This window comes from Oryza glaberrima, chromosome 7, assembly GCF_000147395.1.
Source record: "Oryza glaberrima chromosome 7, OglaRS2, whole genome shotgun sequence".
Classification (NCBI taxonomy): Eukaryota; Viridiplantae; Streptophyta; class Magnoliopsida; order Poales; family Poaceae; genus Oryza; species Oryza glaberrima.
In genome coordinates, this window is record NC_068332.1 from 9,460,368 (window position 1) to 9,603,230 (window position 142,863).

Consider the following 142,863-nt stretch of genomic DNA (forward strand, 5'->3'; position numbering starts at 1 on the left):
ACCAAAATCCCCTTTGGCATAAATCCACTGCCAGAATTCTTCAAACTTTTGTTCTTATTTTAATGATATATGGACAGAAAAGGATATAGGTGATGAACTAATCTTCAGCACTACTTTGTCTTTTTGCTTCCAATGTTTGTTTTGCATTTCTTCTCGTAGTTGAAAGACTCCATGAATGAAAATAATTTAAATTTGAGTTTTAAAATTTATAAACTGACTATATGTGGGGAAATTTGTTTTGGGTAGGATTGGAGGGAATGGATTCATATATTTTTGTTACAAACAATTGGTCAACTATATAAATCAAAATGTTTGAAACATGACAACCCCGTAAGGTATAAAACAAAATAAACTGCGGCAAATATTATCTTGTGACTTGGAGGAATTAAACAATAAATTTACTGTGATATTTCTGACTTGTTTTGTTTGGATACAACGCCCTGCAAGATTGTATGCCTCTTTATCAAATTCCTTCTCCTGACATGACTAATTTTCTATTTTTTCAAACCTTTAGATAAATCATATAATTAAGGGTTATAAGTAATTATACAGAGTGATGATAGATAAACTTCATTGCCTACTTCTTTCTTCAGATATGATTTAGTTAGGAAGTAACGAGGCAAGCTATTCATAGCAATCTGAGTATTTAAGCAGTACATTAGTTGTACATTTGTCTTTAGCTGGCATGTTATTAATTCATTTGTATCAAATATTTTCATAGAAATCTGGGTAATTAAGCAGTACATTTCTTATAGATTTATTTCCTCCTGTTTTGGCTGGATATAGCCTCACGATAAGTACTTCCTTCTTGAGATATGAATCAGATGGGCATTGGCTGGCAAGCTATTAATTATTTATATCAAATCTTTTTAGATAACTATGACCAATTAAGAAGTACATTAGTTCTAGATTTTCACTGCTATGTTTGCATGCTACACGGTAAATGGTATCCTTTTCCCCAATATGAACATATATATTCAACAACTTCTCTTATTAAGGACTCATTTTTACTGACCGCGCATATTTTCCAGCAAAGCTCAACCTTCAAGCCTAATAGAAGCTCTTCTGCTGCTCTGATTGAAAATAGCAAAAGGTTGCTCCAGATTAACCACATAAGGTACTACCAAAATCCCCTCTGGCATGAATCCACTGCCAGAATTCATCAAACTTTTGTTCTTATTTTTATGATATATGGACAAAAATGGATATAGGTGATGAACTAATCTTCACCACTACTTTTTCTTTTTGCTTCCAATGTTTGTTTTGCATTTCTTCTTGTAGTTGAAAGACTCCATGAGTGAAAAGAATTTAAATTTGTTTTAAAATTTTGAAGTTGACTATATGTGGGGAAATTTGTTTTGGGTAGGATTAGAGGGAATGTATTCATATATTTTTGTTACGAACAATTGGTCAACTATATAAATCAAATGAGTAAAGTGTACGGGCGGCCCTTAAACTTGTAGGGGTATGTTATATAGGTCGTTAAACTCTCAAAATGCATATCCAAGTGCCAGAACTTGTAATAGTGTGTCATATAGGTCCCAAATCGCTACAACCCCTTCAGGATCCTACGCGGCGTTGATGTGGCATGCCACATGTACATGACATGACATTATTTTGACTGACAAATGGGACCCATTTAAATTTTTCCCTTTTTCTTTTTTTCTTCTCTTTTCCCCTTTCTTCTCCTTCATCTATCATCCGTGCAGAAAAAAGGAAAAAACAGAAGAATGAGAAGAAAACAAAAAAGAAAAAGAAAAGAAAAAAAAAGAAAAGGATACGCCACGTCCATGTGGCATTGCCACATCAGCATCACGTAGGATCCTAGAGGGGATGTGTCAATTTGGGACCTAGATAATACACTTTGACAAGTTCTGGGACCTGGATATGCATTTCGAGAGTTTAGGGACCTATATGATATAAACCTACAAGTTTAAGGACCGCCAATGCATTTTATTCTAAATCAAAATGTTTGAAACTTAACAACCCCGTAAGGTATAAAACAAAATATACTGAGGCAAATATTATCTTGTGACTTGGAGGAATTAAACAATAAATTTACTGTGATATTTCCCACTTGTTTTGTTTGGATACAACGTCATGAAAGATTGTACGTCTCTTTATCAAATTCCTTCTCCTGACATGACTAATTTATTATTTTTTCAAACCTTTAGATAAATCGTATTATTAAGGATTATAAGTAATTATACAGAGTCATGATAGATAAACTTCTTTGACTACTTCCTTCTTCAGATATGATTTAGTTAGGTAGTAATGAGGCAAGCTATTAAGTATTTTAAGTATCAAATCTTTCATAGCAATCTGAGTATTTAAGCAGTACATTAGTTGTACATTTGTCTTTAGCTGGCATGTTATTAATTCATTTGTATCAAATATTTTCATAGAAATCTGGGTAATTAAGCAGTACATTTATTATTTATTTATTTCCTCCTGTTTTGGCTGGATATAGCCTCACGATAAGTACTTCCTTCTTGAGATATGAATCACATGAGCATTAGCTGGCAAGCTATTAATTCATTTATATCAAATCTTTTTAGATAACTATGACCAATTAAGAAGTACATTAGTTCTTGATTTTCACTGCTATGTTTGCATGCTACACGGTAAATGATATCCTTTTCCCCAATATGAACATATATATTCAACAACTTCTCTTATTAAGGACTCATTTTTACTGACCGCACATATTTTCTAGCAAAGCTCAACCTTCAAGCCTGATAGAAGCTCTTCTGCTGCTCTGATTGAAAATCGCAAAAGGTTGCTCCAAATTAACCACAGAAGGTACTACAAAAATCCCCTCTAGCATGAATCCACTGCCAGAATTCATCAAACTTTTTTTCTTATTTTTATGATATATGGACAAAAATGGATATAAGTGATGAACTAATCTTCACCACTACTTTTTCTTTTTGCTTCCAATGTTTGTTTTGCATCTCTTCTCATAGTTGAAAGACTCCATGAGTGAAAAGAATTTAAATTTGAGTTTTAAAATTTGTAAGTTGACTAAATGTGGGGAAATTTGTTTTGGGTAGGATTAGAGGGAATGGATTCATATATTTTTGTTACAAACAATTGGTCAACTATATAAATCAAAATGTTTGAAACTTTACAACCCTGTAAGGTATAAAGCAAAATATACCGAGGCAAATATTATCTTGTGACTTGGAGGAATTAAACTATAAATTTAATGTGATATTTCCACTTGTTTTGTTTGGATACAATGTCATGAAAGATTGTACGCCTCTTTATCAAATTCCTTCTCATGACATGACTAATTTATTATTTTTTCAAACCTTTAGATAAATCATATATAATTAAGGGTTATAAGTAATTATACAGAGTCATGATAGATAAACTTCTTTGACTACTTCTTTCTTCAAATATGATTTAGTTAGGAAGTAACGAGGCAAGCTATTAAGTATTTTATGTATCAAATCTTTTCATTGCAATCTAAGTATTTAAGCAGTACATTAGTTGTACATTTGTCTTTAGCTGGCATGTTATTAATTTATTTGTATCAAATATTTTCATAGAAATCTGGTTAATTAAGCAGTACATTTCTTATAGATTTATTTCCTCCTGTTTTGGCTGGATATAGCCTCACGATAAGTACTTCCTTCTTGAGATATGAATCACATGGGCATTAGCTGGAAAGCTATTAATTATTTATCTCAAATCTTTTTAGATAACTATGACCAATTATGAAGTACATTAATTCTAGATTTTCACTGCTATGTTTGCATGCTACACAGTAAATGGTATCCTTTCCCCCAATATGAACATATATATTCAACAACTTCTCTTATTAAGGACTCATTTTTACTGGCCGTGCATATTTTCCACTAAAGCTCAACCTGCAAGCCTGATAGAAGCTCTCCTGCTGCTCTGATTGAAAATCGCAAAAGGTTGCTTCAGACTAACCACAGAAGGTACTACCAAATTCCCTCTCGCATATCCATTGCCAGAATTCATCAAACTTTTTCTCTAATATAGCTTTTGTTCTTCGTTACTTTTTTTTTTGAAAGTTTATTTTGCTTTTCTTACTGGTGGTAACCGGAAGCCACGGAGCGAGAGGAATTTAAATTCGAATTTTAAACTTTGTAATTTGTGTATATGTGGAGTAACTAGTTTAGTTTTGGGTACGATCAGTTGGAATGAATTGGTATATTCTTGTCACAAAAAAGGTCAACTCTATAAAATCAAAGTTTTTGAAACTAGACAACCCGTTAAAATAGAATCAAATCTTTTCATAGGACTTCAAGAAATTAAGAAATAAATTAATTGTGGTATTTGCTTCATGTTTTGTTTGGATACATCATAAAAAAATATTTCTCTTTATCAAATTTCTTCTCCTGATATGAATATTTTATTATTTTTTCAAATCCTTTGTTAGAAATCTTAGTAATTAAGGATCACATTAATTATAAGTAATTACATAGCCTCGTGATAGTATTGATAGCTAAATGTCTTTAGCTAGTTCCTTCTTGATATATGAATACACTAGCAATTAGCACGAATTCTGTTAAGTCTTCTAATATCAAATCTTTTCATAAAAGGCTGAGTAATTGGGATATAATATTATTAATTCGTTTATATCAAATCTTTTCATAGAAACCTGGGCAATTAAGCAGTACATTTATTACAGATTTGTTTCATTCTGTTTTGGTTGGATACAACCTCATAATAAATAAACCGCTTTAAGTACTTCCTTCTTGAGATATGTATGAATCACTTAGCAGCTATCAATTCATTTATATCAAATATTTTTACTCAAATCTGACCAATTAAGAAGTACATTAATTCTAGATTTTTGCACTATTTTTTGGATGCTAGTACATAATTAATGGTATCCTCCCCCCATAAGAATATATATTTTCAACTTCTCTTAATGATGACTTTTGTTTTACTGACCACAAATTTTCTTCCAAAGCTCAGAACCATCAAGCCTGATGCAAGCTCTCGTGTTGCTCTGATCGAAAAACTGCAAAGATCGCTCGAGATTAACCACAAAAGGTACAACCAAATCCCCTCTGACATGAATCCCAGCGAAAATTCATCAAACTTTTGCAATCCTTTTTATGATATGTGGGCAAAAGGAGCATGTAAGTGATGAACTAACCTTCATTACTTAATTTTTTCCTTCAAAAGTTTGTTTTGCTTTTATTACTAGTAGTAGCCCAGAAGTCAGGGAGTGAAAGTGATTTAAATTTGAGTTTTTCAACCTTTTAATTGGCTATACGTGAGGAAATTTGTTTTGGGTAAGATGAGGTGGAATAAATTGATATATTTTTGTTTGAGACAAATGGTCAACTCTATATAATCAACATTTTCGAAACTAGACAACCCCACCGGGTAAAATGAAATTCACTCTGGCAAATCTTTTCATAGGACTTGGAGAAGTTAAACAATTAATTAGTTAATTGTGGTATTTGCCGCCAGTTTTCATTTGATACAACATCATGAAAAATTATACCTCTTTATCATATTCCTTCTCCTTGTATGATTAATTTTTTATTTTTCAAATCTTTTGATAGAAATCTAAGTAATTAAGGATTACATTAATTATAAGTACCAATAAAGCCTCATGATAGATAAACATTTTTTAACTAATTCCTTCTTCATATATGAATTAATTGGCAAGTACCATGCATGCTATTAAGTCTTTTAATATCAAATCTTTCGTAGAAATCTGGGTAATGAAGCAGTACATTTATTATAGATTTGTTTTCTCCTGTTTTGGCTAGATGCAACATCATGATAAATAAATAAATTTAATAAGTGCTTCCTTCTTGAGATGTGAAGCAGTTGGCCATTAGCATGCATACTATTAATTCATTTATACCAAATCTTTTTACCTAAATCTGACCATTTAATAAGTACATTAATTCTAGATTTTCACTGCTATGTTTGGATGCTTACATAACTAATGGTATCATTTTCCCCTATATTACTGATCACACATGTTTTCCTCCAAAGCTTAGAACCTTCAAGCCTGACAGAAACTCTGATCGGAAAACCGCAAAGTCGCACCGGATTAACCACAGAGGGTACAACCAAACCCTCTCTGCCATGAATCCATAGGCCACAGCCAGAATTCATCAAACTTTCGCTCGCATTTTTATGATATATGGACAATAGAAAACGCATGTAAATGATGATCACTAATCTTCGTTACTTTCTTTTTTGTTGCTTCCAAAGTTTGTTTCGCTTTTTGTTACTGGCAGCAGTCAGAAGCCATGGACGCGTCCAAGAAATCCGTCATGACGAAGGAGGAGCAACAACTGTCGCCAGCAGCAAGCCCAGCGGCAGCAGTCATGACAGCCGAGGCTGATGCCATCAACGAGGAACAAGACAAGGCTGCTGCTGCTACAACCGCAGATCACACTGCTCCTCCTCCTCCTCCTCCTCCTCCTGCTGCTGCTGTTGCAGATCACGCTGGGGAGATGGACATGGCTAGTGGCAGCGGCGTTGCTCACCTGGCACCACCGGCGGTGGCGCCCGCGCCGCGGTCTTCTCTCGCTATGGCGGTCTCGGGGCTGGCGGACCATGTCCTGGAGCGCATGGTGAAGGTGCTGATGAGGAAGTGCCACCCGCCGCAGGCGTTGTACCCGCTGATTGGCAAGTCGCCGCTGCGGCCGCCATGGTGGCCGACGGGGCGCGAGCAGTGGTGGCCGGAGCTCGGCGCCGGCGCCGTCGTCCCGCCGTACAGGCCTGCGCCGCTCCTGTCCAAGGCGGAGAAGGAGGTGGTCGTGGTCGCCATGGTGAAGAACCTCGTGCCGGACTTCGAGCGCCTCTTCATGGCCGTGCGAATGGCGCCCAGCGTCACCAGCAGGATCACCGACGCCGAGGCGAGGGCGTGGGACGACGGCGTCGCCGGGGAGCGCGAGACGTACATGGCGCGGCACCCGCACCGTACGACGCCGACCAGGGCGTGGAAGCTCATGGATTCCCTCAAGCCGGAGGCGGTGAGGATGAAGCTCAAGGCGCCCAAGCCGAAGCCGCAGGTCACCATCAAAGTCGAGGACGCCGCGCCTTTCCTCACTGTGTCCGCTGCCGCTGACCCCGCCGCCGTCGAGGCCGCCATGGGGGCCATCGAAGCCATGAGAAACAGCAGCAAGGATCCAGATGCTCCGTACTATCCCATGCCATCTCCACTTCATGGGCATAATGAAGTTGGTCCAAATGATTACCCAGGTATGAATATGATACGAAATTATTTGATATTTCACCAATATGTTTTGTTCCATATATGTGCTGCTGAATTCTGAATCACTTTTGATAGTTCTAATAATCCTCTTTTGCACCAGAAAACCCAGCAATCTGGAAGGAGTTCAACAGGAAAGAAGGTATGTGTAATTATAAAAGAAAATAAAGACAAAATTCATGGAAATTCGGTTTAAAAAATTCTTTACTTTCAATTTTAAGTTACACATTAGTCATCACGGATTCTGCACCTAGTTATTAACATCCATGCATGGTGGTACATGTATGATGCGATATATTGTAGGTCAGCTTAACTTGTTGCGAGTTGGCAAAAAGAATGACCGGATGGCGATATCCGATAGGGTGGATGGAGGAGCCAGTGGTAGCGGCCCCAGGAAGGGCTATCTTGTGATGAAAACGTACAAAAAGGCTCAAGAATATTATCGCGAACTACGGAACAAAGGCGCCATGGCTAGTGGTGCAGGTAGTATGATGAGTTTTCGATAATTTTTTCTCTTGTCTAAAATACAATAGAACATATAGAAAATAGTATGGTTGGCTACCGAGAGGAGTGAACCGCCTAGGCAGATAAGGGTCAGGGTTGTTAGCTGGCTTAACCAGCTGAGTGCACATAGGCCAATGATTGATCACCCTCAATTATTTCAAACAAAAACCACACGTTGAAAGAGTTTTTTATTGATTGATGATCGTAGATCTTTGCGTATGTCAACACCACTTCCTACGCCTTGCTAGATATATAGTACCATATTGTTGGCTTTTAGCTGTATTATTTTTTTGTCGGTCACTCCTTGCATGTCGTGTGCATTCTTAGATGACGTTAGCTGGTAGGTTGGAAATAACATTTTGTAATGCTCACATAATTTTGTTTAATTTGTCAAATAATGCAACTGTATCTATTTTTTCATTCAAAACTACAACTAACTAACATTTTATAAGGCTCACAATTAAACTTTTGTTTATTTTTTGAAGTAATGCAAATGATTTGATTTTTTTTATCCAAAACTATAACTAACTAACTAACAGTTTATAGTGCTCACACTATTCAATGTTTAGGTGTTAAAATTGAAGATGACAGTGAAACCGAGAGTGACAATGAAGATGAGAAGGCTTATGAGAAGGCTAAGGCTAAGGCCAAGGCTAGAGCTGTGTATCAACAAAATAAAGGTATCCAAGAAAATTATTGGTGATGCTAGCTGGCAAATGTCATGGTACCTTTTTATTTTTATTTTAAACATGTTTCTTGTGATTGCATTCCTATGGTCAATAATTGTGGCGGATGATCAATATCGGAACCATTTGAACCGTGATGGTTCCAATCTAATTCAGGTTCATTTTCTTTAATAAATGATTTAATAGTGCTTATATATTTTTGTTGTTATCCTTTAAACTTTGTGAACAGTCCTTAGATGTTTTGTCCATCCTTAGACATTAGCTAGTAGGTAGGAAGTAACATTTTGGAATGCTCACAATTTTTCAAATTTGAGAAATAATGCAACTGTATTTGATTTTTTTTTTACCCAAAACTACATCTAACTAACATTTTGTACTGCTCGCAGTTAAAGTTTTGTTTAATTTTTGAAATATTGCAATTGTATTTGATTTTTTCATCCAAAACTACAGCTAACTAACATTGTTTAATGCTCACATTATTCAATGTTTAGGTGTTAAAACTGAAGATCAGAGTGAAACAGAAAGTGATAATGAAGATGAACAGGCAAAGGTTATGGCAAAAGCTAAGGCTAGAGTTATACCTGGACCAAACAAAGGTATCCAAGAAAATTATTGGTGATGCTAGCCGGCAAATGTTATGATACTCATTTTTTTATATTAAACATGTTTCTTAGTTGCGACTGCAAATCTTTAGTACTTCAGTATTTTCATATGGTCAATAATTGTGGCCAATGATTGAAATCGGAACCATTTGAAATTGATGATGCCATGCTAATTCAGGTTCAAAACTTTTTTGACGAAATGATTTAGTCATGCTTAAATATTTTTGTTGTTATCCTTTTTAAACTTTGTGCACACTTCAAAACTCCATTAGTAGGTTATTTTGCCATGCATACATGGAAATGGTACTGAGTTGATCCGTTGTATTGCACACGGGAATTTATCCCATTTCTAGCATGAATGGAATTATTTGTTGTTAAACTACTGCATTCAGTTTAGGGCATTTTTAGTGTATGCACATTAATGATAAACTAAATGAAATTGCGGATCCTTGAACTCCAAGGGAGTTATCTAGGTTTGGAGACTCAATAATTTTGGGTTGTACCCACGAAGTTCTCTTGTGCGCTTGTTGTAGATTCAAACTAGGGATGGTTATATATTTGATGGAGGTGGTATCTACACCATTCTTTCCAGCCAACTCATGACCATAATTTGTTTTCCATTAACCCAGTTTGTCCCCGCACCTCACATACCCTCCCCCCCCCCCCCCAATAGGTGTTCTTAGGACAATTATAATTTACTAAGTTGAATAAGGCTTCCATGTTCTAAAAATATATATCAGCCCCCTTGCAACCCCTGGCCTATCCAGCAGTATGGTTTGCAAGATCACGTTGGTGACAACACATGGTCGGGCACAACTTTCAGAAAACATGACTATAGTTAAAAATATAGTGTTCACTTATAAGTGTCATTTTAGCATGGTGTTTTGTTATCCCCTCATATCTGGGCACGGATGAGGGAAGAAAATGCATTTCTAACTGTCAAGTACGTTGACTAGGCGCTTCGTCCACTATAGGGATGGCAAGGGCTAGGTCAAGCTTAGGCAGAGCAAGAGCACAGGTCCGACCCTAGACCTGGCCCGATACCGTCTTGCCTGAGCTATGCTTGATAGCCACAGTGGGCATGAAAGACACGCCAATGCTGAGTGGGCACCTGAAACTCAATGAGTGACAATCGGGCATCTGCTCCTTCACTACCACTAGGGTGGGGCTAGCATCCCCCATGGAGTAAGGAAACACAACACCACAACCAACGGTAAACAAGGACTGGAAATTTTCCCTCAATTAAACTATTCATTGTCACCCACGTGACCGGGCCAAGATGCCAAGTAGAAAATAGAGGTGTATTGCGATATGTGGGTTCTCATCTTTTGTCCATGCATCTAATTGCAACGGCACGATGCTGACCCGCGCCTACGTTGCCGTCTGCTGAGCCACCAGTGAGTTCTCACTAGGACATTGTCCTCCTAAGCCATGCCTCCACACCACACCTCCCCCCTTCTCCCGGCGTGCAGAGTTATTAAGTACGACACTTTTTTGGTATGTTCATTGCACATTACCGTATTCGATCCAATGTTGCATCCAGCAAACACACATGTACAACATTACACAGTTTCCATGGTAAATCGTATTTGCACGTAAAGAACCAGCAGTGAAGCTAGCTCCTGGGCTGGTCGGGCGACCACCGGCTCCATCGCCGACTTTTGCACTATTTTTCCATTAGAAACACATGTAAATATTTATCGATCAATAGGAAACACTCTTCATCACCTGAGCTTGATGACGTCATTGGCTCCTCCACTGCAAAGAACATACTTGGCTAGATGAAGATATAAGCAAATAGCTGCACTCCAGAAAAACATATTTGATCCTTTCCTTTTGTACAAACAGAGGACTCAGGAACATATGGCAACTTGGTATATATAGGGGGTATGGTCGATGATGGAATCATCCTTTTTTTTTTAAGTCAAAGAAAGACTTTCCATTGTCAAATTGGAGACATCTAGCAATTCTACACTCCAAAAAGTCCAGAGGTTTCCCAAAGGACGGTAAGATGGGCCCTTCCTTCCCCGAGTGAACAACTCAAACTTCCCTCTCCCCTAAGTGATAGCAGTGCTAGTCTGATAACAGATCTTGTTCTATTAGCCTGAGGAGGGAGTCTTATGAGTGAAGCATGAAACAATATGGTAAGGTTGAGTTGACCGACCGAGATCTAAAATACTATGGTTAGGAACAACTTGGCTTATCTCAACAAGTGGTTTAATTAGCTCTTCTTTCACAAAACACAAATCCTTTTGGTATGAGGCTCTATGAGCTTATCATTTGTACTCTTATCCATCCATTTTAACTCCTTTTATCGACTGGAGAAGCATAGCTTCCTTACACGCGCATGGCATAGGATACATGAAAACAGATATTTGTACTAGAGATCAGCCGATCATCAGGAGAGGAACCTCTACATCCCACATTTCTTCAAATGCATTCTACAGTATATTTAGGGAAACTATTCTTCATTGAGAGAGACCACATTTGTACCAATCAAATGCACTTGTGGTGCACTAACATTCCGTTTTGGTCTCGTACACTCCTTATGTTAAAATGTCACCTAGACCTCCTTTGGCCGCATCATTCCTCTCAACCAAAATTGTAAATCAAGCCCACTAACCCTAGTACCATATAAAAGCTATGATTTTAACCATGAAAAATTGATAGATCCAATAGCGTTGGTGGTAGTTTGATTTGATGGAGTGATGACTTATGCAGCAAGCATTGTCGACTAGGCGAATTATGGACGCACCTACAGAGTAGGTGGCTGGGCGCTGACAGAGCAGATGCCCTATTGGCACTCATTGAGTTTCAGGTGCCCACTAAGCATGGGTGTGTGCACTGATTCATGCTCGCTGAGGCTATTAGGCATAGCTCGAGCAAGAAAGTATCAGGTTGTGTCTAGGGTCAGACTTGTGCTTTTGCACTGCTTAAGCTTGACACGGGCTTTGCCATCCCTATAGTGGACGAAGCACCTAGTCATGAATCAAAAATGTAAACCAAAACTGTAAATCAAGCCCACTGACCCCCGAACCATATAAAAGCTATGATTTTAACCAGGAAAAATTGATAGATCCAATAGCATTGGTGGTAGCTTGATTTGATGGAGTGCTGACTTATGCAACAAGCATTGTCGACTAGGCGAATTGTGGACGCACCTACGGAGTAAGTGGGTGGGTGCTGACGTAGCAGATGCCCGATTGGTACTCATTGAGTTTCAGGTGCCCACTAAGCATGGGTGTGTGCACTGATTCATGCCCGCTTAGGCTATCAGGCATAGCTCGGGCAAGACAGTATCGGGTCGTGTCTAGGGTCCGACTTGTGCTCTTGCTCTGCTTAAGTTTGATGCGGCCTTTGCCATCCCTATAGTGGACGAAGCACCTAGTCAGCATACTTCTTGATATTAAGAAATGCATTTTATTCCCTCATCCGAGCCTAGATATGAGGGGATAATAAACCACCATCCTAAAATGACACTTAATTATAAGTGAACCCTATATTTTAAACTATATGGCATATTTTTTGAAAGCTAGGCCCGACCGTGTGTTGTCACCAATGTGACCATGCAAACCACAGTGCTGGATAGGCCAAGGGCTGCAAGGGAGCTGATATATATTTTTAGAACATGAAAGCTTTATTGAACTCTGTAAATTACATCAAGGTGGTGCAATTGTCCTAAGAACACCTGTTGGGGGGGGGGGGGCGTATGTGTGGTGACGTGGACAAACTAGGTCAACGATAAGCAAATATTGGTAATGAGTTGGCTAGAAAGAATTGCGTAGATACCACCTCCATCAAAGATATAACCATGCCTAGTTTGAACCTACAATAAGCACACATGGCAACTTCGTGGGTACAACCCGAAATTATCGAGTCTCCAAACCTAGATAACTCCCTTGGAGTTCAACGATCCGCAATTTCATTATGTCTATCATTAATATGCATACACTAAAAATGCCCTAAACTAAAAGCAGCAGTTTAACAACAAATAATTCCATTCCTACTGGAAATGGGATAAATTCCCGTGTGCAACACCACGGATCAACTTAGTACCATTTCCATGTATGCATGGCAAAATAACCTACTAATGGAGTTTTGAAGTGTGCTCAACGTTTTAAAAAGATAACGACAAAAATAATTAATCATGACTAAATCATTTCTTCAAAAAAATTTGAACCTGAATTAGCATGGCATCATCACTATTCAAATGGTTTCAATATTGATCATTGGCCACAATTATTGACCATAGGAAAATACTGAAGAACTATAGATTTGCAGTCGCAACTAAGAAACATGTTTAATATAAATAAATAAATAAAGAGTATCAAAACATTTGCCAGCTAGCATCACCAATAAGTTGCTTAGATACCTCTGTTTGGTCGAAGTATAACTATAGCCTTAGCCATAGCCATAGCCTTAGCCTTTTCATTATCATTGTCACTTTCAGTTTCACTTTCATCTTCAGTTTTGACACCTAAACATTGAATAGAATAGTGTGAGCATTATAAAATGTTAGTTAGCTGTAGTTTTGGAAGAAAAAAATCAAATACATTTGCAATATTTCAAAACTGAAACAGAACTTTAATTGTGAGTGTTACAAAATGTTAGTTCAATGTAGTTTTGGATGAAAAGAATCAAATACAGTTGCATTATTTCAGAAATTAAACAAAACTTTGTGAGCATTACAAAATGTTACTTACAATCTACTAGCTAAAGTCTAAGGATGCACACAGCATGAAAGGAGTGCGCAGAAAGTTTAAAAAGGATAACAACAACAATATTTAAGCTCGACTAAATCATTTCTTCAAAAAATTCTGAACTTGCATTAGCATGGCATCATCACTGTTCAAATGGTTCCGATATTGATAGTCGGCCACAATTATTGACCATAGGAAAATACTGAAGTGCTGAAGATTTGCAGTCACAACAAAAAACATGATTAAGATAAAAAATAAAGGTTACCATAAAATTTTCTGGCTAGCATCACCAACAATTTTCATAGATACCTTTGTTTGTTCGAAGCATAGCTCTAACCATAGCCTTAGCCTTTTCATCTTCATTATCACTTTCAGCTTCACTCTCACATTCAGTTTTAACACCTAAACATTGAATAGTGTGAGCATTTATTGGAAAATACGAGAAAAAAATTATCGGAAACTCATCATATTACCTGCACCACTAGCCATGGCGCCTTTGTTCCATAGTTCGCGATAATATTCTTAAGCCTTGTCGTACGTTTTCATCACAAGATGGCCCTGCCTGGGGCTGCTACCACTGGCTCCTCCATCCACCCTATCGGATATCACCATCCCACCATTCTTTATGCCAACTCGCAGCAACTCAAGCTGACCTGCAATATATCGCATCATATATATTCCATCATGCATGTATGTTAATAACTAGGTGAAGAATCCATGATGAACAATATTGCATCACTTCCTCATAGGCTACATGAATTTGATATTCACTTCCTATATATAACCTAAAATTCAAAGAAAAGATTTTCTAAAACCGAATTTCCATAAATTTTATCTGTATTTTCTTTTATAATTACGTGTACTTTCTTTCCTGTTGAACTCCTTCCAGATTGTTGGGTTTTCTGGTGCAAAGAGGATTATTAGAACGATCAAAAGTGATACAGAATTAGGAGCTTCGACTTGTTACATTACATGATATTTTAGCACATACAAGAATATTGAACTAGCAAAATATCTCGTTGTTTCTTTTTTTTTCATGGTAACAATTTGATTAGAGTTTGTTCTCATCAACACATTGTGGTTTAGTCTAAAAGGAAAGGAATTGCTTGCAATTATTTGTTTGTGTTTACTGATATGTGTGTTGGAACATAAAGTGAATTAACCATCTTTCCCCCATCAGCTTTTAAGCTTTTGGATTGAACTGATTGGTGCATCAATGCTAGATACTTAAGGGGCCTCGCGTGAGGAAGAGTGTTGGAATATAAAGTGAATTGCCTATCTTTCCTCATCAGCTTAAGTTTTTGGGGTTGAACTGGTCGATGCATATAACTCAAAGTGTGCATACGCATACATGCATAAATCCACTTCTATGATTCTATATTTGTAAAACAAAATAAAGTAAAAAATTCTGCGTAACAGCCTCTCCTGGGCACTTCTGAAGAGCAACTTGAAGCTTTAAGCTTCATTTCTCATGAAAGGTCAGCCTTTGAAAATTTTAATTCAATTATTGAAAGGCTGCTGAGCTGACATGGTTTTACTGATGGACACCATGCACGAGAGAGAGATGGGAGGCCGGAGGTGAGTTGGCAGCGGCTGCTTACGCTGTAGAAAATGGTAGAGCAGAGCAGCGGCACAATTAAAAAGCAACCAATGATATACGGAGCTTGGGAAAACCTAAGCTGAAGCCTAGAGGCGGCTGAGCAAGTGATCGGTGAGAACCTGTGTAGTAGTACTTAAAGACTCCCGTATGTACTTCAGCAGACCAGCATGGAAGCTTGACAAATACCGCCTGTTTCATATTTCTTGACCTTTTTTATAACTAACATAGTCTCTAAAAATATATCTTTTATTTTAACACATAAAAGACAAGTAAATATTTAATTTTATTGAGACAGTGTTTTCAAACTAGAGTCATTGATAGTCAAAGTTTAATTGTTTGATCTCAACCTTATTTCAAAGGTTAAGAATTATGAAATCGAAGGAAATACTTTGATCCCAATCCATCCCATGATATAAGGTGTTTGAAGTTCCACGATATAAGGCATATCAAACTTGGCATATTCTACAAAACTAATCTTTGACTTTTAGATTCTGATTATACTATAATGTTTTAGCAACTAAGTTCACATGAAAGTAAATTCAAATGCTAATTTAATTATATGAGTAAAGTGCATATAGGGAGTAGATAATTTGGCTATTTCTAGCTAACTTTGAAATAAAAATGTTTGTACCAACAATAGCATATGGTTCCTATATATGACTACCTCTACACACATGGCATGCAAGATCTGTAAGGTCAAAATGATATGGAAAAATTTGCGAAAGGGGACATCCTGGTTTGACAGTTTTAGCTGCGTCGTAGAAGCAAAACTTTGGGAAAACATATTCTCAAAGTATGGCTCTTCACTGATGGACACTGTGCCTATTTTTTATTATATTTCTTTTATTGAGAAGAGAAAGGAGGCCAGAAAGGAGTAGCTAAAACATGCATGGAAACTCAGGAGTTCTCCTGCGATCAGAATTGCTTCACCGAGGCACATGATACATGTGACCTGTGACCATCATACTATTAGAGGTCATATGCTTTTGATTTTATATTGAATTACAAAATTACCATAACTATCTCCTCAAAATTACATAGATTTAATGGGATTTAAGCTATGTGAACAGAAATATCACTTGCGCAAAACATGTGGCTAAGCTGGTATAAACATCAACAATTGATTGGAGTTAATTAATCTCGTTTATTTTGCATTTTAGATCTTTTTGTTTGAAACAAATTCAACTTAAAATAAGACTGAACGCAACTATATAAATATTAATATGTTATACTAAATATATTTTCAGGGTATATGTAACATGGACACGTGGTCTCTATGTGTTCAAACATGTGCTAACTGCTAATCACTTTTTCAGTGGCGCACATTCAGCTAAGTGTTAACTCATTTTGAGTGAAAAATAATCACAAATATCTGAAATTTCGATAGACACTAGTTAAGCATAACAGAAACTATTATCGGTACTGAAATTTTGTATGTTTTTTTTCGTTTCTATTTGATTGTCTTCTGAAGTAAAGAACCAACCAATTCAGTGTCCTGGTAGCACAATATCAAGAATCAACTCATGCTTAATCACCAGCGTTTATATAGACCAGATCTCCTGTTTTCATGCGTGAAACTTCACTGTATAATGTGATAACACTACTACAGAACCCCTTATTGGTACCGGTTGGGAATTGGCCATAGGTGCTGGTTTCCCAGTCGGTACCAATTTGGCGGCACCAATGCCGAACCGCATAGGATACTCCCATCGTCCAACAAGATTATTTAGATTTCCACTATTATTTTACTATAAAATTAATTAATAATGCACTTGCAAGAATCTCTACCAAAGTGCTAAAATCTACATCCAAAATGCTAAAATCTAGCAACTAGTGAAAACACATGCATCAATAAAAGAAACGGAGATAGAATATAGAGAAATTAACCTCAAATAAAAAATTTAAGGCAAAACCTCCCCTCCTCTAGCTGGACGAGTAGAATAGAGGCGCCACTAGCTCTGTCTACTCCTGGCCAGCTTGAGGTAGGCAGGGGGTATTTATACTGCACACACTAGGTGCTGGTTCTTAGGACAAAACCGGTACCTATTTCCTATTATAGGTACTGGTTCTATGTTAAAAACCGACCCAATACCCCCAAGCAAAAACCAGCACCTATAAGTGGGCCCACCTTCCGAAAGTATTGGTGGACCGTTAGTGGGGCCTACTTATAAATGATGGTTCTGTCATAAGAACCGGTGCCTACACCTCCCTGCATATAGGTGCTGATTTTTCTAAATGAACCGTTACCTATAGGTGGGCCCACAAGTGCCAATGTGCCGGCCGGACCAACTATAGGTGTCGGTTTTTGGTTAATAATCGACACATATGCTTGTTGGCGAAAAATCCGTGCTCGGCCGATGGTGCCAGAACTGTGTTAACACGGACTAAGTCGACGAACACAATGGCCTGGGAGATCTGTTTAGCTCCAGTACAAGTCCAAAATATTGATGAGATGCGGGCGTGCCAGTCAGTTTGATCCTGCAGCTGACAAGATATGCAAACAACAGATCAAATAGCCGATCGGCTGACAAGCCGATGGAGTAATTCCAGCCGATGCCGATACTAGCCGATGCCGATACCAGCCGATGTCGATAGGGTTTTGAACAGTCGGCTATATATCCAATGTATATTCTGATACTTGAGTAAAAAATGATATAATTAAAGACAATCGGCTGGTGATAATCAATATAATTCGACAATATAATCTAGTAGAAACTAATCGGCTAATAATGATATGATAGAACAAGTGTCGATCCAAAGGTTAAAGCATACATTGGCTGGAAATCCGATGTTATAAAATCCAAGAGATTAATTAGATAAACAGTGAAATCTTTGTTTCGATCGGCTAAAACTAACTTGTATACAATCCTTGTAAGCCGATTGTTGGTATTTCTTAACGATATTACTAGAAATATAATTCCCAGCAATGGCGTAGAAATAATTCCTGGTATATTATGGTTAAGTTTATCCACAAGCGCACGGATATACCATTGTCAAGGGTATCGTATTTGTTTAATCCTGTGGGAAGATTATAGTAGAGAGAACCGTACTAATAATTTATATGTTACTTGTAATAATCATAGTCTAAGCAGGGGTTAATATAATCCATAGGGTAGGATGACATACAAGCATTGAACTACTCATTCTCATACTAAATTATCTAAGCTAAGTGGAAAGAAAGTAGAAAAGAATCTATTCCTATACTTCTAGTATACATATTATACATACATTCTAGTTATATGATTAACTAGCTAATGCCCTCTTTCCGATGCCCTCCTAGTACTTCGAGAAGGCACCCCTAACTGTTGAGTTCCTTACGACAGCCCGTCATGACCATACAACCGGAGCTAAATACGTTCACCAGGAAATTAACTTAGGACTATATACACGCGTGGAGGAATTCCCGTACTGAGCTGTCACCATCAGCGGCTGTCGGTGATATGGGCCTGGGGGTATCACGTTTAGAGGGAGGAGGCCTTCCCCAAGCCCGTGTGGCTTCCCCTAAGGGGGGTCGAGCCCGGGGTGGAGCGGCGGCTGCCCCTTCCCAGCTTGGGGTCGGGGCCGCCCCCAAGCCCACGTGGCTCCCCTGAGGAGGGTCAAGCCCGGGGTGGAGCGGTGGCTACCCCTCCCAACTTGGGGTCGAGCCCGGGGTGGAGAGGCGGCTTCCCCTTCCCAGCTTGGGGTCAGGGTCGCCCCCAAGCCCACATGGCTCCCCCCGAGGGGGATCGAGCCCTGGGTGGAGCGGCGGCTACCCCCTCCCAACTTGGGGTTGGGCTGCCCCGACCCGCTCCACGTATCAGCCCACATGTACAGGGTTAGGTGGGCACACCTGACGACCACCTAACCGCATTTAAAGTGGTCCTTGCAGCCATGCTATGGCACGCCGCATTTAATGCGGCATGTTGCACATCTGACAGGTCTGTGACCGATCTGTGGCTGGTCTGTGACCGGTCGAATGACCGATGGGACGGCGGCTGTGTACCCCCACCCTGTCAGTGTGCCGGGCGGCATGCGGCGTGCTCTGTCCCGTCACATCATAATGAGAGGCTTTTTAGTCTCCCATCATAGCCGGAGTCGGTTTATCCGCTCTGGTCAAACAGGAGCCCAGAAGTCTTCATCTCTTAAATGGCAACTGACTGGGGCACCCCCTATGTCAGGCGGCAAGATTTGACGGGCTCCATCATCAAGACGACGTGCGCTTGGCTTCCCAAATCAAGAGACAAGACATGGATTTAATGCAAAGATTGTAATACTTCTTCACTAAGTTAGGTTGTTGGGCCCATGTGGTAACCCCTTAAGGTATAAAAGGAGGTCCAGGCCTACTTAGGGAGGGGGATGGACGGATTGAGGGGAGGATGAGCCATTTTAGACTCTAGAGCAGCTTCTGCCCCTCATGATCAACACCTTCTACTCCAACAAGGAGCTTCTCAACGGCCGGAACCTGTATAAACCCCTTTTGTCTCATCGTCTTGGAGGGGCCTAACCCCCTCAAGATCACACAGTTTCGCTCTCCAAGCCCTCGAATCTCATCCGCTGCCCCCGGCCGAACCAAAAAAGGAGGGCCTCACGGTTCCCTGGTGGAGGAGTTCACCCTCCGACAACGGCCAACCTCTCATCCGCAGCATATAACCCCAAATAATGATTCCCGATAATTTAGACACCACGCCTAAACTACCAGATACTACTCTAATATCATCGTCATGACATAGAGTAATTACAATAGCAAACATTATACCTGTACCTATGCATCTCCCAAATAAGCTAGCAGTATAATCAGTATAACATGAACATAAAGTAAAGTTGGCATTCATATACTCGGAAAGTATTTTAATACCAAAATTGTATAAGGAAGAATATTCTAAATAAAGTACAAATCTTACAAAAGAGAAAAGGAGAGCTACTAGAGCCATACCTGAACTCTTCCGAAAACTTCCAGACTCCGATTTCTATTCTATTCCTACTCACTAGCTTGAGAATACTAAACTAAACTTGAGAGAAATGAGAAAGCTCTTGCTTGAAGTGTGTGTTGAAATGGAGGGAGTGAGAGCCTTTTATAGCTTGAGTATGACAGTTATGATGGTTGGAAAAGGTCGGTAATACCCTCCAACCGTCACTGGGGATCAATCCCAGCTGTCCATCAAAACCCTGCATCGAACGAAGCCGCGGTGGGTTCGGCCAAACCATGGGCTGGGCTGGCTTGGCCCAATTTTGGTAGGTGGCCTCCTCTTTTGCTCCCATACGCAGACTTGTGAATTTTGGCCCAATTAGTCATGTCATTTCTGCATTGTTGGCCCATTCATTGATAAGTCTGATTCTCGACATCGTTCGATTGATTGATCGTCTGATTTGATGTCGATTCTCCTCCACTTTATGGTTATTCTCTGCAAATGGTTAGTAATCCTAATATTAGTGGAATATTATTATTCTAACATAAATATGCATTGCAAGCATAACTAGTTCTCCTCTATTTTGGTAGTATTGACGGTCGAAATTGATCGCTAACGACCGTCAACACCAATGCAACATCCATATAACTCATCGGCTAAAACTCCGATGAAACTCTTATTATAATCAAAGACATGTTATCTTTTATGATTCTAAACATGACTAGAGATGATGCATCGCAAAGTATGCAAAGAAGCATAAAGTCTAAACAATCAAACCTTTGAGTAATTTTCAGGGTGGTGGATACATTAGCTAATCTAATCTAGCAAGATAATTTAGCCGATACTAGCATAAACCCTATAACAAATCTCAGCCGATACAAGTAAATTACAATGCTAAACTAGATTGACTAAGATATATGATAAATAGGTTGGCAAATATGTCAACCGAATCAGAGCAATCCAAGAGGTTGAAGCGATGCAGCCTTGAACGATGCCAATGTAGCCAATACAATTGCCATGGCTGGTGGAACGTAAGACTTACCCTTTCCCCGGAGATCGAAAGCCAATGCAACCCCGCGTCAGGTGCCAAGTTCCGCTGTGATAAGTAAAAACCTCGGAAAAGAAAGTGGCGATGCGCCGAGAGTAGTTGTATTAATCTGTGGAGATAGTTTACAATGACCCCGGGTGTACATATTTATAGCCATGGGTAGATACTAGTTCTTGTTGGACAAGAAAGGAACTTTCATAAAAATAAAAGGAAAACATAAAGTCCTTATCGGACAGTAAACACACTATCCTAAAGATAAAACGAAACTAATAGACTATTCCTAATTAATAGATAAACTGTCATGCCGCATCCTCCTTGAACTCAGTCACTTCTGGATAAACTTCCTTTAGCAGATTAATTTCCTTAACCGAATCTACTAAGAATCCAACTATTGGCAACTTGATAATTCCCATCAGCCGATTTCAAGACTCTGAAGCCGATACTAACTCTAGGCCGATGATGACTTCGGGGCTTACCAAATTTCACTGTTAACAATACTGTAAGTGCCGGTTGTATCTTATAACCGGTACCTATAAACTAGAATTGATGTTGGTTTTAGTTTAACCGGCACCTATGAACCGATATCTATGAGAGATTCTGTAGTAGTGTAAAAAGTGTTGGTTGATTTTTCAGATGAGCCCACAATCCGAACTAATTTGAGATAAGAGATAAGGTTGTTTTGTAATCGGTTAAAACAACTTTTAACACCTAATTCGAGATAAGCTCCCGGGCCCCACCAGTGCTATATAAGAGAAGTAATCGCAGGAGGAAAGGATGCTCAATTCTTGCTATCTAATCTAAAACCCTAATTCGCCACCGATCGGCTTAAGCGCTGGAAGGGGTTCGTTCGGCTGTCTCAGGGCAGTGCCGGTGGAGACCCGAAGGCCGGCGTGATCTAGCGAGAAGAAAAGAGAAAGAGAAAGAAGAAGAAAAGCAAGAGGAACCAATGGCTTCAAATGCGACAGGTCAGAGAAGTTAATTTTGTAATTAAGAGTGATTGCTTTATAGGCTAAAGTTAAGATCTTGTAATTTAGAACTCCAACAAAAAGAAACTATGCATGTGTAGTAAGTATATTCGGACCATTTTCCCAATGTCACCGAACAGAAATGCCATCACTACTGTACCAGTGGTGATAGCTATTCAAGATTCAGTATCCAGTTATTTGCATCGACCGTCTTGACGGTACCTGGAAACACGACCATTTAGAGTTCAGAGTGCACTTAGGTTTGTGGAATTTCTGAGAAATGATAGATGGCTGAAGTCATCATGGGTTCATGTAAGCTCTGCTGCAAAATGAACCTCACATCCCAATTTCAGACTTGTTCCTGCATGATTCGAGTGTACAATTAACCATCAATTTATTAGAGTGTTAGCTTGTTGGAGTGCTCCATCAACCGATTTCATATGAGAAAATTCATACAGATACTTACACAGTTTGTCGAGATACTTAGTGAGGGAGGATGCACGTTCTGAACCCAACATCACTTAATGCAGAATGCGCATCTCTTCCATCAGGAGTTGTTACATCCACAGCCTTGCAGTGAAGAGAGTGGTACAAACAAGCTTTAGAAAAGGGAAATTCTTTCGGTCAGATTGCGTGAGCTTCTGTTCACAAAATAAATTCAGAACAGAGACTATAATTTCATAGTAAAATCATTCTGTTAAAATAAAGGGACTTCTCTACCCTGTCCCAGTCTTTTTTTTGCGAAAGAAAGGTGCAAGAGATCTTCTACTTCGATAAATAAAATACACAAGAGCAGGCTATACAATGGATTCCCTAACAAAATTTCTTATTGAGTACTAACTCTATCTATTCGAAAATCCTATTTTATCACAACCTAGTTCATTAGCCTCTAGTTAAAAACGACAGAATACAGTTGTTGATAGTGTAAATATGTTTCTTTTTTTTTTTACCTTCTGTTTGGTTGTCATCGCTGGTGTCCTTTTCTTTACAATAGACCGTGTTGTTGATTGCGGTCGGAATGGCTGCTGTTATTTGGGCCATTTAGAAAACTCGAAATAAAGCATGCTTTGAGAAAAGGTATCCACAAGATCCCACTGATTTGGTCAAAGAAATCTGGAGCAAGTCAAAGAAGACTGCAATTGGGGGCTAGGCTCATAAGGCAGGTAGCAAATGAAATCTACAGCTCAAGACATGGATGGAGGGCTTGTGCCAGAAGAATTGAGGGATGATCTGCTGAATCTTTCTCAGTTTATGTTGTTTGCTCTTCAGTCCAGCGATGTATGTTAACCTGCAGCGCTTTTGTAATAGGCATAGTTCCTGTTATCTCAGTTCAGTCCTAGACCTGATGGACTGCCTTCTCTTTTATTTCCAGACTCTGTATGTGTGATCATTTCTAAAAAAAGAAATGGGGGTATTCTTGCCCTTGGTAAAAAAGAAAAAGTTCTTGCTAACAGAGCTTGGGGTTTTTCAGTCAAGACCATTGTCACTGTAGTGGGTTTGTATGGAAGATGCAGGATGTTTGATTCATTTCCACTCAGGATCCATTTTTTTCAGATATGTTGACAAAGACCCTTTCAATCAGAAGCTTTGCTTTCATTTGCTTAATGAAATCCCCATCATCCAAAAATTTAGAGGCTTTGAAGGCAACTTCAATATGCTCCCCACATCTGAGATTGAAGGAGGGTGCAAAACAAATTGAATCTTATCTCGTATATAGTTTATAATATTGTATCAGTTGTAACAAACAGATAAAATGGCTATCCTGTGATCAATTTGACCAATACTACTATTCATGCCCGGCAATATAAATAGCCATGCACTATTCATGTCCTGCTTCAAAAACTTCTCTCCAAAATTGATTATTGTCTCTCTCTTTTTTTTTTTGACAGAGTACATGTCACATGAACTGTACAGGTTAAAGTATGTGGCTTTGTGCTACACTGCTACTAACTGCCAGTCCTTTTCTGCGTGGAATATCACAATTCTCACCAAACTGATTCTTAGCCTGCACTAAAGCACAACAGAGTGCAGTTAGCAAAATGAATAAAAGAGTTGCATTTAATCTTCAGACTTTCAGGGTGCATGTGACGTGGAGTATTGGACAGTATATGTGCAATAACCACAAATTTCCTAAAACTATTTTTTTTGCCATCAATTAACCACGACACAGTACTTTTGTTGATAATGAAACTCTGTCCTCTTTTTTTCCTTTTTTAATTTGATTATCTTGTGAAGTTTGTGCAACTGCGGATCAGGGAACACCATTAGTAGCAGATATTGCAGGTTCTCATAATTTTCAGCGCAATTATGTTCATAACCTGATCATCAGAATAAGAAAGGATTCAGAGATCAGAGAAGGGTAGAACAGCAGAAGACTTCCCCCTTCTGGATGAACACACACTAAACATCAGGAATTCAGACCCATTACTCAAGAGATAGATTGATGTGAATCTGATAAATTACCACACAACTCTGCCCCCCCCCCCCCACCCCCTCTCACTTCAGAAGTACCCATGTTTGAATTGGATGTAAGTACCTCGCTAGTAAAATCCTTCAGATGTTCAGAATCTGTAAACTACGTTTTCTTTGTCACAATGAGATATATAACCTGAGGACCTGAGCAATTGTTCAAATTTCTATTCAAAATAGGTTCCAAATAAATTGCTAGGATTTGGTTTATCAAACCTTCCCCCCCCCCCCCCCCCCCAAAAAAAAAAAAAAAGCGAAAAATATCCACACAAAAAAAAACACACCCACCAGCGATCTGAGCCGATCGCGCGCGGTAGCCGTATCGCACCGACATTGGGCTCCCCCACTGGATAAATTCAAATCAAGAAACGGCTTTCTCATCCCCCCACGCTTCAATTCTCACCCTCTCCCGCCTCCTCTTCCCCAAAACCCTAGAAACCCTAGAAATCAAGATCGCGATGGCGGCGGGTGGTGGTGGCGCTGATGGGCTCCCTCCGGGCCTCAGGTTCGATCCGACCGACGGCGAGCTCGTCTCCCGATTCCTGCTCCGGCGCCTCCAGGGTAAGCCCCTCCCGCTCAATGGCGTCATCCTCGAGGCCGACCCCCTCAGCGTGCCGCCATGGAAGCTGCTGGCGGAGCACGGCCGGGGCGACGAGGGCTTCTTCTTCGCCGAGGCTCGGGCCAAGAACGGCAAGGGGAGCCGCCAGAAGCGCACCGTCGAGGGTGGTGGGCTCTGGCAGGGGCAAAGGGTCTGCGCCGACGGCGAGAAGCTGCTCGTCCCCGATGGCGGCGGCGGCGGCGTGGAGGTGGAGATCGTGTGGCGCAAGTACTTGCTGAGCTTCTTCGCCGAGGGCGAGAGGGGGAGCTCCGGCTGGGTGATGCATGAGTACGCCGTCACGTCCCCCGCCGAGCTCGCCGCGTCGCCGATCCGGCTCTACCGCGTCCGGTTCAGCGGCCACGGCAAGAAGCGCAAGAGAGAGCCACAATCCGGCGAGGACGGTGTCGGTCGAGCACGCGCGGCGCCACAGAGCGCTGGAACAGAGACTGCTCTGCTCGAGGAGCGCGTCATGCCGCCACAGCCGGCGCCCCAGAGCGTCGGAACAGAGGATGCCCTGGTCGAGGAGCGCATCCCGCCGCCACAGCCCGTTCCCATCCCTCCTATCGCCGGAACAGAGGATGCCCTGGACGTCGGCACTGAGGACGTTCGAGGACGAGCCGCGCCACAGAGCGCTGGAACAGAGTCTGCTCTACTCGAGGAGTGCGTCCTGCCGCCACAGACCGCGCCCCAGATCACCGGAACAGGGGTTGCTCTGCTCGACGAGGTCGTTCCACCGCCACAGACCGTGTCGATTTCCCCTCCCGCAGCGCTGGTGGACGCTGTTGATGATGCTGACTGTGCCAATCAGGGATGCTCCGGCGTGATGGACGATTCCACAATGGTGTTCAGTCATCTTCCGGACATGATCACCCTGCCCGCAGAAGAAGGTGATGCCGCCGGTGGTGCAGCGCTGGCGTCGATGGACTACTCCTGGGCTGATTTTGAGTTCCCAGAGATCAACATGGATGAGTTGCCTAGCTGCATCGACTTCACCACAACTGACCCCAGCTGCTTGGACATTGAGCTCTCCATGGGCGACCTCCATGAGCCCCAGAGCACTGGAATAGAGTCTGATCTGCTCGAGGAGTTCGTTCCGCAGCCACAGCCAGTGCTTGTTCCTCCTCTGGCCGCTCTGGTTGAAGTTGCCGATAGCTCTGAAGGCCCTGATCAGGGATGCTCCGTTGTGATGCATGATTCTTCTGCGGTGTTTACTCCTCTGTCAGACCCGATCGTCCTGCCAGAAGAAGAAGAAGCTGATCGTCCTGATGCGCCGGCTGGGACTATGTCACTAGACTATCAGAACTACTCCTTGTCTGATTTCGAGTTCCCAGAGTACCCTCTGCTCGATGTTGCCGGTGATGCTGACGGCGCAGATCAGTGCTCTTCCAACGTGATGGATGATTCTTCCATGGTGTTTAGTCACCTTGAAGACCTGATTACCCTGCCAGCAGAGGAAGCAGAAGCCGATGCTTGTAGTGCAGCGCCTGCGCCGTCGCTGGACAACCAAAAATACTCCTCACAGGGCATCATCGACAGTGAGGCGCCGGCATTGTCTGATTTCGAGTTCCCAGAGACCATTGATGAGGTTCTAAACAGCATCAACTTCACAATGGCCGACCCGAGCTGCTTGGATATGGAGTTCTCCATGGACGACCTCTTAGACTTTGATCTGCCGGCTGATTAGCCTCCTGAAGCAAGAGAGAGATTTACTGATGTTATTATGTAGAGAATTCAGTTTGATCTGTAGGCTGATTAGCTTAGTCCTTTGTAGGAAGAGATTTAGTTGATGATAATATCTGTAGATCAGAAGCGAGATGTGCTCTGATGCTTGTATTTATGGACAAACTGTATTATGAAAAGCTTTGTCCGCCTTGGTAGAAATAGATTTAATGATACTCTGTAGCTCAGAATTGAGGTGTTTATGAGTTCTGTGCTCTGATGGGTTGTAATTATTGACAAAGTGTACTTATCTTATTATGCAAATCTGAGATTATTCTTGATTGGTTCAATTGAATGTAATTAAATGTATGCAAAACATGTGGTTCAGTTGACATTACTGCTGATTTGTTGAATTCAATGCAAGTAACATTACTCTGGGCTTGCTCATTGAATTCAATGTAACATTATTCTGATACTGTAACTCTTTTTCCCCTTTTTCTGTTGATTATCTTCTGAAGTAAAACAATCAGATTATCAAATCAGTGTCCTGGTAGCACAACAGGTTGCTGTTTGACTTGAATATAAGTAACTCTCCATGTTTGGATCCTTCAGGTTTATTCAGCATTCATTTTCAAGAATTGACGGCGGGCTGAGCAATGCATATAGGCATGCAGCCTTGTTACAGAGCTGTTGACTGAGACTGACATACAAATACAACAAAAGGCTCCTCATCATTCATCACAATACACAAGAGTATTTCAACCCTCATTGAATAATATATGAGCTCAAAGAGCTTGTGCATTATATCTAGATAACAGTAACAGAGATTATATGATAAGCATTCAAACCGCATCCTTTTACATGCACAGCGAATTTCACCTACAACACAAGTGGCACTGGCAATCTGTCACCTTTTTACTGCAAAACAAAGTTGCAGCAGCCCTAAATTATGTCAGATACTATGATATATGCTGACAAGTACACCTTATATTACAATCTCAGAAGATAGTACAAAATGAAAGAGAAAAAAAACTATCTTCAAGAATCGAAGACATCTTTGCAGGCTTCAATTCAACAGTAGAAAAGAATCACAGCCAAAATTTATGATTCTGCCCAACGATCAATTCCAAAAGCAATGGATGGTTCTTGCAAATTTCATCAACTGCAAACTGAAGGTAGTAGCAATACATTACAATACTGCACTACATCACCATTTTGTAAAGTCATTTGGTTTGCTGTGTGCTATTTCCAGCAAGATGTCTCATCTCCACTTCTGCAAAGTGCTGGTTCTTGGAAAAGTGCAAAATGTCTCATCAGGTATGCTTAGCAATCCAGTCCATCCTAGACAGAAGAATATCCTCCCATCATCTAACGCCAACAATGGCTTATTGGCTTTATATCCTACTCAATAACAGGGATGAATGATCCAGACTGAATGTATACTCTTTAATCCATGGTTCAACAGTAATGCTGGTGGTATACTAAAACTAAATAGCCTTTCAGTTCAGTGAAACTGTTGATGCCAATTGACATATACTCCTCAGGAAAATCGCTTTCTCAAAAAGATAAAATAAAATAAAATGCTGCTAATTGGTCCCTGGATATCCCGTTTCTTGCTCCATCCCAAGATTGAAACAACAGATGAAATACTGATGGATGAAGGTACCTACACCACATATTATCATAGCTCATATACACAATCCAATATCCATCAAGTACACCACCCAATAAGAGATAACATTGATGTTTGCCTGTGTTTTAACATAGGTCTGCATGGTGAGTGCCACACTTGACAGTAATGAACTCACAGAGCTGATGTAGCTCTAGGCCTGTAAATATGGATCACCTTGTACTCTCCCATGGAAGCAACATGCCCAAATGCAAATGAGGGTAAGGTCTGTGCAGGTGATCAACTGGACATGGTACACATGCTCCTCTGCTGGATTCACAGGCAAGTTGTATACAGCTCCAGTGGCTGGAGTAAGCACATAGTAGCTGCTCCTTTCTGTGGCTACGCAAGAACCATATCGAGGCGTGAGCATAACACCTTGTGACCAACCAGGATGCATATCTACTTAATCACATTGCCTGACAAATTTGCGTCTCGCCGTCATCTCTGAATCCTACAAGAAATCGACATTTAGTGTCAGGAGCAGAGAGTATGTGCATAGAACCAGCCCAACGTGAACAGCAATTTAGTCAAGTAAAATCGAACTACTTTTTTTTTTCAGTTCGAGACCATGGAATAATAAAAAATCGGATCATTTGCTACACATTGATCGTTTGCCATCAACAAGAAACTATTTGCCTCGAAGGTTATGACGAAGTTGGTGTTTGGAATCACCTCAACTGTGTGGCCAGTTATCAGTTTTCCAACTTATACTCTAATACAAAAGGGCAAAGGTATGCAGACCGTAGAATCTGAAGCCCGACACGGCAAAGGATCACAGATTCACCAGATCGATCATCGATGGCCCAATAGAAACTGACGAAAAGAAACTTCATGTGACGGGTTCCAGAGAGCTCACCGGTCACCAGGCCGAGCCGGCTGGGAGGGATGGACGGCGCCCACCGTTGCGCCGCCGCCGACGCCGCCACACCCCTGAGAATCGAGGATGCCCACGCCGTCGCCTGGTGAGGTGGGGCCCTAACGTCGAGCGGCTCCGCCGGCTCAGGGCGGGTCGCCGATCGGAGATGGAGTACGGAGCATGGCGGAGGACGGCTCGGCAAGAGGGCAACGAGGACTGGGGAGTGATGTGGTATTTTGGTGTGGAATAAGTCCATCTAAGTATTTTCCTTCCTCAACCAACCAGAAAACCAGGTACAACGGATCCCTCAACTATCAAAACCGGTGCATATGAGGTCCCTCGGAGGTTTCGAGGGTGGTTTTGACTGACGTTGTGCCTACGTGGCTAATTTGACTCTGTCTTCATCTGACGTGGCACTGACGTGGCGCTTACGTGGCAATTCAATCCGGAATTGGTATGTTTGCATGGGCTTCAGGGGCTTGGCCCAAACACGAGCCTTGTGTAATACGCGTAAATTTTGAGCCCGAATAAGTTTATTTTGCTTTCTTAAACTATTGCCTTTGGTTAAATCACATCTACTACTTAAAAAACCCTCATAGGGACCGGCCTTATATAAGTTCATTTAAAACCGACCCCTATGGACATTTTCCCACCTCCGCACGATGAAAAAAATAGAACCCACACCTTTAAATACTATAGGTGTCGGTTCTATTAAAAAACCGGCACCTATACGATAGGTGTCGGTTTTTATTTAGAACATGTTTACACCCAAATTTAGCACCTATAGATGAAATAGGGGAAAATTGTCAAAGTTTGGAAAGTGTCGGGTTTCCTTTACGGGGCCGGTTAGACCGCAGGTATGTGGGCGGTCTGACCGGCTAGTAGGGCCAGTCTGACTGCAAGTATGTGGGTGGTCAGACCATCAGGGTCTGAATCCGGGTCTGTTTTCGTCAGGTCTCGGGTTTCCTTGCTTGGGAAGACTATGTTTCGTGTTTCCTTTCATTTCTATCCCGAGTTGAACGTGGAGAAGGGCTTGTAGAGGGCAAGACCAACCCCTATTTAAGGGACAAGGCCGGTTCATTGTAATCCCCCTAATACAATCTACTTGAATCGTTTTTTCTTTACTTTTCAGTTATGTTTTCTATTTTACCCTAGTTTAGTCCATCTTTGTTGATTTGCGCCGTAAATCGTCCGCCGCCGCTGCGAGAGTGCGACACCTCTTTGTAGGTTAGTCATGAAACCTTCCGTTTTGCCCACGAGACAGGTAGTTATCTAGAATCGGCTCCGCTAGCCGGTATATTTATCAAAACCCATCTTGGTTTGGCCTTTTGGCTAGATTGAGGTGGTTGGCGACTGTAGGATCACCGCAAAGCTTTAGGTGCTGCGATCGTGCTTGTCAATTTGTCACAAAAAGTTGCCAACACGATTTTTGGCGACTCCGCTGGGGAACGATCTAATCAGCCATATCACGGCCGAATTTCGTTTAATCTCACTACTACAATACCCATTATTCCGGGCGGTTGGATAGATTATCTCGTGCGGTCGCTCGGCCCGCCTGCAGCTCCTCGTATGGGAAAATCTTTATTTCGCATGCGGTTGGGTTATACGGACCGCACAGGATAATAGGTTACCCCCCACGGCTAGCACGTGCTAGGGCGACCGCACGGCCGTGTGGTCGCCCTAGCACATGCTAGCCGTCTGGGATAACCTATTATCCCGTGCGGTCGGTATAATTTGACCTCACGGGACAATAGATGGAAAATTAGCCGAAAATTGAGCCGAAAATTAGCCGAAACATCAAATTAAATAAGTATAGTGGTATCCCCGATGTTGTGCCCTTGCCATGAGGTCACAAGGCTAGTTGGGCCATTTGCTAGCCTGCGCAATGTTTTTTCCTCCAGCGAATCACCCAACGGCAAATCTTTCTCCTTCAACCGTTTAGGAAATTTCCGTTTCTGTTCTTTACAAATCCAAATGGCCGTTCTTCTAGGGTTGCAGGCTCTTATCTCGTTCATGTGTTCCTGAATGTACGGCTCGACGATGGCGAGCTGTTGCAAAACACTGGCTGGTACCACATCGCCATCCTTGGAATCTTTTTGTTCTCATCCACTGGTGCATCATCTTTGTCGACCACCTCTCCATCGGAGGCTCCGTTGCCCGTCTTGTACCGACTCGTCCCACATGTTGGGCAAGAATATAAATCTGCGAATTCCTTGCGGTACAGTATGCAATGATTTTCACATGCATGGATCTTCTGAACACCTAGAGACAATGGACATATCAATTTCTTCGCTTGATATGTGTTCGTTGGTAGCAGGCTCGGCTTAGGAAGCATAACTCTCAAAAGATCCATCAAATCATTGAAGCTCGTGTACGACCATCCATGTCTGGCCTTTAATCTGAGAAGTTCGAGCACCGAGCGCAGGACCGAATAGTCCTTGTCGCATCCTTTGGCTTCGTCCTACAGAAGCTCCTTCGCTGCTTTTTCCAATGCTTTCCGATTGTCCAACCCTCGTCTTGTACCAGTTAGGACCTTTGGTTCAACATGCCGCAACATATCTTCCAGATCAAAATCAATACCTTCATTCTCTATACATGAGCCACCGTATTCCGGGATGTTTCCCTGTGACATTGCTTCGATTATAAAATTTTGTGCATCATCAAAACAGAAATCATCTAACTCTTCGTTACGACCACCGACTTCCCCATGAAAAGTCCATATCTCGTAGCCCTTCTTAAATCCTCGTTCTACAATGTGCGACAATACTTCATTCGGATCTTGTAGCAAGATTTCGTTCTTACAAACTTTGCATGGGCGAAAAATGCTCCTCAAATTCTCCCTCATAGCATGTGACTTTGCGAGCTCATCAAATTTGGCTGCTTCCTTTAAGAACGTTGGATGAGCTCTTTTCGTGTTGTACATCCATGTCCGATCCATGACCTACAATAAAGCTTGTCATTAATACATCCATGCCCGATTCAAACACGAATGTATTTAAATTGGAGAGAACTAATCACCTAGTAATTTAAAGTTTTACGGACTATTTAAATAGCCGCAAAGCAATTTTAAGCATTAATAGAATACTGTCGATCCATTTCTTAAAAAAAGAAAATAATCGTCCTTTCATCCAAATGAAAATAAATTTAATAGAGGCAAACCCAACTTTTCAATGTAGGTACTAATTACTTTTATAAACATGTAAAAGATTGCATTATGTATTTGCTAAAAAAATAAAAAAAACAAAAAGGTGCCTACACTATTCCATTTATAAAACTGCAAGTTTCTTCGTATTCCACCGATGAAAACTGACAAAAATGGAAGCAAATGAAGGAGGAGAACGAGCTCTACACCTTTTATATGGAACCCAATCAAAGATTTAAGGTCGAAAACCTTCCCCCTAATTCGTGGATATTTAGGAGAGAGAAAACACCGGGCATGCATGGCAACAGTCGGGCTAAGGGCTTATATGCCCCCCGACCATCGCAAGCGGTCACCTACTGTGGGCCGCACGGGATAATCGATTATCCCGTGCGGTCCGTTTAGGACAACCGCACGTGATAATAGGATTATCCCGTGCGGCCCACTGCCCGACCCCGGCATTCGCCTGGTTCTAGGCGGAGCCACTTATGGCCCGCCTGGAACCAAAATGAGCCGTCGTCCAGAATAATCACATATGTACTAGTGTCTAGTCACCTTTTCGTTTCGACGAGTCAAGAATTTCGGCCAAACGGCCGGAATCAATCTACACAAAATTCGTCAATGCTGCCGCGTACTTTTGATCGGGTCAATCTATTTGGCGGCGACACTGTTCGGTCATGCATCAAGCTAACTGCTGCCATCGATTCATCGATTTCCCATCTAATCAAGTGTTTCGGCCATACAGCCGAAACCGATCTACACTCGCGTGCGTCAAGGCAACAGTAGCAGGTCCGGCAGCACCTTCCTGCACACGGTCTGAAAATCAGAAATCCAATCCTATTCAGTTTGCTGTCTATACGTGTTCTAAAATAAAAAACAAAATCAGGCTATTAGAGCCGATTTACCTAGAATAGACAAAACCAAATCGATTTCTTTTGTTGTGCCTTAGGCAACTGTTACCAAGAAAAAAAGATCAAAGCCATTGCAGTGCATCGGCTGTTATTGTGGAACATCAATTTACAAATTTTTGCTAGAGCCACACAAAATTTCTTCTATTGTTGTACATGGGAGATCGATCGGCCGACCAAGGCTACTGATCTCTTGGTTTTCGGAATTTGGTAAGTACACACATCAAGTATACCAAGGAGAAATTATAAGACCGTATATTAATTTATTCGGTCAAAAATTTCGGCTATGAGCTATATGGTGAAATTAATAAAGAAATTTCTTCATCAACTATGACGTGCAGAAACGGGTTCAAAAAAATTACTACGCTATATATTAGGACCGATCAAGGCGGCGTTAAAGGAAACGTCCTGCTACCTCATGTTGTATTTCCACCAAAGGTAACCTCCGATTCGCTCAACCCATCCTTTGCAATTCAAAAGGTTAATGATCGTTGTGTAGGTGCATATGCAACTTCTAGTTTTGCTCCTATACAATATGCTTATAATGCTATGGAGGGATCAATGGGTGTTTATACGGCCGATTACACAAGAATCGGCTATTTGCAAAACCTAGCTAACGGTATGAGTGGTCATGACACCGGTCTAACCGCACCCTATGCTGATCAGATCGTGCCTACCATAGCCGGTCAGGCCGTGCCCTATTTTGGCCAGATTGAGCCTCCTGTGGCCGGTCTGACTGCACCACTGACCACCGGTCAGACTGGGCTATCTATAGCCGGTCAGACCGGTTCCCTAGGAATTTCTCCAGGTTTTCATACCACGACTAGCAGTACTGATTTTAATTATTATTATTCATCACTCGTTAATATTGTTAGTCATGCTACTCCACATATCCCTAAAGCTTACAATGATCCTAATAGAGGATATCTTCATGACACTGGATAAGGCCAGTATAATAATATTGCGCCGCAAGAACCACCTCTTAGGCCACCAAACCCACCACCAAATCCACATAGGCATGAAAATATGGAGGAGTTAACTAGTATATATCTTTATTAGGGATAAATTTGGGATTGAAGTGATGGATCGTGCTAGGGAGTACCAAAAACCGTATCCTGATAATTATGACAATATCCCATATCCTCGTGGTTATAGAGTTCCTGAATTTACCAAGTTTAGTGGTGAGGATAGTAGGACCACCTGGGAGCATGTAGGTCAGTTTTTAGCGCAATATGGTGAGGCTAGTAGTTCTGATATTTGTAATTGCGTTTGTTTTCTTTATTTTTGTCTGGTACTGCTTTTACATGGTTTACTTTTTTACCGGCAAATTCTATTCATACTTGGGCTCAATTAGAGCAGAGATTTCATGATTATTTCTATACTGGTGAAACTGAACTTAGGCTAAGTGATTTGACATCGGTTAGGCAAAAATACAATGGATCTGTCATTGATTATATTAAGAGATTTTGGGAAGTTAGAAACTGATGTTATAGCTTGAATATAACTGATAGAGATTTGGCTGATCTTGCTTTTAATGGTTTAATTGCTCCTATTAAAGAAAGATTAGAAGGCCAACAATTTCTTGTTGTTAGTCAACTCATTCATGAAGCTCTGGCTTAGGATTGTGATAATGCAAAAACCAATATAGCCAAACTAAGTGTTGGTTCGAATTGTGTTACTAGTTTAGACAACGATGGAATAGCCGAATCAAGTGATGGTTCAGAATCTATTGCTAGTTTAGACAGTAGCAACATTGAAAATATAGCAAAATTAAATGACGGTTCGGATTGTGTCACAAGCGAAAGTAAAATAGCATTGTCACCTAAGACCGAATTACAAATCGGCCATGTGGATGTTGGAAAAGATGATGACAATGTCTTGCGGGATAGTAGTGAACTAGAATCCAAAGTAGTTATGCATACATATCAAAGGCCGTATCTTGAACACGTAGATTCGGTCCCATAACCGCAAGGATTTGAGGTGCCCAACTTCACAAAATTCACAGGTGAGGATGCTAGAACAACAAAGGAGCATATCGGCCAATTTATTAAACAATGTGGTAAGGCCGGTAATGATGATTTGCTTATGTTAAAGTTGTTTCCTCTCTCTTTGTCAAACTTTGCATCTACATGGTATAGTTTACTTGCTCCTAATTCTATTTCTATATGGTCTCAAATGGAGCATGAGTTTCATGATTATTTCAAAGATGCAAGCTTGATGGAGCAAAGACCGATTGATGATTCATCGGTCACTTGTGAAACTATTTCGGTTACACCTATGCCTAAGACCGAAATTGTCAGTAATCCTCTCCCTATTAATCTTATTGATGTTGACAAAAAGAAAGGGAAACGTGTTATTATTGGGGATCCTCAGCCCAAGACTAGGATCAATAATGCGAAGGCCAAAGATCATAAAGTTGCAAAGGATGAGTCATCTAGTTTCCAAAGGACCAAAAAGTCGAAGCTCACTTTTGAGATGCTTATGGCTAAGTACAAGAAAGGATTAGCCGGTCAACGATTTGACAATCAAACTAGTGATTCGAAAAGACCAAGATCATCTCATAGGAAGAGATTTAGTCAAACACCAAAGCAATCGGAGCTAGCAACAATACCAACTCCATACAAACCTCCGGTTGTGATGCCATGGTATTCATATCCAATGTCACTATACGGTTATCCTTTTATGTATTACATGCCGCAGATGCCTCAACCACCTATGTCGTGTCATTAAGAATGGAAGCAATCACCTAGGATAGTACCAAGTCATTCTACCTCAAGACAAGACCGTTTCCCACAAAAGAATCGGTTCGGTGGATCAAAGATGAAAAAGGTGAAGGAGTGGGTGAGGAAAGAAGCCAAAGCTCTGGAGGTCATTGGTATCAAGGAGGAGTCTCAAGATGTTTTAGTATTTACTGGAGATGCGGTGGAAACCATACAAGCGGAGAAGACCGAAGGCGACATCGTGACTGTCAACAATGGCGGTCTGACCGAGATAGTTGGCCGGTCTAACCGCCAGACTACAGCCGGTCTGACCGACCCTATTAGCTGGTCTGACCGATGGCTTGCCGCCGGTCTGACCGGACCTAGAGGCCGATCTGACCGGGGGCATTGGAAAAGAGTAGGAAGATTGAGGGCGATATAGGAGCTTCTACTTCGACTAAATATATCAAGAATCATTGTTTGGCTCCTGAAAAACAACCACAGCCGAAGTGGATACCTTCTGGCTTATCTTGCTCTCAGAAGAGGAGGCTACAACGTCTTCGAGTCATAGGTCAAAAAGAAAAGGAGGCCGAAGATGTAGAGAACAAAACATATAATAATTTAGAGCCTCGAACGACACCTAAGCGAGTGTGGAGACCTAAAGAAGTAAAAGTTAAAAGATCGGTGATTTCACGGAGTAGTGATGGATTCAATTTGATGAGAGAAGAATCATCGGTCATTAGAGATAAGTCTATTGCATATGATGCTATGGTTATTAGTGTGGTATTCATCTTGCCTTCGAAATCGCGCAACCAAGAATGCCGATTTTTCTTGGGGGGCAAGACATCAATATGCTTATGAAGAAATCAAGAGAGATGAACGACGATGGATACGACATCACATCTTTGAGCCGCCATTTATTGGATGCTAAGGCAATGTATGAGTTTACTGTGTTTACCGTTATATGCCTATGCCATGTTAGAACATTGCTTGTTACCTAGCACATGTGTGTTTTTGCTTATCAAATTGATATTATACATACAAGTTGCAAATGCCAGTTCTAAGTAGTGGAATTGGTAAATTGGCATATAATTTTTTTAAAGTATGATTTGGCTCATGAGTCTTTGATATTTATTTAAAGTCAAATCATATGTGTTTTTATGGATTACCATATATATATATTTCATATGAAAGTTTTGCTTATTAGTAATTCAGCTAATGTCAATGGTCAATGTGATGATTTGTTCTAGAGTTGTTTTCTTTAGGAACATTGGCATTGTTAATATTTTGCATATATGCTCAAGCCGATTACTTACATTTGTAGTTCATTGGAATATATACATGTGACACATATAACTTTGGTGATTCATTATTGATCATACTTCAAGTGGCTAAGTGTTTTTGATGCCTTGATGATTATTGTTTCAAAAGCCACATGAATTAGTATTTATCTAGACATATTAGTTGGATGTTATAATTTTTCATATGTCTAGAAAGAAGAGATTTTGGTCCAATAATTTGATACACCAAGCATCTGGCTATAATATGAAGAAAGGAGTATTTTTTATGCTACAAAAGCCGGTGCTTGATTTTTAATCTTTGGGTGAAATTGGTGGAATCACAGACCCAGGGGCGGTCTGACCGGCATTGCACGGCCGGTCTGACCGGTGGTGGACCTGCGGTCTGACCGGCTCTGCAGACCGACCGGGTAGACAAGGCGGTTTGACCGGTATTGTGTGGTCGGTCTGACCGGGTAGACAAGGCGGTTTGACCGGTATTGTGTGGTCGGTCTGACCGGTCCTAGACAGGAAGCTGGGTGCATATTACAATTGATTAAAAGGCCGAATTAATTGTGAATTCGGATATTCGTGCCCATGAGTCAGAAGTAGATGGGTGTAGCTATATTTATGGCGCCATATTTTTCACCCAAAAATAATCGGCGTGTATTTACATTGTAAGTCTCTAAATTACATATGTAAATTTAGTGTATTTATAATGTAAGTTTTAAAATTACATATGTAATTACATGTGTAAGTGGGATGTAAGCGGGGTGTAAATTTGTGTTAAAGAAAAGGATGCATACATATAGCACGAAATTAGGTGACGTTTCACTTGGATTTGCATGACTTTAGAGATTAGCTAGCAATAGCATATGCTTTCAGGTCTCTTCGCGAGGAAAAAGTCAGTATGGAAGCACGGATCTTAAACACAGATCCAACAGCCAGAGAACCGATTGTAATCAACGAAAAAATATGTCGACACAATTATAGCAAATCCGGAAGTAGATTGCAGAATCCCTTTGAATAGAATATTTGAAAGATCTAGTCTTAGGGTTGATCGGAAAATTCGGCGCCAAGCGTTCAAATACAATTTGCTTGATAGAGAGTTATATCGCCAAAAAATAGATGGAGTGCTTTTGAAGTGCTTAGATAAAGTTCAATCTAAAATTGCTAGGGAAGAAGTCATCAATCGGCCCGTAAGATGGATTGGTTGCTTAGGAGAGTGGGATTCTATTGGCCGAAAGTGATTGATGATTGTTTCAAGTACTATAGAGGATATGAAGTTTGACAACGGATCGGCAATGTTCAATTAGCACCTACCGCTGTATTGAATCCTATCATCAAACCATATCCGTTCCGAGGTTGGGCTTTGGATTTCATTGGTCAAATTTATCCTTCGTCATCAAAAGGGGCATCGGTTCGTGCTAATTGCGACGAATTACTTCACCAAGTGGGCCGAAGCCATGCTGTTCATGAATATTACTTACACGGAGGTAATTGACTTTGTTTTTGAAGCATATTGTTCATAGATTCGGTATTCCTTAAACTTTGACTAAGGAGCTTCTTTTGTGTCCAAAGAGGTGAGAAGTTTTGCCAAATCATATGATATTAAGTTGTTGAGTTCTTCTCCTTACTACGCTCAGGCTAATAGATAAGCCGAGTCGAGTAATAAAACATTATTAAAATTAGTCAAAGAGAAGATTGAAGAACGTCAAAAGAAGTGGCATAAAGTGCTTTCGAAAGCATTATGGGCTCATAGGATATCTAAGCATGGTGCTACCAAAGTCACTCCTTTTGAATTGGTTTGTGGACAAAAGCCGTTTTGCCAATTAAGGTAAATCTTGGCTCTCTTCGGTATTGCAAGCAAGACGACTTATCGGTTGAAGATTACAAGACCTTGATGGGAGGTAATTTTGAAGACGTCATCGATAAGCGTTTGAAGACTTTGGTAGAGATGGAGGCACTTCAAGACAGTGTTTTCAACAAGCAATCAACGGGAAATACTTGAAGAAATACTTCCCTAGCGTTTGGCAAGATGCTTAGGAGGTCCTGTGGCCGATAATTGGATTATCGCCCTAAGACAACATGTTCTATGCTTTTAGATTCATGATGTTTAACAAAAAGGCAGGGGGAGCATATGTTTACACCCAAATTTGGCACCTATGGATGAAATAGGGGAAAATTGCCAAAGTTTGGAAAGTGCCAAGTTTCCTTCACAGGGCCGGTCAGACCGCAGGTATGTGGGCGGTCTGACCGGCTAGTAGGGCCATTCTGACCGCAGGTATGTGGGCGGTCAGACCATCAGGGTCCGAGTCCGAGTTTGTTTTCGTCGGGTCTCGGGTTTCCTTGCTCGGGAAGGCTATGTTTCGTGTTTCCTTTGGTTTCTATCCCTAGTTGGATGTGGAGAAGGCCCTGTAGAGGGCAAGACCAACCTCTATTTAAGGGACAAGGCCGGTTCATTGTAATCCCCCGAATACAATCTACTTGAATCGCTTTTTCTTTACTTTTCAGTTATGTTTTATATTTTACCCTAGTTTAGTCCATCTTTGTCAATTTGCGCCGTCACTGCAAGAGTGCAACACCTTTTTGTAGGTTTGTCCTAAAAACCTTCCGTTTTGCCCACGAGACGGGTAGTTATCTCGAATCGGCTCCGCTAGCTGGTTTAGTTATCAAAACCCATCTTGGTTTTGGCCGTTTGGCTAGATTGAGGTCGTTGGCGACTCTAGGATCACCGCAAAGCTTAAGGTGCTGCGATCGTGCTTGTCAACTTGTTACAAAAAGTTGCCAACAGAACTGACACCTATAATACAAGTATAGGTGTCGGTTCTATTAAAAAAATTGACACCTATAGTATAGGTGTCGGTTTTTCAACAGAACTGACACCTTTGAAAAAAACCAAGCCGGCTTTTTTGACCACCCACAGCGCCATCGACACGACATCCTTTATCTTATCCATCCATCCCACACTGCCACACAACACCATCTCTCTCTCTCCCCTCCTCTCCTCCAGGGAGGCTCTACGGTGCGGCGGTGGAGCCTCGCTAGTCGCCCCTCTCGCCTTCCTCTCCTCGCGGCGGCGCAGGTGAGGTGGAGTCCGGCGCCGAGGCTGGTGCGGCAAGGTGGCGGCGACAGCGGCGGTGGTGGAGTAGGCTGGCCAGCGCGGCGGCTGACGACTGGAGGAGCCTCGCCCCTCTCGCCTTCCTCTCCTCGTGGCGGCGCGGGTGAGGTGGAGGCCGGCGCCGAGGATGGCGCGGCGAGGTAGCGGCGACAACGGTGGTGGCGAAGGCTGGCCGGCACGGCGGCTGATGGTTAGAGGAGCCTCGCCCCTCTCGCCTTCCTCTCCTCGCGGCAGCGCGGGTGAGGTGGAGGCCGGCGCAGAGGCAGGCGCGGCGAGGTGGCAGTGACAGCGGCCACCTCTCTCCCGAGGGACCTCGCCCCCCTTCCCTTCTCCTCCTCTAACACGACGTGGTGTGGCGACCGACACGGCGAGGTTGCGACGCGGTTGCTGGATCTCACCGACACCCTCTCTCCCCGGGCCCCCCCTCCTCCAGCGCGGTGTTGGGTGGCGGCCGCTGGCATGGAGCCAGGCATGGCTAGGTGGTGGCGTGGAGGCCGGCCAGGCGAGGTGGTGGTGGCGGCGGTGGAGAAGGCCGGTGGCACTGTAGGCGCCATCATTTTTTTATTTTTTTTAATAGTATAGGTACCGGTTTTAGAACCGGCAGCAATAAAAATGAGGCAAAGGTGCCGACCAATAGGTGTCGGCTAGGAAACCGGCACCTATAGCCAGTTCCTAACCGGCACCTATAGGGTTTTCTGTACTAGTGATCCCTCAACTATAAATACCGGATCAATTTACCTCCTCGAACGGTTTAAATGGCGATTTTCGTCCTACGTGGCATGTTGATCGGGTCATTATCTGATGTGGCAACAGCGTGGCGTCGGAAATAGGGTGGGACCCACCAGCAAGTCTCCATCTTCTCTCTATCTCTCCCATTTTACTCCTTCCCTTTCTCTAAGCCCGCACGTCGTTTCCGTTCTAGAGGAGCGCAGACATTCATCCCTCGCACGCCTGCTATGACGGACGAGTGTGGACGTGGTGTAGGCTGTTATGACTTGTTAGTCACGGCGAGCGTGCGAGGAACAAGCGGTGTCGCTCCTCCGAGCGGAAGTGGCGTGCATGCATCCTGCACCTCCCAACCTCCCCGACACCACCTCCACATTTGTCGGTCACGATGGGCGAGCAAGGGACGAGCCGTGGTGCTCCTCCAAGTGGAACGGCACGCATGCGGATGAAGATAAAGTCATTGGTGTTATAGATAGCCAAAAGGCCCGAGGCCCGACGGCCCGGCCCACGGCACGGCATTTTGGCGGCCCAAGCACGGCACGGCCCATCAAGGGTCGGGCCCGTGCCGGCCCGGCCCGACCACCGGGCCGTGCCTAGGCCTCTCCACCGGCACGTTGGGCCGGCACGGCACGATGGGCCGCATGCCAGGCCCGACACATAAACAATAGGGAGTAAAAATAGACATTATATGCCACGGTCGAAAGAATAGGGATGTAAAATAGACTTATTTACCTATATATATGTCAGCCCAAAGAGGAGGGACGAAAATAGACTTATTTTCACTATATATATGTCACAGCCCAAAGTGGAGGGACGGAAAATAGACTTATTTTCGCTATATTATGTCATAGCTCAAAGAGGAGGGATGAAAAATAGACTTATTTAAAAAAGGCACGATGGGCCACAACGCCTTCGGACCGACCCGGCACGGCCCGACAGCTGATGGGCCGTGCCTGGGCGGGAGGCGCAGCCCATGGGCCGGCACGGCCCGGCACGAAGTGTCGATCGGGCCGTGCCGGCCCAATGGCTGGTGGGCTGTGCCTGGGCCGGGCCGTGCCGGGCAGGCCTTTTGGCCATCTATAATTGGTGTAGGGGCAGGGGCAGGAGATGTTAAGTTCGAGGGGGCACCGGGAGAGGTGTCACGCCCGAAAATTCACTAGTAATTTCCGAACTAATTTGTGCATAAAATCCTCGTCCAGGAATTAGCCGAGGTACACAAATTGACAGTTTAATATACAAATCCATCATAATAATAACGTTACATACTTACAAAAGAAAAGAAAACAGCAGCGGAATTAACGGTCTAGCGAAGCTCCGGCTCCACTCCCACAGGCAGCTCAACTGGGTTATAAGCCAAACGTCTTCTCCTTCTGGATCCTTTTTCTTCAACTGAGGTTGATTGATTATTGCAAGGTGAGCATATGATATACTCCGCAAGCCACACAGCAAATATGCAAGTGCACATGGATACCAAAGGATGGCATAATATAGGCTCATTTGCAAAAGCAGCATTTAGCAAACATTTAGAAGTAAAACAGTAGAGTAATTATTCATCAATTTTAATCAACACTGAACAGCACACCCATGCTGCTCAGGCCCAACCATCCTGAATAACCATACCCGGCTGTACAGATCTAACTCCAAACCAGGAGCTAAGCAAATTATTACCAGTTATAGCATCAATAGTTATTGTGAGAGATGTGAGACTAATCACGAAAAACATTGTTCAACCCGCCCATTACCGCGGGCACGGCTATTCGAATAGTTTTACTCTAGCCAGAGGTGTACAAATTTACCCACAAGACACAACTCCACAATATGTCACCATATCACCATGTGCCCATGCTGAACATGTCACCATTTGTGTAGTTGTGACAAGACCCCTCATATAGCTCAACTCAAAGCAGCGCACCTTTCCTAGATCATAATCACCCCCTCAGAAACCAGAGGCATGGACTCCCCAGCGACCCCCACGGACTTCTCGCCGCTCCTCAGTCTGGCTCACCACAATGAGCCTTGCTATACAAAGTGTCTAGCCGTTGCCCATTCTGGCTTGTGGTTAGTACGGTTAATGTCTCACACCAGTAGCTCGCGAACCGGTCCTTAATTGTCATGAGCATGACCTTCAAAACCATGCGCTCACAACCCACCATTGTCAAATTTCAATTATCAATTAATTATCATAACACGATTAACCATCGTGAGCTACCATTAAATATAACCATAAGTAATAATGTAATATGATTTATCCCCTTAATGAGCTAATGTTTCTAAGCATGGCTAAGCAATTTTATATATATATATATATATATATATATATATATATATATATATATATATATATATATATATATATAGCATTTAGCTGAACCAAACCAATATATAAGGTTCAAGCTAATCAATTTATTACCCAAGGTATCAAGGAATAGGGTATTCAATTCAAATTGGCCATAACAAGGGAATATGTTCACTCCACCCGGTGATATTCGAAAATAAATGCACAGTTGAAATAAATAGAGAATTTAAATATAGGATTAACATGCTCAAAGGATTGTGTTTAGGATCTGTGTGACTTGCCTTGCAATAATCGGTCTTCAATTAGTCTTCTGAACCACTTCCGACGCACTCACGAACCTTCGCGATAACGAAAACGATAAGCTAACACGCAAAACAGAGAAAAAGACTAACAAAAACCAAATAAAAAGTACATATAAAGTAAACAAACATGTAGATTATGATTTTAAATAAATTTAGGGACTTGAACGGCCTCATTCTGACTTCATATGAATTAGTTATGAATTTTACAAGATTAATTCCAATTAAAGCCTATTAAAGAAAAAAAACTATTCCAAATTAATTCAACAATTTACAATAATTTATAACTGACATATAATAAGATATAAGACTAAAAACATCCTCCGGAAATTATTGGAATGAATTTAGTAGACGACATACAGTAAAAAAAACTAATATGCCATTGAAAAGAGATAGGTGACTAACTGGACATATGACAAGGCAAGCACACGCACTGCCATGCGAGCATGAGGGCCGGCGACCCTAGGCTGCGGCGGCGATGGCGAACGGCTGCACGACGGCGGAAACCGAGAGCACAAGGAGGAATAGGAGGACGCGACGATTCTTACCAACACTTACGTGACGATGAATCAGCGAAGGAGATGGCCGGCGACGAGCTCTGAAGGGCGGCGAGGTACTGGTCGACGATGACAGTGGTGTTCCGGCGATCTTTGGCAGAGGAAAACCAGCGGACGGGCTTCACCTTGGCGCTGCGTTGCCGAAGAAAAGGACGACGATGTCCAGCAACCACGAAGTCGACGGCAAGGCTCGGCCGGAGGTGGAGTAGATCGGCTTCACGTCGACGAGGGGCTTCCAGCGGGTTACAACGAAAAGGAACAGGTGGCCGGGCTTCTTCTACTTCTTGCGAATCCAACGACAGCGACGACGACCGAAGGCGACGATGGACGACAACGAGCGGCGCGGCTGGAGACCAAAACCCAGTGGCAACCCACTGGTTCACGGCGGCGGGCAACCTCCGGTGGAACTCGGCACAAAAGAACCGTCGGCCGGGGTGGAGCTTGACCTTGCGGAGCCGAGAGAGTGGCGGCGCAGGAGGGCGACGGTCGAGGCGACGACAAACGGCGGCTGGAGCGGTTGCCGGCGGCGGACAGAGAAGACGAGCGCGGCGAGGTGGCTAGGGTTAGGAAAAACTTGGGGAAAAAGGAGGAAACGAAAGAGGAGGCCGAGGGTCTGCTATTTATAGAGAGGAATTCGTTTTTGCAACCAATTTTGGAAGGGAAGCAACGGATGCACCGGATTTGATGGAGGAGGAGGCGGCTGCACAGGTTAGCTCGGCTCTGTCTGGAGCTGGAAGACGACACTGTAGCGGCAGGGAGGGAAACTAGACGTTTTGGGCTGGGCCGGAAGGGAGCATTAAAGGACTTCCAATTTAATAAATTAATCAATGAGATGATCTTTGAATTGTTAAAAATACTTCCAATGCTAAAATAATTTCAAGAATAATCCTGAAAATACTTGAACACTTAAAGTACTTAACAAGATTAAAACCAGATTATTTAATGATTAATGTATTATTTAAATAATTACTGAAATGTTCTTTGTATTATTAAAATTAGGAATTGAGCTCCGAAAAATCCGAGAAAATTCCAAAGAGTATAATTATTCATGGAGAATTTAATAAAAATTAAATCCAACCATGCTTTATATTTAGGAAATTTTATTTCCCACATTTAACTTCACTTGTAAATTAATGAACATTTAATATAAGTTCTAAAAATAATTTATTAAATAATTTATAAATCCTAAGACGAAAATCAGGATGTGACAAGAGAGCTCCACGGTGAGAGGTGGGAGATGGCAAGCGGTGAGAGGAGCAGGAGAACAACAAATAAACTGAAACGACATGTGGGCGCAAAGAAAGAGAATGAATAAAGAGGGGAGAGAGGAGCAAGCTCTATACCCAGTTTCATGGTTGAGAGACGTGATTCGACCAAGGGCAGTACTTGAGAGAGGTAAAATAGACGTAATATCTTACATAAAATTTTATATTTTCTTTTACAAAGTATAAATTTAGGGGTATTTACATTCCGTAGTTGCATAGTCAAAATTTTCTAATGAAAAAACTTTTTGTAAAAAGAAATTCTAGTGGAAGTTTCTATCCGTATTCAAAAGTTTCTCGTACAAAATTAATTTTGTCATCAAATTAAATTTATCTCATAAAAAACTATAGTAAGCGACTTTTAAATTTAAAACTTGGTATGTTTGTAATAAAATAACACAATTTGCTCTAACCATTTCCACACGAGGTACACAGATTATGTGTAAAGCAAAATAGGTACACGTCGAATAGTCGCCAAAAAGGCTAACGTGCGCCTACGCACTAGAAATAGAGCTCGCTCATCACGTATCACATGTGCATGTGTCAACGAATGCATCCACATGAGCGGAATCACTAGCGGCCATGAAAATCGGAATTTGTAACAAATTTGATTAGCGATGTCATTAACGATTTTATGCATGACTAGCCGGACGGTTTCTGCTTTCTAACATTTAGAACTTACAATTTAACTCAAATTTTAAAAACTTTCAACTCCAAATTGAATTACATCTAAAATTCAAAACTTTAAACTCAAGATTCAAAAATTTCAACTCTTTGAAAAATTTTTAGTCAAGATTTGAAAACTTCTAACTCAAACTCAAGATTTGAAACTTTGAACTCAGATTTAAAAACTTTTAAGTTAAAATCTAAAAAACTTTCAACTCAAATTGAAAACTTTCAAGTCAAGATATATCCAGGTTTGAATTTTTTAGTTGAATGCTTTAAAATTTGAGTTGAGAGTTTTGAATTTTGAGATGAATGTTTTGAAATTTGAGTTCAAAATTTTCAATATAATGTTTTGAATTTTGAGGTGAAAGACTCAAATTCTAAAATACATTTAAAAAATTCACCAAACAAACGTAAAAAGAACACGGGGAAAAGCTCACGTGACAATAAGTTGCGAAAAAATTGAAAAAAACAATTGTGGAAAAAAAAAAAGTGCGTGGCAGATGTACGTCTGCACCAAATAGAAAACCCCACTTGTCACCCGCAAACTTCATGCATTAACATCAAAACCCGCAAATGTAGATTTTAGTTTAATTTGTTGGGCCATCCACATGAAGAGATAAGATTTTATACATTCCACATGAATCAATAATAAAGTGTCAATTCAAACTAGTAAATTTTAAACTGGTAAATTATACCCCTAGAATAAAGAAGATAAATTATACCCCTATAAAATAAAGAAGAGTGGGCTAAGGGAATTTGCGAGAAAAATACCAGCCGGTCATCTACTAGTTCAAACGGGTTTTCAAAGCACAAAAACACATCCATGTCCGTTTTCAAAGTACAAAGAGTTCTTCATGAGATGCGTTACTACGAAGAAACCATTATGATGCTGAACCTCATGCCAAATCTTGTCCCAAAGTTGGTTTATTCGGCAACAGCAAATACTACTCATTATAGGGATTTCGACAAAGCAAATTTATTCATCAAGCCGAAGTGATACCAAAACAGCCCCGATAGCCAAACCAGTTTACCCAGTATTCCAGTGCCATAGCATTTTTGGTTCCACGACTCTTTTTGTTTCTCTCCTACCAAACACTATCCATGTTTAAGATTACAATTCAATCCAATCATTCCTTCAGTTTTCTAGATTCTTGTCATCAGATCTGATCCAGACCATATACCACCTAACGCATTAAACAAGCACATGGTGCACCATAGTTTGTTTCGAAGATGACACGAGGTGTAAAAAGCCTATTTCTGCCTCAAGACAGTTTACATGACCACGGCAACAGATCCTCTACAGTACTGCCATCTGACTTCGAGGGACTGATAATCTGATATATGAGCCCCACATCCAGCAGGCCCACATGCTAGTAACCCAGTCAGAGGGCAGTACTGCGTAGGAGACTCATCCCATGACCACCATTTCTACAAGGGACTTGCTGCATTACACTATACAACTGAAGCCCAATACTTGTAGTCTCTGAACGACTGAATCTTAAAACTCTCTCTATTCTGTACAACCTAATAAGCTAAGTATATACACTGGTGTATAGTCTATGGTGTTGTTTTAAGCAGTGTGTCTCGATTCTCAAGGGCCAGAAGGGAGATGTGCTGCAACCTGATCCTTAGGCATCAATTTGGTGTTTGTGTATTTCCAATTTAGCGCCAGGCTGAGGAGAGGGTTGAACTGAATCTCCCGATTCATCAGGCTGCATCTGTTGGATACCTCTATCTGTACCAGGAAAGCAGTGTATTACTGTATACCTTTATCTATAGAAGAAAGCAAACCAGAATTGCAGATAACACAGAATCTAAGAAATACACGGCATAATCAATTAGACAGTTAGATGCACTTTTTTAATCAATCCACATTCATCAATTCAGCATCCGCAACACATACTTGATTAAAAGCATGCAATATCGATTCTATTTAAAGTAAAGAAAAAAAAAACTCCATTAGTAGCTTCTGAGATGTTCTTTTAGCAACATCACATCACTGTTCTCAGTTACAAGTAACACTTCATGTTCAAATGCAGCAAAGGCACTATCAGATGGCTTAGTACCTGGTGGAAGAGATAGACCACACCAGTCCAAGATATCTTTCTTAACCTGCTCGAAAATACCATTATTATGTAATATAGGCATAACTACACATCAATTAAAATAATGAGCGGAATGTTAAAGACCTGCCAACGGTTATTGGTAAAGTCAGCTATCTCCCGAATTTTGTTCTTCAGTTGCAACTTAGGGACACAAGGAAATTGCACACGCAATGACTCCACCAATTTGCCTATCCCATAAGGGCATGATGAAATAATTTTTACCTGCATAACAGCATGATTTAGTAGGAACTCTTGAAATAAGAGTTTATAAGAAAATTGTCATTTCATTGTGTACCATCAACTTACAAATTCTGGCAAGTCAGAGCCTGAAATTGATTTGGAGGCCACAGGTGTGCTAGGTCCCTTTTTGTTCAGTCGACCAATTTCCAGATCTTTAATGGGAAAATTAATGTCGACAGGAACATCAATGATGGGTGCCCCCAGGTATTCCTTCATACAGAGAGCTTGCAAACAGAGTTGCTCCACCTTAAGTATTCCAGTGATAGCTTCAGCATCCAATAGGTAAGCTTTCCCATGATCTAGGTTGTATATGACTAAAGGCCTGTCCTTCTTAAGAGCATGTTCAGTGAAGCTACGAAGAGCCTTCTGCTGTTGCAGAACAACATCAAGTTCCTCAATTGCAACCCTGGGAATGCTCAGTAACCTGCAGGTGTCATCTAATTTACCAGACAGAGGTTCAAATTGCACACCCTGCAGGAAATAAATAAGTCTATGAAGAGTGGTGTATAAGGTCAACTTTGTATGAAATAGAAAATTCATATAATAATGAGAATAAAATCTCTTCTGTATAAAAATTATTAACAAAGTATTAAAACAATTAGCAATAATAATAGAGATCTGGAAAACATCCTATGGGACTCCAAAATAGCATCAGCTAGAAATAGCACTTCTTTTTTTCTTGAAAACGCGAGAGAATTGCGTTTCATTTCATTAAGGGGAAGAAAATAAAGGAAATATACAAAGTAGGAGAAACCAAAGCTCTCATAACTGATAAATTTCGATTGTGATATTGTAAAGAGCATTTTCGTATGGTGCCATAAAAAACATCAGAAAATTTAAGCATACCGTCACGAATGATGAAAGCCACGAAATGTCAGTGTAAATGTGAAAAATGCCACTGAGAAAGCTTTACCATCCTAAGGCACCGTTAGCATCCCATTAGCAGAGAAAAATATGAAAAAAACAAAAACATACTTTTGTTCACTTCCTACTCTTCCCACAGTGTTTCAAAATTTAAGGAAATTTAATTTGAAAATTGTGAATTTTAACAATTAAAATGTCGTAATTTAAAATTCCTATTGATTAACATTCTATATTCAGAAGTATATACTGAGAACTTACAAACATAAAACATGAATCATTTTTATTAGCATTTTCAATTTGAATGTCAAGTCCCAGATTATTATAGTTTGAATATAAAGAAAACATGAGTTTACAAAATTTCAATGAGTATAACTTAGAATTAATCTATTCTTAATTAATATTTCATGTTTCAGTATTTTAATTTCATAAACCCTGTATTTTGAAATTGAATGAGGACAATGTCATATGGGGCCACTATAATAAAAATGGAACAAGAACAGAAGAATGGGGGATAAAACTGATCACCTAACTTCTTTGGTATGCACATGTGACAGCATTGTTATTTTTCATATTTTGTGACATTTTGTGATGGTGTTTAGCACTGTGAGGCATTCAGCTATACACAATGGTATTTTGCAAAATCTTGAGCAATTGTGATGCAACCAGAATTTTTTTTCTCATCAACTAACAACTTTAAATTGCCAATTCACAATCCAGTGAAAATTGATGCATCTGATCACTACAAGCAACATGACAATCAAGAAAACAATTATTTCAATTTTCAAGTTGCCTCTTCAGGACACCAATGAGAAAAACAGTACCCATAAAGAAGTCTTGTAGTGATGCATCTGATCACTACAAGCAACATGACAATCAAGAAAACAATTATTTCAATTTTCAAGTCTTCAGGACACCAATGAGAAAAACAGTACCCATAAAAAGTCTCCAAGCTAACAAAATAAGCAACTCAGGTGAAGTTACGAGAAAACAAAGTATTCAAAAAGAAGAAAAAACCACATGAGAAACACCGGCAAGGATTTGAATGGTTTAGGCGCCAGAAGAGGTGCATGTAGCAACAATGCAAAACAAAATATTTTAAAGAAAAGGAGATTAGTTATACCTCATCCTCTGATAGATAATCATTAGGCACTACAAAACTGTTATCAGTTTCCTCTTCAGCATCATGTTTGGAATCCTTTTCACCCATAGCCTCTTCATCATCGTTATCAAAATCGGAGAGGTTTTCACCAGGCTCCTCCTGTATCAAGGCCATCATTAAGACTTCCGTCTATAGCAGAATTTTTTTTTTTAAAAAAGGAAATGATTACCTCTTCCCATTCTTCGTCACTATCAACATCATAGTCCAAAAGGGGATCCACCTTAAAGGGGTGTCTTGCACTAACTGTAGAGCTGTAAAATACATCTTATATGAGAGTGGTATTAGCCATGCATAAAAACGAACTGTTCAAATAATTTGTTTCACCTCTAAAATAAAATTATCAATTTCAAGATATCGACCATACCTCTTCTTTGTCCAGGTACCATAGTATGCTGGTCTATGACTTTTGTCAAACTGTAAAAGCTTCTTTACAAGCCAAACTGAAGAGGATGTGTTAGCATTAGTAGTTTTAGAGGTGTCAGCATTCTCATCATATGATTGGTCAAGTAATTTTGAGAAATTAAGGCTTCCTTGGTGTTCCATTTGAGATGACTGCTCTTTACTTGGAGTTGACACATATTCAGAAGGTGCAGTTGCAGGGCACTTTTGTAGCTTAAGCTCTTTAAATAACTCAATCTTAGGATTTTTCCTATCACCCCATCGGCATAATTCTTTCTGATGATAGAGTTTTCTCCATCTAGCAATCTGCAACCTGCATTGCATAATCACATCATTTTTTTTTATGTGCATGCCATTTACCTATTCACTGTATGATTGACCAAAGCTGAGCACAATAGTTTTGAACTACAACGCAAGTATGCAACAGATATATGACGCAAACTACTTTGTAAACGTTTTGCAAGAAGCCTATGGCCTGATACTGTGGTTTACCCCCAATGATTAACACAATGTTAAGTTTTGAAGGATTAATTACTGAAATCAGTTTTTGTACATGTTAACTGACAGCTGACAAACAGTAGAAAGCATGCATCATCAAGATTTTATTATTAGTAGGAATAAAAGCTAATATGAATATAAAGATAAGTAAACTATATCTTACTTCCAGATTTCATCTGATCTCAACTGATTTTCTTCAGACAATGTACAATCCATTGCTGATGTAGCTGAAGAATCCTCAATCTTGCTGAATACATTAGGATGTGGACTTCTCATTGAATGGTGATTGCCAAGGCTTTCCATGTTGCCACCCTTTTTACCTCTAAGAAAATGCTGCATGAAGTTTGCTTGTTTTTGAATGGAAGCTTGTCTTTTCAGTTCTGCTTGTTGCCTCTCTCTCCTTTTCTGTTCTCTTTCTACTTCTTCCTGATGCTTCTTTGATCGCTTCTTTTGTTCAGCCTTTTCTCTCTCAGCACGTTTTGCTTCTTTCTCAGCTTTTTCTTTGATATGCTTAAGTTCCTTTTCCTGCAATATCATAGACAATATTTAGATGATATGGTAGAACACAATACTGATAAATTAATGCTACCTTCCTAACCTTGAGGCTAGCATCTACTGTCACATACTGCATAAGGATTGTAACACTTTTCCTACTATACAATGATTGGAATCAGAATGCTATCCTGATTATTAGTTTTTCAGTATTATATGCCAATGCAAAAACAATGCCAATTCAATAATAGTTTATGTTGAAACAAACTTCATCTTGCAGAGGAGAAATACAATTATAGAATTTGAATAACTCAATTGTTGTGACTGGATAGTACTAGCTATGATTGTACAGTTTAATCTCAGTGCAAAGAATAAGTCCAGCTAAGGGATAAAAATCTATCCAGTCTGTATTTTACAACTCGATCATGTAATGAAGCAAATCTATTGAAGAACCAGAGTACATAATTTGACTAACTCTAAATTAATTTACTTGTAAATAATATGCTGGTTATTTCTCCAACCTACTCTTACTACGCTAAACCAGTTTGTTGTAACTCCCAGCAGTCCAACAAGCCAAAAACCTGTTTCTATAAACAATTAACACATACTTGCAGAAAACAGAATGCAGTTTATACTGACTGACATCACACTGTATAAATATAATAATTTGACACCACTCTAACAAATTTTAGAGCTCTGTACCTAGAAAAATAATATCATCATGTGATAAATTAATCTACAAGGATTAAAACTTAAAAGTTTCAAATGAACCAGCCAGTTTCCAGTGGACTTTAAATTAACCTCCATCAAATTAAATAGTTGAATCATTTAGTTCTGCTTTTTGACTGATTTTGCCCAGGAATCATCTCAAAAAAATCAGTTAGTATGAATATCCAGAATCCATTTTTGGATACACATATGGAAATATAAAATGTCCTTTCCTAAACTAGTAACACTATGAAAAAAAAAGAAATTCAAAAGGAAGACCTTGCAACAGAGTTCCATGATACACATGAATAAATTTGCTTTTGTTTCAATTTTGTGACAATCCTGCCCTAAATTATGATGTGGAGCCATCTGGACCTTTGATGTTTGCTACATTTGATTTGAGGGAGTCGATGCCACATGGACCTTCTGAGCTCATTGCATGCAGATTCTGGATCCATATAGCGATGAAAAGAGCAACCATTTAAGAATTGATTATTGATAGGAATAAATTCATTTAATGTGGAGAATACCCAAAAGAATACTACAATAGATACACAAGGGAATAAATTAGTCTTCTGAACATTCCTATTTGTTAGTTCACTGGTGATAGTACTATATTACAAAAGAACAATATTAAATATAAGATATCAAGAGGAAAACAACATTATTTTTCTCAAACAAAAGAAGCAACATTGAACCAAATAAATTCAAACAGGAAGCAAGATAGATTTACACTTTAGTAATTCCCAAATGTTCATAACGGGTTACATTACTCACTTTAATATAGCAGTAAAAGAAATATAGGAAACAAAAGGTAAAAACTTTCTGCATGTGTGAAATGAGGACTTGCTTTCAGTTTTTGCTCCTTTTGAACTTGGTGATCTATCCTTTTCTGTTCCTTTGAAGCTTTCAAACTGCTTCTCTCCTTTGTTTTGGTATCCTTTTGAGCCCTTTTGGACAAAACACAAGGTCCGAAGTAAGTAATGTTAAAACTTTTAAGAAACGTATAGATGAAGTAAGAAATATATATGTCAGGAAGTAGATGAAGCAAGAATAATACATGTCGGATTTTAACTTCTCCACCAAAGAGCGAATACCATCAAGATTTAGTATATCCTGACTAGCATTTACAGATCCAGTGTTCTTCTGGTTGACATGTACTTTAGGAGTTCCTGTGGCCAACAAATCTCCAGCAGAGTAAAACATGGGGTACACATATCCATAATCCCTTACAGGTTAAGCAACATACAATCAACATTGAGTCCAATTACAATGCAATAGAGATAACTGTAATATACCTTAAATAATTTTAAAAAAATCAACAATCCAATCAAGATATAATAGCAAACTTAGGAACGTCCAGAAGGCATTCATTCATAAAACTAAACAAAAGTATACAGCTGGCAAATAAGGTAGACCAACTATGCAGAGTGTAAGATAGAATTGGGGCACACATAGTTAGAATCAGAATGATATTTTTTTGACGGAAAATCAGAATGACAATTGGATCTGCTAAGCTATTTGTCACTAGTTGAGATCGGTGAAAATCCGGTCAGAGAGCAGATTAATTTTTTAGTGGTGCTGCACCAATTATTCCTATTCACATGTGTCAACATTGCAGTAGTAAATAAAGTTGGTCGGCAGAGACAGTAGCATTTGCTGAACGACATCATTTAATTGTTGCTAGAGTTTTGTTTCAGTACTCCACCTTAATTTTTTTCATAACAGAAGATTGTAAAAAACTCCCAGCACCTCCACCTAATGAAGCACACAGCCTAACTCCACCATAATAAAGCTTGCTAACCTTACTGCAAAAAACAGTTACGTGCTTGCCCTAGTAATTTTTTTAAAAGATGAAATCTATAGCTAGGCAGTCTATAATGTAAACATTCTGTTTTCATAGGATAATCAAATATTCCGTACATGTCTACCATGCATGGGATAATACTATATCCATATGTTATTGTCTGGATCTACATACCATGAATTATCTGTTTGTTGGTTTTCTTTTTGCCGTATTGTGATTAACTAATTGGCAGAGGGGTAATGACTAATGAACATTTGGTCCCTCAGATTTTTCATGGGATTTAGAATGATGCATTGGCCCGTATCCTTCACAATCATTAAAACTAAACTTGTGAAGTTGATTTTTTAAAAAAAAACAATTGCCCTACTTCTGACTAGAATTCAAAGCTGATTTTGAGTTTTTTTTAGTCTTAATTTTATGCTTCATAACTTTTGTTGCACTGCTCTCCTTTCATGACTGCCAAGAAGATGAGTAAAAAAAAATCTACCTAAAATTATTCTTAAATATCAAGCTAAAAAATCGAAGATTGCTTTGGATTATATCCAGAGTCAGGCCATGTTCGGTTGATGATGTTGAAATATTTCACACATATGTGGTCGGGATTGAAGAAAAGTGCATCCATGCATTGAAAAGAGTTACCGCACAAAATATCATATATTTTGAATTGGAAATTATTAAGCTAATTATTAGGATGATATCATTTTCAGGGTCATGTACGATGAGAGATATTGTTCTGAGGGTGCACAGGAGGTCCAGACTCCAGAGCCCAGCAGGCAGGAGTATCATAGCACCAGCAGCTAAGATGGAAGGAAGCAGCCAAGGATAGGCTGAGATGGACACAGGAGGAACAGAATGTTCTCAGGTGTGTTCTGTTTTATTCTTTGGATAAAGGATTTAATGTGTTAATTTTAATTACATTGTTTTCACTAAATATACTTTAATGCAATATTGTAATGATTCAAGTGAAACATAATAATATACCAAGTGTATGTTTTAGTTTAGATTAAAATTTCATCATTAAGTCTATAACGAAATATATTTGTGCATTATGTTAGAATTTCAATGGTTGCTATCATTGAGAAGAGGATGGCACTCGAGATGGGGCAATTTTCTGGTTTTCTTCATTCACAAAACACAAAAGCCATACCTTCCCGAGGGAGGTTGGATACATATATATATATAGCCATAGCTGGCTGGATGGCTGCTAGCTAATTGCTGCCCACACTAGTCTACAATTTGAACGCGATGCTGTCCTAGAGAGCATCCAAACTGAATAAAGCATAAAGGAGATGCTAGATGCTGTCCTAGGGATGCTAAAAGCAAAACCGAAAGATGCTAAAAGCAAAACTGAAAGGATGTTGTCCTAAAAGGGGAAAAACAACCTAAAAGCAAGAGAAGGACCACAAGGACCAAAGACCACAAGGCTTATTCCATCATTCTCCCCCTAAGTCTTGTGCGTCGTCTTGTGGGAAAGTTGGGCCATCCCGATCCTGGAGCAGAGCTCGAGGAACTTGATCCTCCCAAGAGGCTTGGTAAGCAAGTGCGCAAGCTGGTCCTTGGTGTTGATGTAGCTCGCCTTGATGCTCCCTTCCTCCAAGTAGCTTCGGATGAAGTGGTACCTCACCCGGATGTGCTTGCTCCGTTCGTGGAAAACGGGGTTCTTTGCCAGGGCCAGAGCGGACTTGCTGTCCACCCTGAGCTCTACCGCTCCAGTGTCTCTGCCGAGGAGATCACCAAGCAGTCGAGCAAGCCAGAACGCCTGGGTCGAAGCAGCGGATGCCGCCATGTACTCGGCCTCGCAGCTGGACAGGGCCACCACCTGCTGCTTAACCGACTGCCAGCTAACGAGGCACTCGCCGAGGAAGAAGAGAATCCCGCTCGTGCTCTTGCTGGTGTCAATGTCGCCGGCGTGGTCGCTGTCGCTGTACCCGACGAAGTGTGCCTTGCCAGGACACCTCGGGTAGTAGAGACCGTGGTCGAGAGTCCCCGCAACGTAGCGGATGATCCTCTTCACAGCCTGCTGGTGCTCCGTCGTCGGTCGCTGCATGAACCGACTGACGTAGCCGACGGAGAAGGCCAAGTCCGGCCGTGTGTGGGTGAGGTAGCGAAGGCTCCCCACAAGGCGCCGGTACTGTGTAGCATCCACCTCCTCCGCCGTGCTGTCGCGGCTCAGCTTCAGTCTCTCCTCCATCGGAGTGAGAGCTGGGTTGCAATCGGTGAGCCCAGCCAGCTCAACGACGCGCTTGGCGTAGGCGGTCTGTCGAAGCGTGATCCCGGAGTCGTCCTGGTGCACTTCGATCTCCAGGTAGAAGGAGAGAGGCCCCAGATCACTCATCTGGAAGGTGGCCTTCATCTCCTCCTTGAACGCCGCCTCCTCCGCATCCTTGGTGCCAGTGATCACCAAGTCGTCGACGTAGACACCCACCAGCAAGGCATTTCCTCTATTGCCCCGCCAGTAGATGGCCGCCTCGTGCGGGCTTTGCTCGAAGCCCATCCCCTTGAGCATAGAATCCAACTTGGCATTCCACGCCCTCGGTGCCTGCCGCAAGCCGTAGAGGGCCTTGTGCAGGCGTAGCACCTTGCCCTCCTTGCCGGGGAGCACGAATCCCGGCGGCTGGTGCACGTAGACCTCCTCCTTCAAGTCGCCGTTCAGAAATGCCGACTTGACGTCCATGTGATGGACACCCCAGCCTTCCTGAGCAGCCAGCGCAAGGAGTCGCACGGACTCCATCCGTGCCACGGGAGCGAAGGCATCGTCGTAGTCGATCCCCTCCTGCTGCACGAAGCCGCGTGCCACCAAGCGAGCCTTGTGCTTGACGATGGCTCCGGCTTCATCCCTCTTCAGCTTGAACACCCACTTAAGGGTGATCGCGCGGTGACCACGAGGGAGGTCAGCAAGCTCCCAGGTGCGATTCTCCTGAACCGCGTCCATCTCCGACTGCATCGCGGCACGCCATGCCGCATGTTTCTCGGCCTCTGCAAAAGACCGAGGCTCACCGTCGTCGCACGCAAGGTGCAACTGCGCCTCCAGGTCGCGAGGCACCAGTCCCGGCACTGGCTGGTCGCCGAGAAGATCCTGCATCGTACGGTACCGTAGCTGCTCGCCGTCGTGGTACGCGTCGATGCGCTCCCCGTCGTGGGAGAGCGGAGTAGCGAACTCCACCGGGCTGCGCTCAACACGAGCTGGCGTCGGAGTAGACGTGCCCGGAGGAGTGGCTATTGGTGCTGGAGCGCGTGGGGACAACGGCTGGGGTGGTGTCGACGAAGAGCTCGTCGTAGTCGAAGTCGTGGCCCGAGGGTGTGTTGGTGTTGGAGTCGGTGGAGGCTCGGGGACTGGGGTAGACACGCTCGGTGAAGAAGAGTTGCCTACTCCCCCAGCTCCCTCGAAGTGGACGTACTCGATGGTGAAGTCGTCGTACGTCGGAGTCGAACCATCATCCACCGCCTTGTCCCATACCCACCCTCGCCCTTCGTCGAACACTACGTCGCGCGCTGTGCACACACGCTGTGTCTCCGGGTCGAGGATGCGGTAGGCCTTCGAGCCCTCCGCGTAGCCGATGAACACCCCTGGGGTGCTCCTGTTGTCAAGCTTGCCGATGTGGCCAAGCTCCTTGGCAAACGCGAGGCAGCCGAAGACCCGTAGGTGGGAGACCGCCGGCTTGCGCCCATGCCAAGCCTCGTACGGTGTCCTGCCATCGAGGGCCTTGGTAGGCGAGCGGTTGAGGATGTAGACGGCTGTCACCACCGCCTCCCCCCAGAAGATGGCCGGCATCCCCCTCTGCTTGAGGAGAGCCCGAGCCATCCCCACAACCGTCTGGTTGCGCCGCTCGACGACGCCGTTCTGCTGCGGGCTGTACGGCGCGGTGTAGTGGCGCTGAATGCCCTCATCAGTGCAGTACGACGCGAATTCAGCCGCCGTGAATTCCCCGCCGTTGTCGGTGCACAGCACGCCCAGCTTGCGGCCGCACTCCGCCTCTGCAGCGGCCTGCGCACGCCTGATGGCATCCGCAGCCTCTTCCTTGCTGCCGAGTACCATCACCCACATGTAGCGGGAGAGGTCGTCGACGAGCAGCAGGAAGTAACGTCGTCCTCCTGGTGTGGCCGGTGTCACTGGGCCACACAAGTCCCCGTGCACGAGCTCGAGCCGCTCCTTGGCTCGGAAGCTCGTCTGCTGGGGAAAGGGGAGCCGCCGCTGCTTCGTTACCACGCAGACGTCGCAGAGCTGCTCCACGTGGTCAAGGCACGGCATGCCTCGCACCATCTCCTTGGCACTGAGCTGCTTCAGGGCCTCGAAGTGGAGGTGCCCGAAGCGCTCGTGCCACTGCCACGCCTCGTCGTCCCGACGAGCAGCGAGGCAAACTGGTTGTGCGACCTGCGTGCTGAGGATGTAGAGTCGATTAGTGCCTCTGGTTACCTTGGCAAGAAGGCGACGACGGCGATCCCAAATCCTCATGAGTCCGTCCTCGACCAATACACGTGAGCCGTTCTCATCCAGCTGTCCCACGATGATGATAGAATTCCTCAATGCAGGGATGTAGTAGACTCCGGTGAGCAGCCTGTGCTCACCGGACTTGGCGATGAAGGTGACGGAGCCAACGCCCTTGATCTCCACGCCGGAGGCGTCCCCAAACTTGACGGAGCCTCGGACGCTGGAGTCGAACTCGGTGAAGAACTCCCGTCGGCCGGTCATGTGATGGGTGGCGCCGGTGTCGAGGTACCAACCATCAGCCTTGTCGTTGCTGGAGCCGTTGCAGAGGGAGACGAGTACCTTCGGCTCATCAAGGTGGACAAAGGCCATTTCGGCCGGTGCCGCTGGAGGTAGCTCGATGCTTGCGTGAGCCAGGAGCAGAGCAGGCTCTTCCTCCTCCACCCGTGCAACGTGGGCCTGGCCGCGTCGTGGCTGGCGACAGTCTTTGGCCCAATGGCCAAGCTTGCCACAGTTGCAGCAGGCGTCATCTCATGCCGGCTTGTGGTTGCCGGCGGCGCCACCTTGGGTGCCTCTGCGAGCACCACCCTCGGCGCGTCTTCGCGCCCACCGCAACTGGACACCTCCGCGCCCCTTGCGCAGCTTGCGGACGCCTGTCGAGGGAGAAGACTCCCCCTTCCTCCCGTCGCTCTGAGAGGCCTCCCACTGCTCTCGAGTGAGATGGAGCTTCCCGCCGATGGTGATAGGCCCCGAGAGAGGCTGTGGCTCATCACCATCGACGACCTTGAGGCGACCTAACGCCTCCTCGATCGACATCGTGGAGAGGTCCAGCAGAGACTCGATCGAGCGAGCGATCTACCTGTACTTCTCTGGGACGCAGCAAAAGAGCTTCTCGACAGCTCTCTCCTCGTCGTAGGTGTTGTCGCCGTACTGCACCATTTTCTGCAAGAGAGTGTTGAGACGGAGAGCAGAGTCATCAACATCCTCACCTGGCTTGAAGGCCAGGTTCTCCCACTCCTTGCAAAGTGCCTGCAGTGTGGACTTGCGGGCGTGGTCGCTGCCGATGCGTGCCGCAGCGATGGCGTCCCAGGCCTCCTTGGCAGTCCGCTTCTGGGAAAGAGAGAACTGCATCTCGGGCGGGACTGCAGCGATGAGGGCATCCAGTGCCCGCCGATCCTCGTCGTAGTCGACGTCGCCGTACCGGACTGCCCCCCACATGTGCCGCACCTGGAGCCTCACCCTCATCACCGCGGCCCACTCGATGTAGTTGGTTTTGGTGAGGGTAGGCCACCCACCGCAGGGACCAAAGTCCCTGACCACCGTCTGGACGCCGTGGTGACCATGGCGCCGGTCAGGGGAGAGAGAGCCGCGCTGCCTGCGAAGGCCGCGTGCGAGCTCCGGGCTGCCGCCGGCACGTCCGCGCCCGTCTAGGTTCCCGTCGGCGGGCGCGTGGTCCCTTGGGCCGCCGCCACCGCCGCCGTGGAGGTGGGCTGCTGCCCACAGCTCTGCCCGCTCCCGTGCCCTTCCTCTTGCCAGCTCCTCAAGCTCCCTGTCGGCGGTGATGTCGCCGGCGATGGAGCCGTTGATGCTGCTGCGCAAGGTCTCAACCTCTACCTTCGCCGCACATGCCGCATCTTCCGCCGCCTCCGCCTCCGCCTCCGCCCTGGCTGCTGCCAACTCTGCTGCCGCCAGTCTGGCCGCCCTCGCTGCTGCTGCAGCGGTCTGAGCCGTTGCTCGCCTGCGCTCTTCGACTGCGGCGAGCTCGGCGTCCTGCTGACGCTGAGTGCTCGAGGCGACCGAACGCCGAGACCGAGCTTCGGACATGGCGCACCTCCTGGGGGCTGCTGCGTGGAGAGGGGGAAGGGAAAGGGGAAGGAGGAGCAACCGGTGCTGCTGCTGCTGCTGCTGCTGGCTGAGAGCTCAACCGAGCTTGGGAAGGGGTGGAACAAGAGATGTTTAGCCTACAGGAAAGTGTTGCTCTGATATCAGATGTTAGAATTTCAATGGTTACTCTCATTGCGAAGAGGATGGCACTCGAGATGGGGCAATTTTCTGGTTTTCTTCATTCACTAAACACAAAAGCCATACCTTCCCGAGGGAGGTTGGATACATATATATAGCCATAGCTGGCTGCTAGCCTATTGCTGCACCCTCCTAGTCAAAAATTCGAAATTTGAATGGGATGCTGTCCTAGAGGGCATCCAAACTAAATAAAGCATAAAGGAGGCATAAAGGAGATGCTAACTGCTGCTGTCCTACTAACCGCAGCTGTCCTAGCAACTGAAAAATATGCTAAAGGGGTAGATGCTGTCCCGAAAAGGTGAAACTACCCAAAAGCAAAAAGAAGAATCACGACCGAGGACCACAAAGACTTATCCAACAGCCTACTCTCCCAGCTCCCTCGAAGTGGACGTACTCGATGGTGAAGTCGTCGTATGTCGGAGTCGAACCATCATCCACCGCCTTGTCCCATACCCACCCTCGCCCTTCGTCGAACACTACGTCGCGCGCTGTGCGCACACGCTGTCTCCGGGTCGAGGATGCGGTAGGCCTTCGAGCCCTCCGCGTAGCCGATGAACACCCCTGGGGTGCTCCTGTCGTCGGGCTTGCCGATGTGGCCAAGCTCCTTGGCGAACGCGAGGCAGCCGAAGACCCATAGGTGGGAGACCGCCGGCTTGCGCCCATGCCAAGCCTCGTACGGTGTCCTGCCATCGAGGGCCTTGGTAGGCGAGCGGTTGAGGATGTAGACGGCTGTCACCACCGCCTCCCCCCAGAAGATGGCCGGCATCCCCCTCTGCTTGCGGAGAGCCCGAGCCATCCCCACAACCGTCTGGTTGCGCCGCTCGACGACGCCGTTCTGCTGCGGGCTGTACGGCGCGGTGTAGTGGCGCCGAATGCCCTCATCAGCGCAGTACGACGCGAATTCAGCCGCCGTGAATTCGCCGCCGTTGTCGGTGCGCAGCACGCGCAGCTTGCGGCCGCACTCCGCCTTTGCAGCGGCCTGCGCGCGCCTGATGGCATCCACATCCTCTCCCTTGCTGCCGAGGACCATCACCCACATGTAGCGGGAGAGGTCATCGACGAGCAGCAGGAAGTAACGTCGTCCTCCTGGTGTGGCCGGTGTCACTGGGCCACACAAGTCCCCGTGCACGAGCTCGAGCCGCTCCTTGGCTCGGAAGCTCGTCTGCTGGGGAAAGGGGAGCCGCTGCTGCTTCGTTACCACGCAGACGTCGCAGAGCTGCTCCACGTGGTCAAGACACGGCATGCCTCGCACCATCTCCTTGGCACTGAGCCGCTTCAGGGCCTCGAAGTGGAGGTGCCCGAAGCGCTCGTGCCACTGCCACGCCTCGTCGTCCCGACGAGCGGCGAGGCAAACTGGTTGTGCGACCTGCGCGCTGAGAATGTAGAGTCGATTAGTGCCTCTAGTTATCTTGGCAAGAAGGCAACGACGGCGATCCCAAATCCTCATGAGTCCGTCCTCGACCAACACGCGTGAGCCGTTCTCATCCAGCTGTCCCACGCTGATGATAGAATTCCTCAGCGCGGGGATGTAGTAGACTCCGGTGAGCAGCCTGTGCTCACCGGACTTGGTGGTGAAGGTGACGGAGCCAACACCCTTGATCTCCACGCCGGAGGCGTCCCCGAACTTGACGGAGCCTCGGACGCTGGAGTCGAACTCGGTGAAGAATTCCCGTCGGCCGGTCATGTGATGGGTGGCGCCGGTGTCGAGGTACCACCCATCAGCCTTATCGTTGCTGGAGCCGTTGCAGAGGGAGACGAGTACCTTCGGCTCATCAAGGTGGAGGAAAGCCGCTGCGGCCGGTGCCGCTGGAGGTAGCTCGATGCTTGCGTGAGCCAGGAGCAGAGCCGGCTCTTCCTCCTCCACCCGTGCGATGTGGGCCTGGCCGCATCGTGGCTGTCGACAGTCTTTGGCCCAATGGCCAAGCTTGCCACAGTTGCAGCAGGCGTCGTCTCGTGCCGGCTTGTGGTTGCCGGTGGCAACGCCCTGGGCGCCTTTGCGGGCGCCACCCTCGGCACGTCTTCGCGCCCACCGTAGTTGGACACCTCCCCGCGCCTTGCGCGGCTTACGGCCACCTGTCAGGGAAGATGACTCCCCCTTCCTCCCGTCACCCTGAGAGGCCTCCCACTGCTCCCGAGTGAGATGGAGCTTCCCGCCAATGGTGATGGGCCCCGAGAGAGGCTGTGGCTCATCACCATCGACGACCTTGAGGCGACCTAACGCCTCCTCGATCGACATCGTGGAGAGGTCCAGCAGAGATTCGATCGAGCGAGCGATCTGCCTGTACTTCTCTAGGACGCAGCGGAAGAGCTTCTCGACAGCTCTCTCCTCGTCGTAGGTGTCGTCGCCGTACTGCACCATTTTCTGCAAGAGAGTGTTGAGACGGAGAGCAGAGTCATCAACATCCTCACCTGGCTTGAAGGCCAGGTTCTCCCACTCCTTGCGGAGTGCCTGCAGTGTGGACTTGCGGGCGCAGTCGCTGCCGATGCGTGCCGCAGCGATGGCGTCCCAGGCCTCCTTGGCAGTCCGCTTCTGGGAAAGCGAGAACTGCATCTCGGGCGGGACTGCAGCGATGAGGGCATCCAGTGCCCGCCGATCCTCGTCGTAGTCGACGTCGCCGTACCGGACTGCCTCCCACATGTGCCGCACCTGGAGCCTCACCCTCATCACCGCGGCCCACTCGATGTAGTTGGTTTTGGTGAGGGTAGGCCACCCACCGCAGGGACCAAAGTCCCTGACCACCGTCTGGACGCCGTGGTGACCATGGCGCCGGTCAGGGGAGAGAGAGCCGCACTGCCTGCGAGGGCCGCGTGCGGGCTCCGGGCTGCCGCCGGCACGCCCGCGCCCATCTGGGTTCCCGTCGGCGGGCGCGCGGTCCCTTGGGCCGCCGCCGCCGCCGCCGTGGAGGTGGGCTGCTGCCCACCGCTCTGCCCGCTCCCGTGCCCTTCTTCTTGCCAGCTCCTCAAGCTCCCTGTCGGCGGTGATGTCGCCGGCGATGGAGCCGTTGATGCTGCTGCGCAAGGTCTCAACCTCTACCTCCGCCGCACGTGCCGCATCTTCCGCCGCCTCCGCCTCCGCCTCAACCATGGCTGCTGCCAACTCCGCTGCCGCCAGTCTGGCCGCCCTCGCTGCTGCTGCAGCGGTCTGAGCCGTTGCTCGCCTGCGCTCTTCTGCTGCGGCGAGCTCGGCGTCCTACTGACGCCGAGTGCTCGAGGCGACCGAACGCCGAGACCGAGCGTCGGACATGGCGCACCTCCGGGGGGCTGCTGCGTGGAGAGGGGGAAGGGAAAGGGGAAGGAGGAGCAACCGGTGCTGCTGCTGCTGCTGGCTGAGAGCTCAACCGAGCTTGGGAAGGGGTGGAACAAGAGATGTTTAGCCTAAAGGAAAGTGTGGCTCTGATACCAGATATTAGAATTTCAATGGTTACTCTCATTGAAAAGAGGATGGCACTCGAGATGGGGCAATTTTCTGGTTTTCTTCATTCACAAAACACAAAAGCCATACCTTCCCGAGGGAGGTTGGATACATATATATATAGCCATAGCTGGCTGGATGGCTGCTAGCTAATTGCTGCCCACACTAGTCTAAAATTTGAACGCGATACTGTCCTAGAGAGCATCCAAACTGAATAAAGCATAAAGGAGATGCTAGATGCTGTCCTAGGGATGCTAAAAGCAAAACCGAAAGATGCTAAAAGCAAAACTGAAAGGATGCTATCCTAAAAGGGGAAAAACAACCTAAAAGCAAGAGAAGGACCACAAGGACCAAAGACCACAAGGCTTATTCCATCACATTAATGCAGAATCTATCTGCATATCGAAATATTACTCATTTCCAAACTAGGTTATATTTCCTAAGGATTACAGTTGATGAACTATGAGCCATTGTCAGCTTGAATGCTTCATATGCTTTAAAAGAAATGGCCATTAACTTCATCTGTGAGAACCCTGAACTTCCAAGCTAGCATGCACTTAATTAAACCCTAAATAGCCTGTTTATTAACAAAATCATCAAGACCAAGGGAAATAAGAGAGAATCTTTGTACATTAGTTTACAGACTTTGAATTCATTGCATGCTGCTGGTCATACAACAGCAATGTGATGGTATACATGGCAACCCGCCTAATTCTTATTAAAAGCATAAGTACGTTTTTTCGCTGAATATAGGATAAATAAAGCAAGTTAGCTGACTTTTCTTGTAAACATTAGCAACATAGCAAGTGAGCAAAAATATCCAATGGTTTCAACATGAAACACAAATAATAGACACATAAACAATCAAAGAGAAGATTAAGGGTTCAAACAGCACAGGCACTAATCATGATACACATGTTATTGCCATATTATAAAAATCATGCGCATCCGCGTTAATTGCACAAACTTCATTAATTATACATTAACAGGTTCAACATCAGATATCAGCCTCTTCCTTTGTGAGAAACAATCAAATGATAGGATAGTTAAGCAACAAACAAAATAAAATATGATTTTTTGGTTCATACTTCAGGTTGCACATTGTCAATTGAGCAATACTTTGATCCGGTTAGGATTATGAAATGATCATACCTGAAATAGCCAGAATCCTTTCATGGATTAGCTTCCGAGCCGTACGTCTGATCTGCAAACTCCCACGAAGTTGTGAAGGCAGTAGCTTCAAATCTCGCGTCTTATCCCACAGGGTCATATTACAGATCAGAAAAGATTGAGAGTTAGAACATGATCATGTGATGAAAAGAAACATATGGATCGTCATTCTTTTTCTTTCTTTTTTTTTGTGAGGATATGAATCTTCATTCATTACCTCCCAACACCAAAGCTTTGATTTAGACTCATCCACCAACACCTGATCATGTATATCAGAAATCCCATATGACATTCTCTGACCAATGTTATTCACAGCGCTGCTAATGAAAGACTTTGTGACGCCATCTCGCAGCTCCATCCTCCTGTAGATTTCATCCACCAACTTATCATAGGGAAGACTGCTTTCCTCCAGCAAGCAAGCTACAATCGAGTCATTAGTAGAGCAGCCAATCTCCTCTGGCTTCAACTGATAACCAGAGACCTCCTTGTAATAATCAAACAATGCGTCAATCTCTCCCTGCAATCCAGCAGATGCAACTTCTTCATCCACCAGGGTCCTCTTCCTCTTTGGCTGCTTCTTGGAGACATCAGGAATCCGAGAAGCAGTTTCGCTGGCTAGACCATCCATAGCTGATTCTTTTGCTTCATCACCATCCATCTGAAAACCTTGGATTAAATGCCATTCCGATTAGATAGAAATGGAATAAATGCTGGCATTATCCAGAAATATTTTTGTAGGAACAAAATAAGAAGTCTTTTTAGATTTTGCCAAAACAAGAAACAATAGATTACAAATCCCTCTGATTCACACTAATATTCTGAACAATACACGTAAATCAATCAAATAATTGTGCTTTTGTAGTAATCTGGATAATGCTCAAAACACCAGCAATCCAAGAAACCCATTCACCACCCATGAACAGAATATCCAAGAAACAGATTCCTTATCGGAAAAAAAAACAGAAATCTATCACCGCGCAAAAAAATGTAACAACCTTCAAAGCGATGATCTCGGCAAATCGGCCTGTAGTGAAGAAAAATCCTTAACAAAAACAACTTGAGACAAACAAATAAGCAAAGGCAAAAGGAGAAAAAAAAACAAACAAATTATCCAGGACAAGAACAGCAAGAACCTCCATTTCGCTCATCCACGCCATCCAAGCACCGAGAAACCTCCATCAGAACGAAAACCTCACCAAGATTGAACCAAATCGCTGCATCGCAAAGAAGGAATAAAAGAACCCCAAATCTTTCACCAAGAACTCGAGAGAAGCGACCCGCACTACCTCCCAGCGCGTCCGGCGAACCAATCGCCCGGGCGGATCCTCCTAGATTGATCCCGATTTGCGCCCCCGCCGCCCCCCAACGCGCTCACGTTGCTCTACCTCGCCTCTGTTGTTGGCAAGAACTGGGATACGAAGCGGCTGGAGCGAGGAGGAGGACGAAGAAACCCACGGCAGCAAACGTTTTTTCCTGCGAGTGCGTCGAGATTCGTGCGCGCCGCGGGACAGTTGGACGGCGGCGATGTTGTTCGGGGGGCGGAGGAGGGGGACGGGGAGCGTGACGGGAGGCGCGTGGCGGGCTCGTGTTCCCGCCAGCAGTTTCCATTGCATGGATGGAATTGCTATGCGTACCCGGCACTCTCCCAGGCTCAATTCAACATCTGAATTCCTTTCTACTAGCGCTATTTTTTTCCCACCAAAACTAAGGTAGATTACCTTAAACTGACCAAGGATGTGTTTGGAACTGTTGGTTCTCATCCCCTCCGCCTCATTTTCCACGCAAACGCTTTTCATACGGTTAAACAGTGTATTTTTTACAAAAAGTTTCTATGCAAAAGATGCTTAAAAAATCATATTGATTCATTTTTTTTAAAAAAAGCTAATACTTAATTAATTACACGCTAATGGACTGCTCTGTTTTCCGCGCGCATGCGTGCTGGGAACAGATTGTTGCGAATACAGCCCAAGGTTGTGCTCTCACCCTAGGTTTCTTAACTCATCTCTCTCGTTTTCCGTGCGCACGTTTTTCAAACTACTAAACGGTGAGTTTTTTGCAAAAAGTTTCTATACGAAAGTTGCTTAAAAAAATCATACTGATCCATTTTTGAAAAAAAATAGCTAATACTTAATTAATCACATGCTAATGGACCGTTCTGTTTTCCATGAACCTCCAGCGAACACAGCCTAAGTCATCATGGGAATGTCACTATCGATGGGCAGATGATCTGCCACTAAAGCATTATCGGTCACTAATGATAGTCGTAAATCCATGTCAAATGTACAACTTAAATCAAGTGGGTTGGTTTCAACAAAAAAGAAAAAACCTAACTAGGCTACGTATCGCTTGAGATCATAAATGCAAATGGGGGCGTGAAAATTTTACATTTTGGTTGCCCAAGATGGCTCCTACCACTCTAAAACTATGCATTTTTCATCGTCCAGTAAACTTACAAAAGGAGTAGATGCCATGAAATGTGAGTAAGTTGTAAATTAATGTGGTTGTTATTCCCGCATGGGAGTGTATGCATGATCTTTATCTGTTGTTTCTAGCCAAGGTTGGTATTTTGCCGATGTGTCCATAAGTTGCTGGAGTTTGAGATGTGCTTGATTGGACAGTATTGGATGGAGGTTCGATGGCCCAAGTGCTGTGTATGAATTGTGAAGGTACTCTGCAGTTGATGTTGGTTGCGAAGGAGGCCGGTGTTGGGTATGCAATGAAGAAACGACCCACATTTGTCTAGTGGTCTCTCTAGGGTTGCGTTGATTGACCGTTTCATGCTAAAACTTTGGTTGATATGATCATTGGCTCTAAGGCACCATATATTTTTTTTCCAAATTGGTGTGTCATTGGGTTTTGCTTTGAAAGGTATTTGGTATTGTAGGTGATGGGATCTAAGCCCGTGGAAACATGGTTTAGGGGATTACTAGCTAGCTTCATCGATAACGCCGAGTTATGTTCTTTGAGGTTTCGTATACCTACTCCGCCTTATTCCCTTGGCGAGGTCACAGTCGTCCATGCTAATAGGCATTGGCCTCCTTTTGCTTCATTGTTTTCTTTCTAACGGAATGCTCTTCTATACTTTTGTCCGGCCATTTAGTACATGCCATGATGTAATTTGAGATCGCGGACATCACTGAATTGATCATTATTAATCATTCTCCCTATGATAAGAGTCCCGGGATCCATACTGCTAGTCTTCTATTAATTCTCTCAATAATCGGGGACAACACTTTACGGGTTACTTTTGCTGCGGACGGAGGTAGGCCTCAAGTATTTGCATGGTAATGGACTCACCGGGCAGTCGAGGAGGTTTGCGACTGCATTTGCTTCAGAAACGTCCATGTGGATAGGCACGAAGGTGCTCTTATGATAGTTCTTTTTCAAACCCGAGAAGTCAACAAAGGAATCTCGGATGTCTTTTAGAGTTTAGCCTGTTGAACATATCCCTGAATTAAGATCAAACTTTCATCTGCATACTGCAAGGAAAGGCAGCGCGGTTTGTATTTGGAGAGGGTGCCGCAGGTGGCCATTCTGGAGTTGCATTAGTTTCTATAGAACATCTGCCACCAGGATGAAGAGATATGGGGATAGTGGGTCACCTTGATGGACACCTCTCTTGTAGCTGATCGATTCCCCTATTGATCCATTGATCATAATACGTGCTTTTCTGGTTTCTAATAATTGTTGGATCCACTTTATCCAGTTTGGTTCAAACCCTATGTGTGAGAGCACTTTGTAGAGACAATTCCAATTTATCGTGTTGAAGGCTTTGTGGAAGTCTAGCTTGAGTGCTATCACGTGTTGAAGGCTTTTTTTAGATAATAGTTTTTTTTATTAATCCGGCCTCTATATCCACCAAGGATATACACAGCCAAACCAAGTCTGAGGCTAGCAATAGATTTTCTGAGATGAAAGCAGAGAATGCCAGCTACTCTGTTGATGTCAAGATAGCTAGGATGAATGCAGAATGCACAGAGAATGCCAGCATGTGTCTGATCCCATTTACCTGTTGCCCAAAGCTATCAAAAGTCTGTTGTATTTGGACCTCTCAGGTTGCAGTAACCTTGCACAACTGCGTGTTTCCCTTGGCGCCCTTAATGATCTCTCTGCTCTGAACCTCCCATATTGTTAAGCCTGGAAAGCTTGCTAATTCTAGTTCTATGCTCCTGCAAAAAGTTACAGAGCCTTCCAGTTTCAATTGGCAGCTTATCCAACACACCCCTTGTCACCGCAGTATCAAGTGCATCTCTGGGCAAAACTAAGCTTGTCATTCGAATTTACAATTATCAAACAATTGTTGATGCCTTTAGTTTCAGAATATGGATTTGTATGCGCGACAAAAGAAGATTATTAGAGAAGATTTTAGAGTTCACGACCGGTACCTCTTGTGCTGAGGCCTCACGGAGCATTCTTGAAGAGACTGTAAGAGACTAGCAAGAAATTCTTGCTTGTATTGGATGATGCAGATATTGAGGATGAATGCTTTTGGAGTGAGGTGTACAAAATACTAAATGTCGGCGCACTTATGGTAACAACCAAGAGCGGGAATGTGGATTGGTCATTGGCTTTTAGGAGCAACGCAAACTTTTTTTTCTTTTTTTTGAGAATTACACAGTACAACGCAACTTTTTTTTTTAAGAATTATACAGTACAACGCAGTCAGTGGCGGATCCACTGTTGGGACTGGTTGGTGCGCCAACCCTAGCTCTAATCCCTACCCCTAATTAATCATTAACAAGTCTAGTTAGTCATTAGTGAAGAAAATTCCCAGACGGCAAAGATGCAGGCTTCCTCACTGCTTCTACTGTCCAAACTGGTAAAATAGAATGGGTTTGTTGGAACCATGCCACCCTAATTTTGCAAAATTTGAGATATGCCACCCGTATCTCAATGACATGTAGGACCCACATGAGTCAATGACATGTGGGTCAGGGTGGAAATTTGTGTGGCATGGTTCAAATTTTCCCAAATAGAATCTACTCTGAGTATACAAAACAATATATTCACAGATTTTTATGAATATTTTAAGATAGACACAAATCAAAATAGAGAAAATTGTTTTGATCATATGCGCTTTTGGTATTCATTGGAAAATACTTTAGTTGATATATCTTTATTTGTTTTAATCACATTATATTTTTACACTAGCACCCCCTCAATTTACATCCTGGATTCGCCACTGAACACAACACAGACACTCACAAACACACATACCACTGAAAACACAAAGCCGTTAAATCCTAAAAAAATCGCTCTCATGACTCACAAACACTTCTACCCCTAAAAACACAAAGCCGTTAAATCCTAAAAAAATCGCTCTCATGAGGAGTCAAACCCAGGATCTAAGGTGCTACTGAGGCTCTTGTAACCACTAGATTACAGGCCCTTTCGCTAATGCAAACTTTTTACTTGCATCTTCTGTCAGAGGAGGAATGCTTTGCAGTTTTCCAGGAACATGCATTCAGTAGTTTTGGTGTGAATGAATATTCTTGATCGAGTACATTTGGAACAAAACAATTTCATACGATGTGTACTTACTGAAAAATTCATGTCAATCCTGGAAATAAGATTTTCTGACAAAATAGCACCAATCCATGAGCATTTACAATAATGGGTGCCCCTCCCTCCATTTCCAATGTTCTATGTACTGTATGAACAGGAAGCTTCTAGGATTGAAATATCACCTTCTGCCATGCATGTGTACGACAGTTCACTTGAAGGTGGTATGTATTCCATCAAATTCCAGTGTATATTCTGATCAGGGAAGAATGAACAAATTATTTTTAGTTTAATTATTCCATGATAAAAAAATTGCAGTATGGGCTAAAATAGTTTTTATATTGTAAACCAGAAGTCCCTGTTAACTGAAATAGTCTGCCTCATTCACCCTGTTTGTGAGTGCAAAAAGTCTAATGCTCATTTCATATGATTTAATGATTCTTGGTCGTAACTGATGAGCAATTATGAGCATATTTGTGCAATCCATAAGAAAAAAGAGAGAAATGATATTTGCAGCTGTCAGCTGTGACTATAGTAAAAATGATCCGAGAGCAGATGAACAACGAAATTTGCATATAAAAAAATCTCTTATATAAAAATCGATGCAAGAAAAATTGATGGTATTCATCTGACTTGAACTTGAAGAACATACCTGGCATAGAGGCTGGAGTAGTTTCTCACAATTCCTGATTCTCTGCTTTGGTCCTGAAGTGAAGTTGGGCAATACCTTCAGCTTTCCACAACTAACAATGCTGAGATACTTAAGTTCTGGGAAGTGTTCATCCTTGACACCTGACCATTCCTCCCAGGCTCCCATATCCCTGAACTTCAGAGACTCCAATGCAGGAAAAGCAAAATAGGCTTTCTTCCTGTTGTTGTAAGGGATATCTCCAACATCGCCAAGAAATTCAGGTCCAACTAGCTGGACACTTGGCAGTGACTGTATCACAACATGTTTCAGGGATGGCAAGCACCCAAGTGGCGGCAGTTCTTCGCAATTTTGGCAATCTTTTAGTTCTATAGAAGCTAACCTGTCCAAAGGCAGAGACCCTACCCATGATGGGAATGATGATCCATTATAACCTTTGATGATGAGCTCCTCCAGATTTGAATTTGGTCTGAGACACTGTAACACCTGAGCTGCTCTGTCATTCTGTTGTGGCACGCAACGACAATCTGGTACTCTGTTTGCTTCATTTGGTTGCAAATCACGCAATGTCACGTCTGAATTCTGAAGTATGTCACACCATTCGAGTGTTAGCTTCTGAAGTCCCTCCTTTTTCCATAGATTGACATTGGCAGCTTGTGCAGCATCAAGATTGCTTAAACCTATAATGTGCAGGTCTCCTCTGATGTTTATCAGCTCATCCAGCTCCGATTCTGCATCCAGCAGATCCATCTCCGACGACAAAAACAGGTAGCTTCTGTAGGCTAGTCAATGCTCTGATCCCAGATGGCATCTGTACATTGGAATGTGCTATCTCAAAGCATCTTAAGTTCTGCAGGAGCTTAATGCCGTGGGGCAACTGAGTAAGGGAGGAACAATGGTTAAGCTTGATTGTCTGTAAGTGGAAGAGAGCACCTACTGACTCCGGCAGCATCTGAATTCTAGTGTTATCCAGACCAAGGTACCTCAGATGTATCAGGCTTCCAATAGACTTTGGTACCTCCACAATGTCAGTGTTGCTTAAATCTAGAACCCTTAGACATTCAAAATCTGTCATCAGTCCATATGGAGCAATCTTTCTTCTGAGTGGCATTTCTCCATGGATGATCTGTTCCAATCTTGAAAGAAACAGGAATGTTCTCAGATCTTGGCCACAAAATGAGTCCAATGATAGTTCTTGCTCAGGATGGGACTCATTGTTGACAATGGACAAATGGCGAGCCGATGTCTTGTCGGCTCGGTTCAGGTTACTCTGCTGTATCGTCCGGCATTCATTGCCTGAAACAATATGTTGTATCATTCTGCATTCATTGCCTGAAACAAACTGTGCAAGCTCCTGATATAGATCATGCATGACAAACTTCTCTTGATCGATTCCATGAGATGGGGATGGCTGGAAGAAGCATCTTGCTACCAAATCATAGAAGTAGCCGGTGCCTACATCTTCAGGCCTCTGTTCTCCTCCGGCATCAATGAAGCCCTGCGCTGTCCAGAGCTGAACCAGCGCATCCTTGTCGAAGACGAAGCTCTTGGGGAATTTTCAATGAGCAGAAGGCGAAGCATCGTTTCAATGGCGCAAATGGTCATAGCTCACCTTGAGTGCTGGCAGCACATGGTTCTTGGCCTCATCATTGTCAGCCCACAGGTTGCTATTCAGTACATGTGTCCAGTGCTTCCTGGTGATTGAGGTGCTCATGGCTGTGCCTGCTGCCTCTGCTGCCAATGGTACGCCTCTGCATTTCTTTGCAATCTGCTGGCCGATGTTGGTAAGCTCATCATCAATGGTGGCGGTGGTGCACCCGTGCGATGCACGTCGCTGGCACACGAGCCAGCAGTGTTCGTCGGATAAGCAGCCAAGATGGTACACATTGGGGGTAACCATCTTGGCGACCATCCTGCTCCTGGTCGTGACGACGACTGTGCTCCCCGGCGCGCAGAAGCTCAGCGGCGCGGTGATGGTGTCCCAATGGTTGGGGTTGTCGTCCCAGACGTCATCGAGGACGAGCAGGCACCTCTTGCCCGTAAGGTGTTCGACCATGGTTCCGTGGAGCGCGCTCAGCTCGGAGCAGTCGGGGCGTGACCTGGTGATGGCCTCAACGATCTTTGCCGTCACGCCGACGACATCGAACTCTTGGGACACCCAGACCCAGAGCGCGAGGTCGAAACGCGACGCGACGGCCTCCTCGCCGCAGACGTGCTGCATAAGCGACGTCTTCCCAACGCCGGCCATACCAACGATTGCCACGACGGCGTAGTTTCTCCTGCCGTCGGGCTGGCCTTTGGCAGACCATCTCGACGACCCTCTGGAGGTCGCGCTCCCGGCCGTGGATCTGGCAACGGGGGAGCGAGCTACTCGGCACGAGGGCACCGACCGCCGGCCGTGCCGCGCCGTCGCCGGGCCTTAGCCGGAGCTTCTTCCGATCTGACGCGATCTCCTCGTACCTCGCCCAAATGTCGTCGATCTTGCGGCGGAGGCGCGCGGCCGGCGCGGCGGCGAACAGCTGCGCGACCTCCCTCTTCCGCTTCCCCGTCGCCGGCGCCGCGGCGCGCAGGAGGTCGATCTTGAGGTCCTCCAGCTGCGCGGCGCGGTGGCACTCGTACTCGAGCTCCTCGAACACGTCCTCGGCGCGGTACTCGAGGTCGCCGAGCTCGGCTAGCCAGAGGCGGACGGAGTGGTCGGTGACGGACAGGCTCTCGGCGTCGCGGAGCGCGGCGTGGACCCTGCGGAGCATGGACCTGAGCGCCGCCAGCTCGTCGTCGCCGACGGTGACCGGCCCCGTCGACGCGCGCCCCAACGCCCGCAACATCGGAGACGCCAGCTTCCTGGACTTGACCGCGAACTGAAACAGTGCGTCTCGCAGCGCGTGGGTGATGAGTTTCTCAGCCATTGCTGGACCTCGAGGGATCAGGGATTAGCGAGGGAGAAGCAGACAATTTGTTGAGCCGAACGAGGATGTCGTCACAGCTCTTTGGGCGGCGTTGACGAAGACTTTTGGCTTGTGCAGAAATTTCGACGTTTGGTCCTTTTAAAAAACTTATTTTATAAATTAATTTAAAATATATATATCTAGATCCAGCCACAATGCTAAGACCCTGGGTGCTGAGATCAACTGTTGTGAAACAAATTTAGAAGAGATAAATTTCCGTGGGTCAATCCGAACCGGAGTAGACATGAGGCTTATTTCATCCTAAGACCTCTATATATAAAGGGTCAAGGGTGAGACATGTAAAATTAGTTTGTACTCGAGATTTACAACTGTATTCATAGGCTAATTCTGCAATGTTTTTTAGGCCAAAGAAGGGCGCAGATATTCTATACATCATCTCATGTCTGTATTGTTGTGGGAGGAACAGGGAACGGATCTAATGATCCGCTAATAGACACGTTGGTTTGCAACACGTATCAGCAGCTCTGTCATCACCAGTTTGTCGTTCCAATTTGTTGTTTTTGTTAGATTAATTTCTAAATACAGACTGATCTGCTATTGTATTGCTTTTGTTTGCAATACCGTTTATGTTACCGATCCGATCGGTAGCCACGTGCGACCTTATGCTCGAGCGGCACCTGCGCGGCCTATGCCACCAGCCGATTACGATAGGATTTTGAGCAATCAACTATAAGTCTGATTGTCGGAGATATGGACCCGGAGGTATGTGAAGTAGAGGGGAATTACTTTCCCTCCGGCCACGTGACTCTGCAAGTTGGCCCCACTCACGCGTCACGCGAGTCGTGGAAGCGCCGGGGGGGGGGGAGGTGGGGGGGCCTCGGGGCATGCCGTCACCCCCTCGGGCTATCCCGCGGCTTCGCCCCGAGGCCCTCACCCGGCTGCCACGCAGGCTGAACAGCCATAAATGTGCGACGCCCCAACTGTCCCTCACCGCATTTAATGCGGTAAGGGCAGACGTGCGGCGCGCCTAGCTAACCCCTGTCCAACGGATGTGACCGGTCTGTGACCGGCCTGTCACCGTCACATCCGATGGATAGGGCAATCATGTCCTCACGTCGCCCTTGTACCCGGCGGAGTGGGGGTGGGTATGACCCGTCACATCCGAGCGTCACTCGAGGAAGGGCTGTCGCAAGTCATCGTTCATTTATGAGGGAATGACAGGGCTGTCCCCTGTGTGAGGCGGGGGGCGGCGCCGGGTTCCACTCGAGAACCGGTTGTTGCTTAGCTTCTAGGAGAAGGCACGGTTTAAAGCCCAGGAAAAGTGGAATGGGATCCCCCTCCGATGGAGGGTAGGTAGAGGCGGTGCATGTGGTATCCCCTTGAGCTATAAAAAGAGGACCCTGCCCACTGAGATGGGGGGACGATTCGAAGAAAACCAAAACTCCAGAAGAAAAAAAGCGAGTGCGCTCTCTGGAATGAAGAAACCTCTGTAAAACTCGTCCATAATCCCAAACACAGGAGTAGGGTGTTACGCTCCACAGCGGCCCGAACCTGTACAATCCGACTGTGTGCAAGCTTGTTGTTAGTCTTAGGGACGAGCGAGTGATTTCCATGAAACGAGCTTCTGCCCCCGGCCGAACTCACGAGAAGGGGGGTTTCATGACCCCCCACTATTGAGGATCTTCCTTCGACAGCTGGCGCGCCAGGTAGGGGGCGGTTGCGCGTTCTGAGAGGAAGTCGCTTTCTTCCGTCCCAATTTTCTCCAGGCCTTAGCCGACCATGGTCGAGGTCCTGGAAGTAGAGGAGGAGGCGGTGGCGTTTACCCCCACCCCGTCCGGGAGTGAGGATTCTGGCGAGAGCCGAGGTCCTCATCACCGTCGCCATGGTTCTCCGACTGCTCCCCGCCGCGAACCTTCGCGGAGGGAGGATCCCACTCGTTCGGGTGGTTCGGCTCTCGCTCTGCCCCCTGGCGGAGGGAGGCCGCGACGCGTCGGGGCACGCCGCCGTCTCGACTATGGAGACGGCGGTTCGCCCCAAGGCGCGCTTCAGGCAGCAGGCGCCCTTCTGCGGCATCCCCCGGTAAACCCGGAGCCGGAGACTCCTGTTTAGCGCTGGTTGGACGACGTGGCCAACTTGGTCACTATCGCTCAGCGACAGTTGGCCATGGGTGGCCGATCCACTGCCGCTGGTACATCGCGTACCTCAGTCACCCTCTCCTCGTCGGCGAGGAGAAGGGCTCGTCGATCGGCCACGACCTCGAGGCGGTCCACGGTTCCAACATCGTCGGGGGCCCCGGGAAGCCGGAGGCGTCATGACGGCCTCTACAGGACGCAGGACGCTCAAATCAACATTGAGCGACGTTGAGACGAGCGCCGAGCTGCCCGTATGGGGGAAGGCGCCTCCTCATCTGGAGCGCCACGCTCCTCTTCACGAGGCGGCCCTCACCCCACACTCACTCCTGGGGGGACAGGTTGTAGGGCCTTTGTGGCGAGTCTCCGGACAGGTTGTAGGGCCTTTGTGGCGAGTCTCCGGAATGTCCGATGGCCCACGAAATTTCACCCCAACCTTACGGAGAAGTATGATGGTAGCATCAATCCCTCCGAGTTCCTCTAGAACTACACCACGGTTATCGTGGCGGCAGGGGGTGACGACCGGGTCATGGCGAATTACTTTCCCATGGCCCTCAAGGGTCAGGCGCGTGGCTGGTTGATGACCCAGCCCCCCGACTCCATTCACTCCTGGGAGGATCTGTGCCAGCAGTTCATTACGAACTTCCAGGGCACATATCCCCGCCCGGGGGAAGAGGCGGACCTACACGCTGTACGGCGGAAGGATGATGAGTCCCTCCGTTCGTACATACAGCGCTTCTGTCAGGTCCGCAACACCATTCCGTGCATTCCAGCCCACGCGGTTGTATATGCATTCCGGAACGGCGTGCGGCATAATGGCATGTTGGAGAAGATCGCCTCCAAGGAGCCCAAGACCACTGCCAAGCTCTTCGAGCTGGCGGACAAGGTGGCCCGGAAGGAGGAGGCGTGGGCCTGGAACTCTCCCGGCACCGGTGCGGCGTCTGCGGCTACCCCCGAGTTTGCCCCCCGCTCTAAGCGGCGAGATAGGAGAGGCAAAAGAAAACCAGCCCGCTTCGATGACGAGGGCCATGTCCTTGCAGCAGACGGGCCCACACGGGCCCCACACAAAGGAAAGGCCACCGGCGATAAGCCGAGCCCCACCGTTCCCTCCGGCGAGGGCCGGTCGGCGGACAAGTGGTGCTCGGTACACAACACTTACCGCCACAGTCTCGCCGACTGCCGCTCGGTCAAGAATTTGGCCGAGCGGTTCCGAAAGGCTGATGAGGAGAAGCGGCAGGGTCGATGGGAGGGCAAAGCCCCCGCGACCTCAACCGGTGACCGGCGAGAGGAGGCCAAGAACAAGGCCCCCACCGATGATGGCGGAGATAGTGAGAATCTGGATTTCCAGATACCTCAGGGGACCGTCACCACGCTCGACGGGGGGGGGCTTGCGCTCACACTTCTCGCCGAAGCTTCAAGGCCATGAGGCGAGAGCTTCTGGCCGTTGTTCCCACGCATGAGGCGGTCCGGAAGGCGCGCTGGTCGGAGGTGAAGCTCACGTTCGACTAGAGCGACCATCCGACGGTGCTCGCTCGGGGGGGGGGGGAGGGGAAAGTTGGCCCTGGTGGTCTCCCCGACCATCCACAACGTCAAGATGAAGCGTGTGCTGGTGGATGGGGGGGCCAGTCTGAGCATCATCTCCCCGGCTGCCTTTGACGCGCTCAAGGGCCCGGGGATGAAGCTCCAGCCGTTGCTCCCAATCATTGGCGTTACTCCAGGGCACACGTGGCCGCTTGGCCACGTAGAGCTTCCGGTGACCTTCGGTGACTCCACCAACTTCCGCACCGAGCGGATCGACTTCGATGTGGCGGACCTCAATCTGCCCTACAACGCGGTTCTGGGCAGACCCGCGTTGATGAAGTTCATGGTCGTCACCCACTACACCTATCTCCAGATGAAGATGCTGGGTCCTGCTGGTCCCATCACCATCTTTGGTGATGTCAAGGTCGCCCTCGCCTGCGCGGAGCAGCGCCCAGACAACCTGGCAGTGGTCACGGAGCCGCAAGCCCCAGAAGCCTCTGCGTCCCGCGCTTCCAAGAAGCGCCTCACCTCGGCTGACGAGGTGCCCGTCAAGGAAATCCCCCTTGGCGACGATCCGTTCAAGACCGCCAAGATTGGCGGAACCTTGGACGCCAAATAGGAAGGCGCGCTCGTCTCCTTCCTGCGGGCGAATTCTGACGTTTTCGCATGGAAGCCGTCAGATATGCCCGGGGTCCCCAGGGAGGTGATCGAGCACCGCCTTGCCGTGCGGCCGGATGCGCGACCTGTTCGGCAGAAAGTGCGGCGTCAAGCCCCGGAGCGGCAGGCCTTCATCAGGGAGGAAGTGGCGCGGCTCCTGGAGGCTAGTTTCATTCACGAGGTGATTCATCCAGAGTGGCTAGCAAACCCGATGGTCGTCCCGAAGGCCAATGGCAAGCTACGGATGTGCATCGACTACACCGACCTCAACAAGGCATGCCCCAAAGATCCCTTCCCTCTGCCACGCATAGATCAAATAGTCGACTCCACTGCGGGGTGCGACCTTTTGTGTTTTCTAGATGCATACTCTGGGTACCATTAGATTCGTATGGCTAGGGAAGATGAGGAAAAAACCGTCTTTATTACTCCTGTGGGCACCTTTTGTTATACAACTATGCCTTTTGGATTGAAGAATGCAGGCCCTACTTTTCAGCGCATGACTCGTATTACTTTAAGTAATCAGATAGGGCGCAGTGTAGAGGCGTATGTCGATGATCTGGTGGTAAAGACGCACCACCAGGACACATTGCTACAGGACCTGGCTGAAACTTTCGATAGTCTTAGGTCCACGCGCATAAAGCTGAACCCCGATAAGTGTGTGTTCGGCGTGCCGGCGGGCAAACTTCTCGGTTTTCTAGTCTCTTCCCGAGGCATAGAAGCAAATCCTAAGAAAATACGCGCGATAGAGAGGATGCGCCCCCCCAGCAAGCTTAGGGATGTGCAGTGCGTCACTGGATGCATGGCCGCCCTGAGTCGATTTATATCGAGGCTGGATGAGAGGGCGCTGCCCCTATTCAAACTCCTCAAGCGCTCCGAGCCGTTTGTATGGACGGAGGAAGCTGAGCAAGCTCTCAATCAGCTGAAAGCTTACCTCACCTCCCCCCCCCCATCTTGGTGGCCCCGGGACCGGAGGAACCATTGCTACTCTACTTGGCCGCGACCCCCCATGTGGTGAGCGCCGCCCTAGTAGTTGAGCGTGAGGAAGGCGAACGGGAGGCCCCTCCGGCTTGCGATGGCCCCTCATCCCCCGAAGGCCTAGCGCCCAAAGCTTCCAACCCCCGGGAGAACCCCGAGGCCCCCAAGGGAGGAGCGGAGGCTTTGGCAGGTGGCCCCGAGCCTTATGATCCCGAGGCAGTCCGGGATCCCCCCGGGACCTCCGAACAGGCGCGCCCCGAGTCATCAGCCCCTGACAACACGAACCGGCCCCGCCGAAAGGTGCAGCGGCCCGTCTACTTTGTTAGCGAGGCACTTTGAGATGCGAAAACCCGGTATCCGCAGGCCCAGAAAATGCTTTATGCCGTCTTGATGGCCTCAAGGAAGTTGCGTCATTACTTCCAAGCGCATCAGGTTTCCGTAGTGACGTCATACCCTCTTGGCCAAATTTTGCACAACCGAGAGGGTATTGGACGGGTGGTAAAATGGGCCATCGAGCTGGCTGAGTTCGATCTGCACTTCGAACCGCGGCATGCGATCAAAAGTCAAATCCTGGCTGACTTCATCGCGGAATGGACCCCGATGGACGAACCTGTTCCGTCTAATGTCCCCTTCCCCCCCGGAGAAGAAGAGGATCCAAACGCCGACATTCACGGCGGGCACTGGGTTATGCATTTCGACGGCTCCCTCAACCTTCAAGGTGCAGGTGCCGGAGTCATGCTGACCTCGCCAAACGGGGATGTCCTCAAATACGTGGCATTTCGTCTCGACTTCCGAGCCACGAACAACATGGCAGAATATGAAGGGCTCCTCGCGGGATTGAGGGCGGCAGCCGGAATGGGAATCCGCCGTCTCCTGGTCTTGGGTGACTCCCAGCTGATCGTAAATCAAGTATCCAAAGAGTATCAGTGCACCCACCCACAAATGGAAGCATATGTCCGCGAGGTACGGCGTATGGAACGCCACTTCGACGGACTTGAGCTCCGGCACGTGCCCTGACGCGACAACATAGTTGCTGACGAGTTGTCGCGTGTTGCATCGGCACGAGCCCTACTCCCCCGGGGACCTTCGAGGAAAGGCTCACGCAACCATTGGCGCGACCGAGCCCTTTGAGGGACCCCAATGACACGCTCTCCAACCCGACTCCGGGCGACCCACGCCCCTCGGGGCCCGAGGGGGTCAATCCTGACCCCCCTCGTCAGGTCGTGTGGATGACCGACATCCGGGCGTATCTCGACGGCAATACTCTTCCCGAGGATCGCGCAGAAGCTGAAAAGCTCGCGCGCATCTCCAAGCGGTACGTCCTCGTAGAAGGGACCCTCTCCCGGCGTGCCGCCAACGGGGTACTCTTGAAGTGTATTTCTCGAGAGCAGGGCATCGAGCTCATAGCCGACGCCCATCAGGGTGAGTGTGGAGCCCATTCGGCCTCACGAACTTTGGTCGGAAAAGCCTTCCGGCAAGGTTTTTATTGGCCGGGGGCTACCACTATGTATCATTTTTTCCTTTTACAAGTAATGAATTTTTCTACTTTTTCGCAAAGGCCATTTTTCTCCCCTTCCTCTGGCTTGTCCCGATTCAAGGAATAATCCGCGTTTATTCTAAACCCTAAGTGCTGTAAGGCGGCCTGAAAACCGCCGAAAGGGAACACGAACGCGGGCCGCGCCCCGGGTTGTGCCGAACCCCGGGGGATCGGAAGGGCCTACACACGGTCGTCCCGACCCCCGGTCTGGCCAGTCCCGCTGGGTGGCTCCCTCGGGGCGATGGTCTTGCCTATCACCACTTAGATTCCATGGACCGAACGTGGATTTACCTTCTCGCTAGAACAAGCCCGAGGGGGGGGGATGGGGTCAAAACGACATATCAATCGCAGGCAATCTAATTATCCCCTTTTGCCCTGGTTTTTTCTTCTCTCTATGTCACAGGCATCCAATAGAAAAAGCAAAAGAGTAAAAGGGGTTAAAGAGTTTCCAGTTGCAGAACAAGACAGGATGGCACGATGGCCTAAATACAAAAAGTGCCTGCTACGGGCACACAGCAAAAGGGAATTAAAGGCGCGAGTGGTCACAGAGTGCCCGGCCCCCCGAGACTAGCGCCACTGACGATGTCGTCCCAGTCGTCGTCGCCGTCGTCACCTCCGCTTCCGCTTTCCTCGTCCGAGGTAAGCCCGGAGGTGAACCGGGGGGCCGACCCCTCGAAGCTCGAGACAATCGCGTCGGCCGCCTCCCGGACTTGCTCCCGGGCCCTTGCCTCGGTCCCCGGGGGAAAATCTTCGAGCGCACGCCATGGCATGAAATCGGGGTCGCGCGCTTGGTGGCTCGCGAGGACCAGCTCCACCGCGGCCCGCGCCAAAGAAGCTGACGAAGACTTTATGGTTTCGCCGACCTCCTCCTCTAGCCTCTCCAGGTCCGCCGCCAGCTCGTCCAGCCGAAGCGCGAGTGCTGGCTGTGTGGGCGGAAGTTTACTGTCCCGGTGCACGGAGATGCCGACTCGACGCCCCGCGCGCTCCAGCCGATTGACGACGTCGGAGAGCTGCCCGGGTCCGAGCTCGTTGGTGAGGCGGAGGGCCGCAATCTCCCCAGCCTGATCCTGCACCAGGCGCTCCAGGTTAGCGAGGGTACTCCGAGCCATGGCAAGCTGGCTCGCCAACTCCACGCCGCCGGGCGGCCCGCTCGCTGCCAAGTCCTCCCGGGCCTCCAGCTCAGAGGCCTTCGCCGCTATCGCCGCACTCTCAGCGCGGGCGCTCTCCAGATGACGAGCCTCGCGCCTGGCGACGGCCTCCTCGCGTCTCGCGAGTTGCTCGCCCAGCCGGCACGAGGCTACCTCGCGAGCGATTCACCTCGGCTTCGCGCTCGGCGAGTGCGGCATCCCGTTCTCGGCATGCCTCTTCCCGCTGCCGTAGCTCTTCCGCACGGCAGTCCGCGGAAGCTTTCGCGGCGAGGGTGATCCGATCACGCTCGGCCGCGGCCTCTTCACGGAGGCGAAGGGAAGCCTCCACCTCTGCCGCCGTTCTCTCATGAGCGGCCAAGGTGGACTCCCGCTGATCTAGCAGGCGTGCTCGCTCCTCCAGCTCCTGGGCCCGCCACGCCTGTTCTTCACCACGCGCATTTTGCTCGCGCTGGTTTCGGTCGAGGCCCCTCTCGTACAGTGGAGTCGGCGGTAGCGAGCACCTGCAAAAGTGGCTCCATACTCGCTGGAGTCGGGGAGGAAAAGGCCACGGTCTGCCCCGGGACGACGGGGTACTGCTGGATCCCCCGCGAGACTGGGGTTGATCTCGGCCCCCCTTCTGCGAGACCAGCCCCGAGGGCGCCCCAAGCGCAAGGGGGAACGGCTGTCCCTCTCGCCCCCTGCTTCGGGTCCTCAAGTGGATTCAGCCTCGGCCTCGACCTCGGGCTCTGGACCGCCTCCGGCCTCGGGCTCGGGACCGCCCCCAGCCTCGACCTAAACCTCGGGCTCGGGACCACCTCTGGCTTCGGCTCCCGGGCTGCGACCTCCCTCACCCCCCGATCCTGGGTGGTGCTCCGTGTAGACCCTGGTCCCGGAGCTGCCCCCGATGCCCGCAGCAGGTCGGGTCCTGTCTGAGGGTCGCTCGGGATCGGGCCCGGTGTGTGTCCTCTGGGTCCCGCCGCGAGGCTGCGAAAACTCCGTGGCCTTGGATTGGCCGGGCCCGGACTGCCCCAACCGTTTGGATTTCGTCCCTTGCGAGGGGTCTGACCCTGAGACTCCCTGAGAAGGAATCTCGCTACAAGAAAACTCAAATCATGCTAACAAAAGAAAAGGAAAAAGAAGGAACAAGAGGACGGGCTGGGTAAGAGCACCGAAGTGAGCGCCAGCAATCGTACCTGCGGGGAGGGCGGTTGAAGGTCCACTTCGGGGGCTCGATGAAGCTCCCTCGGCACGGCTCCATTTGACCTATCTTCCGGAGCCGCTTCTTTTTCCGACCGGCAGGTCGCTTGTGGCCCACTGGTGGACGATCCGTCGCGCGCTCGGCACCTCGTCCACGCGGGGGAGAGGGCGGCCGGGAATTAGCCACCTTCCGCTTCCCCTTTGGGTCGCCGGCGGAATCGTCTCCGGGTCCGCGGCTCGGTCCGGGCGCCCTTGAACCACCGCCGCCTGGACCGCTGGTCCGGCTCCCGCCCGCGGTCGCACCACCGCCGCCCGCGCCGACGGCACTACGCTGGCGCCGCCTCGGCTGGACCGGCTCCTGCCTGCACCGACAGCTGACATCACGGCCAGGATGCTCTCCCGGTCGCGGTCGCAGCAGAGGGGAAGAATCCCATCTAGGATTAGTGTTGGCTCGGCGGAGTCTAGCCCCAGCACCCGCCGAATCACCCTCTTCGCGTCCTCCTCACCCCAGTCCCAGCGCTCGCCCACATGCGTCCGCATGGGGTCGTTGGGACCAGTGTATTCCCACGCTCCACGGGACCGTTCCTGGAGAGGTGCGATGCGGCGGCGGAAGTAATCGCCAAAGACCATCGCCCCCGTGAGGCCCAGGCTCCGCAGGCCCCTGAGGCGATCCCACACCGCGTCGTATTCCTCGCTAGCTCCAAAGTCGCCAGCCATGCGGCAGACCTTTCAGGAGGGCCAGCGGGAACTTGAAGTCGCGGATGGTCCGGCAACGCGGTGTAGAACCAGTCCTTCTTCCAGTCCTCCCATTTCTTGCGAAGATGGCTCTCGATGTATTGACCCGCTGTGCCTGGCCGGGGCTGGAAGTAGCATCCCCCCACCACCGCGCCTCGCAGCAGCTGCGGGATGAAGAAGGCTCCTCGGAGATATGGACCCTTGGGTATGTGAAGTAGAGGGGAATTACTTTCCCTCCGGCCACGTGACTCTGCAAGTTGGCCCCACTCACGCGTCACGCGAGTCGTGGAAGCGGCCGGGGGGGGGGGGGGCCTCGGGGCATGCCGTCACCCCCTCGGGCTATCCCACGGCTTTGCCCCGAGGCCCTCACCCGGCTGCCACGCGGCGGAGGGACAGAGCGAGAGGGGAGCACAGGCTGAACAGCCATAAATGTGCGACGCCCCAACTGTCCCTCACCGCATTTAATGCGGTAAGGGCAGACGTGTGGCGCGCCTAGCTAATCCCTGTCCAACGGATGTGACCGGTCTGTGACCGGCTTGTCACCGTCACATCCGATGGATAGGGCAATCATGTCCTCACGTCGCCCTTGTACCCGGCGGAGTGGGGGTGGGTATGACCCGTCACATCCGAGCGTCACTCGAGGAAGGGCTGTCGCAAGTCATCGTTCATTTATGAGGGAATGACAGGGCTGTCCCCCATGTGAGGCGGGGGGCGGCGCCGGGTTCCACTCGAGAACCGGTTGTTGCTTAGCTTCCGGGAGAAGGCACGGTTTAAAGCCCAGGAAAAGTGGAATGGGATCCCCCTCCGATGGAGGATAGGTAGAGGCGGCGCATGTGGTATCCCCTTGAACTATAAAAGGAGGACCCTGCCCACTGAGATGGGGGGACGATTCGAAGAAAACCAAAACTCCAGAAGAAAAAAAGCGAGTGCGCTCTCTGGAATGAAGAAACCTCTGTAAAACTCGTCCATAATCCCAAACACAGGAGTAGGGTGTTACGCTCCACAGCGGCCCGAACCTGTACAATCCGACTATGTGCAAGCTTGTCGTTAGTCTTAGGGACGAGCGAGTGATTTCCAAGAAACGAGCTTCTACCCCCGGCCGAACTCACGAGAAGGGGGGTTTCACGACCCCCCGCTATTGAGGATCTTCCTTCGACACTGATGTATATAATGATATAAAGACAATCGGCTGATAAACATAATCGAATAGAAATTAATCGGCTAATAATAACATAATAAAATAAGCAATGATCCGATGGTTAAAACATACATCGGTTGGAGGTCTGATGTCATAAAATCCACAAGAATAGATAAACAGTATAACCTTTGTTAAATCCAACTTATATGCTATCCTTGTAAGCCGATGCAACGTCCAGATAACTCATCGGCTGAAACCCTGATGAAACCCTTATTGGCAATCAAGAAGCAAACTAGAGATTATGGTTCTAAGCATGACTTAGTAAGTCGAATGTACTGATGCAACACTAAGTATGAAAAGAAACATAATATCTAAACCATCAAGCCCTTGACTAATTTTTAGAGTGGTAGATACCTTAGCTAATCAAATATGGTAAAGCGATTTAGCCGATACTGGCATAAACCCTAAAGCGAATCTCAGCCGATACAAATAAATCGAGCTACTAAACTAGATTAACTAAAATATATGATAAATGGGTAGGCAAATATATCAACCAAACCAGAGCAAGCCAAGAGGTCGAAGCGATGCAGCCTTGAACAACGTCAATGTAGCCAATACAATTACCAGGGTCGACGGAACGTAGGATTTACCCCTTCGCTGGATATCGAAAACCGATGTAGCCCCGCGTCAGGTGCCAAGTTCCGCCGGATGATAAGTAAAAACCTTGGTAAAGAGGGTGGCGATGCGCCGAGAGTAGTTTTATTGATCAAGAGATAGTTTACAATGACCTTGGGTGTACATATTTATACCCATGGGTAGATACTAGTCCTTCTCGAACAAGAAAGGAACTTTTCTAAAGATAAAAGAAAAACATAAAGTTCTTATTGGACCTAAACATACTTTCCTAAAGATAAAAGGAAACTAATAGACTCTTCCTAATTAATAGATAAACTGCCATGCCGCATCCTCCTTGAACTCGGTCATTTCTCGATAAGATTCCTTTAATAGATTAATTTTCTTAAACGAATATAGCAAGAATCCGACTATTGGTGACTTAATAATTCCCATCGGCCGATTCCAGGACTCTGAAGCTGATACTAACTATAGGCCGATGATGACTTTGGGGCTTACCAAATTTCACTGTTAATAGTCGGTTTCCTCCACATTAAGTACTCTGCTTTAATCGAATATAATTTGGAGTAATGAAGATTTATTCTGTGAGAGTTACCTCTTGGTTAGTTCCTAATCAGCGTGCAGCATCACTGATCACTATAATCTCGTAAAATATAGTGGTTGCTTTTGTGTTTAGCTAACGCTAAAGTAGTTATCAAACTGCGTAGACGTGGTGTCTAGGTAGTTAATTTCCGGTGTTTGCTTCGTATCCCACAGTAGGTTTGAGGTGGGTGCAAAGGCGATGACAGCCCTCAAAACACCAAAGTCCTCCCTGTCTGGGTACATTGTAGAGCCATATCTGGGAGCAGCAGGCTGGCCAGCGCCCGAAGTACCGCGTTAAGATTAAATTGAGCTTTCTGTAGACACTGTCTCTCACTAGTAAATCCTCTCTACCCTTTGCCTACCTTTGCTTCACGTCCTCGGACGAACCTGGTGAAGAGCTGACACACATGTTCCCTGTGGAAATCGATACCTTGGAATACTCCCGGGTGAAGTGCTACATCGGTATCTCCGTGCGCTTGCGGATTTTATTTGTGACGTTAAGAAATACCAACAGACATGCAATGTGTAGCATGGGCTATAAGCAATGCAATGGGGATCATACAATATTCTATCGCCATAAGAGGTGTCACACTAGTATCCTTGCTGTGTATGTGGATGATATGATTATCACAAGGGATGATTCTATCGAGATAGCAAGACTAAAAAAATCTAAGGAATTTGAAGTTAAGGATTTGTGTCGGCTGATATACATATTAGGCATCGAGATTGAAAGATACACTAAAGGGATAGTACTTTCAAAAAAAATATATGCATTGGATATGCTCAGTGACACATGTATGCTTGTGTCGACGGGGGATACCCGTAGACCGGATATAGAGGGTATTGGAGTACGCTGGTACGAGGATCTACGTAGTACGACATCAAGGAAACAAAAAACAGGAATTATACTGGTTCAGGCCCCTTGATAGGTAATAGCCCTAATCCAGCTGGTATGAGATTATATAGTGGGAACCACAGATTACAAAGGGAATAGCAGAACTCGATGATACCGACGAAACCGTAATCGAGTTGGTTCGACTAGATCACCCGGCGACCTGGCTTCTGTAGGCTCCGGCTTCGTAGGCTGTGGTGGTTGTCTTGGCTATGAGATTCGATGCCTTAGGTCCTCCCGGGGGGTCCCTTTTATATCGCAAGTCGGGTGGTCTCCAAGTAGGACTCGGAGACATCGGACCCTACACGATACAGTGACGACCCAGTTCTATCCGAGTAGGAATCTTTTCATCTGTGGACTCCGTGATGAATTTCCTTTGCGTGTACAGAGAACGTCCGTATACGCGCAGATATACCATATCGATGTATAACGTATATCCAAGGGTGGAGGGTATGCCTTATCCGTAACCCTGACAGCTTGGTTGTCAACCAACCTCTACACTAATTGAGCAAAACCATAAGTTGTGTGCTGAGTCCGAAAATCCAGTGAATAAAGAGATATATCAAAAGTTGGTGGGAAGACTAATATATTTGTGCCATACACGACCAGATATAACATATGCTGTTAGTGTGGTGAGCCGATATATGCATGATCCAAAAAGTGGTCACATAGAGGCTGTGTATAGGATCCTAAGATATTTGAAGGGAAGCCTAATGTTGACGAAAAATCCGCGCTCGACCGATGATGCCAGATCTGTGTTAGCGCGAACTAAGTCGACAAACACAATAGCTTGGGAGATCTGCTTAGCTCCAGTGCAGGTCCAAAATATTGATGAGATGTGGACGTTCCAGTCAATTTGATCCTACAACCGACAAGATAGACAAATATGTTAATCACCAGGAGGCCGATCGACTGACAAGCCGATGGAGTAATTCCAGCCGATGCCGATACTAGCCGATGTCGATAGAGTTTTGAGTAATCGGCTATATGTCCAATGTAGATAATGATATAAAGACAATCGGCTGATGATAATAAAACAACAATATAGTCTAATAGAAACCAATCGGCTAACAATGATATGATAGAATAAGTGATCCAATGGTTAAAGCATACATCGGCTAAAGGTCCGATGCCATTAAATCCAAATGATTAGATAAACAATGAAACCTTTGTTGCGATCGGCTAAATCTAACTTGTATGTAATCCTTGTGAGCCGATACAACGTCCAAATAACTTATCGTCTAAAACCTCGATGAAACCCTTATTGACAATCAAAGGCATGTTAGTTTTTATGTTTATAAGCATAGGTAAGGTCAATGCAACTCGAAGTATGCAAATAAACATAAAGTCCAAACAATCAAGCCTTTGACTGATTTTAAGAGTGGTGGATACCTTAGCTAATCTAATCTGGCAAAGCAATTTAGCTAATACCGACAAAAAAAAACCCTAAAGCAGATCCTAGCCAATACAAGTAAATCAAGTTACCAAACTAGATTAACTAAGATATATGATAAATAAGTAGGAAAATATATCAATTGAACCAAAGCGATCTAAGAGATCGAAGCGATGCAGCCTTGAACAACACCAACGTAGCCGATACAATTGCCTGGGCCTCTCCTGTTGTTTTACGCGTAAAAAAATTGCCTAGGCCGGCGAAACGTAGGACTTACCCCTTCACCGGAGATCGAAAGGCGATGCAGCCCCGCGTTAGGTGCCAGGTTCCGCCGGATGATAAATAAAACCTCGGAAAGGAGGCTGGCGATGCGCCAATTGTAACTTTATTAATCTATGAGATAGTTTACAATGACCTCAGGTGTACATATTTATACTCATGGGTAGATACTAGCCATTCTTAGACAAGAAAGAAACTTTCCTAAAGATAAAAGGAAAACATAAAGTCTTTATCGAACAATAAACACACTTTCCTAATGATAAAAGGAAACTAGCAGACTCTTCCTAATTAATAGATAAACTACTATGCCACATCCTCCTTGAACTCGGTCTCTTCCAGATAAACTTTTTTAATTAATTAATTTCCTTAACCGAACCCATCAAGAATCCGACTGTCGACGATTGATAGTGCCTACCGACCGATTCCAGAACTCTGAAGCCGATACTGACTTTGGGCCAATGATGACTTCGGGGCTTACCAAATTTGGTGTTCACACCCAGGCAAAGGACTATGGTTCAAGAAAAATGAACATCTAAGGGTGGAAGGTTATTGTGATGCAGATTGGGCTAGTTATCCAGATTATAGAAGGTTAACTTTAGGCTATTGTGCTTTTGTTGGTGGTAACTTGGTGCCTTGGAGGAGCAAGAAACAACCTGTGATGTCTTACTCAACGGCCGAAGCTGAATACATAGCCATGTTAGTGAGTGTAAGTGAATTAATATGGTTAAAGAATTTGTTGATTGAGTTGAAGCTATTGAAGAATGCCCCCTCCCCCCAATGAAATTTTAGTGTGACAACAAGTCGACTATTAACATTGCCAATAACCTGGTTTAGCATAATCAAACAAACCACCTAGAGATAGATCGTTTCTTCATCAAAGAAAAATTGGATAAAGAAACTTTAGAATTATGTTATGTAGTGTCAGGAGAATAAGTGGCTGATTGTCTAACAAAAGCTCTAGGTGTTAAAAGAGTGTACATCCTTATGTAATAAGATGTGTATGATAGATATATACCGCCTATTTTGAGAGGGAGTGTTAGGTTGTATGTGTTGTAGTCCAAGAGGCCCATGTATCCATATGCTTGTACTCCTAGTATAGAATAAGCAAGTGAGAGAGGAGCGGAAGCTTCCAGAGGAAAAATCACAAAAACTTCATTCTTCACTGAACTGTTTCTTTGGTGTCATTTCATCATTGGATGCATCAAATTCCTTTCTTTTACGTGTTGTTGCCAGCTGAACGTGCTGACCAGAAGGCAACGGCTCGTCGGTGGGCCCTGCTCGTTGTTGATGGTTGTGCTCATATATGTAGGTTACCAACCATATGTTCAGATCATCATTGCTAGGTTCAACAATCTTCCTTGCCTTGCATCCCGTTGAGTGCATCTGGTTGCACCTTAAGTATGATCTGAAATAATTGCCGGAAGTCATGCTTAAGTTTCCAATCTTTAAAATGATCATAAAATTTTATCTATAGCTCAAAACATGCTTAGAAAACCTACTTTGTACTCCTGATGATCACAAAAGTACGTTTTTTAGGATTTAGTCAGCCAAAACAAGTTAGCTTTGACTATAAATCTGTTTAGAATGTAGAGAGTCCAAAACAAGAGAGATGCATGTTCTCACCTTTGGTACTTGGAACCAAGTATATCTTTCTGGCCGTACTTTATCCAATTCCAGCCATCATCTTTCATAGTGTTCACAAGGAGATATTTTATTGTGCATTTATCCCTATGTATGAGGAAAAAGAAAGAACAATAAGGATCTGATACAATTGTTTTAGGCACATCAACCTTCCTGTGAATAACAGCTGCAGAGGAGGATGGCTATTATTATAGCAGAATCTATTAGTTAAGATAAAAATCCGTTAATTGTGTTTATTATTAATAAAATCTGTTAGCAAAGTTATTAATTACAAGGAGAAGCACACAATCAAACCTCTAATCTTTAACTGATATTTTATCAAAAAAATGTGTTGATTATACAACAGTAAGAACAAACTGTAAAAGTTGCTTTGCTGTGATCTGGAAAGTATCTATCTATCTATCTATCTAATATATTATTAAAACAGCTTTGAAAGGAGGCACCACGTTCGCTGTGGAGGCTAGAAATTCCCACATTAATCGGAGAAAAAGAAAAGAAGAGTCCAAGTAGAAATACAATCTAAAAATAGCTAAAATTCGTAATTAAAAATATGCAATATGGAAAGAGGAGTCCATATAGGAACCAAATACGTGATTAATTAAAATTCGGAATAATAAAAAAATAAATTTCAAAATTGGAAAAAGAAAAAAAGAAGAGTTCGAGTAGGAATACAATTTATAAATAATTGAAATTCGGAAAATAAGGAATATTGAAAGAAGAGTCCATATAAGAATCCAATACGAGATTAATTAAAATTCATAATAAAAAATAAAAAATCGAAATTAGAAAAAAAAGAAAATAAGAGTTCAAATAGGAATACAATTTAAAATTAACTTAAATTCGGAATTAAATATAAGTAATATTGAAATAAGAGTACATATAAGAACCCAATAGTAGATTAATTAATATTCAGAATAAAAAATAAAATAAAATCCAAAATTAGGCAAATTAAAAAGAGAGTTAAAGTAGGAATATAATTTTGAAACAACTGAAATTGAAAATAAAAAATAAAAATATCAAAAGAACACAATAATAAATAAAATAAATTCTGAAATTAGGAAAAAAAGATTTCAACTAGGAATACAGTTTATAAATAACTGAAATTGGTGATAAAAAAATAAAACTATTAAAAGGAAAGACCATCTAAAACACATGATGAGATTAATTAAGTAACAGGCCTATAGACGAGCAGAGTGGTGGCGGTTGATGAGACATCTAAAAACTATTAATAAAACACCAAATAGAATCCTATTGACGATTAAAAGGAAGAACGACGAGCAGGTCGTGAAGTAATCAGTCAAGGCGGTTGGCGGGGACTTCTAGAATGTAAAAAAGTAAACTCCAATGATAATCATATTTGATTTTAAAAATCTCAATTACAATAAAAATGAGAGGCAACGGACGGGTTGTATAGGAGTGCAATAGTAGAGCCGCCGATGGTTAGTGGGTCTTCTAGAAAGTAAAAAATGAATTCCAACGATAGTTATGTTCGATTTTTTACAATCCCAATGACAATAAAGATTATGCGCCGGGCGGACGTGTCATACAGGAGTATAGTGGCAGCGTTTGACGGGATTTCTAAAAATTATAAAAAACATAAAATCCAACGAGACAATAAAACTCTAAAAACTATAAGGTTCAATTTTTAAAGGTTCGGGCTTCTAAAAAGTAAAAAAAAATCCGCAATGATAATCATGTTTGATTTTAAAATCTCAATACAATAAAGAAGGGCGGCAGCGGGTGAGCCATAGAGGAGTACAGTGACAAAGACATTGACGTTTTGGCGGAACTTCTAGAAAGTAAAAAGATGAACCTAAATGATACTTATGTTCAATTTTTAAAATAGCAATGATAATAAAGAGAAGATGCAGTGGACGGTTGTAGAGGAGTATAATAGCAGTGTTTAACGGGACTTCTAGAAATTATAAAAAAGAAGCCCAACAGGACAATAAACTCTAAAAACTAAGTTTTTAGATCCAATGTTTAAAGGTTCCAAGGAGAATGAATAGAAACAGCGGTAGATTGAGCAAGCTAAGGGGTAGCAACTGATGTGACTTTTAAAAACTATAAAATTAGAAATACGAGGATGATAAGGTTTGGTCTTTCAAAATCTTAAGACAATGAGATAACTATTTAATAAATTTTAAGTTAAATCATACTAAAAAAAATATAATTTTATATAGGTGCTAGCCGCGCAATTGCGCGGGCCACCCAGCTAGTTTGTGATTAAATGGAGTATAATTGTTCAACATATATGCATTCTTAGAGAATATGATAGATATTCAGGTTTGTAGGGTCATATTTTACATGGAGAGAATGAATTAAAATTACTGAGACAGAATTGTTTTTTTTTTTCGGTCTCATCATTTTGTTACTAGGCAACTATGGATAAGTGGATAAGAAAAGGCAAACAAATATTTATATCGGATTTATAATGTATAAACTTATATATTTGTTTACCTTTTAAACTCTTCCCACATGAGACAGCCTTCGAGCCAACTGCCTCCAAAATGAAGTTCTGGGCACCTGACAACTTTTAAATTTGAAACAGACAACAAAGGAGCATCTATTGATACTAACTCTTTGCAATCACTTATCTCCAATTTTTGTAACAATGGCATCTCAGGGCAGAAGCTGACAGACTTGAGCTTCTGAAAGCCTTCAATCTTCAGTGACTTGAGTGATGGAAACTCTGACAAGGCTGGCAGTTGATCACCACAGTGAAATGACAAATATAGCAGGGAAATCAGGGGTGGTAAATTACTGAGTTTTGGGCATCTACTGATAGAGAGACCGCGAAGCTGTGGGAAATCCCCATATCTTGTTCCATTCCAGAATTGCAAAGAATACATCTCCCACAGATTCAGTATCTCCAGTGATGGGAATCCAGGGGCATGTTTACCATCAGTAGTCAAAGAGTTACTTCTTTGTCCAAAGTTTTCTACAGCATACATTTTCTGTATGAAGAGAAATTTAAGACATGGCAGGTCACCAAGGTACGGGATCTCATTACAGTCTTGCGAGTTGTCAATTGTAATTGAAACAAGCATGCAAAGCCCTGAATCCTTAATCCAATTAGGGAACGAATTGCCAGGATAATTTTGAATAGCTAGCTCTTGAATGCTAGTGTTTGGCTGAAGATTTTGAAGGACCTGATTAGCAATTTCTTTGTCACTTTCATCTTCCATTTCCTCACTGCTGCAACACCATTCTAGTGTCAAAGCTTGTAGGAATTGCTTACCTACTAGATTTGCTTCTTTGGCATCATCACCTGCAGTAATATTTTGAAGCCCTGTTATATGAACATGTCCCCTTAGTCCACTGAGATTCTTCAAGTCCCGAATTGAACAATGTGATAAATCATCCCCAATATTAAATACCGTTAGTGTTTGTAGATCAGTTAGCTGCCCGAGCCCAGAAGGCATGCCAACATGAATATTTCCTGGTTCCTTTTGAACATCAAGGTGTCGCAGCTTCATCAAATTCTTCGTGCTTTCCGGTAACTCAATGAGGCAGCAACAATCCTTGAGTTCCAATGTCTGAAGGGTGTTCAACTGACCTATTTCAGTTGGTAGACTCTTGATCTTTGTGTTGTTCATAGCCAGGAATCTTAAGTGTTTCATCCTCCCAATTGAACCAGGCAGGTCTACTATTGTTGTACAGCTCAAATTCAATGCTCTTAAAAATCCACATTTCATCAGAAGATCATTCAAACCCAATATTTTCAAAAGTGGCACAAAGGAACTTGAGTACTCTGTTGCAGATCTCCTGACAACCATAAGGGACTGCAGATGTCTATGTTCTTTTGTCAACACAACAGTATTGGAATCTGAAATAACAAGTGAAAGGTGGCAAATATTTTCAGGAAGGCTGAAAAATGGTTCCTCTGAACTGAAGCTTTCATCCTTTGAAACGGAACGTGCCAAATCATGAAATAACTCATGCATAACGAATTTGTCTTCATGATCATTACTAAAGGGGCAGTGTTGGAAAAATGATCTGCAGAGAAACTCATTAAAATACTGCAGGCCAGTGTCTTCTGGTTGACTATCTTCTTCAGGGTATACAAAACCTTGAGAGATCCATAATTGGATGATGTGATGCTTGACGAAAACATAGTCTTTTGGAAACAGGGAACAGAATTTGAAGCACTGCTTCAGATGTGACGGTAGAAGATCATAACAGAGTCTTAGTGCTGGTACAATACCGCCAACAAGCGAATCGATTTCAGACAAAGCAGTTTCAGAATGCCATAATAACCCGCTTAGAGCCTTCATACACAATAGATTACCACCACATTTCTCAACAATCTTCCAGCCAACTTTTGTTAACTCATGGTCATTATTAATATCAAAACCACAACCAGCATGTTCCTGGAAGACCATAAAGCATTCTTCTTTAGATAGGGGATTCATGTAATAGGGTTTCATTGCTCCAAATAGGCTAGCCACTTCTTTGCTCCTTGTGGTTACAATAAGAGCACTTCCTGCGGCACCAACATTTGATACCTTCCATACATCTGTCCAGAAACATTGGTTTTCAATATCAGCATCATTCAGTACAAGTAAGAATCTCTTGCCATTAAGCTCTTCTCTTACAGTTTCTTCAAGAATGCTTGATGGGGCATCATAGCAATAGGCACAAGTTGTAAACTCTATGATCTTCTCCAATAGCCTCTTTTTGTCACACATATTTATCCATATCCTCAGATGAAAACCCTCTAAAATTTTTTGATCATTATAAATTTCATGGAGTAGCTCAGTCTTCCCTGTGCCGCTTTCACCAAATATACAGATAGATGTGAGACTCTGCTCACTAGTAATGTCACCCTCATCAGAACCATCTGACAGTAAGCTGTTAATTATTCTTTGCTGGTGACACCTATAGGACTGCAAAAGATTTGTCTGTTTGGTTGATGTTTACACGTTAGATCTTTTTTTAAAAGGAAAATCAACAGATTATAAACTAAAACTAGCTTCTGGAGTAAGAAGATTTCACACTTAAAAGAGTATTAAAGGCATGGTATAAAACAAGCACTGCTCCACTAATGACATTGCACATTTAGAGTACGTTTGCAAAGGTTTGAGCCTGTTAAAAAACACTTGATCTGAAGCTTAAGAAAAAAGAGAAGCAGCATACCTTTAGGTTGCATTGGGTATGTACCCGGTTGTATTTCCACCATCTTGACAGGTATAGATGTCTTTTAAGATCAGTGAAGGAATAAGGAAAATCTTTGATATCAGTGTGGTTTGACAGAGTTAGGCACTTCAGATTAACAAGGTTGGTTAGGCAGTAAACAGGCAGGTCCACTCTGTAGCATCCTGCAAAATTCAAGTACTCGAGCTTCTGAAGATCTTCAAAATTCTGTGGAATGCCCATCAGCCTTATACAGTCAGATAAGTTCAAGTTCTCTAGACTGCCCAGATTGACAAAAGAAGAAGGGAACAATCTAAGACTGCGACAGCCCGACAAATCCAACAGCCTGAGATTAGAAAGATCACCAAATGACACCGGAAGGTTTTGCAGATTGTGGCAGAAGGAAAGAAGCAGAATCTGCAAGTCGTACAGGCATACTAGTGAATCCGGCAACGCACGAAGAGAATAACAACAAGAGAGGTTTAGTGCAGAGAGCATATGAAGTGATGATCCCAGGGAAGGAGGCAGTTGTACAATGTCACTGCAATTTGAGAGGTCCAAATACAGCAGGTTCCTGATTGCTGTGGGCAACAGATAAATGGGGTCAGCCAGGGATGATGGCATTGTCTGTTCTTTCATCCTGGTAATCTTGTCTTGGGCAGAGTAGTTCAGATCATCAAAAGCAGGAACCTGAAGCATCCGGTGATCCTCCTTCATATTCTCATCAGAGCATAGGAAGCCCATGATCCCCAAAACACCACGGCATAAGAGGATGCAATGCGACGTCGCTGCGGCGGGAATACGAAAAACTGGATCTGACAGGCTTCGTAATTGTATCAAAGCATCAAGCGTAGGAATAGTATCACGGATCTTTGCGGATGTTGACTGACTTTTGTGGTTTCTCCCCATCATGGACAGGAGGCTGTCGTAGTGCAGATCTTGGAGGCAATCTTTTAGCGCTTTGTAGGTGAAATTTTGAACTGTAGGAAGCGGAGAATTGGGCGGCGACGGCGACCCAGATTTACCGAAGGATGAAACCATGGTTCTTACCCGAACCAGCAGCTGAAAGAGGCGATTGATATGAACCTGAGGGTCTGAGTAGCCTAGAGTAGGGAGAATGTGCATCCGGCGCTTCGAGTGGATGAAGAGGCGGTCACGGGTGGCCTCGCTGGCGCCACGGTAGAAGGAGACCATGTCCCCGGCGTCGAGGCGGTTCTTCCTGAAGAAGTGGCTCCATCCCAACGTCAAGCTGCTGCCGCGGTAGAGGAAACGCCATGGCTTGCCGGCATCGTCCTCGAATCTGAGGACGACGCCCTCCCTCTCGTTCGCGGGTACGTCCCGCGGGAAGTAGCACTCCGCGTGCTGCCACGGGATCACCAGCCGGCCCAGATTCCCGACGTCGCTGGGCGTCACCACCTTGTCGAATATGTGCTCCTTCTCGACGAACCCCCGGCCCCGGACCGCGTAGCCAGAGAAATCGTCGCCGGCCTGATACTCACCATCAGACACTTCCTCACCATCCGAGAGTTCCTGATCTGAGACAGGGCTTCCTCCTCCTCCTCCTCCGGTGGCGGTTAGTCGTTCGTTTGCTGGCTCCTGCTGCTCCCCCTCCCTACTGCTGCTTCCAGGTTCCATGACGACCAGTTTGCCCGATATCAGGGCTCGCCAGTCGCCACTACTCCGGATTGCTACCCTTGACTCCTTGAGCTAAAACGACTGACCTGAGCTCAAGGTTGTGACTTTGTGCGACTTGTGTTTTGGTTGATTTCGGCAAGATTTTGGACCGGTGGAACATGCCTAATCGCACTTCTCTGCTCTACAGGAGAAAATTTGCACGCTACTTTCCCCTCATTTGGTCTGTTATCATTGGTTCTTCACCGTAGATACATATATCTTTTACTATATACAAATATCACACAACCTCCAATAATAGAGACTACCCTTTATCTATTTTATATCTTTTACTATACAAATGTCACATAACTTTCAATAATAGAGACTACTTTTATCTATTGTATGTTTCCTTCAATAATAGAGATTACCTTTATCTATTTTATATTTCAGCTCCTAACCATTTATATGTCAGCCATTGCATAATTATCATTATCAAATCAACTTAAACTTTTATATTTGAGACCATATAACAACAAAATAAATACGTAGATGTTAGCCTCTTCTATGTCCCCCACCCCACCCTTCCCTTATCCCCACTTGCCACTAACCCAAACACCATCCCCTTCTCTTGATGTCGTTACCTCCAATCTTCAAACGCAGCGACGTCTCTCCCCCTCCTTATCATCCACCACCATGGCTGGCTTCTCTTCCACCGCCGGCCTCTCACTTCATCCCTTCTCTACAAGCGGTGACGCTGGATACGGTGGCATATCTAGCTATGAGCTTATCGGATCGGATCTGGTCGCGAGCTCACCGAATCTGCGGCAATGAAGAGCAACGACAACCATGCCAGGAGTCGTCCTTCGTGGTGGTGGGGAGCGGCAAAGACGACCATGGCAAATCCTCCTCTGCTTCTCTTTTCCTTCCCATCCAAATGTCTCGTGGGACTCCGGACTTGCCCAACACACAGCTCCAACATGTAGCTTTGCAGCAACCGAGCTGAGATGAGCACGACCTCTACAGGTCGCGTGTGACGTCATGAGACCACGATCCCCACTATTACGGACACTCATCTCCAATATGAGGTACGAGACCACTGTCCATGTTGGCGTATTGAGCATGCATGTTCTAAAATCTCAGGCAACTTACTCGGGCTAGCTGAGCCGTATTTGTGCTGGAGCTGGGCAGGCTCAAGTTCTTTTCTAGATCCTCAAGGGAATTAACCTGTTCTCTCTCCCCCTCTCTCTGCGTGTGTGTTCATACTGAAGAGCCTCCAACAAAAAGCTTGTTCCCAGAATATGTGCTGCGAGTGCAAGGTGAGAATACGTACATTCTCGACATTATTTTTGTTACTTTCCTCTCTCTTGTTTGCTTTTTGTTGAAATTAAATGATCTAAACAAAGCGGGTCTGATGCCCTGATAGAACAAATCAAGGATTAATTAGCTAGACCTATGCCATTATAAATCTATCTGTTTCAAAAATACCAGTACTATTCGTAAAATTAAAACCATGCCATCACAATTTAACATGCATCGTAAATATGCAACTACCTTGTTACATTTTTCCAAACTTTTTGGACTAAAGTGTGCTTTTCTTCATCCTTCATCCTCTCTTCCTCCCCCTTCCCTCCTCTCACATCTCCTCTCTCTTAGTTTTGTCTCCCCAATGGTTGTGGTTGCGGCGGCTGAGATGGCAATGGCCAGCGGCGAGAAGCAGCTAGGTCATAGCAGAGAATAAAGGTGGCAAGCAGCAAAAGCAGCCACCAGATCTACATCAGTCACCGTCGACGAGGACAATAGGAAGTCCAATTGGCTGACGAACAGCAGCTGCATGGATGCGCCTCAAAGATCTACAAGGAGCACGTGGGCGGCGACATTCGTGAGCCATTGGAGTTGCTTGACTCAGTTCTGGAGAGAGTAGCCATTCGTGCGGGGAAGCGAGTTTTCACCGTGTTGGGCTAGGTGCTGCCTAGCTACCGGGCGAGGCTAGGAATGCTGATGCGGTAGGAGGAGCCAAGGGAGACAAAGGTGATGGTGGTGCCAACTTCCATTGTTTGATGGAGTTGGTCCCAATCATGTCAGCCATCAACTGTGTTGTCGGCATCCGGTAGCAACTCCAACGCCTTTTGACCACACCCCGCAACATGGTGTCGACGGACGCGAACAGCTGCTGCAGCTTGTCCTGAGACATCCATACAGGACCCATGTCAATGGCGCGAGCTCATCAGAGTTGTCCGCTTCTCTACGATGGGAAGAGACGAGAGTTGACCGACAACATGGATATGTCTATTACCTATCTATTATCTATCTATCTATCTATTATATACTAAAAGTCCATAAAACTTTCTACAAACGCTCCTAAGACGCCACGTGTCACTCCTACAAACACTCCTAGGCAGCCACATGGCACTATCTAATCTCACCGTCGATTTTCAGTTAAATTGGTGGACCCGGTATTTTGGACCATTAAAATAGATCTACTATTTAGAAAAAAATACCTTCCTCTGCTGTGGGCTAGAAAATAAGAACGTACATACGGATTTTGTATAACCGTGGTATACACTTAACTAAACATTGAAGTTTACCTACTTTTCACATGAAAAAAGAAACTCACGTACGAACTTACGATAAAAGCGGTAAAATAGAAAAAAAAATACGTACATGGAGCCATTGAAAGAAAACGATGGTCTTAAAAAATAGGATTTTCTATTATACTATTTAAAATATCACTCTACATATTTGTGCAAATATACGCAATTAAACTAGATTTTCTACAAAAAGTACTACAAAATATCCTTTCAACGCTCTTTAAACGTTATATCTTTAAATTTTAAAAATCATATACTAAAAGTTCATTAAACTTTCTACAAACGTTGTTAAGCTGCCACGTGACTCTCCTACAAACACTACTAAACCGGCATATGACACTATCTAATGTCATCGTCGATTTTCACTTAAATTGAAGAATCCGATATTTTACAATTAGATTCGATTTATTATTTATAAAAAGTAATATCTTTCTCTTTATATGTATAACTGTGGACCAGAAAAAGAAAAAAAACATAAGTACACCGTACGTAAACGTAGGTACACACGACTTGAAAAAAAAATGAAGATCACCTACTGTTGATGGAAGAAAAGAAAGGATACATACTCACTTATGATAAAAGTGATAAAGTAAGAAAAAACATAGGCATTGAAAAAAAATATGATCTTTAAAATATGATTTTCTACTGTTTGAAAATAACTATATTACTCTATATATTACGCAAATATACACAGTTAAACTATCTTCTACAATATAAATATAAAATATCCAATCAATGCTCCTCAAACGTTATGTTTAAATTACTTTAAAATTATTTATCTAATTTATGGTCCAGTCTTATTCCTTCGATAAATTAAATAGTTGATGTCTTCGATAAATTAAATAGTTGATGTCTAGGTTTCTAAATACATCATAACACGTAAGACCGATATAAAATAGTTAATGTTGTGATAATATTTTAAATAATTTCACATATACTTAAATTGAAAAATAATGTTGGATTTTTTAAAATAAATTACAAACGCAAGTGCTCACAACGCGCACGCACACATGCACACCCTACCCCTATGAGTACCTTTGAGAGACTGGGTTAACATATTTTGAGATTAACAAAGTCACTACGAGCGCCTCGCTGTCGACAGGTACATAGTCTACCACTGAAAGAATTTGTTACGTCTGGGACTTGAACCCGAGTCAGCAAGTTCTATTACAAGGGATCTAACCAGTTGAGCTGCGTTTACTTCGCAATAATGTTGGATATTAAAACAATCATAATTTTGAAGCTATATTTCTGAAATACTCATATGCCTTTTAAACCGGTGGAACCATTATTTTTAATTGTTAGATCTATGTTACATAAGAAAACCAAACGTGTATTCATGGTATATCACATTTCAAAAATATTATTATGCAATTATATTTCGTAATTATCGTTTTCACGTTAGGTTGCGTAGAACCTCTTACCCACTCCACATGAAATGCTTATAGATGAACCGCCGCATCAATCATATTAGGAAATATAAAATTTAGTGGAGCTTCATGCCCCACCCAATTCATCCTTTAATAAACCATGATATTATATATGGAATTAAAAAAATAAAACACATTATTTTTACTTTGCACTTACTTTTACTTTCGCTGACATGTCTTCAAGAAAATAAGTCTACATTTCTTTCAAATGATAAAGAAGATTATAAATAATTGCTTAAAGATATTACTTAAATATGATATAATATAAAGCTAACAGGTTAGAAAACTATAAAAGAAATTAATACCGATGAAAACAATTTACGGAGAAATCGGGGTTCTCCGGTTAATATTTTCGCTTTGATAAGTGTATCAAACTTAGCGTAGGATGCATGCACGGGCATTCGCGCGGGCTACCTTTCTAGTTTAAACAAATAAACATAGAGAAACTTCGTTAGATGGTGATCATTTTAAAAAAAAAACCTCAAAATCTCAGTGATAACCAAATTGGGTGAAGGGAGTATTGAATGTGAACGGTTGTGCTCCAACCTCCAATCATCTTGTATAGACATGTGTATATTCTATGGAAAATATTTCACCTATAAGGGCTCCATTGAAAGACAGAGATGAGAAAACAAAGGAATAAGAAAAACACAGTATTATAATAGGAATTTAAGTGCAAATGCTTTCAAAGGTGAGTTTACGCTGTTCCATTCCATCTCATTTTTGTGTTCGATCCGTTACTCTATGTATTTGGCCAAATCTTTGGATGGGAGGGGCCTGGATTTGAGGCCGGGATCCATTCTTATGATAGTTTTTGGTAGGGGCCAATTTTGAAAATAGTTTTGAAAAAGGGTCAAATTGTGAAATTTTGCCAGATTTTTAGTAGTTCCACCAACCAAACATGCCCACGCTCAAGTCTTCGTCAACGCATGTGATGCTCCTCCAAGCGACCCACGCCCCCAACTCTTGCTTGCTTTCTCCCACCCTGTCATTGTTGCCTACGAACTCGAAATTCCTGTCATGGCGGAGGCGGACCATGGGGGAGAGAAACCCATCGCCCACGCCCTGAGAGACGCGCTGTTCCAGTTCGTTGTCAAGTCCAGGAAGCTGGCGTTCCCCATGTTGCGGGTGTTGGGGCGCGCGTCGACGGGGCCGGTCACCGTCGGCGACGACGAGCTGGCGGCGCTCAGGTCCATGCTCCGCAGGGTCCACGCCGCGCTCCGCGACGCCGAGAGGCTGTCCGTCGCCGACCACTCCGCCCGACTCTGGCTCGCCGAGCTCGGCGACCTCGAGTACCGCGCCGAGGACGTGTTCGAGGAGCTCGAGTACGAGTGCCGCCGCGCCGCGCAGCTGGAGGACCTCAAGATCGACCTTCTTCGCGCCGTGGGGGCGGCCCCGACGACGGGGAAGCGGAAGCGGGAGGTCGCGCAACTGTTCGCCGCCGCGCCGGCCGCGCGCCTCCGCCGCAAGATAGACGACATCTGGGCGAGGTACGGGGAGATCGCGTCGGACCGGAAGAGGCTCCGGCTAAGGCCCGGCGACGGCGCGGCGAGGCGGCCGGCGGCTGGTGCGCTCGTGCCAAGCAGCTCGCTTCCCCGTGGCGAGATCCACGGCCGGGAGCGCGACCTCCAGAGGGTGACCGACCTGGTTTGCCGCTGCAAGCCCGACGGCGGTAGAAACTACGCCGTCGTGGCAATCGTCGGGATGGCCAGCGTCGGGAAGACGTCGCTGGCGCAGCACGTGTGCAGCGAGGAGGCCGTCGCGTCGCAGTTCGACCTCAATCTCTGGGCCTGGGTCTCCCAAGAGTTCGACGTCATCGGCATGACGGCCAAGATCGTCGAGGCCATCACCAGAGCACGCCCCGACTGCTCCGAGCTGAACGCGCTCCACGGAACCATGGTCGAACACCTGGCGGGCAAGAGGTGTCTGCTCGTCCTCGACGACGTCTGGGACGACAATCCCATCCACTGGGACACCATCACGGCGCCGCTGAGCTGCTGCGCGCCGGGGAGCACAGTCGTCATCACGACGAGGAGCAAGATGGTCGCCAAGATGGTTACCCCCAATGTGTACCATCTCGACTGTTTGTCCGACGAACACAGCTGGTACATGTGCCGGCGACGGGCATCACGCGGCGGCGCCACCATCGACGACGAGCTTGCCAGCATCGGCCAACAGATTGCCAAGAAATGCAGAGGCTTGCCATTGGCAGCAGAGGCAGCAGGCACAACCATGAACACCTCAGTCACTAGGGAGCACTGGAATCATGTCCTGGAGAGCAACCTGTGGGCTGACAACGATGAGGCCAAGAACAATGTCCTACCTGCACTCAAGGTGAGCTATGACCATCTACCGGCGCCATTGAAGCGCTGCTTCGCCTTCTGCTCATTGTTCCCGAAGAGCTTCGTCTTCGACAAGGACGCTCTGGTCCAGCTCTGGACCGCGCAGGGCTTCATCAAAACCCGAGGAGAATGCCGGCCTGAAGATGTCGGCGCCGGTTACTTCTATGACTTGGTAGCAAGATGCTTCTTCCAGCTTTCTCCATTTCATGGCATAGGTAAAGGAAAGTATGTCATGCATGACCTGTATCAGGAGCTTGCGCAATTTGTTTCAGGCCATGAATGTAGGATGATACATCAACTAAACCTGACCGGAGCCGACAAGACGACTCGCCATTTGTCCATCGTCCACGACGAGTCAAATTCCGACAAAGAACTATTGTTAAAATCATTTTGTAGCCACGATCTAAGAACATTCCTGTTTCTTGCAAGAATGGAACAGGTCATCCGTGGAGAAATGCCATGCAGAAGAAAGATTGTTCCCTGTGGACTGGTCACAGATTTTGAATGTCTAAGAGTTCTAGATTTGAGCAACACTGACATTGTAGAGGTACCAAAGTCTATTGGAAGTCTAATACATCTCAGGTACCTTGGCCTGGATAACACTGGAATCCAGATGCTGCCAGAGTCAGTAGGTGCCTTCTTCCACCTGCAGACAATCAAGCTTAACCATTGCTCATCCCTCACTCAGTTGCCACAAGGCATTAAGCTCCTGCTGAACTTAAGATGCCTGGAGATTGCACATTCCAATGTACAAATGCCATCTGGGATCAGAGTACTGACTAGCCTACAGAAGCTGCCTATTTTCAAAGGATGTTCTGTTCAAGGAACCATTTTGCGGCCTTTCTGAAAATATTTGCCACCTTTCACTTGTTCTTTCAGACTCCAACGCTGTTGTGCTGACTAAAGAACTTGGACATCTGCAGGCCCTTATGGTTGTCAGGTGATCTGCATCAGAGTACTCAGGTTCGTTTATGCCGCTTTTGAAAATATTGGGTTTGGATTATTTTCTCGTCAAAACCAGATTTTTTAAGAGCACTGAATTTGAGCGGTACAACAACAGTAGAATTGACCAGTTCTATTATTGGGAGGATGAAACACTTAAGATTCTTGGCTCTGAACAACACAAAGACAGAGAGTCTCCCAATCCCAACTGATTGTTCAGATAGGTCAGTTAAACACCCTTCAGACATTGGAACTCAAGGATTGTTGCTGCCTCATTGAGTTACCATAAAGCACAAAGAATTTGACCAAGCTGCGACACCTTGATGTTCGAAAGAAACCAGGAAATGTTCATGTTAGAATGGCTTCTGGGCTCGGGCAACTAACTGATCTGCAAACAGTAACAGTATTTAATATTGAGGATGATTTATCACATTGTTCAATTGGGGACCTGAAGAATCTCTGTAGACTAAGGGGACATATTCATATAACAGGGCTTCAGAATATTACTGCAGGCGATGATGCCAAAGAAGCAAATCTAGTAGTAATCAATTCCTAGAAGCTTTGACACTAGAATGATGTTGCAGCAGCGAGGAATTGGAAGATGACAGTGACAAAGAAATTGTTAATCAGGTCCAAAATCTTCAGCCTAACACTAGCCTTTTTGAGCTAGCTATACAAAATTATCCTGGCAATTTATTCCCTATTTGGATTCAGGATTCTTCCCTTGGCATGCTGGTGTCAATTACGATCGATGACTGCCAAAATTGTAATGAGATCCCATATCTTGGTGATCTTCCATCTCTTAAATATCTCTTCATACAGAAAATGTATGTTGTTGAAAGCTTTGGACAAAGAAGTAACTCTTTGACTACTGATGGGAGATGTACTGAATCTTTGGGAGATATACTCTTTGCAATTCTGGAATGGAACAAGCAAGGAGGATTTCCCACGGCTTCGTTGTCTCTCTGTCAGTAGATGCCCAAAACTAAGTAATTTGCAGCGACGAATGACACAGCAGCTCAGGTGTTGCAGTACCTCAGACCCAATTCAAATCTGGAGGAGCTCATCATGAAAGGTTATAATGGATCATCATTCCCATCATGGGTAGGGTCTCTACCTTTGGACAGGTTAGCTTCAATAGAACTCAAAGACTGACAAAATTGCGAAGAACTACCACCTCCTGGAAGATTCCCATCCCTGAAACATGATGTGATACAGTCACTACCAAGTGTCAAACTAGTTGGGCCTGAATTTCTTGGCAATGTTGGCGATATTAATTACTTTTTTTTTTGACAAGAAACAGCAAGATAGGCTCCTACTGTGTTATATACTCCCTCCGTTTCGAAATGTTTGACACCGTTGACTTTTTAGCACATGTTTGACCGTTCGTCTTATTCAAAAACTTTTGTGAGATATGTAAAATTATATGCCTACATAAAAATATATTTAACAATGAATTAAATGAATGGAAAAAAATTAATAATTACTTAAATTTTTTGAATAAGACGAACAGTCAAACATGTGATAAAAAGTCAACGGCGTCAAACATTTCGAAACGGATGGAGTATTAAATAATAAAATAGAGTTTATATACATCGAAGAAAAAAATAAAAAAAATATTTACAAGTGGATTAGAAACGAGAGTCTAGCCATGATTGAAATGGGGGTCTGTTTTCTTCCTTCACTCTTTGCATAAGAAGAGTGAAATTTTCCTTAAAGGCCGATTTCCAACGATTGAGAGATATGGCAATATTGTCAAAAATAAGAGCATTTCGTGAGGACCATATCTGCCAGCATGCTGTGCCTATTACCTCAACAAAGAATGGCCGGTTAAAAACATGATAGGCTGACTGAATCATTTGCAGAAATTCCAAATCCTCATCCCAGCTGACACCAAGGAGATTCCTGCATGATTTGGCAAATGGGCAAGAGAAAAACATGTGCACCATATCTTCCAAAACCCCTGAAGTACACATTTTACAGGAAGGGCCATCTTGGACATGCAATTGTCGCCTTTGAAGCATATCTTGTGTGTTTAATCTATCCATAAAAAGGAGCTAGAGAAAAGCTTTAACTTTCATTGTGCACTTACTTTTCCATATGGAGGTAATTGCTGGATGAGGGGAAAGGTGAGCAAAAAACAAGTCATAGACCTTCTTTGACTTGAAAATTGTCCCCCAGGAATATGTCCAAATGTCTGGGTGATCTGTGAGATTGATATTTTCCAAAAGGCGTGAAAGTTCAGTGAATTGCTGTAACGCTTGGGGGGATAGTGGCAAATTGAAATTTTCTGTCACATCATTCTGAACATAAGTTTATACTGTGATACCTTCATTGATAGCAAAGGAAAATAATGTTGAGAAAGCATTTTGAGGCAAGTCATCTGTCCATGGGTCTTTCCAGAAAAGAGCCAAATCTCCTGTGTTTATCTGGATTGTACTAACCCCTCTGAAGATTGGGATTAAACGAAAGATATCTTTCCACCAAAATGATCCTCTTTCCTGCAGGGCATGCGGTGGCACCGAGTTGTTACTGTAGTATGCATTCCAAATGAGCTTCACCCAAGGTAGATCTCTCTTATTGAAGAACTTATCCAGATGTTTCATTAATAGGGCACAGTTTTGGAAATCCAAATTTATGATACCCATTCCCCCTCTTTTCTTTGGTTTACAAACTTTGTCCCAGGCTGCCAGGGACAGAGACCTAGCATCAACTTCTGAAGTCTCTAATGTTAATATCAACTTCTGAGAGTGATATTAATTACTTCCAGCAGCAGCAGGAGTACCGTCTCTAATGTTTTTCCTGCATTGGAGTCTCTGAAGTTCAGGGACATGGGAGCCTGGCAGGAATGGTCAGAATTCAAGGATGAACACTTCCCACAGCTCAAGTATCTCAGCATTGTTAGGTGTGCAAAGCTGAAGGTGAGGGGAAAGGTGAATCAGGAGTTGTGAGAAACTGCTCCAGCCTCTATGTCAGGCATCTTCCATCAACTTCTTGCATCGATTTTTATGTAAGGAGATTTGTCATAACTCATAAATACATTTCGTTGTTCATTTGCCCTGGGATCATCTTTTTTACTTTATCACAGCTGACAGGTGCAAATGTTATTTCTATTTATTTGCTTATTTCTTCTGTTTTGACACAAATATGCTCCTAGATAATTGCTCATCAATCATCACTCACGACCAAGACAAACTAAATTATATGAAACGAGCATTAGAGTTTCTGCGCTCATAAACAGGGTGAATGAAGTATTTCTTTGATTTTTCATAATAGCTTTGGTATGTACTGCTTTATAATATACAAACTATTTTAGCCCGAACTGCATGTTTTTTCTTACAGAATAATTAAACTAAAAATGTTTTGTTCTCTCTTTCCTGATCTGAATATACGGCGGAATTTGATGAAGTACATACCACCACCAAGTGAACTGTCATATGCATGCATGGCAGAAGGTGATATTTCAATCATAGAAGCTTCCTGTTCATACAGTAGGTAGAACATCGGAAGTGGAGGGAGGGCATCCATTATTGTAAATGCTCATGAATTGATGCTATTTAGCTTAACAATCTTATTTCAGATAGGTTGTTATTTGCAGTTACATTCTATAGGTTGTTTAATAAGCCTCCGAATCCTAATATTTGAACCTTTTCTTTTTGTCAGGGCTGAGGTATTTTATGGCTGCACTGAAGTCACCCGGACTACATCTTGAGCCTACCCTATGCTGCACAAATGCTATCTTTCATCACACATGGCGAGGATTTAAAGTATAAATTGTACTGTACTATGTTATTCCTCATATACTATGGCATATAGTGAGGGGAAGAAACTGATGAGTAACATAGTACAGTACAATTTATACTTTAAATCCTTGCCATGTGTGATGAAAGATAGCATTTGTGCAATATAGGGTAGGCTCAAGATGCAGTCCGGGTGACTTCAGTACAGCCATAAAATACCTCAGCCCTGACCAAAAAGAAAAGGTTCAAATATTAGGATTCGGAGGCTTATTAAAAAATAAGTGCTCAAGTGTTTTCAAGCAGCTTGGAATATGGTTACTACAACACTATAGCGTGTTAACTGGCATTATAGAACTACCAAATGGTAAAATCCCAATCAATCCTAAATGTGTCAACATTGTGTTTGGTATCCCTCGTACTGGAGTGACTATAAAACCAAACAGTCCAAAGCATGAGTCTATCAAGACACTAAAGCACTTGTTTGGGGTTTCATCGGACACTCAAATTTCTGTGCAACAATTACAAAGTGCATTTGAAGCAGGTAACACGGATAACAGGTTCATCACAGCTTTTATGTTGATTACTCTGTGCAAGATCATTGCCCCAACAACATCAAACCAACCTAGTATGCAATATGCCAATGTTTGCTTGGATGTTAACAACATTGCAAAGTACAATTAGGATGAGCACATGCTTTCAACTATAAGAAATGCAGCGCTGCAGGTACAGGACAAGATTGAGAAGAAAGAAAATATTGATTGGATTTCAGCATCCACATATTTTCTCGGGGTACATATCTACATGCTTAATCTCTCCTTTACGCCTTCTTTTTAGTATTGTAACATCTCACTGTTTCTTTCCCTAAAAATGCAGCTACTGTATTTAGATTATATAGATGCACCTAGATGTAATGTGCCATGGGGAGAGCCTAGGGTGGCATTTTGGACATATCAAGCAGCAAAACCATTGAAAAAGGCTGATAAGGGATCTGGGCTTTATGCAGTTTATGGATCATGCAAGGTAATTCGATCACTCCTTCAATGTCATCTCATTTAAATAGACATGCACCTTATTTTTTTTTTGCCTAAGCCATTTTACTTTACCAGCTAAAGAATGTAGAAGCCACCTCTTATGCTAAAGCTTTTGAGCCATATAAAGAAACAGTCAATATGGCTGGTCTTGGACCTTATGCTGATCTAGTTAGGCAATTGGATGATGGAAGCTTCTCCTTTGAGGTGATTAACATAACCTTGTAAGTAATACTATAATTCTGCATTCAACTAATACACATGGGTTTCTGATTCATGCGTCACAGGAGATGGAGATGGTAAAAAAGGCCATAACCAACTACGCCCACGAGCATGCAGCCATTAATTATGACTATAGGGTATCTATGAACCGTGCTGAGAACAACATGCATGAAGAAGCTTTAAAAAACACCATACAGCTAATGAATATCTTTGCTACAGTTTGCAATAACCGATCAACGAGACTAGGCAAACAAATGGGAGCTACCATGTATGGTGCTACCTCTACCACATCAATGCCATCCACAGCACCTAGCCCCAGCAACAATGCGATGACTTCTGTGAGTTATAGTTTTCACTTTATACTAAAATTTTCATAGGTCATGTGCTGTTCATGATGAGACATGGTTCCATTATTAATATTTCTGTACAAGTCTTCTTGAAAATTCATGCAGGAAAGTGAATAATTGTTCTATATAAATTGTTCTATTGGGCGGTATTACTGCTACTGGATCGTGAGTCATTTTCTGGACTGTCAAAGTTTCAGTAAACACATGCATCTATTTGCAGCTTGATCAATTACTAGAAATTACATTGCATATAGTGATTATTGGACATTATATATTTATTGCTGAGAGACACTAATTTTGGTCTACTCTTGTTTGGTACCGTGAAAGATCAAGGCATAAATCCAGACACCGTCACTGTGTCCTCATCTCAACTATTTTGTTGATTGGTTGTGACTATTTGACTCTATCTTCCCAATGTAGTTGGCTAAGACAAATTCTACTTGTAAATAATAGATTGTGCCCTAAATCCATCTCCTTAAATTTTTTTTTTAAGTTTGGCCTTATGGATGTAGCATTATATATAGGTTGCAATTTGATTTCTCTTGTCTTATTGTGCAGATTTGTGCAGACACCCATATCACAAGTGCAGAAACTCCTAAGAAGGTAGCTCTAACAAAGCGGACAGCAAGGAAGCACGTTTCACGACGATGTTAGAATACTCCTAAGGTCCGAATGTAAATAGGCTAATAGTACAGAATGCTATGCGTTGAACTAATATTAGGGTTAGCCTGTTGTTGAACCTGTGACCTTTTGGTGTAAAAAGGCTACCTGTGTTGGTATGTTGTTGGTTAACTTGACATAGCATGTTCAATTGGAAGCAAGTATCATAAATTCATAAAATGTATAATTTAAATTGATGCTAACCTTGGGTGCTATTTTAACCAGTCATGTTTCTAAAACGCAAATAAATCTCTTGCTGAAAACAAAATATAATTTTCAACAGAATTAAGGTATGAGTTTTTACGTGTTCGTTGGAACAAAACATAAATGTAGAAAAAATTCACATAATTAGGCCAGTAACGTGTTATAACAACACAATGTAAATCTAGAGAAATCTACGCGAAAGAGAACATCAAAGAACACCGCGGTAAACGACTTAACTCGAATACAACGTAAATCTTCATGAAACGACGCAAAAGAGACGTTGATACCGTGTAGATGTTAATGCCTCGAATACAACGTAAATCTTCAAGAAACCACGCAAAAGAGACGCTGATACCATGTAGATATTAATATGTACCGTTATACCTACGCGGTACCTATTATAATTTGGAGGACAATTCTACCATTTTCACTCTATTAGCAAAATTATGTTTTTATTCTTAGTACCTAATACCTATATCAATACTTAAATACCTTTAACATGGTACCTGTGATTGAGAAGCGTTGGACCTTTACCCATTTTGGAATACAAACACCGTAAAATATCTCTCTTCTTAATATGTCCGCAGATCTCCTGTGTATTCGAGAAAAACAACATTCTATAGGTACTACTGCAGTGAACTCCAAGATATTAAGGCCTACAGAGCACAGGAATTTTTCAGTAAGCAGTACACGTCGTACAAAATAGTTTTGTTCCAAATAAACTGACCAAATCATCTTGTATTTCTTGAGCTTGTTTACTCATAACAACTGTGGAAATTTCAAATATTTGCAAAGAGAGTGTGAAATATAAATTCGGACAACTAATTGCCTGACTCTTGCCTGACTGACAATAATTGCCTAAAATTATGTGATAGTCAAATGGTTTGCAGGAAGGTAATTATTTGCTCCAGTACAAATACGTTTCCCTTTGCCTATCCAAATACATGGAAATGAAGAAGGTTGGCTCTAGTATTTGCATCTAAATGGTTTGGATTGAAATGATCTGCATTTTCAGAAAGAGAAAGAATGAAAGCAGGCAGAAATTGTCTGCCATATTTACGTGAATGCTCTCAAATGATCTGCAATGTTATAAAACAACACTGATTCTACATGTTCAGATATGTTCCATTACAACTTCAGACTTGCACATTCTATATAACCAAGACCTTAATGCTACAAATGCCTAACCTAATATTCAATCTTCCACAGTACAATCACTCATTTGATAAGAAATTGTTGCTTAAAGCTTACCCAAAAAAGATACTCATATAGCTGAGGCCCTGTAGATAGCTAAGCATACAAGTAGTGGAACACCGAAGCAGTAGATAGGTGCATCCATGAATGGATTAGCCTCGTATGCCCTAACGATAGCCCTACAATGCTGCAGAAAAGTGCATGTTAGTGTGGAAGAAAAAATTCTTGTGGTTTTAAGTATGACCTGCAGATTTTTCATTGTAACAGATTAAATAACCAAGAGGCATATCCTCTTAAAGACTTCTTTTTTTATTTTCACTAGGGACATTAAATTTTTGAGAGCAACTCCCAAATTAGGAAGCACTTCATGAATCTAATGAAATGATCGATTGACCATAGCTGTAATTGAATACTTCCATGTGGAGAAGAATTATTGTGGAAAATGTGCTTCCAGTGTTGGGTCCAAGTTGAAAGGAAAACATACCTTCCAATGTCTCCATGCAATTGGCAGACAAAGAAGTATAAGAAACTTTCTAAAGCAACGGAATATCCAAACATGCTGTATGCATTTTCTTTCCTCATAGTGATCATCATCCTTCTTTGCCTTGTGGGAGATGTGGACCAAATATGCTGCCCTATTTGCTGCTATGGCTGCTATAATGAGAAACGCCGGCAAAACCACAAATAGAAGATGAGGAAGAACAATAACCATCACATCAGGCAGACCAATATATGGCGCTGCTGTACTCACATTGGCTAGATTACTAGTGCTCCAACCTTTGTAATAAAGATACATTTTATTGTGATTTTCTGTAACAGCGTTGCCAGCAAACCATGGGAAGAAGACCAGATATAACAAATATATCAACATCCCAGACCATACAGAATACATCTTTGACAGCTCAGCAGCAAAATATTCAAAACTGATCAGCAGATGGCGTCCTGAACTACCTGCAGCCGTCTTCGAACTACGGCATTTCAACATGTGGTTCTCATATAACATGAGCAATGTGCGAGGAATAAGAATCAGCAAACAAAGAAATGCAAGCGTAGACCACATAATTGGTTGATACAGCTGACCCCACTGACAACCCATTACACGGAACTCCTTCCAAGTCCACCTAACTTTTGCAGTTAAACCATTCACAGAAAATGGCCTCAGTTGGCTATAATATATCTTCCCGGTCATATCCTTTGCTTCTATCTGGAGCCAGTACCGATCTGGCGATTCATCTACATATGCTTTCCAGTTCCATGGGACTGTATACATAGCACCTCTTGCTCCCTCACCACTAGTCATTTCCATGTCTTTTTCCAATACTAGATGATGGCTACCAGAAAATGAATCGTATATTTTTACTGATACAGATATAATCTTATATTTTGAGAAGACTAGTGTTCTTACCATCCCAAAATGACTGGTGCTATTTGCTTGGCAGTTCAAATCATGAGGTGTAGAAAGTCTTTGCATAAATCGAGAATCCAATGGAAAGGTGGGTACTATGATCACATCCATAGAGCCAAATCTGAAATCTATGTCAGTATATGAGACATGGCCAGAATCAATTGCTAGGATCCTCATGCTCCGGGCACTTCTCCAATCACCCATTTCCCACTCCCAGAATTCTGCAACAGATTCTGTTGTCGTGGAACAGTTGTTACTGCCTATGGATGTTGATGTGCCTTCATGGATATTAGTTTGGTAATATTGTTTTGCAGAAAGATGATTTCTGTCAGATCTATGATGACGCTTCAAGTTTCTTCCAAAGTTAGTATGAAGATGCCCACATAAGTAAGCTGACAATGAATGCTTTAGAAATACATCTCTGAGGCTTCCACCTGAAGTTGTTGATGATGAAAAGGACATAGGAAAATGTCCAAAGGTAACCTTTGTTACTGCAGAAGTTGAAGAGTAATTATCCCACTGTGAAAGTGCTGCATCTAATTCAACAAGTAACTGATCTGTTGGTTGCCCGAATACATTTGCAGGGCTTCGTAGACCAATACTTGCTGCACTGTCGAATCCAACAAATAGATGCTTCCAACCACTATTCTGCATGTTTTAAATAATGAGTAAGATAATACCAACTTAACAACTTCAAACAAACCTATATTGAAATTATACGAAGCCATGCTAGAGACTGAACTGGCAATAATTAAGTTATATGGCAAGGTTGACTGCATAACATGATGTACTAGAACAAACCTGTAATGTTATGCTTTGGACATTACCTGTCCGTCCTAATCTTGCATTAATACTGTGCTTTTCGTACAAATCAAACATCCCACCAACCTCAGGAACACCATATGAATCATGATTACCTCTTAAATCATAAAATATTTCCTTGTTCAGCCCACTTAAGCCAACAACTTCGTCAATCAACTCTTCATACTCCAACCATTCAGACTTCTCTTGTCTTGATGATAACAAATCTTTACTTTTTGCATCTGAGCACAACATGGTAAACAGACAATTTTTTAAAATCAATGCCTAAAATAAACCAAATCCATCTTCTGTAAATTTGTCATTTTGAGTGATGTGGGGCTTATGAAAATTGGAGTACAGATGTGGGACTTATGACCAAATTTCTATTCCATCAAAATTATCTACCAGAGAATAATTATGCCAATTAAGAGTGCCCACAAATGCACCAGGTTTTCCTCTTGCTGGCTTCTCAATTCACAAAACTTCACTCTTCTTAGTCAGATTTTAGTACCACTTTCAAAATTATGGAATATATCTAAATGGGTTCTTGGCCTAGCACAAACAAACTTGACCAATAATATACAAAACAGGAAAAAATATGTGATACCAAACATACAATTATCACAAAATCTAGGCCACCCACAATGGACCTAAACTTCCTCTGTCAAAAATTCAAAATTCAGACCGGGGCCTGAATGCCTGAATCTCCCTAGTTCATAGTTCATACCAATTCTGCAAGCACATCAAGAGATGAGCAAGGCAGCAGCGGAAGCATACCGGTGAGATCCCCGGTGATGAGGACGAGGGAGGGGTTGACCATGGCGAGTGCACCGCCCACATGGCGGCGGAAGTCGGCCGCGCGTTCCGGGTGGAAGGCGCTGAGGTGGAGGTCGGACAGCTGCACCGCCCACACCACCGACCTCGGCTCGCCCTCGACCTCCACCACACGACGCAGGTCGCCACGGACGGGGGCGGCGCCGGCGAGCACGCCGAGCAGCGCCACAGGGAGGAAGAAGAGGGCGAGGGGATACGCGCGGAGGCGAGGTGGCGCCCGCGCGGCCATCGTCGGAGTCCGGCGAGCCCTCGCCAGTTGGGGGAGCTTGCAGGCCAGAGGACGGACCACTGGTGGATTTGCTAGGCTGCTGCCATTTTTTTCACATTTTTTTGGTGTTGGCTTGGCTCCACTAGACAATTTTCAGGCCATCGACGACTAACCACGGCAGTTCTACGGAGAAAGAGTATATTATTGATGACTAATCACAGTATTTCTGTGAGATGCTGATCACTGTGAATCTTTCGATCAATGAAATTTGAAGGAATTGTGGAGGTTTGGTTTCGTTTGCAATTTTTTTACAGTGACCTTGTTTCGAACAAATTAAAGAGTTAAATTAAGGTGAAAAATCATGTATTTTCAAAGGTGGGCATGATTGGAGAGCTTCTAACAGATGGGCTTCTCTTAGTATCTCTAATCTCTAGTTACCAGAAACTCCTCTAAAATTTTCACCCCGGCTATTTGAAGTTGAAGGAATATGTGCTTTTAAAATTTAGAAAATAAACTAAAAGTTAGAAGCTGGGAAACCAAATTTTCCATATTCTCACCAGTTGACTTCTTAGGGCACCTCCAACACGCAGCTAAAAAGAGACGCTTATAAAAACAAGGGATTTTTTTTGCCACGTAAGATCAATGAGACGCTTAGCGCAGGAAGCCGCTGCTTCGTGCGGCGCCGCTGCTTGGGAGGTGCTTGCACGGATGCTACAGATGGAACCCATTATTTCAAGCGCATGTCCAACTCTCTAGCAATGGACCATCAGGCTCTTAAGTGCAGTGCTTAGTTTAATCATGTTTTGAAGCACCTCCCTAAGCAACTTAGCGTTAGAGGTGCCCTTACAAGCTGCTTCTTATAATCTTAAGCTTTTCAAACATGATAAAAAAATAATATCCAACTTACAAAGATATTTTCATTTACTTTGGTTGTTGTGTTCCCTTTTTCATAACATTTATGTGACCCAAACATCTCGTATTTCATAATTTCTTTCTTTTGAATTCGTGGGGCTCCTTTGAAACAAAAGTTCTAAGAGGAATTTAATCCCGTCGGAAAAAAAATTTCAATGTAGATATAAAAAATCTTATGAATTACATTGGATTGACTCCAAACATCAAGATTTTGAGAAATTTTAACATGAGATCCGACCTCTTAGGAAAAAGAACCGTCTCTCTTTTCTTATTACTATGTATTCATGCACTCCATCCATAGGATTTTCTCATGCAGTTTTCTTGCATTTTTTTCATGCAATTCCTTGTGGGATCATATTTTTGACAGCCAAAGCCCATGAACCTTAGAGGGATAAGCCTTACCCTCCTCAACTATTGCGCTTCTTCAAACCATTCAGTTACCACCACCACCACCACCCCTCCCCCCAAAAAAAAATAAAAAAAGGATGGTTTTTGTCTATGTTTAGCAATGAGTTGGCAATCTAGTTAGTGAACAAATAGATAGAAAGACGATGAGCCTACTATCAATCTCTTAACCTTATCTCTCCCTCCCTTCTCTCCATCCTATTAGATTAGGACATCCTCACCACCAATCAACCGATAGTCATCGCCCCACAAATTCGCTTGCTCTCAGTTGGCCACCTCCCTCACCATGCTCAGCCGGTAGGGTGGAAACGGACGTGCTAAAGTGCCCTCTTTGCTACACTTGGAAGGAGAAAGGCGAGACAACAGAGACAAACTTGCCAGCTGAAATTGAGCCTGGGGTTGGGGGAGCTAATGGGCTGAAGGCAGCAGGTGGTTGCTGGCCAGGCTTGTGGCTTGCTCCGTCCAGATCCAGCCATAGTACATGTTATTTTCCCGATTTACGAATGAGACCTGGTCAAAGGTTCAAAATTCTGATCAAAATCATGTACTAAACAACAAATATTTTATTCCCGGGAGAGTACTTCTTAGTGTAGTAAGTGGGGGATAACCCATATATATACACTTATCTCACCAAAAATAACGCATATTGAATTTTATAAGGAAAGATATCACTTGTTGTCGAAAGACATGGTTCACTCGGTGAGTTGTTGGAATAGTAAAACAATATATTAATTGATAAAAGTTTTTGGGATCCCCTATTACATGGCCATAGGGAACTATTTATAGTCTTAGTACATGCACATACCCTCTAGGGTTTAGTTAATACAAGAGGGAATTTATATGATTACCTTTATGATAGGGATATTAGTGTGGGTATACAATGTCTTTTGTATCCATGGGCCCTAAGGCGATCCTCTTGGGCTGGCCCATTAATGGCGAAAGGCCTCCATGGGCTGCAGGGCCTCCCAAGCCCTTAGCCGAAAGCATCTTCTACTTCGGGCGAAGGCCTCTTACTTCGCCTTATGGCTTTCGCCCTTAGTGGTGATTCGGGCGGATGGTGAGCTTGATGGCGAACCCTTTGGTCTTCATCGTTCGACTTCGCTCAAGAGCTTTGCCCTATGGCTTTGCCTTAGGTGCACCCCTTGGATTCAGTCGACGCCTCATGAGTTTGGTGGTTTCGGCAGGTCCGGTCGAAGACCCTCGTGACATGCCTTCAACATCCCTTAATGTAGGATATGCAGCTGAGCTGATAAGGAATCTGGCATTTATTACAAAACAAAATTGTTTGTCATATCCTACCATGACTCCTAAATTTTACTTGGACAAGGGGCACTTTACAGGTATAAATACAAGGTCTCGCATCAAATATTGAATCAATCCACATGACATCATCAGCCACATCGAGTCAACATTTGAAGGAACCCTGGCCCGTAATCCACTACTAACCACATCGCCAAGATCTCATCTCACCGACTTAATCAAGTAGGCTAGTTTATTATTCACATCCACATACTTGTACTCAGTGTGATTACTGAAAAGCAATACATATAAAATAGGAGTAGGACTATTACCCACGCCTGGGGTCGGAACCTATATAAAAAGTTCTATCTCTTATCTCTTTGGTTGTAGGTCTGACAACATCCTCATATCATCCGCACCCTATATACACAAATACCATAGTTAGTGTATTACCCGTCGATAGTACTTTACAGTCCATTACGGATGTTATTGTCAACTAGGTGCATAGTGTCAGGGTTACGGGTAAGGTATACCCTCTACCCTTCGATATACGTCACATACCAATATGGTATGTTTGCGCGTGTATGGACGCTCTCAGTATAAGTTAAGGAAGTCCATCATGGAGTCTACAGACGGAAAGAGTCGTACTCGGATAGAACTGGGTCGTCATTGTATCGTGTCGGGTCCGATGTCTCCGAGTCCTACTTGGAAGACCAGTTGACCTGCGGTATAAAAGGGACCCCCCGAGAGGACCTAAGGATCGAATCTCAGAGCTAACACATCCACCACAGCCTACGAAGCCGGAGCTTACAGGAGCCAAGTCGCCGGGTGATCTAATCGAATCAACTCGATTACGATCTCGTCGGTATCGTCGAGTTCCACTATTCCCTTTGTAATCTGTGGTTTCTGTCATATAATCCCATATCAACTGGATTAGGGCTATTACCTATCAAGGGGCCTGAACCAGTATAATCCCTATTTTCCTATTTTGCTTGATTACGTAGATCCTATTTTCCTATTTTCCTATCAGAGGATGTCGTATTACGTAGATCCTCGTACCAGCGTACCCCATTACCCTCTATATCCAGTCTTCGGGTATCCCCCGTCGACGGTGGCGCTCCAGGTAGGGGGACTTGGTGCTCAAGGTTTTACTACTATGACATCCGGCTTCATCGACAACAACGTCTACACCATCCTCGACCAAGGAGTTCCTACCTCAACAACGCTGGTGTGGACTCAAGTCGGCGAAATTGTCTTTCCGGTTTACACCACTATGCCGATCTCAGCTGGTCCACCAATGGCTGGAAACGAGAACGTAGTGGCTACAACCCGGGGCGACTCCACGTCGAAGGATCCTCCTGCCGAAGCGGAGATCGGAACGTCGACGTCATCCGAGCCCAACAAGGATCCTAGTGCGGCCAAGCCTCGTCTTTCCGACAGGAATCACGAGCCGACGAGGATTGCTTCCGAGGGGACAAGGTCCTAGTGTCTCATCCACAAAACCAGGAAACACACCTTGCAAGCCTGCTGGGTCTTTCTCAACGTCCATGCTGAAATTCGTGCCTGCAAAGAGCGTGGGATTCAGCGTACCTGCCCAACTCGTGATGTCTATTGTCCTATTCACAAGACAAAGAATCACGACCTCTCGAGCTGCAAGGTCTTTCTCAGCGCCATGAGGACGCAATCCCCTAAAGTCCAGCAGTCACACATCCCCACCAGGGATAAAGACAAGGAACAAGGAGCGACGCCAATTCCAGATTGATTTGTTGGGGTAATCGACATCGATCCCCACGAACCATTAGTCTTGCACCTCCTCGAAGACTATGGATCATCGACAACGAGCACGCCGCGTGAGGTGTTGGTTATCGACAATGTCGGCACGTCAGCACGCACCAATACGGAAGCAGAGAATCAAGTGACTACTCCGGCCCAGCACATCAGAGCCGTCAATGCAATACTGAGGGAAATCCCCTACGATCCCGTTCTGAACGACGATCTCGCACGTTGGACAGAACGACTACGGGAATCAGTGGCCAACCTCGGTAACGCGTTCGAAAAGGCCGCTGCTGCAGTGCACCCGGAATAGCCACCGACTGGCGATGCTAATGGTGAAAACCTTGAACAGCGGGAATCGCCTCATCGAGCCACCCCCCACCTCGCGGCACCGGCGATCTCCGCGATCACCTAAATGGCCGCCGAGAGGCGCGACGCACACGAGATAACGAGAACCGTTCCCGACATCGCGTCTTTTCACGACGTCACAATAACGAAGAACGAGGAGGCCATTCGAGCGAAGACCGAGACCGTGATAACCACCACAACCGCCACGATCACAACGATCGCGAACGGCGGGTGCCGCGATACTGGTCGAGGACGTCGCCATAATGACGATGATGATGGAGATCGGCGCCGAGACAACAGCGGGAGACGACGACAGGATTCTCGAGAACCCGGCCAGCGTCCTCGTAATCGTACGCCAGAACCAAGCGACCCATCGTTATCGTCATCATCCTCGTCGTCTTCATCATCAGATAGACATCCACGAAGGACGTATGATCGCCGACAACCCACCGCCCCCAACGCTGGGTGTAGAGCCTTCGATCGTTCACTTCGGGATGTCTGATGGCCTGAAAGATTCCGACCTGGAGCAATAGAGAAATACGATGGGAGCACCGACCCGGAAGAGTTCCTTCAGGTTTACTCCACGGTACTCTACGCTGTCGGAGCGGACGACAACGCGTTGGCGAACTACTTGCCAACTGCATTGAAAGGCTCTGCACGTTCATGGCTGATGCATCTCCCCCCTACTCGATCTCTTCGTGGGCAGACTTGTGGCAGCAATTCTGTGGACCCCCGTTTTTATAACAGGAATCAATCATGTAAACAGTACCATTTCCCTGGATCAAGTAGTCTGGTACACACAAGTTCATAGCTGAAATACTAAATGCACATACACGAAAGTCTAGTGCAAATTATTACACCAAAAGCCCGCAAGCATAGTCTTAAATCATCGGACCGAGCGGTCCGGAATACATTCCAAAAACAGAAATAGATAAGGCAGCAGAGTTAAGGCAGCGGCACGCCATTGCCACAAGCAACGACCGTATCTAAGACCTACTAGGCGCCATTGTCTTCGTCACCCTCCTGGTAGTAAGCGTAGGGATCCTTCGAAGCTTCATCTCCGACCTCTAATTAAGTTTGTATATTGCAAGGGTGAGTACCAACCGTACTCAGCAAGCCACCACAGCAATAATGCACATGACAGGGGAATTCAAAGGATGGCTATGGTTCTTTTGCGCAAAGCAAGTTTTGTAATTCTTTTTACAAGCCTAAGACCTAGCATAGACTGATCAAGTTTTAATACCAGTGTTCACATTAAACAACGACGGTTTTGTCCACCATCCATTGTAATCCCAAGGATAGCTTCCCGCCATTGAGTCGTCATGGTTTTCTAAGGACGTCCACATTCCCGCCTCTCAGGAAGTGGCTCCATCAGCATAAAAATCATCATGCAATATCCCATCCCACACAAGTTAAATAATTTAGAGTCTAGCCAAGTGTAATACATGTCCCGGTGCTCAATAACCGCGAGCACGGCTATTCGAATAGATTTGGTTTACTCACACTGCAGTGGATGTACACTTTACCCGCACTCCATGACTGCCCAACACATGAGCCTCGTCCCAACACATGAGACGCGTCACGGCAAAGCTTTTCGATAACCTCGCATTGGCAGTACCCGCTCCATGAACTTAAATCCTCATGCACTCTAGGCGTCCATGTTTCTAGCAGTGAGAGGAGTTCTGGCGCTCCTGGGAAAGAGAAGTCTCACACACATATTAAATTATGGTTCAAGTTAAGTTCTCTCTCTTACACACTCATGGCAGTCCTACCAATGGCGACACCGATGTAGGGCACGCCTCTCGACCCTACCTCAACGGCTGTCCCACCGTAGCGCACCTGCCTCACTCAGGGGTGAACCATCTATGCAGGGATACTGCCTCCGCTCGGCTATCTAATCCGCTAGGTCTATACCCATACGAGAAGTGCGGTTGTATGGGGGTCGTTTCATGCTTAACTTCATGGCTCGGTCCTTAATTGACCGGGGACGGTACTAGCCTTCCCAGATACCACCCAAATCCTCCGTCCGCCCCTATCGAAAACAATTGTTTAATTTTATTTCTCCTTTCACAAATCATATCATCAATTTCATGGCAATGTGGCGCTCATGTCTCCACATGCCGCATCTCAATTACCTTCCCAAAGGTAATTGCCCAAGCATTTAGCATTTGATAAATATGAGTATGCATGATTCTAGAATAGCATTTCTAAGCAATTGTCATAATTGACTAAAGACTCATACGTAAACATGGTTACGAAGGAATAAGGGGTAAACAATAATCAAGACATGGCATAATCACAAGTAGGATGTTCATCATTGCATGCAATTTTATTTATAAACAAAATAATTTCGCAATTGGGATCAACATGTTCAAGGAATAGTGATGACTTGCCTTGCTTAAAGTCTTGCGGGTCTTGGCCTTCACTTAGATCCGCAACTCCCTCGGGCTCTATAGTTACGTGCGAAAATTGATTTGAATTTGGTTAGAATTCAAATAAAAATCCAAGTAAATCCAAATGGAAGTCGAATGCGAAAGTCGATTCTTTTATATTAACTTTACTAATCGCGAACTAGGGCAAACCCAATTTCGATCTATATATCCTGAACTATTTTGCGGGTATAAATATTTTGTTATCATAAGTTTTTAATTTAGTTAGCCCGAGTATTACATCCATTTAATAGGTTAGAAATTTCCATCGCGAGCTAAATATCGGACAAAATCCAAAAATTATCTCATAATATTGTACGATTTAATTTCTATCATGAATCGATTACCTATAGAGATTACCCAAAAATAATTTATAATAATCTATGATTATAGTATCATTTTGCAAATACTACACTTTAGTTAATCTTATAATTAATTCCTAATATTTTAAATATCCTAAATCTCATCCTAATTTCCTATTTATTTCCCTTTTCTTTTTCTCCCTTTCTTTTTCTTTTTCCTTCCTTTCTTTTTCTTTTCTTTTTTCTCTTTTTCTCTCTTCTCTCTTTTCTTTTTCTTTCTCTCTCCTCCCTCCCGGCTTCTTTCTACCACTCTCTCTCTCGGCTCTTGCTCCCTCGGGCGGTGACGGCGGTGGGCGCGAGGTGGAGGGGGAAAAAGACGGCTCACCGGCGGCGGCGGTGGCGGCAACGACGGCGACGGCGGCGCAGTCGCGGCACGGCGCGGTGGCGCGGCGACTTTGCGGCGGCGGCGCGGTGGCTCCGAAGGCAGCGGCGCGGCGGCACGACGACGGCGGCGCGGCGGAGAGGGAGGGGAATGGAGGAGGAGTGGTGTGGGGTGAGAAAGAAGGGGGGAAATGGCCGAGGTTTTTATAGGGAAGAGGGGAAGAAAGAGAGGGGAAGGAGGGGGAAGGGTGAAACGACGGCGGCGCGGCGGCGTGGGGCGCGAGGCGGCGGGCACGCGGCGCGAGGCGACGAGACGGCGCGCGGCAACGGCGATGGGACGCGCGCGGCGACGGGATGTCGACGGCGACGGCGACAGCGGCGGCGCGCGTCTCGGGGCGGGACGCAATGGGCGGCGATAGGACGGCGCGGCGCGGGCTTGATGGCGACGGACGGCGATGCGGCGACGGGACGGCTGCGCAGGGCTCGAGGCGACGCGGCGACGGGACGGCAGCACGCGCGGCACAGGGGGGGCGACGTCGGCGCGGGCTCGGGGCGGCTCGGCGACGTCGGCGCGGCGGCAGGCAGCGTTGGGATGGCAACGGCGGCACGCGCGGTGCGGCAGCGGTGGCGTGGGGCTTGGGGCATGGCCGAGCGCGTGGCAGAGAAGGGTCTAGGGCTAGGGACCGAAATCGAACACCTATGAGGCAATGAACAGTGACTTTTCCTAATTATCCCGATTTTAGTGTATTTCCCATATAAATTTGATTCCACAATTCCTAATTTTTGCATATATGCATTTTACTCAATATTTGTGTTATCTCAACTAATGAATTCACCCTAGATTAATATTACTCATATTTTATTTTTATATAATTTATTTGACTTTTTTTAATTAGGGTTAATTCTTATTCCATCGTATTTAAATTTAATTGATCCAAATATGGTCGCGATAATATTTTATTTATTTCTATCCACACCTAATCTTTATTTTAATTTATATTTATTTTACCAATTTGTTTTTAAGGTTTATTCCTAATTAACTATTCTTTACTCACGATTAATAAACTTCGAGATCCAATCCAAATAAAATAGGCGAATAAGATCGGCATGATGCAATTAATTTAAAAAGTTTTTGAAAATCCGTATTTTTAGAGTTTTGATTTTGTCGGTCGAATTTTCAGGGTGTTACAAATTCGTAGCCAACTTCCAAGGAACTTACAAGCTCCACGCGATCGAAGACGACCTACATGCGTTGACACAGAACCCGGGCGAATCCTTGAGGGACTATGTTCGGCGCTTTAATGAGTGCAGAAACACAATCCCCGAGATCACCGATGCTTCTGTAATTCGTGCTTTCAAATCCGGTGTCAGAGATCGCTATACTACTCAGGAGTTGGCAACGAGGCGCATCACGACTACTTGGAGGTTATTCGAAGTTGTCGATCAATGCGCTCATGCGGATGACGCACTGAGACGCAAGAACGACAAACTGAAGACCGGAGGAGAGAAGAAACCAGCCAAGGACGCACCTGAGTCAAGCAAGAAGAAAAATTGCAAGAGTGGGAAAAGGAAAGCTCAAGCGGAAGTTCTCGCAGCAGAATACGCGAACCCTCCCAAGCGCCCATACCCACAAAGTAGCGACGCGAAGAAAGCATGGTGCCCTATACACAAGACGGACAGACATTCTTTGGAAAATTGCCTTGTTTTCAAAAAGTCGCTCGAGAAGCACATGGCATTGGAAAAAGGCAAGAGAGTACGCGTGGTCGAGAAGGATGCGGAGGCGGCTGCTCAGGAGTCGGACTCAGCATACCCAGACTCCGATCTCCACGTCTCACACATTTTCGGAGGCTCTACAGCATACTCCTCAAAGCGAGAATACAAGAAAGTGGAACGCGAAGTCTGTTCCACGTGGCAGGGAACTGCACCCAAGACGAAGTGGTCCGAGCAGAAGATAGAATTCTTAGAAGAGGACCACCCTAAGACTGCTATCATCCCAGGGCGATATCCAATCGTGGTCGAACCTACTATTCGTAATATCAAGGTCGCACGGGTTCTCATCGACGGTGGCAGCTCAATCAACCTTCTCTTCGCTAGCGCCTTGGACGCGATGGGAATCCCACGAAGCGAGTTGACACCCACCGATCAACCCTTCCACGGAATCACTCCCCGGTCTTCGTCCAAACCGTTGGGCAAGATCACATTGCTCGTGACTTTCGGCCAAGCAAACAACTTCCGAACAGAGCAGATCACCTTTGATGTCGCTGAATTCGATACAGCATATAATGCCATCATCGGGAGAACTGCACTAATGAAGTTCATGGCCGCATCTCACTAGGCGTATCAAGTGCTCAAGATGCCAGGACCGAAGGGAACAATCACTATTCAAGGGAACGCAAAGCTGGCAGTGTAATGCGACAAGCGGAGCCTCGACATGGTCGAGCACACGCCTAGCCCACCCGCCACGACTGAGCCACCCAAGAAAGTGAGCAAAACAAACAAGACGCCGAAACCGGACGGCGCGATCAAGATTGTTCCACTCTCCAGTGCCAACCCCGACAAGACCGTCTAGCTCGGGGTATCACTAGGCGAGAAATAGGAACTCGCGCTCATCACCTTCCTCCGCGACAATGCTGACGTGTTCGCTTGGCAGCCGTCCGACATGCCGGGAGTACCCAGGGAGGTGATTGAGCACAAACTCATGGTGCGACCCGATGCCAAGCCAGTAAAGCAAAAACTGCGGAGATTTGCACCAGATCGAAAACAAGTCATACGAGAAGAGCTCGACAAGCTAATCAAAGCTGGTTTCATTAGAGAGGTACTCCATCCAAAATGGCTAGCCAACCCAGTCATGGTACGGAAGGCCAACGGGAAGTGGAGAATGTGTGTCGATTTCACCGACCTCAACAAGGCGTGTCCCAAGGATCACTTTCCCCTTCCTCGAATAGACCAACTGGTGGACTCAACAGCCGGCTGCGAGTTGTTGAGCTTCCTCGACGCTTACTCCGGTTACCACCAAATAAGCATGGCAAAAGAGGACGAGGAGAAGACAACATTCATCACGCCGTTCGGGGTATTCTGCTACGTTAAGATGCCGTTCGGACTAATAACCGCAGGAAATACTTTCCAGCACACGGTCCAAGGTGCACTTAGCAACCAACTCGGAAACAATGTCGAGGCCTACGTCGACGACATTGTCGTCAAGACCAAGGCAAGCGACTCATTGATTGACAATCTGTGGGAAACGTTCGACAACCTCCGACAATATCGCCTCATGCTCAATCCAGAGAAGTGCACGTTCGAAGTACCATCGGGCAAGCTACTCGGCTTCCTCGTCTCGGGCAGAGGAATAGAAGCAAATCCTGAGAAGATCAAGGCAATCGAGAACATGAAATCGCCTACAAGACTCAAGGAAGTACAGAAGCTAACCGGATGTATGGTAGCACTAAGCAGGTTCGTCGCTAGGATGGGAGAGCGAGGACAACCTTTCTTCGCTTTGCTGAAAAAGCAAGACAAATTTGTATGGACACAGGAAGCCGAAGAGGCATTCATTGCACTCAAGCGCTACCTATCAAACCCACCTGTACTTGTTGCCCCCCAGCCTAATGAAGAATTATTTCTCTATATTGCCACCACGCCATATTCCGTTAGTACTGTCATTATTGTCGAGAGAGAGAAGGTGCAACGACCAGTATACTACATCAGCGAAGCTCTCCACGACGCAAAGGCAAGATATCCACAGATCCAAAAACTGCTCTATGCAGTAATCATGACATCATGAAAGCTACGCCACTACTTCCAAGCCCACAGGGTCACAGTTGTCTCCTCCTTCCCTCTCGGTGAAGTCGTGAGAAACAAAGACGTTGTCGGTCGCATTGCCAAATGGGTAGTCAAGCTAAGCCAATTTGATATCCACTTCGTGCCACGAACAGCCATCAAGTCCCAAGTACTCGCCGATTTCGTAGCTGATTGGACCATGCCTGATAACAGGTCAAACAACAAAATCGACAATGAAACGTGGACAATGGCGTTCGACGGCGCACTCAACAGCCAGGGAACAGGGGCAGGATTCATCTTGACATCACCTTCGGGAGATCAATTCAAGCATGCAATTCACCTCAACTTCAGGGCAACCAATAACACAGCCGAATACGAAGGACTACTCGCCGGGATAAGAGCCGCATCTGCACTCGGAGTCAGGCGACTGATCGTGAAAGGGGATTCTGAACTAGTCGCGAACCAGGTGCATAAAGATTACAAGTGCTCTAGCCCCGAGTTATCCAAGTATCTCGCAGAAGTCAGGAAGCTAGAAAAAAGGTTCGATGGGATTGAGGTCCAACATGTATACCATAAAGACAACATCGAACGAGATGATCTAGCACGACGTGCGTCCAGACGAGAGCCACTTGAACCCGGCACCTTTCTAGATGTCCTGACGAGACCATCAGTGAAAGAGGCAAGGGGGGAAGATAGCCCCGTCGCCCCCGACAGCAGCTCGGGGGCTACAGAGGCAGAGCGCGCCGTTGTCGATATCGAGACCACAGACAACTGGCGCACCCCACTCATTAAATTCATAAGCAGCGAAGAGTTGCCCGAGGACGATGCAGAAGCCGAGAAAATATCCCGTAAAGCAAAAGTCTACTGTATGATCGGCAACGATCTATACAAGAAGGCACCAAACGGGGTACTCCTAAAATGCCTCTCGTCCGACGATGGCAGACACCTCCTCCTCGACATACATGAAGGGATCTGTGGGTCACACGCCGCCGGTCGGACATTAGACGGAAAAGCTTTCTGACAAGGGTTTTTCTGGCCAACCGCCCTCAAAGACGCCTGCGACATGGTTCAGCGATGTGAAGCCTGTCAATTCCACAGCAAACACACAAAGCTGCCAGCACAAGCACTCCAGACTATCCCTCTCACTTGGTCGTTCTCATGCTGGGGGCTAGATATACTCGGGCCATTCCCATGAGGACAGGGCGGCTACAGGTTCCTATTCGTGGCGATCGACAAATTCACCAAGTGGATTGAAGCGACACCTACGGGAGAAATCAAGGCCGACAACGCCATCAAGTTCATAAAAGGGATATTCTGCAGATTCGGATTGCCCCACCGTATCATAACAGACAACGGCTCCCAGTTCATTAGTGCCGATTTCCAGGATTACTGCATCAGGTTGGGAGTCAAGATCTGCTTCGCCTCGGTTTCTCACCCTCAGAGCAATGGACAAGTCGAGAGGGCAAACGGCATAGTACTACAAGGAATCAAGACCCGCGTCTACAACAGGCTCATGTCACACGACAAGAAGTGGGTCGAGGAACTTCCATCGGTACTATGGGCCGTGCGTACCACACCGACAACGTCCAACAAGGAGACACCCTTCTTCCTCGTGTACGGCTCAGAGGCCATGCTCCCCACCGAGCTACGACATCAAAGTACACGAGTACAGAAGTATTCCAATGAGGATCAAGGGGAGCAGCAATACGACGATGTGAATCTACTCGAGGAACATCACGAACGAGTTGCCGTTCGAGCAGCCAGCTACCAACAAGCCCTTCGCCGTTACCACGAGAAGCGCATCCGAGCACGCACACTTTCGATCGGCGACTACGTCCTCTGACGGGTTCAAAGCCAAGCAGGGCGCAACAAGCTCTCACCCAAATGGGAAGGACCGTACACGATCACACAGGTTCTGCGGCCAGGCGCATTCAAAATCGTAGACAGCGATGGTCGCGAGTTGGCAAACTCCTGGAACATTGATCAATTACGTAAATTCTATGTATAGGTCAATAGTATCCATAATTGTAAGACATCTTACAGCCTCAATAAAGCCTATTTTTCAGGTACAAACTACAATTAAAGTGTTCCTTCCCGATGATCCCTTACACAGATGACACCTAGCGTTGAAACCTATCCTCATGTCCCTTTACGCCGTCTTGACAAGGCCTCCAAGGGACCTAAGGGAACTTCGGCTGGGGACGCCCAGAGCCGACAAGGCCTTGTCGGATCCTGTAGAGACGAAAGACCATGTAAGATCTGGTCGTGTAAGAGTTCTCGCCGTGCGTATTAACCAAGCCGTGTAATCGGAAATAAACTTTCCAACTTCACGGCTGGGGGCCAGGATCAGTGCTTGTTCAACCGAGGCAGGTCAAAGGTCCAAGAGCCTTATCTTCGGAGAAGAATTCTCCGATGACAAGGCTGGGGGCTAGGGAGAGTGTATAACTCAAACGACTGATCGAAGTCGCGAAGTGAGGAAACACTCATACACACTACGACCAGAGTAAGAAAGCTCAGTAAGATAGATTTCTTTTCTATTCCACAAGTATTTCTTACAAATCCCATCAAAATCCAAAACTACATTACACTTTTTCCAAAGACATCTGTCACAGGATACGAAGACTACCAGGAAGGCCAACGCCAGTCCATCGACTGGAAAACCTTCTCCGCCAGCGGCGCCATCGACTTCGCCAGGCCATCTATCTCCGCAGGAGTTCTCCGAGAACGAGAAAACCCTTCTCAGAGGAACTCGAGTTGCAGCTGTGGACGATGATCTCGTATGCAGGCCAATGCATGCCCCCCGGCATACCGGCTTGAGCGACGACACTCCTGCTTCAGGGCCTCGTCGATACGTCGACCGATGCCTTCGAGCTGGGCGCAGGCCCCATTCAGCCACGAGATATATCCGGCCGCCGATTCCTCGGGATCCCCACGGGGTACTCGGAGCTCTCTACAGACTCTCGACATGGATGTGCAGCAACTCTTCAGATACGAGTTGAACCACACCTCACGACCCCGGAGTGTCTCTACGGCCTGGTCCTTTTTCACCTCCAGCATAGTCCTCTCGAGTTCCGCGACCTCAAACTTCGTCCTCCAATACTGGACGCGACGATCCTGGTCAGCAGGCGCACTCTCGAGATCTTCTCAGCATGGAAACGACTAAGTCAAGCTGCTCTCCTCTCCCGAGAACACAACAAACCAAGTCGATCCAGACGGAAGGGCAAAGGAAATGGTAACAAAGACAACCAACCTAAGGGAGTCGCCGCCACGCTCGTTTCCACAAGCGAACTTCGATCTACATCGCCTTCCGGCACATGTGGCTCGGATGCAAGTAACGGAACGACCACTGGCAACTCAGGTTGCCCGCGCTGCTGGACATCCTCGACATCAACATCTCTACAAAGGACAACAAAGTACTCGAGATCAAAATGCTAAACAAAGCTAAGGTAATAACCACACACACTAGGGCGGCTGGAACCAATAAAAGTTTTACATAGCATGACTAAAGAGTACAGGAGAGCTAAGACCCTACTCTTCAAAAAGCGGGAGGACGGACTCCCCCAGATCGCCGACCCCCTCCATCACGTCCTTACACGCGTCGCTAGCCGCCCCCTGATCCAAGATCTTCTGCAGATCGAGTTCAGGGTGCGCTAGCCTCACACACACAAGGACGTGGCAAGCCCCGGTGTAGATCCCGTTAGACGTCTCCTCTCCGATCCTAGCCGCATGCTTGGAGGGGATCTCCTCCATCACAGTCACCAGCTCCGCAAGAGAAGACGTCAGCGAGAACTCATCGGGATTCGCCGGGATGGTGGACTTGATACCGCACTCCCCGGCGAGCTGGTGCAGACCAGTATAGGTGACCCGCAGTGAGCCACGGATTTCCAACAAGTTGTTCACAAGCTCTGACATGCGGTGCTCGAGCCCCTGCCGTTATCGCTCGTTGCCGGCCACCAGCTCCCTCATCTTCTGGAGGTCCTCGCGAACCTCCGCCAGATCGCGCGCCAGCCGGTCGGCGCGCTCGTTCGCCGACGACGCAGCCGCCGCCCTCGCCTCCGTGATCTCGCGGCTAACACCGCGAGCACCAGCCTCGAGGAGACACCCCATCTCAACCTGGAGCTCCTCCCAGGTGAGGACGGCAGCCGGCGAACCATGACCAGCCACGAGATCGCTGGCTGGGCCGCTAGGTGTCGCCTCACGGCTCCTGGGCTCCACCACGACATCCGTCGAGGCCACGGCAGGAGACGCGCTGGAGGTCCCCCCAGACCCATCTTGCGCCACCTTTGACTGCGCCACCCTGCGAAAGGCTGTGATTGAGACAGAGTTCGACAAAATCACGAAACCTCAAATTCATTCACTCACTTCTCGCTGAGCGTCACAAGCCGCTGTCGTCGCGGAGGCGGGGGAGACGCGTCCGAGGCCTGGAGTATAATCGATATGATGTGAGGTGGAAGTTTTCCGACTACGTAATCAAATAACAGGAGAATTTACCGAGGGGGTGGGCGTCTTCCGACGATGTCTGACTACATAGGAGAATTTCCTCCCCTTTTTCGGAACGTCACCGCCACTCGTCGTGGCAGCGGCAGCAGCAGCGTCAGACGCCTCCTTGGCGACCTTCTCCTTCAGCGACGTCGCCACCTGATGGTCCACGAGCGGCCCGATGATATCAGTCAGAGGGAGAGCCTACGTTTTATGGAGTCATAATGCAATCCCGAAAGACAAATGCAAAAGGACCACTAAGTATACTTACATTAATGGCAGCGTCGCGCTCGGCTGCCCCTTTCTCGTAAAGGGGGACGGGGACGTTGCTCGCCGTTGTCGGGCCGCTGATCATCAACTGGCCGACACGGCGCCCCACGGCTTCACTGCTCAAACCTGTGAATCGAGAACCAAAATTCGATAAGTCAGGAGGAACACGCACATAAGCAAGTCAGTGTAAATACGAGAAAAATACCCCGAGGAGAAACCCGGGTCGGTCCTCCGGCCCAGAATAGTCAAAGGCTGGATGGGCTCGAGCCTGGAGCGGCTGGATCCGTCTACCAATGAAGTCGGCAGCGACTTCATACCCCGACAACCCCCGTACTCGAAGGTCATCAATGATATCGATGAAAGCTTGGAGGGATGGGGTCAAGGCAGGTTTTGCGGTCCAAGACGAAATCTTGTCTGGTTGTTCCTCAAGAACTACGAAGACTGGATCCGAGTTTTCTATCTGAAGATAGAACCATCTCGCCCGCCATTTGCTACGAGAAGAAGGACACTGGAAGGGGATATAGCGCGACTTCAGTCCATCCCAGAGTCGGAAACCGACACACCCGGATACCCTGTTGGGTTCCATCCAGCGCAACTCATAGTAGAAACGAAAAAGGTCCAGAAACGGCTCTACCCCAATATAGGCCTCACAAAGATGCGAAAAAATGCTGAGGAAGGCGATGGAGTTGGGGCTCAAATGGAGCAAAGAAAGGCCGTAGAAATTCAAGACAAAGAGAAGAAATTCGGAAGGCGGAGGAAGAAATCCACAGAGAATATAGTCCTCAATCGCAACCATGCGACCTAGGACAGGCTGGGGTTCAATACCTCCTACTTCTCTCTCCATGGTCCCGTGACCGAGAAGGGCGCCATCCGCCTGTAGCTTCTTCAGCGACGAGCTGCTGGAGGTAGACTTCTCGAGATCCATCGCCGCCGGGAATCGCCGGAGAAGGAACCAAGATGAACTAGCTAGGGTTTCTTGCGCGAGCGGTGAAGACGAGGAACGTTTGGAAGCTGGAGAGTTTTTTTCAACGGGCGGACCTCATATCGGAACCCCAAAACTCCTTTAAATAGATGCACCTCCGCCGGTGCGAATTCCAAGGAAAGGAGAGAGATGACCGCCGGAAATTTCTGGGTCCGTTACGCGCGCAGTTTTTCGGACTTCAATTTAAATTCACTCATGACCATTGAACTTCACTCGATGTTGTCGATCACTCTTTGTCTCTCAGTCCTCACACCGAGAACAATGACAACTTCGACATGTGAAGTCGCGATCAGTCTCACGAGTCCATTTAATTAGAAGTCGGGGGCTACTGTTAGGGTTACGGGTAAGGTATACCCTCTACCCTTCGATATACGTCACATACCAATATGGTATGTTTGCGCGTGTACGGACGCTCTCAGCATAAGTTAAGGAAGTCCATCATGGAGTCTACAGATGGAAAGAGTCCTACTCGGATAGAACTGGGTCGTCATTGTATCGTGTCGGGTCCGATGTCTCTGAGTCCTACTTGGAAGACCAGTTGACCTGCGGTATAAAAGGGACACCCCGGGAGGACCTAAGGATCGAATCTCAGAGTTAACACATCCACCACAGCCTACGAACCCAGAGCTTACAGGAGCCAAGTCGCCGGGTGATCCAATCGAATCAACTCGATTACAATCTCGTCGGTATCGTCGAGTTCCACTATTCCCTTTGTAATATGTGGTTTCCGTCGTATAATCCCATATCAACTGGATTAGGGCTATTACCAAGGGGCCTGAACCAGTATAATCCCTGTTTTCCTATTTTGCTTGATGTCGTATTACGTAGATCCTCGTACCAGCGTACCCCAATACTCTATATATCTGGTCTACAGGTATCCCCCGTCGACACATAGAACTTAAAATTTTGTGTTATCAATTGCCATCTTATATAAACACAATTGAACCAAATTAAAAGCCTCATAGGACATAATAATATCCCCTAGAAAAGTATAAATTTTGTGTAGAAGTGAATACATAACATATTTATTCAAATACTAGATTATTTAATTTGAATTGGAATCATTTTTCTACAATTTATTTGTCAAATTTCACCACTGAATAAATTCATATCAGATGCAAACATTCCTCTTTTATTTTTGGTTTGGCTTGTTGTGGACTTATGATATCCTTCACCTTTTGTTATTTTTTAAGGAATCTTATGGCCTCCTTCTGGTATTTATGCCCCTCATTAGTCCGAAGCCATTAGTCCCACCATCCTAGGATGAACCATATGTGACTGCAAATAAGAGGTTCTCTTTGTGTTGTTATTGGCCCCATGATCATATCAAAACATGAATTGCAAAGTACCACACCAATTACCCCTCTCCTCTGTGGCCACGAGCATTGGTTGCCATGGACAGTGGCAGTGCCGGCCCTATGGCGTTGATGGCATGATGCACAGTGCGAGGCGGACCCCCATTCAGGCCATCGACAGTGTTGCTGGCTATCGAGCGGATGAGATGGAGCAGGTTTGATGACAACTGGGTGTGGTGGCATTGATGCATTCCCCCCCCCCCCCCCCGGCGCGCTATTGTGCTTGTTGCCGGGGACGGGATGGTAATGGTGGCCTTGAAGCGACAATGGCATGGGTGAGCGGTGGTGCGGAGGAGGCCGAGGAGAGGAGTGGCGATGGGGTGGAGTGTGCTAGCAGTGGGATCGTCTCCCTAGTGGCTGGCCGGCAATGCCTCTATTTGAGGAGCTCCTCCCCATCCTTTGTGGGGAGCTTTTGTCACGCCCAGAAATTTAGCCCAAATTTCCAGACTATTTTGTGTATTAAATCCCTGTCCAGGACCAGCCAGGGTACACAAAACGACAAGTAATATACAGTTCCAAACGTAAATAAAGCGTAAAATACTTACAAAAGAGGCACTTAGTCCTCACACCGAAACAAAAGCAGCAGCAGCGGAAAAGGCGATCCTAGCGGGGCTTCAGCTCCACTCCACAGGCAAAACTCAACTGGGGTCTGAGCCTTGGTCTTCCAACTTCGTCTTCAGCTCAGAAGCACTACACTTCTGAAAAGGGGAATAATAGCAAGGCTAAGTACAACCACCGTACTCAGCAAGCCACACCAATGATGCAGACGTGCAAAGGGATACAAGGACGGTTTGTGGCTATTTGCATAAAGGCGGTTGTAAAACATTTTATTTAGCAAACAGTAAAACTGTTGAATAATTAAGGTAAATTAGATCTCCACTGATCAATGCTACACCACGTTGAACAGGCCCAACCAACCCACCTGTACTACATTGCTATTATTCCCCCTTTTCAGAAGTGTAGTGCTTCTGAGCTGAAGACGAAGTTGGAAGACCAAGGCTCAGACCCCAGTTGAGTTTTGCCTGTGGAGTGGAGCTGAAGCCCCGCTAGGATCGCCTTTTCCGCTGCTGCTGCTTTTGTTTCAGTGTGAGGACTAAGTGCCTCTTCTGTAAGTATTTTACGCTTTATTTACGTTTGGAACTGTATATTACTTGTCGTTTTGTGTACCCTGGCTGGTCCTGGACATGGATTTAATACACAAAATAGTCTGGAAATTTGGGCTAAATTTCTGGGCGTGACAAAGTGGTATCAGAGCCAACTTGACTGTAGGTTGAGCCAAATGGTCAAACCCTAAGGACAAGTTTTCTGAAAACCCTATTTGCAAAATGTCTCCTCTCGCCCTTTGGCATTTCTTTGTGAAACGGTTTTGAAAATTCTCCTCCCTGTCCCTCCAATTCTTTTAGTGTCAAACCTGGAGGGCAAACCGTCAGTTTCGTGTCTATTCGGAAGTCAAGTCTCAAGCTTCGCGCAGAAGGAGCAAGAAGATCAGCCCAGAGTCGTCGTCCCGTGAAGATCAAGTGAAGTTTCCCCGGAGCTGACCCAAACCCAATCCTTCCCAGAAGACTAGTTCCGTTAGCTTTCTAGATCGTGTGTTGTTTACTTGTGTGTAGGGGTATGGTTTGCATCATTGGTAGGGATGCGACCATACTAGGTTGTTTGCTTAAGCAACTTGAACAATAAAAGTGTACTCACAACAGATCAGTAGGCAAGTGGTTTAGTACCTTATCTTTAGCAACCCCTCTCTTCCACCTCTCTTCCGTCCTGGCAGCAGATGGTCAGTGTCAGAGATAAGATCAATTAAAGCCACAGATCAATGGTTTAGTTGAAAGCTGCAAGGTGCCCCAATGCCAGATGAACCCTGCTCATGATCAACTTTTGGTGTCCAAGATCAGAAGATGGGTGTATCGATGTGGGAGATGCAGGTTCGACACCTTGTCAAATGTAGCGGAAATAACTCCAGCAGTAGTGTGTTGCAGTCAGAGTCAGTGGATCAGTTCAAGACAACAAGCTACCAGCTGAGTTAGAGCACCTCGCTCTGGTTAGCCAAGATTGGAAGATGGATGTGCCAGATATTGATATAGCAACCGCAGAGTCCGATGCAACAGATGCAACAACAGTGTCTCCAACAACATGTACAAGCCTAGATGCAAGCTGGAATCAGGATCAGAGCCAAAGCCAGTTTGTTTTCAAAGAGGAAGCACCCGCAACCTCAGATAGTACGCCACCAAGTCCTCATCAAATCAGCACAGCTAAGCCACCACCAATCCCAGGAGTAACATATGCTACCTATAGTGGTTATGGTTTACAAGAGCAGTTTTTGCAAAGTGTCCAACTATCCATGGAAGATGTACGACAGGGCACCTCTCAGAGGGTTGTTCCACAGTAAGGCGTCAGTGTCATCACATCAAGAGCTTTGTTAGCGACACCCCAACTCCTCAAGTTGTGTCAGTTCCAATGCAGAGTCGGTCAGTTCAGTTTTGAGGAATCAAATATGCAACTCGACACCGAAGTCAAGCTAGAAGCAGGACAGTCATACCAGTAGTTAGAACTTATGGGAAAGTTAGTCAAGAGTCAGTGTGTCCATGAGCTAAATGAGAGTCACTTTTATGTGGAATTTCCTATCATCAACTAAGGGTTAAGTTCCAAATCTTGTCGGGATGAAAGTGCATCACCATTGCTTCAATTTGATGGACCGATGAAGTTTCAGTCTTCAAAGTCAGGGCATCTGTAAATCCGAGAAATGTTGGTTATTTTTCAAGGAAAACAGTTCAAAGGTTCTCAGTCAGGCGAAAGTAAGACTACCCACTGTAAGGGGGGTAGGTCTCTGAGATGAGTTTTGGCTTACCTCGTCGCCGTTTCAGTCGAAGGATCGACGAGGTGAAACAAAGTGGTTAGTAGTTAAAGGAGTCAGTTGCGAGCCACTAGCAAAGTTACCCAATCTCAAGTCAACAGGTTCGATTCTAAGGTACACCCGTGAGGTGTCACACCCTAAAAATTTCAAATATATAAATTGTTGTTTAATTGGAATTATTAGAATTGATTTTAAAAGCCTAGAAGAGAAGATCTAATTTTAAATAATAAATTCCAATATAAAATGGGGCTAGATAAAATTTTATTAAATACTTTGCTTAATTCTATAATTTCTAGATTTTTCTGGGATTTATTTGAGCTAAGGAAGTATTTTTAATAAATGGAATTGCATTTCATGAATAATTTAAATGGAAAAAGGTTTTTAAAAGTCTCTTTTGGCTTTGGGCCGAAAGTCGGCCCAAAACCTTCTCTCTCTCCTCCTCGGCCCAAGTCGGCCCAATCCGCAGCCGCAGCCGTCGCTCGCGCGCGCGTTCGCCCGCTGACAGGTGGGGCCCGCCTGTCAGACTCGTCGTCTTCCTCGCGCCGCCGCCGCCCGAAACCCTAGCGCCGCGCCGCCGCCGTCTCTTTCCAAATCCGGCCGATCCTTTCTGTTTCCGGTGAAATCAATAGAGGGGAAATGATCTTCTCAATCTCCTCTACCTTTTCCCTTTTGGAACTTCGGCTAAAATCGTTTGGTAAGCGGAGGATTCGATCTCGAATCGGATCGGTCTCTCTCCTCCGAACCCTAGACTTTCCTTCTCGTCGCCGGCCGCCGTGGGCCTTCGCCGCCGTGTTCTTGCCCCTATAAAAGGATCCCCGGTGTCTCCGCTACCCGTCGCCACCCTCGCCTTCGCCTCTCGTCGTCCGTAGAGCCCTAGCGCCGTGAGTCCTCGCGCCGCCGTCGTCGCCGCCGCTCCAGCCGTGCGCCGCCGTCGCTCCAGTCGTCGCCGTCGCTCGGGAAGGCCGCCGTCGTGGTCGCCGTCGCGTCGCCGTCCTCGTCCACCCCTCCGCCGTCGCTGTCGACCGCCGGGACATCGTCGCCGTCGTCAAGCCGAAGGTTGCCGCCGCTTCTTCCTCGTCGCCGACGTCGTCCGGTCATCGTCCGCCGTCGCTTTGGTCGCCGGTGAGTTCGCCGTGCCGACCGCTACCCGTAGGTGCTCTCCGTTCGCGCCGCCACGCCGTCGTTCGCCGGCGAGCTCGCGCGGTTCGGTCGCCGCCGGTGGTGACGTCATCGCCGACGTCACCGATGCCGTCCGCTGTGGTCCGGCCGTGGACCGGTCGATCTCGGCCGTTCGTTTTGAATGAATCGATCTCGGCCGTCCGTTCTCGTGAACCGTCGCCGTGCACCCGGTCCACCGCAAGCCCTAGCCGCTGACGCAATAAATCCTCTTTTCCTTTTCAAAAATAATTCATTATTGCGTCATAATTCAATTAAAATCCATATAAGTGTTTTAATCCGTTTTAATCTTTAAAAATTCATAACTAATTCATCTTAGCTCGGATTTAGTTGGTTCAAGTCTCTAAATTTTTCTAAAATTGAGATCTACATGTTAAAAATATCCACATGTACTGTTCATACTTGTTTATGTGCTGTTTTGGTGTTTTGCTCTTTTCTGTTTAGATTCCGACGTTTCCGGAGAGTCCGTTTTCGCAGGAGAAGAATTTGAAGAGTTCCAAGGCCAGCAAGGCAAGTCACACAGATCCCAAACAACCCCTTTGAGCATGTTGATCCCATTTAAAGCTATTGTTTCTATTCAACTATTGCATTTATTTTCGAATGTCATTGGGTGGAATTAACCTATTGTTTGTTATAGCCCTTTTGTTCTTGATTACTTTATTCCTTGATACCTTGGGTTCTTATAAATTGACTAGTTGAGCTTTATATATTGGTTCAGCTAGATATTAGATGTGATTGCTTAGCCATGCTTAGAAACATTAGCACACTATTGGGATAACTTATGACTCCCTATTATTCAATGATGGCTTAATGATAACTCATGATGGTTAATCATGATTGGTTAATTAATTAATTTGCCTACTAAAACCTGTTAATGGTGGGTTGTGAGCACATGGTTTTGATGGTCGTGCTCATGACAATTAAGGACCGGTTCACGAGTTTCGGTTGTGAAACATTAACCGTGCCAACCACAAGCCAGCGTGGGCAACGGCTTTACCTTTTGTATAGCATGGTTCATTGCGGGGCACCAGACTGAGAAGTGGCGGAGATAAGCCCACGGGGGTCGCTGGGGAGTCCATGCCTTGTTTATAAGGGGGTGATTATGATCCAGGAACGGTGCGCTGTGGTGGATTGTGTTGTGCGAGGGGTACTGTCACAGCTCCTTTCTGAGGTACCGTGGTGGTATCAAGGCGCATGGTGACATGTCGTGGGGCTGTGTCTTGTGGGTACAGTGGTACACCTCTGGCCAGAGTAAAGCTATTCGAATAGCCGTGCCCGCGGTTATGGGCGGGTTTAACAATGTCTTTCGTGATTAGTCTCATACCTCTCATCATAATAAAAGATACTATGACTGGTAATAATTTGATTAGCTCCTGGTTTGGAATGGAATATTCCTGGTTTGGAGATAGAACTGTGCAGCCGGGATTGGTTGTTCAGAATGGTTGGGCCTATGCAACAGGGTATGTTGTATAGCGTTGGATTAATATGGTTTAATTATTACTCAACTGTTTTACTAAATTCTGAAATGTTTATTAAATGCTGTTTATGCAAATGAAACCCTATTATGCCATCCTTTGTTATCTTGTGCACTTGCATATTTGCTGCGTGGCTTGCTGAGTATGTCATATACTCACCTTGCAATCATTCATCAGAGGAGGAGTTCTACAGTGATGCTGATGGTGTGGAGGATTAGGTGTAGCCCTGGTCAAGCTGCCTGTGGAGTGGAATCGTCTGCGCCGTTTATCTTATTTTCCGCTGCTTAGATCTTTATTGATTGAGAGGAACTATCTACCTCTGTAATGACATTTTATTCGCTTATTAATTAGAGTAATAATTGTACTCTATTATCAATTTGTTATTGTGTGCCTCGGCTGATTCCTGGACGAGGGTTTGCGCACATGTAAGCGTTTGGAATTTTGGATAGAAATTCCGGGCGTGACATGAGGCCAGGTCAACAGTTCAGCTTAGAGAAGTAGCATCGAGGACGGTTGCAGTTCAGACGAAAGACAGGTCAAGCAGGTTTTCATGGAATTACTTGTCATTTGGGTTGGGACCGGTCCAAGCGGACATAGGGTAAATGATTTACAAATGCCAGATTCAATTTTCATCCTCTTATAGCCAGCGTGGTGAATTCTCAGGTTACCAAAATTGCCAACCTCAACAGTTCAGTTCAAGATAAGTAAGTTTCAGGAGCATCCGCAGTTCTGGCCTAGGTCAATTCAAGCAGAACCAGTCGGTCCAGTTTTGGCAAAGCAAAGGAACAGAAAGGTCGAATCCAGCCAGTTCAATTGTGCAGGTTTGATCAAACAGTCAATCAATCAGTTCGAAGCAGAATGTGGCAGTTCAATGTGCAGATCAGTCAGACCGCCCACCAGCACCGGCTTTCTTTCTAGCCATCCCAGAATCTCGGGACGAGATTCCTGTAAGGGGGGTAGATTTGTAACGCCCCGATTTTCGTTCGGGTTTAAAAATCATTTAATAATGCATTTCTAGAAATTATATTAAAAGTTAAAGCAATTTATTCGAGTGAATTAATGGGAGAATTAAAATTTTCCCTTAAAAATCATTAGCCAGGAATATTTTGCAATATTCTTTGTGCCCTAAAATACTCTCTGAAATTTCCCGTGAATTTTCGGAGCTCAAGAAATAATTTTAATAGCACAAATTTCATTTAATCAATTAAAATAAAAAGAAAACAAATAAAATTTCCCCTCTTTGTCTTTGGGCCGCTTTCGGCCCAAGATCTTTTCCCCCTCCTTGGCCCGCTCGCCCCTCTCTCCTTCCCTTCTCCCTCTTGGGTCGACCCCTCCCTTCTCGGCCCGATCAATTTCCCCTCGCGCAAAGTCTAAATAACCCCCTGGCTCTCCTCCCTCTCTCCCTCCCCGACAGGTGGGCCCGACGACCCCACCTGTCAGGTCCTTCCTCTACCTTCGGCCTCCAGAGCCGAAACCGCCATTGCCGCCATTGCCGCCCACATCGTCGCTGATTCCGGCTCCTCCCGCTCGCGCCCTCACGCCCAAACCGCATAAAATCGGTTCCTCTCCACCTCCTCCACCAAATCCCCCACTTTTCCCCAATTTTTGGTGCCAAATCGAGCCCCACTTCGCCCACGATGTCGCCCACGTCACCGGCCGTTGCCGCTTCAAATCCGCCACGTCCGGCCACGATTTCTCCTCCCCGAGCCTATAAAAAGCACCCTCATGCTCTCCTCTTCCGTTTCCCTCTCCTCCTCGAGCTCCTCGTTACCTCTCCCGTGCTCCCCGCGCGAGCCCGCGCTCCGCCGCTTTCAGGCGAGCTCCGGCTGCACGCCGCCGTCGCCGTAGCCACCGCCGCGCTGCGCCGCTTACACCGCCGGCTTCGCCGTGCCTTGCCGCACACCGGCCACTGCTCCATTTGCACAAACCTCCGCCGAAACTCCCCTTCCACCATGCACCCGAGGCCGCCGACCCATTCGTCGCCTCCAGCCGCACCTCGTCGCTGCTAGCGCCACCGCCGCGCCGCGCAACCCCTGCCGTCGGCATCACCACTCCACGCCGCACGCCGTCCACCGCTACACTCCCCCAATCCACCACCGGGCTGCCACCTCCACTGCCAACCCGAGCCGCCATTGCCTTTGTGAGCGCCGGCCGCCGCCACCGCCGGCTTCATCGCCACAAGCCCAAGCTCGGCCACCGTTTTTCTCTCCCTCGCCACCACCGAAACCACCTTCCCACCACACACGAGCCACCACATCCATTCACCGCCTCCGGCCGGCAATCATCACCGCCATAGCCGCGTCGCCGCTTGCCGTCAACTTTGTCGGCTTCGTCGTCATGTGCTGCACCTCGTCTGCCTCCTCGCTCTCGCCATCCACCGCCGTGAGTCCCTCCGCATCGTCGACCCGAGGAGCGCCGCCGCCTCCCTCCGCCGGCCGCTCCCTCCGTCGCCGCGCCTCTCGGTGAGCCACCTCCCTCCTCCTTTTCCTCTTCACCGGCCGCCTCCCGTGCCAGCGCCACGTTGCACCGCCGCTGCCGCCGCCGGTTGTCCGGCCGTCTGCGCGCCGCCGCCCTCTGTGGTCAGTCGGGCCAGCCCTGGCCATGCCCGTGCCTAGCCACCACTCTCCTCAGTCGCCCGATCGGCTTGGGCCGATCTGGGCCGTCCATCCCGTGGACCGGCGGTGGACCATCCTTGTGGTCCCGGTCCACGGTGCACCAAGCTCCTTGACCCGCTGACGTGTGGGGCTTGCGTGTCGGCGCCGGCGCCCCTTGCTGACGTCAGCGAATGCCTTTTCCTTT

At 45.4% G+C, this 142,863-nt stretch overlaps 10 protein-coding genes across 18 annotated transcripts; 5 read left to right on the top strand and 5 right to left on the bottom strand.

Annotated features, from left to right (window-relative positions):
* Positions 1-6,138: 6,138 nt before the first annotated feature.
* Positions 6,139-9,165, top strand: LOC127780641 (uncharacterized). Its single transcript, XM_052307577.1, has 5 exons — positions 6,139-7,215; positions 7,329-7,367; positions 7,529-7,708; positions 8,299-8,409; positions 8,907-9,165. The coding sequence occupies exons 1-5, from the start codon at positions 6,258-6,260 to the stop codon at positions 9,032-9,034; spliced, it is 1,416 nt and encodes a 471-aa protein (XP_052163537.1). The 5' UTR covers positions 6,139-6,257; the 3' UTR covers positions 9,035-9,165.
* Positions 9,166-25,143: 15,978 nt separating this feature from the next.
* LOC127780162 (NAC domain-containing protein 77-like) lies at positions 25,144-27,018 on the top strand. Its single transcript, XM_052307114.1, has 3 exons — positions 25,144-25,767; positions 26,026-26,178; positions 26,338-27,018. Exons 1-3 carry the CDS (start codon positions 25,144-25,146, stop codon positions 26,965-26,967), a joined length of 1,407 nt encoding a protein of 468 aa, XP_052163074.1. The 3' UTR covers positions 26,968-27,018.
* A 20,217-nt stretch (positions 27,019-47,235) lies between these two features.
* LOC127780127 (chromatin assembly factor 1 subunit FSM-like) lies at positions 47,236-67,219 on the bottom strand. 2 transcript variants are annotated; one of them, XM_052307090.1, is made up of 13 exons: positions 67,012-67,219; positions 65,943-66,383; positions 65,708-65,807; positions 53,949-54,060; positions 53,739-53,838; positions 51,852-52,213; positions 51,156-51,503; positions 50,961-51,042; positions 50,753-50,890; positions 48,835-49,239; positions 48,613-48,750; positions 48,490-48,535; positions 47,236-48,158 (listed from the first exon to the last, which is right to left on the bottom strand). In XM_052307090.1, exons 2-13 carry the CDS (start codon positions 66,381-66,383, stop codon positions 48,052-48,054), a joined length of 2,379 nt encoding a protein of 792 aa, XP_052163050.1. In that variant the 5' UTR covers positions 67,012-67,219; the 3' UTR covers positions 47,236-48,051. The 2 variants fall into 2 exon arrangements, with proteins under 2 accessions (XP_052163050.1, XP_052163049.1); XM_052307089.1 differs by having other exon boundaries at positions 47,237-48,158; positions 65,943-66,391; positions 67,012-67,218.
* Positions 67,220-71,171: 3,952 nt separating this feature from the next.
* On the bottom strand, positions 71,172-74,835 carry LOC127780851 (putative disease resistance RPP13-like protein 1). Its single transcript, XM_052307824.1, has 2 exons — positions 71,880-74,835; positions 71,172-71,482 (listed from the first exon to the last, which is right to left on the bottom strand). The coding sequence occupies exons 1-2, from the start codon at positions 72,624-72,626 to the stop codon at positions 71,369-71,371; spliced, it is 861 nt and encodes a 286-aa protein (XP_052163784.1). The 5' UTR covers positions 72,627-74,835; the 3' UTR covers positions 71,172-71,368.
* Positions 72,659-74,782, bottom strand: LOC127780163 (putative disease resistance protein RGA3). The gene is made up of 4 exons (XM_052307115.1): positions 74,183-74,782; positions 73,489-74,091; positions 72,810-73,422; positions 72,659-72,687 (listed from the first exon to the last, which is right to left on the bottom strand). The coding sequence occupies exons 1-4, from the start codon at positions 74,780-74,782 to the stop codon at positions 72,659-72,661; spliced, it is 1,845 nt and encodes a 614-aa protein (XP_052163075.1).
* Positions 74,836-77,440: 2,605 nt separating the features above from the next.
* Positions 77,441-78,337, top strand: LOC127780164 (uncharacterized). Its single transcript, XM_052307116.1, has one exon. It carries the CDS (start codon positions 77,441-77,443, stop codon positions 78,335-78,337), a length of 897 nt encoding a protein of 298 aa, XP_052163076.1.
* A 168-nt stretch (positions 78,338-78,505) lies between these two features.
* LOC127780165 (uncharacterized) lies at positions 78,506-79,051 on the top strand. The gene has a single exon (XM_052307118.1). The coding sequence runs from the start codon at positions 78,506-78,508 to the stop codon at positions 79,049-79,051; it is 546 nt and encodes a 181-aa protein (XP_052163078.1).
* Positions 79,052-90,021: 10,970 nt separating this feature from the next.
* Positions 90,022-98,493, bottom strand: LOC127780789 (uncharacterized). The gene is made up of 4 exons (XM_052307759.1): positions 96,358-98,493; positions 93,679-96,122; positions 91,201-91,305; positions 90,022-90,982 (listed from the first exon to the last, which is right to left on the bottom strand). The coding sequence occupies exons 1-4, from the start codon at positions 97,987-97,989 to the stop codon at positions 90,730-90,732; spliced, it is 4,434 nt and encodes a 1,477-aa protein (XP_052163719.1). The 5' UTR covers positions 97,990-98,493; the 3' UTR covers positions 90,022-90,729.
* Positions 98,494-102,951: 4,458 nt separating this feature from the next.
* Positions 102,952-104,749, top strand: LOC127778615 (putative disease resistance RPP13-like protein 1). Its single transcript, XM_052305234.1, has 2 exons — positions 102,952-104,500; positions 104,601-104,749. The coding sequence occupies exons 1-2, from the start codon at positions 103,007-103,009 to the stop codon at positions 104,616-104,618; spliced, it is 1,512 nt and encodes a 503-aa protein (XP_052161194.1). The 5' UTR covers positions 102,952-103,006; the 3' UTR covers positions 104,619-104,749.
* Positions 104,750-106,343: 1,594 nt separating this feature from the next.
* LOC127778614 (putative metallophosphoesterase At3g03305) lies at positions 106,344-116,083 on the bottom strand. 8 transcript variants are annotated; one of them, XR_008018539.1, is made up of 6 exons: positions 115,649-116,083; positions 114,872-115,113; positions 113,150-114,718; positions 112,723-112,852; positions 111,978-112,063; positions 106,344-106,467 (listed from the first exon to the last, which is right to left on the bottom strand). XR_008018539.1 is itself a non-coding variant. In XM_052305230.1 (5 exons), exons 1-4 carry the CDS (start codon positions 115,932-115,934, stop codon positions 112,736-112,738), a joined length of 2,214 nt encoding a protein of 737 aa, XP_052161190.1. In that variant the 5' UTR covers positions 115,935-116,083; the 3' UTR covers positions 106,367-106,467; positions 112,723-112,735. The 8 variants fall into 8 exon arrangements, 3 of the variants coding, with proteins under 3 accessions (XP_052161190.1, XP_052161192.1, XP_052161193.1); XR_008018538.1 differs by having other exon boundaries at positions 111,978-112,127; XR_008018537.1 differs by having other exon boundaries at positions 111,978-112,852.
* Positions 116,084-142,863: the final 26,780 nt, after the last annotated feature.

Bases quoted from the DNA above. Each gene is read 5' to 3' on its own strand.
- LOC127780641 (XM_052307577.1), top strand. From the start codon at position 6,258: ATGGACGCGTCCAAGAAATCCGTCATGACGAAGGAGGAGCAACAACTG. The intron at 7,368-7,528 runs GTATGTGTAATT...GATATATTGTAG, and splicing joins GGAGTTCAACAGGAAAGAAG to GTCAGCTTAACTTGTTGCGA. The intron at 7,709-8,298 runs GTAGTATGATGA...TTCAATGTTTAG, and splicing joins CGCCATGGCTAGTGGTGCAG to GTGTTAAAATTGAAGATGAC.
- LOC127780162 (XM_052307114.1), top strand. From the start codon at position 25,144: ATGGCGGCGGGTGGTGGTGGCGCTGATGGGCTCCCTCCGGGCCTCAGG. The intron at 25,768-26,025 runs GCGCCCCAGAGC...CCACCGCCACAG, and splicing joins GCGTCATGCCGCCACAGCCG to ACCGTGTCGATTTCCCCTCC. The intron at 26,179-26,337 runs GCCGGTGGTGCA...CATGAGCCCCAG, and splicing joins CCGCAGAAGAAGGTGATGCC to AGCACTGGAATAGAGTCTGA.
- LOC127780127 (XM_052307090.1), bottom strand. From the start codon at position 66,383: ATGGATGGTGATGAAGCAAAAGAATCAGCTATGGATGGTCTAGCCAGC. The intron at 50,891-50,960 runs GTAATCATTTCC...GCCTTGATACAG, and splicing joins GTGACGAAGAATGGGAAGAG to GAGGAGCCTGGTGAAAACCT. The intron at 48,751-48,834 runs GTAAGTTGATGG...GCTGTTATGCAG, and splicing joins GCTCTGACTTGCCAGAATTT to GTAAAAATTATTTCATCATG.
- LOC127780851 (XM_052307824.1), bottom strand. From the start codon at position 72,626: ATGGATCTGCTGGATGCAGAATCGGAGCTGGATGAGCTGATAAACATC. The intron at 71,483-71,879 runs GTATGTTCTTCA...TTCCCTGATCAG, and splicing joins TACTCCAGCCTCTATGCCAG to AATATACACTGGAATTTGAT.
- LOC127780163 (XM_052307115.1), bottom strand. From the start codon at position 74,782: ATGGCTGAGAAACTCATCACCCACGCGCTGCGAGACGCACTGTTTCAG. The intron at 74,092-74,182 runs GTCTGCCAAAGG...TCGCTTATGCAG, and splicing joins TCCAGAGGGTCGTCGAGATG to CACGTCTGCGGCGAGGAGGC. The intron at 73,423-73,488 runs GTGAGCTATGAC...AAATTCCCCAAG, and splicing joins ATGTGCTGCCAGCACTCAAG to AGCTTCGTCTTCGACAAGGA.
- LOC127780164 (XM_052307116.1), top strand. From the start codon at position 77,441: ATGGCGAATTACTTTCCCATGGCCCTCAAGGGTCAGGCGCGTGGCTGG.
- LOC127780165 (XM_052307118.1), top strand. From the start codon at position 78,506: ATGAAGCGTGTGCTGGTGGATGGGGGGGCCAGTCTGAGCATCATCTCC.
- LOC127780789 (XM_052307759.1), bottom strand. From the start codon at position 97,989: ATGGAACCTGGAAGCAGCAGTAGGGAGGGGGAGCAGCAGGAGCCAGCA. The intron at 91,306-93,678 runs GTAAACAAATAT...CCTCATACATAG, and splicing joins ATGTGGGAAGAGTTTAAAAG to GGATAAATGCACAATAAAAT. The intron at 90,983-91,200 runs GTGAGAACATGC...CAATTATTTCAG, and splicing joins CTTGGTTCCAAGTACCAAAG to ATCATACTTAAGGTGCAACC.
- LOC127778615 (XM_052305234.1), top strand. From the start codon at position 103,007: ATGGCGGAGGCGGACCATGGGGGAGAGAAACCCATCGCCCACGCCCTG.
- LOC127778614 (XM_052305230.1), bottom strand. From the start codon at position 115,934: ATGGCCGCGCGGGCGCCACCTCGCCTCCGCGCGTATCCCCTCGCCCTC. The intron at 114,719-114,871 runs GTTTGTTCTAGT...TAAAACATGCAG, and splicing joins TCCAAAGCATAACATTACAG to AATAGTGGTTGGAAGCATCT. The intron at 112,853-113,149 runs GTATGTTTTCCT...ACTTTTCTGCAG, and splicing joins TTGCATGGAGACATTGGAAG to CATTGTAGGGCTATCGTTAG.